This window comes from Plectropomus leopardus, chromosome 12 (assembly GCF_026936395.1).
Source record: "Plectropomus leopardus strain MGB_pleo_1.0 chromosome 12, ASM2693639v1, whole genome shotgun sequence".
Taxonomy (NCBI): domain Eukaryota; kingdom Metazoa; phylum Chordata; class Actinopteri; order Perciformes; family Serranidae; genus Plectropomus; species Plectropomus leopardus.
The window spans coordinates 19,376,686-19,498,581 of NC_142187.1; the positions used below are offsets into that span (position 1 = coordinate 19,376,686).

The 121,896-nt window shown below is 39.6% G+C and overlaps 9 protein-coding genes across 17 annotated transcripts in view; 4 read left to right on the forward strand and 5 right to left on the reverse strand.

Annotated features, from left to right (window-relative positions):
• klhl24a (kelch-like family member 24a) overlaps positions 1–24,339 on the reverse strand; it is a 25,644-nt gene extending 1,305 nt beyond the window's left edge. The window contains exons 1-8 of the mRNA XM_042497187.2: positions 24,086–24,339; positions 21,902–22,020; positions 20,965–21,809; positions 18,378–18,562; positions 12,321–12,439; positions 5,047–5,235; positions 3,516–3,704; positions 1–3,420 (exon numbers count right to left, since the gene is read on the reverse strand). The exon at positions 1–3,420 is cut by the window's left edge and continues 1,305 nt beyond it. Of these exons, the coding sequence (XP_042353121.1) occupies positions 3,220–3,420; positions 3,516–3,704; positions 5,047–5,235; positions 12,321–12,439; positions 18,378–18,562; positions 20,965–21,809; positions 21,902–21,976 (1,803 nt within the window). The 5' untranslated portion in view covers positions 21,977–22,020; positions 24,086–24,339 and the 3' untranslated portion in view covers positions 1–3,219. The remainder of the gene's footprint in view (positions 3,421–3,515; positions 3,705–5,046; positions 5,236–12,320; positions 12,440–18,377; positions 18,563–20,964; positions 21,810–21,901; positions 22,021–24,085) is intronic.
• A 2,849-nt stretch (positions 24,340–27,188) lies between these two features.
• Positions 27,189–29,073, reverse strand: LOC121951655 (putative G protein-coupled receptor 148). Its single transcript, XM_088085529.1, has one exon. It carries the CDS (start codon positions 29,071–29,073, stop codon positions 28,117–28,119), a length of 957 nt encoding a protein of 318 aa, XP_087941655.1. The 3' UTR covers positions 27,189–28,116.
• Positions 29,074–30,421: 1,348 nt separating this feature from the next.
• Positions 30,422–36,599, reverse strand: mterf4 (mitochondrial transcription termination factor 4). The gene is made up of 4 exons (XM_088085527.1): positions 36,459–36,599; positions 35,740–36,145; positions 35,436–35,620; positions 30,422–32,695 (listed from the first exon to the last, which is right to left on the reverse strand). The coding sequence occupies exons 1-4, from the start codon at positions 36,483–36,485 to the stop codon at positions 32,309–32,311; spliced, it is 1,005 nt and encodes a 334-aa protein (XP_087941653.1). The 5' UTR covers positions 36,486–36,599; the 3' UTR covers positions 30,422–32,308.
• Positions 36,600–37,981: 1,382 nt separating this feature from the next.
• pask (PAS domain containing serine/threonine kinase) lies at positions 37,982–50,940 on the reverse strand. Its single transcript, XM_042497864.2, has 21 exons — positions 50,576–50,940; positions 50,170–50,385; positions 48,999–49,228; positions 48,732–48,902; positions 48,407–48,541; positions 48,066–48,200; positions 47,633–47,870; positions 46,342–46,523; positions 46,120–46,252; positions 45,067–45,238; positions 43,595–43,827; positions 43,287–43,413; positions 41,471–42,048; positions 41,234–41,376; positions 40,949–41,116; positions 40,702–40,827; positions 40,097–40,231; positions 39,795–39,994; positions 39,286–39,419; positions 39,034–39,183; positions 37,982–38,891 (listed from the first exon to the last, which is right to left on the reverse strand). The coding sequence occupies exons 2-21, from the start codon at positions 50,366–50,368 to the stop codon at positions 38,713–38,715; spliced, it is 3,768 nt and encodes a 1,255-aa protein (XP_042353798.2). The 5' UTR covers positions 50,369–50,385; positions 50,576–50,940; the 3' UTR covers positions 37,982–38,712.
• A 788-nt stretch (positions 50,941–51,728) lies between these two features.
• On the reverse strand, positions 51,729–109,819 carry kcnab1b (potassium voltage-gated channel subfamily A regulatory beta subunit 1b). Of its 9 annotated transcripts, none has more exons than XM_042498077.2 (18): positions 109,684–109,819; positions 105,201–105,384; positions 102,275–102,515; positions 95,614–95,888; positions 94,327–94,876; positions 78,622–78,665; positions 74,244–74,281; positions 73,414–73,493; positions 72,889–72,933; positions 70,515–70,559; positions 68,110–68,153; positions 62,286–62,372; positions 56,779–56,864; positions 55,527–55,647; positions 55,328–55,422; positions 53,634–53,754; positions 53,409–53,497; positions 51,729–53,322 (listed from the first exon to the last, which is right to left on the reverse strand). In XM_042498077.2, exons 5-18 carry the CDS (start codon positions 94,539–94,541, stop codon positions 53,233–53,235), a joined length of 1,200 nt encoding a protein of 399 aa, XP_042354011.1. In that variant the 5' UTR covers positions 94,542–94,876; positions 95,614–95,888; positions 102,275–102,515; positions 105,201–105,384; positions 109,684–109,819; the 3' UTR covers positions 51,729–53,232. The 9 variants fall into 9 exon arrangements, with proteins under 9 accessions (XP_042354011.1, XP_042354010.1, XP_042354013.1 ...); XM_042498076.2 differs by having other exon boundaries at positions 102,275–102,519; XM_042498079.2 differs by having other exon boundaries at positions 95,610–95,888; positions 102,275–102,519.
• A 1,115-nt stretch (positions 109,820–110,934) lies between these two features.
• On the forward strand, positions 110,935–112,846 carry LOC148188088 (complement C1q-like protein 2). Its single transcript, XM_088085616.1, has 3 exons — positions 110,935–111,212; positions 111,316–111,447; positions 111,538–112,846. The coding sequence occupies exons 1-3, from the start codon at positions 110,963–110,965 to the stop codon at positions 111,816–111,818; spliced, it is 663 nt and encodes a 220-aa protein (XP_087941742.1). The 5' UTR covers positions 110,935–110,962; the 3' UTR covers positions 111,819–112,846.
• A 250-nt stretch (positions 112,847–113,096) lies between these two features.
• LOC148188089 (cerebellin-1-like) lies at positions 113,097–114,812 on the forward strand. Its single transcript, XM_088085615.1, has 3 exons — positions 113,097–113,401; positions 113,548–113,670; positions 113,759–114,812. The coding sequence occupies exons 1-3, from the start codon at positions 113,122–113,124 to the stop codon at positions 114,037–114,039; spliced, it is 684 nt and encodes a 227-aa protein (XP_087941741.1). The 5' UTR covers positions 113,097–113,121; the 3' UTR covers positions 114,040–114,812.
• Positions 114,813–115,766: 954 nt separating this feature from the next.
• LOC148188090 (cerebellin-4-like) lies at positions 115,767–117,402 on the forward strand. The gene is made up of 3 exons (XM_088085567.1): positions 115,767–116,018; positions 116,476–116,598; positions 116,677–117,402. The coding sequence occupies exons 1-3, from the start codon at positions 115,799–115,801 to the stop codon at positions 116,955–116,957; spliced, it is 624 nt and encodes a 207-aa protein (XP_087941693.1). The 5' UTR covers positions 115,767–115,798; the 3' UTR covers positions 116,958–117,402.
• A 412-nt stretch (positions 117,403–117,814) lies between these two features.
• LOC121951788 (cerebellin-4-like) lies at positions 117,815–118,974 on the forward strand. Its single transcript, XM_042498260.2, has 3 exons — positions 117,815–118,080; positions 118,213–118,335; positions 118,450–118,974. The coding sequence occupies exons 1-3, from the start codon at positions 117,837–117,839 to the stop codon at positions 118,728–118,730; spliced, it is 648 nt and encodes a 215-aa protein (XP_042354194.2). The 5' UTR covers positions 117,815–117,836; the 3' UTR covers positions 118,731–118,974.
• Positions 118,975–121,896: the final 2,922 nt, after the last annotated feature.

Consider the following 121,896-nt stretch of genomic DNA (forward strand, 5'->3'; position numbering starts at 1 on the left):
TACGAGTTAAACAAAGAAAACATATTAAAGTTATATTCACAGCAATATCTCTAGTCTATCAATGCTGACTGTAGTAAAAGGTGACTTTTACTGACCATGAGCCACATCATTTAAAATCTTGTCATTCAGAACTGTTAAAGGATCAGTTCATGCTGAAAATCAAAAATATATACTTTTTCCTCTCACCTGTAGTGCCGTTTATCAGTCTAGATTGTTTTGGTGTGAATTGTCGATTGTCGGAGATATCGGCCGTAGAGAGGTCTGCCGTCTATTGAATATAGTGGAACTACAAGGCACTTGGCTTGTGGTGCTCAAAATGACAAAAATACAAAAATGCGACATCAGTTTCTCTTTCCAGAAACCATGACTTCGTTACTCAAGATAATCTACAGACCTTGTTGTGAGCAGCTTCATATAGGAACTTTTTTTTGCAAAAAGCAAAATCAACTGTATCAAAGCACAAGAAAGCATAAGTGCATGACTGTGAGTAGAGGCGCGCTTGTGTCTGCGCAGTGATAGCTGGCAGGTGTAATTTGGTAGCAAGAAAATAGTTCCTACATGAAACTGCCCACTTCAAAGTCTGTGGATTTTCTTGAGTAACTGGGTCATGTTTTCCGGAAAGAAACATTGCTGTTGAGTTTATCAGTTGTTTTATTTTGGCACTTTGAGTGCCACAAGCTGAGTGCCATAGAGCTCCATTATATTCAAGAGACGGCAGACATCTCTTCAACTGATATGTTTAACTAGACTGATAAATAGCATTACAGGTAAGAGGAAAAATATGTATTTTTATTTGTGGGCTGAACTGTTTCTTTAACCCCACCCCCTGTGTGAGGTGTAGCACTGCTACACACACAACCATAGCAGACCAGTAAACACACATACATACAAACACACCTGGAGGTATCTACGGTTACCCCGAGTAAGTGCACAGGTGAGAGGTGCCACCATCAGTGTGAAAACTTCTGTTAACAGAAGCTAGCAGTCGTGCAATGCTTACGCTGTAGAACTCCTTGATAAACCTCCTTGGCTCCAACACATCCAGACCGAGTCGTAAAAGTCACACACTGTACATACACACCCAACATGCACACCACTTATTCAGAGCAGTCTTCGAGTTTGATCCACAAAGGCTTCTCACATCTACAAAACCACCCGCAAGCCCAGTACACCAATGAACTAACATTGATATGAAATAGACACACTAAAGCTACTTATAATACAGTAAACATCCAATTATAAAAAAAAGACAAACAAGTATAACTTAAAAAAATAAAAAATAAAATGTCAGTAATGAGTGTAATAATAATTAAAATGGAGCAAAATAATGCTTTACAGGAGATATCAAAATGTGAGGTGATGGAACAGCTGGGGGATGGAAAAGGGTAATGCACATGGGAAGTGAAACTGGGTGACAAGTGAAGGGATGTGAAAGAAAAGGGAAACAAAGAGGGCAAAGCCATTTTGGCACAACCTCCGTTTTTTTTTAATCTCCTCTCATAACTCCGCTGTGAGTCAACGGGTGAGAACAACTTGTACTTATGACCACTGATATTGCGGAGAGCAGCTGGCTGACTGTCTACCACATTTTTATGAGGTCTTTTTAGTATCAAGAAAAAGAGTTTAAAAATGGAGGACAGTGCTTTTTATTGCTCTTTAATGGCACCGTGCTGTACTGTCTGTATATATCTGCATGGAGTGCAGTGGGTAGAAATCTGACCTGGCTGCTCATTTTTTCTTTTACATCTTTCTTCTGCTGGCAGATCATTTGGGCTCTTTCTTTTTTTGTTTTTTTTATGGTTGTTTTTCAATTTTATGCCTGAAGGCTTTGTTTTTGTTCATCAGCACAATCTGAGTTCATTTCAGCTCATCAGCAATCTAGATCTCAGGGGAAGGTGACTTTGCACAGTAATAAAAGCGCAGTGTTGGGAGGCAGACTTTCAAACTTATTACCTGCTTGTAATCAGTACCATAACAAAACCACTTCTGAAAACTCATTGCCACTGTTGGGAGTTTTAGACCTTTTAGTTAGTATTAAGTCCATAAAACATTTAATTAAGTACGCAGACAATTTAAACATTATCATTTAGACACTTTGGTGTTAAATTTTCCTTGAAAAATGATCAATTATCAATTAGTCAATTATCCTGAACTAACATTTACTTACTTAGCTCTTAACTACGTTTTTAACCATATGCCATGGCTTACTTCAGTAAATTCGAACTTGGTCAAGAAAAGTCATGGAGCAATAAAAATTTAACAATAACATTTTAATGTCATAATTATACTGACCAAAATAATTGCAGTTTACGATATCACCATATTGATTAGAATGTGCTTAAAACTAAAACTTAAAGTGACATTAAAACATGCTGGAATCAATCTACCTTACATTTAATAAAGACACAAATATCTTTATTGCTTCACTGATAGGGCATGTATCTTTTTTTTGGTGAATATCCTTTTTAGTGAAAAACAAAGTAAAAGCCAGGTTTGTCAGCTGTTCGAAATGGCATCATATCTTTTTGATATATAATATGCCAATCAATGATGAAGCTCTTTTGTGTTCTTTGAGGTCGGTGCATATGGAGCCTGTTTTTACAGAGTTTTTATTTTGGTTTGCCCAAGAGTTTCTTCAAGACATAAGTACCGTGCTAAGGTCAGGTGATGACATATGGTTGAAAGCTCTGTGAAAATATAACTAAGGGAACACTGAGTTTTGAATATGTTACCAAAGATATCTGGTCCTAAGGTTACAAATAAATCTCGAATTCTAATTTATACTTTTATTTTTTTACTGTCTATCTATTTATTTTTTCGACAGGTAATCTGTTATTAAAATACGTTTCTTTCTAATTTTGTATCTGATCCATTACTTCCCAACTTTGTGCAGTTATTACTAATGCAAGGCACATCTGCCACATTAATTTGACTCCACATTAGCTCAGGTTACAGAGAAGTCATCAGTATTTTCAACCACTGAGCGTTTCCACAGAGGGGTTATAACAGCAAAAGATTCACAGCACCACAGTGAGTATTGCTACATGATGCTGTGAGAAAATAAATTAGCTCAACGGCACTGTGGGTAAAAAAGAAATGTGTGATTGTGTTTGTGTTGTGCATGGGGTAAACTTGAAGAGCTTACGTTTCAAAGAGTTTAAGTTCTTGTGTGTGTGTGTGTGTGTGTGTGTGTGCTTGCGTGCGTGTGCTTGCTTATGGTCAGGGCCTGTGGTACTTGTCATTGTAGCGGTGGATGGTGACGCAGCCGTGGTAGGAGATTGGCCGTGGCATGGCTGCCACTCCTGTGATGATGCCCGTCGCCGGGTCGTAACACAGGATGGTGTCTGTCGCTTCACCGTTTTCGCCTCTGCCGCCGAGGATGAAGATCTTCCCATTGCACACTGACATGCCACAGCTCTCCTGCAGGAAGAAAGAAATCAAGGGGTTGCAGCTTCAGAGGATTCTTGAAGTCAGAGAGTTTGTTCCTCGAGTGCTCAGCATCTGCATTTAATTACCTGTTTGTTGAAGGTGTGAACCACATGTATCCAGTAGTCCTCTGCTGGGTCGTAGCAGAATATGGACTTGGTGAGACCACCGCACACGTAGATCAGGTTGTTGAGGGACACTGCTGTGATACAGCGCTTAGCGATGGGGATGTTGGCTCGCAGTAACCAGGAGTCTGTCTCTGGATCATAGCACTGAACCTGCAACAAACAGTTACATGTGGTTAGTTGTGTTTTATTGTGGTTACAAGAGAGAAGAGAAAAGACTCCATCTGGTGGGAAAATAGTTTTAAAAAAAAGGAAATATCTGTGGTTTGACTGGCTGTCTGCTCTGTGGGCTGACTTGAGTTTGACTCGATGTGGTTTTGCATACAATCCAAGCATTTTCTCACCCACATCTCTTTAAAATATCCTCCTTCCAATTCAAACAGTGTTGTCTCTGACTCCAGCTATAGTGAACAACACACTCCAGGACCTTTAGGATCGATGTGAATGACGCTGTTTGGAGACTCCAGAGATAAGTAGCTTGAAGGAACTGAAGGGAGCATGAACTCCAGTCCCTTCCGGCCACAAAGAGCAAGGAACAAATAATCAGCCATGTTGTGTAAACTCCTATCAGACTGCTTTTGCCTGTGGATGCATGTTTTCTAGCCAGCACAGACATAAACAAACCAGCTATTTCTTGGAGGAAAAAAATGTTTCTACTCCTGTGAATGCTGATGTCTTCCGTTTATTACCAGCAGCAACTGTCACTCAAAACATGATGAAACCATCCCTAGGTAGCATATCATTCTTGATCTAAACACACTATTATACAGTTGCACTGCTCGCACATCCTGACAGCTGACACATTATCTCACTGGTCTGTCCTATCCTTCTGTGTTTTTCTCTTTCCTGATTCATTCCCTATTTACATCATCGTCATGCCACGGCATGTCACTATCATCTCATTAAGTAAATGAGTTTCCATCAGTGACTCATTATCATCAATCAAACCTGAAATACTGCACAATTAAAAATAGGCATGGACACCATGATCAGGATACAACTGAAGCAGTACAACAAGCTTAATCAGGATGAACCAGACTGACCTGGTGTAAAAGGCCAGAGGCCACATATGTTCAGTCACCTGTTATTGGTGACTCAGGATGTTTTATTTTATCAAGGAAAGTTTTATCTTTCAGTGGTAGGCTGTAACAGTTGACTAGGGTTACTTTGTTCCTTTAGTTTCAAGTAGAGAGGAGCTTAAGTATCATATCAGTGTTCATCAATCATTAAAAATATATAAACATGCAGTCTGTAAACAAGCACATACAGTACATATTCAATATTTCTTTCCTGTGACATTTCAAAGCCTAATTTAAATATTTTGCCAACAAGTTGAGTTGTTGTTCAGACAGCCTACTAAAAACATCTAGTAAAACTCCCTTTTATTTCTAAGGTATAATAACTGAAAACTAGTTATCCAAGACAAAAACCACCTCAGCTGTCATCACAGTGTGCTTTAAGTGTGTGGATGGGGGAGCACACATCTGTTTCCCACCTTATCTGAACAGGTGTCGTCGTCGGGCCCTCCTCCTATGACAAAGAGTTTGCCAGCACAGCTGGCCACGGCCGGAGAGCTGACCGCCTCTTTCATGGGAGCCACCTCTGTCCAGCGGTTGGAGAAGGAGTCGTAACACTCCACACTGCTCAGGCGGCTCTGCCCATCGTAGCCACCTACAGCATAGACCTGAGGGCAGACACACAAACATATTTGGATTAGAGGAGTTGCACTTTAGAGCCACAAGCTTTTTACAAAGAGTTAGATTATGAAAATGAGAGTTAGGGAACTTATGAGTTGTGTTTAAGTATGATATTAATTTACATACACATACATTCACTAAAAGAGCGATTTTTGTACTTAAACTTACCAGTTCATGAGTATAAACAACAGTTTGTATGTCAGCACTTAGAGAACCAGTCTATCAGGTACAGATGAAGGATGACGTACTGCGACTGGGAACAAGCGCCGTTGTCTCAGTCCTAGCTGCTAAGTATGACTTAAAATTCAAAATTATATAATCAGTCAGTGGATTTGACTTCCAAGATGGCTGATTAAATGCTGTTTTAATGCTGCTGGGGGGGGTGGGGTGGCAGGTAGAGATTCATATTAACTTCTACTTCCTCAATAACTGAAAGGAGATCCCGTGTCAAGAATACATTACTGATTATAAGCTTAGCACTGCTCATCAACAGCCTGGCCTTATGCAACAGAAGACCTTCGGGCTGTTCCTGTCTCTCCAAAAAAATCTCAAGCATAAACAAGTGCAGAGGAAAGAGAGAGAGGGGGGTGGAGAGACACAAAGAGACAAAGAAAAATGGAGGGAACAAAAAGGCAGAAGTGGATGGAGCACATTGTTATTTGCATTCTGCACCTGGACTAATTTAAAGCACTGCCGCCTTTTTAACTGCCAAGTTGATGCAAAGATAAAAACCCCACACTCTTTATCTTAACATCTGAGGTGGTGGTTCAAGATAACAGTCTCTGGTGTTTCTATATTAGTGTGATTTCAATGACAACAACAGGCAAAAGAAGGCAACATTTGTTGGAGGGCAGCTGCCATAATATAATTCAAAGACTAAGTAGACCAACTTAAATGTGTTTATGTATTATTATGCTCTGTGTTGATACAGTTAATAGCAAATGTTAAATGCAGGTATTTGTTGCCAGAAATGGAGATGGTGTGTAAGTTAAAGCTAATTTAAAGCTGCAGTAGGTAACTTTTATAAAAAAATAACTTTTTGTGATATTTGCTGAAACTGTCATTTTATCCACACAGCACAGATACATAGATAATCTGTGAAAAAAAGTCATGTTCCTTTGCCCACTCTTGGTGCATCTGATGGTATTTTCAAGAGTCGGTTGCACTTGAAGGACACATTAATCGTTTAAAATGTATAAACATGCAGTCTGTAAACCAGCACATACTGTAAGTATTTAATATTTCTTTCCTTTGATACTTCACAGCCTAGCTTAAATATTTTGACACCAATAAGTTGAGTTGTTGTTCAAACAAGCCACTAAAAACATGAACTGTGGTCAACCTGTCAAACTAGGCAGCACTGATCAAATATTAATAATTGTATTGACAATTTTTTTTACCTCAAATGTTTTCAAAATATATTTTTGTGTACTGTTTAGTCATAAAAGATATATTTTATGACCTTGCTCCCATGTTGAAAACAGACAAAGCACTGCCCATCCTCTGAAGCAAACTTTTACACTCCTTTTACAGATAAACAGTACACTAAAATATGTTTCAGAAAACATTTGTGGCAAGAAATAGATAATGCATAACACAACTTTGTTTCATATTTGATCAGCGCTGCAGAGTTTGACAGATTGACCGCAGTTCAGGAACAGGATGATTTCATGTAATTTTAAGACACATGGGTTTTATTTGCTCAGGTCTGGAGATTTCTTCCTTCTCAATAAACAACACACTGGTTATTTTGGATATTCCCCAGACCTTACTGTGAATTGGAAGAGCACCTATGGAAACTGTTTAGGTCTGTTGATTTCTCAGTGTAATGGGGACACTAAAGGTAAACGAGAAACTTGACTTGGGTGAACTGACCCTTTAACACACCACTGAGGATATCCAGACACTAGTTTGTTTGGAGAGATGGGGTTGGGAGGGCTCACACTTTTCTTTTCGCCCTCACCACTCCGCCATTGCTCGATAAAACACTCCATATGGTTTGGATACAGTGTGAAAGTGTAAGTGCATCAGTATGGGCACATTCCACATTAGCTCGATAATGGTAGCACACACTCTATATGACTCAAGCTTTGTGGCTATCACATAAGCACTAAGCCAAACATGATTCATGACTCACTGAGAACACGTTTGCTAAGCACTGAACAAGCACATTCACTGCTTATTTTATGACCACGTTCAGACACTGGCAACAGCTGATTGATTAACTGTCAACATGCAGAGAGGTGAGAAGTAGTGACCACAAGAGAAACAAAGAGGACTTCAGGGGGGAAACGCCACAGAGAGAAAGATAAAGACAGACTGACAGAGAGAGAGAGACAAAAAAAGAGAAACGTGATAGATGAGAACAGCCGTCACCAAGTGCAGCCACAACAGTGAGAGGAAAACAAGTGGTGACCTATTTTTGATTCTACTATGGAAACAAGATCAGTCCAACAGGACACTGAGATGAGAAGTGTGAGTGTTCCTGTATTCATGTCCCTTCAGAAGTTCAGACATAGGGTTGATTAAGTGAATAGATGTAGGAAAAGGAAGGTAAGACAAATGTAGGTGTTCTTATATGTGCAAGTGAGAAGATATATTGGCCAACTGAATATGCAGATTTTGAGTTAGTGGAAGTTAGTGTTGAGGCCCTTTGCACGAACTTGCATACATGCTGTTGTACAGGCTTGTTTACAACACTCAGCTGTGTTTCTCCATGCAAGTGGAGCATAAGCTGCACATCAAAAGGGGAAATTACAGACAGAATGAGGAAATGACTGGGTGCAAACTCAGGAGGAGGGGGAACTGAATTCTGAAGAAAAATGAAAAAAAAAACAACAACAACAGATACATCCTACAGAGACAGATTCTGTATGTTTTTGATAAGAGGGTAGTCACAGCCTGGAATGAAAACATAACCAAAAGCATCCCTGACCAATCTGTGAAAAGATACGAGGAAATGAAATGGGATAACTACCACGGACAGCAGAGTTCTGAGGATAAATGATAAAACAAAGAAGTATCAGAGAAATTAAGATTGGCACATGATGAGGTGATGTTGAGGTGAAAATCGTTGTAAAATAAAAGGGAAGAAGAAATATGAGATGGGGAGGACAAAGGAGCGGATGAAACCACATGTGTGTGACAGATACAGGAAGTGGTGGCAGACAAGAGCCTCTCCTGGGATTTAACATCTCAGAGGAATGTGTTTTTCAACAAAGAAACTCTGCCTCTTGTACGTTGTGTGTAATGTCCTGCTAGTTTAACCCTTTGAAACCCAAGCAAAATGGCTTGATTTCTTTCTAAAACATGGGAAGAAGGCAAGGAGCACCTTTACAAGACATGGCCAAAGAGTTGGCAAGAAATTAGTAAAAAGTTTTAGGATTACATGAATTTACGTGAGAGAAAAATACCTTAAATAAAATAAAGTAAAATAACATAATTTTTTCAATATACAATAATAAAAAATATAAATAAAGTCTTCTGGACATTCACCTCCCTTTCTTTTGATAATATCTAACAATTTTCCCAAAGGTAATTGCCAGGTCATTTTTTGTGACCTTTAATCAGTTTTTTTGCAATTTGCCAGACATTTCATGCTAAGCTACTCATAGCCTTTTCCCCATGTTTTCAAAGGAAATTAAACGTTTTGTAAGGTTCCAAGTTTTAAATAGATTGTAAAAGGTGTCTGAACGCAGCAAAACAAGACTGATGTCGATCCAGGTTCTAAAGGGTTTATGTCTAAGTTGCAGGCTTTAGACGCATGTATAGAAATAGATATGACACTGAAAAGAAATATGCCGTGTTATTTTTAGCATTAACTCAATTTTGCATGATAGCATTACATCAGCTGCAGATTGCCAAGTTTAGACTGCCTTTCATTTTCTATAACTTTAAGAGTCAAGTTCAACGACAGCCATTTGGGTTAGTCTTGTTTTTAACTTGATACATGACTCACTTTGGAGTTAATTACTGACTTTTATAGCCAGCGTGTGACCCTTCCAGCTGATTACCTCACTGTTGTGGAGGACCTGTGTGTAGTTTGAACACACTGCACATGTGTTTATTGTTTCTGTGGCAAGGCAACTAAGCATTTTGGGTGTTGTTTGCAAGTCATAGAAAATCTGATACAGACTGCCCACAAGCAGAGCTCCAAAAAAAAAAAAGAAAAAAGTATGTCTGCAGATTTTCTGCAGATGACAGGAGCCCCCTTCTGAGTCAGGGGCCTTTACTGACAAAGTAAATAAAGTTAAAAAAAGTGCTTTTCTAGCCCAAAGCTTTCCAAGACTTGTGTCAATGCTCTTTGTGTGTGTATACAAGCGTGCATACTTGTGCACATAAAGACTGAAACAAACACGTGAGTTTGTGAGTGGTGTCTTAGCGGGAGTCTCTTTATGCTCTGCCTGCTTTCAACAAAGACTATCAATGGCCATCTTTACGCAACAGTAATGACAGATAATAACAGTTCAGAAACCTTTCATGGGGTACAAAGGATAAGAAGGGTACACATGCAATTGTCATACATGCGATTGTGGTTACAAACATTTCTCAGGTTAGGAAAATAGTTATTTTATCTAATGACAGAGTTTCCTCTTGTAAACAGGATGTAGAGTGCCACATGACCTTAAACAGCCTCTTACGGTATATATTTACAGAGTAAGTGTGCTCAATTATGCCTACGTATGCAAACCCAGTGTGCGTTTACAGACTCATTGGGAATCTCACAGCTATGTATGGCCACTACAAGCCTATGTGATTATGCAGACACACATAGAACATGATACACGCAAGTGGCCTAAGCTTAACTTGGAAGTGTGAGGTGCTGGCAAACGTTCAATAAACTCCCACCGCCCTCAAACAGGAATGTCCACCTGGCCTTGTACTAGAGACCATAAATAGTAACAGCTCAAGAGTGAAAGCGGCAATCGAGGATTAATGATCAGGCCACATGAAGACAAAATAAATTTACTCAAATAACAGAACCATATTGGTGTCAGATCTCTGTTTTTAATCTGACAGTTGAGATATAGTTTAGGTGGCTAAGGTTATCTGACATATAATTGAAAATGAGCTGTAACTTTAGTTATGTCCTGTAATATGCTGCCTGAGGAAAGTAAGTTTTTCCTGGAAGGATTTTAGGCCATTGTCCTTCACATTATGTGTAAATAAAAAACAGTCAAACGAGGATATGAAATTACCACAAGAGATATAACAGAGAAGCAAATTTGCAGGAGTAACTACATGATGATGTTTGTTGGGAGTTTTTAATTATTCTGCATGATCCTCCTTTGAGTCAGTATGCACGGGACCACATGAGGTGCCAGTGTGCATCTTTGCCCATGTATTGATCTCTCTGACATTTGATTGCTGCTTGCTTCTGTCTGTGAGTTTGTGTGCAGTCGGGGTAGATTGTAAAACTGAACTGCCCTTCTAGGATAAAAAAGTTGTCTAAATCTGAATCTGTTCTTTATTTCCATTTGTGGGGTATCTAATAGGTGAAACAGCTGCACTACTCCAGTATCTAAGGAACTTGTTTTTATGGTGGTTTTAAATAAGGCAAACTTCCTTCTTGCTATTGAATCTGCTCTTACGTATCCAGGATGTGTGAGAAGAGCTGGCACCAGTCGTTTACAAACCCTGAGGCAACAAACGGATGCGTCATACACAGAAATGATAGAATATTGCTCGTTGTCACAATGTGTCCACATACACCAACACAGAGGAATAATGATAAGCAGAAACAAGGAAATAATCAAATGTGAATGTTTCTGCAACTGCCGATGAGTCACTTATGTCTAAGTTAAGACTAGATACACAATGTCAGTCATCATTAAGTATGCAAAGCCCCTTATGTGTTTAAAAAAATCCTTCAAGTCTGCAGAGTGCATGCAACAGGGGGATGAGACATATAACTGTGAAAGGTATGTGACAAAAACTCAAAAAGCTACTTGGGAGCTTTCCAGCTGGCTATTCCATGAAAGTTCTTGTTTTGCAAATGTCCACTTCCTCATGCTTTACCTCGGGTAAATCAAGTCAATCAGGTAATAAAGACATTGTCCTCTTCCTGTGAAGCACACATGGCTTAAATTTTAGTACACAATAGGTACACAATCAGTACACAATCAGATTTTACTGAGAAACCAAACAGTGGCATTATTAAAAGTACGCCACTATTTTATTAGGAATGGGGATGTATAAAAACATGAATATACTTGAGTATCGTGATATTGTTTTATGTTTTATGATCCTTTTTTCATTTTCAAAACACTGTTTTGGTTTTTAATTAATAGTTTACATGCAAAGATTCGTGGCAGTGATTCATTTTGTGCTATGTTTAAACCCCCCAGATGACTAAATGGCAGTGTTGTAATCTATTTTCAGCCATTTGACTCTTCTACTTCAATGTAACATATCGCTTGTGTGTTGCAGAGACAGATAAATAAAAATGCAGATCCCACTGTGCTGATTGCATGGAAAATTAACCTTTTTAACTCTGATTTTATGCATTTGTCAGTGGGTTCTTTATGGGTTTTTCTAGGATTAAAAAACATTGGAATGTATCAGCTTGCTTGCCTAACACAATATAGAAATGTGCCATAAATTGTTTTCACAGATTCTTGCTAATTCACAGCCCTTTTGGGGGTAACGCCGCAGCAACAGAGCCATGCATGTAACCTCTGTAGCTCCACCGTAGTTACTATGATTCTACTTTTTTAAAAATGTAACCATGTGTCCATGCTAAGGTGGCCACAACATACCTTATGGACACCACTTAAATGGTAAATGGCTAGCTGGGGTGTATTTTGATATCACTTATTCATCCTCATATTTTGTGATATTTTGAGAGCATGGTGCCATAGTTGCACTATATCATATAGTAAATAAAGAATGTTATTACTCTGTGGTATACGAGAGGCTACAATAATATAAGACACAGCTGTCTAAAGTTGTGAAGCTGCTATCAACGTGTGAAATCCAACACTGAACTATAAATCAACTTCTACATCCAAAGCATACGTGGTGGGGAAACCATGCACAATACAGATGCATGAATCCTGCTCCCCCTCCTTACCTTGCCCAGTAGGACGCCCATCTTGTGTCTCCAGCGGCCCTTGTTGAGAGAAGCCACTCTGATCCACAGGTTGAGCTGGGAGTTATACATCCACACGTCCCTGCTGTTGATACGACCACCTAAAAAGAACCAAAAGACAACCACGCCAGACAACAGTTAATATTCAAGACAGTAGTTAAAGGAATACCTCACTCCCCAAATGATCATTTGTATATTAATTATTCCCCCTGTGTTATACTGAATATGTGAACCAAACTTTTTTCTCACATGCTTCAACAGTGAATAAAGAATCCAAAAATGGAGAAAATTCTTGATGAGTAAAATGGGGTTGCGTTTAACAACAGAAAAACTATAACATCACGCCAGCATAAACAGTGCTGGCACACGACTTGTCCGTGCATGAGACTGATTATGTAGAAGTGTTTTCAATAGTAACACTTTCGTGAAAATGCATGTGTTTGGGAAGTACTGAGCATTTGGCTTGACAAATGAGACTTGGATTACTCTGCGCAAGGTGTGTGAGAGTTTTTAAATGGATGTTTTGATATAGTTTTGCTGTTGTTAAAAAGGGCCCCCTATGACTTTAATTCATCAAAACTTCACTCACCGAAAAACAAAGTTTTAAACCCAAATTCAGTGTATGATGGGGTGAGTAATTGATATAAAAATTATAAGTTGGGGAGTAAAGTATGCCTTTAAGATCATTTTCACATTTAGCATTACACAAATTAGCCATTGCTTCATCATTTGTGACCCAGTTGATCTGATATAAATGAGAAGTTTATAAATATACTGAGCTACTGGTGAGCAGCCAGCTTTGGATGGTGTGTTGATGTAAAAGTAATGCTTTATCTCCTGAAGAATAATTAGTGTCTTATCTGACTTTGACTTGAGCTAGGTCTTGAGAGTTCACTCAGCGAATAAAAGGTTTTCCCTCACACACACATAATCAAACATAAAGCAGGTTAGCTATTTAAAGATACACATTCACAAACACACGTATAATGTTTCGTTATGTATGCAAAGGTGGGGAATAACCATCAACTTTCATTCTTAAATAATTCTTGTCAACCAAACACGCCATAGTGAGAGTCTTTTGCAGCTAACAGAGCTACAGCATGACTTCTACTACTACAGTATGACTGACTCCGGTTGTCTCTGGGCAAACATGTACTTTAGGAATTTAGAGAATTATTACAAGCACCCACCAGGCTAAAGTGTGACCCAGACATGTATTCTAACAAGTCCTGACATGTGCCTTCTTTCTCTCGCAATAACCCCACCACCAACACCAAACACACACACAAGCACCTGTCTGCTGATCCTCCACAGACTGAGGGAAAATCCAAACTGATCTTTCAGTAACACAATAAGTGGTACAGGCTAACTTTTTAGCATGGATTACAGATAAATTTGTGATGAAATGTAGGTTAAGAGATCAAAATCTACAAAAAATGTTTCAGACTAGAGTTTAAAGAGAAGAAATATAATATTATCTAAAAGCCATTTAAAAAACGTGGTGAATTTTGTGACCACTGCATTGCTATTGTGTCCAGTAGCAGTTTTCTACTGGCGTTTATCCAACAATAAGTTTAGGAGAAGTACAGTATATCTTGAAGGACGGATGTCGCATAGATACCAACAGTACAAAAGTACATAAACAGTCAGTGACAATATGTGTTATTTCACACTGAGCCTTAAATTGATCACATGGTGGTGATATCAGTAGTAAAATACACAAAATAAAATGAATGAGTACACTGCTGCCTCCACACTTATCCCTTCAGAGGAGAGCAGTTTCCTTCCTAACAACAGGCATTAATGCATGCTAATCTCCTGAAACTGAAATAAAACAATTTCTCAAGTTGTTGTGGTAATGTCTGCAAACTGCCATTGGGTGTTTCTTTGTACAGGGACCATGTGGGTGGTTATGGAGCAATGGTAAAAGGCATAAAGAAAAGCTGCCAGTGTAAACAAAGGTGTCTAGGTCTCCTCACATGCAAACAAAGCAGGAGTTTTTTGTCTATTGTAAGCGAGCTGATGGACAGGTGGGTAGGCATGTGTTTCATCCTGACAAAAGAAAAAAAACACCTCCTTGAAAGGCCATCTATTTAAACAGCAATGGCCATAGACAGGTAATGTAAGCTAATTAATGCTCTGTCGTTTTAAATCATACTGCAGCACAAAAGGAGACATGGGGAGGGAGTTAGTCGCAGCATGTGTCTGCTCGATAATCTGCTGGATAGTGAAAGAGCCAGACAGTCTCCTGCCCTGCCTCAGGCTTCCGTTTTTAAAGATTTGCATTAAGAAGACACGTTGATAGAGGACGAACCACTTCAAACGGAGCCTCGCAAACCTAGAAAGCTTGTTAAAAGAACTACTACCTTCAGAAGACGGTCTTTGCTCACCAAAAACTATAGTCCTACTGGCTCTCAAGGGGGTGGTGGGTCCACTGCTGCTAATCACTGTTCTTAAGGAACAAGAGGCAGTGACTTTTAGAGGTCCCTATATGATTTATGTGACAGATTTCTGAGGGTTACGTATGTTTACAGTTATATGCAGTCTCATTGCTAAATGCAAATGATCTAGTTCAGTGTGTTGTGACATTCCTGTTGTCTGAGAAGGCATCTGAAGAAGTCAGGCTACTTGCTACTATGACGTGCCCTTCTTTGTTATGCATGAGGCAAACACACATGACTTACTCCTTATAATAAGACACTGTCCAAATGTGAAGCAAAGACAACCACATTTAAACAAGACGTGGTATATCTTTCGAGATCAGAACATAATTGAGATCTCTCATCTGAAATACTCCTGAACAGAGATGGGAACCGATAAGATTTAACTGACTCCAGTTTCATTGTAGATTCTGCTTATTGGTCCAAGTCTTTATTCAGTGTTCGCACAGACAGGGGCAAGTCAAATTCAAGAACTTTTAAGTACTTACTTAGTATTTTCAGGAGTTATATTGTTTATTCCACAACCGTCTGTTGCAAGAGAATTGTGGAAAGTCATAAATGGAGCAAACATGCTACCAGGACCTAAAATTAACTCATCAATAACTGGTTAATTATTCAGGCATGCAAGCATTGTTCAGGACAAAAAGGTTTAAAACACTGATTTAATAAGTTTCATAAAATAATTCATCATTCTGTTCTACTCTACTTTTTCAAGAGTTGAAATGATTTTCAGTGTAATCCATGACTGAGGCAAATTCAAGACAAATTCAAGCACTTGCAAACACCGCAACCACCTCGTACAAACCCTGTTGATTTATTCACTTACTGATTCCTGATCAATTTTCTGTGTGAAAAATAGCAGGCCTATACAGGTTTTAAGCATCAGCACACTGGCTTTATTATCTCTGAGTCCAAACACTGAGTGGATGAAATGAGAGAGTATTTGTACAGTGTTTGTTTTCAATTAGGTTTTCTAAGTCAAAGAAAAAATCTGTTCAGCCTGCCTGCGTGGTGCTGATGTTATTATAACATATAATGTTTGCCCTCAGTAACCTACATGCTGCTCAGTTAGGAAGCACTCGTGTGTTGTATGTCAAATATATGGCACCCCTGGAATGTAAGCCACAGAAAGTATAGTTGCATAGACAGATGTTTCATCATACCACTGGTGTTGGCCCTCCCTCAAAATGACCATTTTACAAACATTACAAGTATCACTGTTGTAATTTTTCTTCATGAAAGAAAATTTTGGATTGTTTCTTTCATGACTCTCTCCCCTTACAACTTTCCAGCAGCAATGACGCATGAGTTTAACATTGTTTTGAAATGCCAAACTGTCCAAAAAACATGCTGGCGTCGATAAAAGTAATTGATAAGATAGGAAATGTACCATTCCGATGGTACAGACAATTTGGAACTGGTTCTCAACTGAAGCAAAACAGCGATTCCCATCTCTACTTCTGAACTCAAAGCATTTCTCTGTTAAATATGCATGCTCACTTTGGATCTAAGAGGCTGATAACAATGTTGTTACGTGAGAAAGTCAGCGCCCCCTGTCCCTGTCCCTGTCCTAAGAGGTTTCATATACACATTTGAGCAACATCCTATTTAAGACCACAGCTAACTGCAGCTGTGCTAGAGACTGGAAGCCCTCCAAGGTATTTGCACCAGTTCCCAGTGTGAGGAGAGGGGCAGACAGACAGACTGAATGGAGGTATGTGTGGGAATGTAATTGAGAGAGCGCAAGATTAAAATAACACCACGAACAGGGGATTAACTGTATTATGGCAGATGGGGCAACAAAAAAGAAACTGGGGCAAAAAAGATCATAACATGCTACAAAGCAATATGTGTGTGAGACGGAGAGACGGGGGGAGGGGTGTGTTGACTTTTCCAAGCAGCGCTTGAGGGTAGATTGATAGTGAACACGTGAGGACTTGGCACAGTGGGAGCATAAAAAAAAAGCAAAACACTGCACACTCTTTGCTAAAGAGGAGAACTTTTTTCCCTCTGTATCTCTTTTTTTCTTTTTTTCCCCTTTTCTTTTCATCTTTCAACTGCTGTTTTTGTCCAGTAATGTTTGGGAGCTTATATCATGCATGTTTAAGCATGAGCAGTCCCCGGGGGCATATTTGAACTTGTGTCAATGCATATTCTTGGAAACAATTTTCAGGAAAAGAAAGGAAAAAATCTCAACCTCCATGCCCTAAATCCAACAACCCAAAAGAAGTGCATCTTGTACACAGCACTGTTTAGTTTTAGAAACTACCTCATCAGCTAAGATGAGGTAAAATGTAATACTATTGTCTTGTTTAATCTATCTTTTTTCACCAAAGGGGGCTTACGCCACACTTGGCCCATGCTAAGTTCCAAAAATGCAGGAGCTTTGCCAGGAAGCAATGAGAGTTATAATATCTTAGATTCAGGTTTATTCCAAGCTAATCACATCACGACATGTTGGTGGAATCTAAAATCAAAAAGATGGATGTTTGATTGTTGCAAACAGGAGATCCTAGAAAGCTGCTGAATCGATGCAAAAGGTTGTGACCCTGATGATTAGCCAACAGAGAGAGAAAGAGGCCTGAGCTGGCCAAAGAGGGCCCCTTTCAGCACTGAGCCTGGAGTGTGCATCCAGATGTTACTCTCATATTTTCCTTCAACTCAAACAGGCCATCGCTGTAAAAATAACACAAGGCAAACAGCCACTATGGCCTTCCTGACACTCCACTGGGAGATTTGCTGGCTAGCTGAGCCAAGAAAGACACTGACCATGCCCCTACAAACTGCACTAGTGACTTTTTCTCTTTGGGTATGGCACAATCTTACTATTATTAAGAAAAACTGAACTTTGTTACAACCAAGATCATACTGAGTAATATGAAAAAAAATCATCGTAATTTCTAAGAGTGGTTTTAATCAAATAAAAAAAGCCTCTATGTTGAGTTCTGAATAGTAAAAATAAAGGACAACTTGCTAGGAAAACTGCAAAACTTTATAAAGATTTATCAATATTCAGTATTAAATTCAGCATTGGCAACATTATCTACCACAGTTAGAGAGGGCCCATTATACTCTTCTATTTAGTCTCTTCTATATAGCGATACAAAGAAGGATTCTCCTTATAAATGTGACGAAAGTTTCGAATAATGAGCTGAACCTATGTAGAAGTTATCCCTGTGAGCAAAACTTCAAGTTTCATACCGTTTCTAAATACTCTAGATGTTTTCTCTACTCTAGCTGATTTCTTTATATGGGCATCGGCTCCAGACACACTACTGCAAAGGTTTACATTACATAGCCTACACTGCTAGATGAAGCTTCATGCTAACATCGGGGTAAGGAAACAGGCCCTTTATCGGAGCCTTCACAAAAAAAGAGTGAATACAAGTGTTCAACCACAGACAGTATGATGAAAACTAAGTATTTTTTGCCCATCAAAGCTTGTAAACATGTTCTAATGGAAACATCAAATACAAGTATGAACCTACAAATGCTTATAATAGGTTCCTTTTGGTAGATAACTTTGAAGTGCAGTTAGTCTGGTGTTTATTTCAAGCCTTGATGCTGTTGAATGGTAACACATGTAGCGGGGTCTTACCTGACACCAGAATGTCATTACGGAGGGCGCAGACGGCATACTCTGATTTGGTGAACTCAGGGAGTTTAGCCAGTGATTTCCACTCTCCTGTGACTGGATCATAGCATTCAGTGTAGGGCAGGTTGAAGCCCCCGACTCTCTCACAACCCCCCACCACCACAATCACCTCAGAGTAGCCAGTCGACCTGCACAGACAAGGCAAGACAAGGCAGAGGCAAAGAAAAATTAGAGATGGAAGGGAAATGATACCACAGCTGGAGCAATTACAAAATATAAACACATCACAAGCGTGTCTGAATTAAGAGGCTCCAGGCAAGAATGTACAGATTATAGGCAGAGCATGTCATTAAAACACAGTATATCTGAAGGTCTATACAAAAGTTATGAAGATGTAAAAACATACATGTCAACACTATGAGGGACTTGCAATTACAGAAGGCAGAAATGTGTACCAGGGCAGGAACAGTGTGGTGGTTTCCACAGGAACAGCTTCACTTATCTTGAGGGCAAAGTACAATTTACAATGAGGGTATCAATCAATTCAACAAAAACACACTTGAGGCTAGACTTAGGCTGAATTTCCATGATCACAAAGCTTTCCTCTTTGGCTGTTCAACAGATGCTGTAGATATGACTGCATTTCCTTGGGGGAGCTAATTAACAGCAGCTTCTTTTTCTATTGTTCCGTTTTAAAAATACTGACACCAGATGAAGACTACCAGTGGTCTATCTGTATTTTAAAAAATGACAGTATATTGCGGATACCACTGTAAAATGCACATGTGGCACACATGTTTCTTTGCACTTTCACCCACATATCTCTGCAGAGGTGAGTGTCACATGATAATATGTCTCTATGAGACAGTCTAGCCCAGGAGCGTTTTAGCAATGTGTGTGTGTGTGTGTGTGTGTGTGTGTGTACACGCAATGTGTGTTTGCACGTGATTAATTATAATCTAGAGGCTTCCCCAAAAAAAAAAAAAACCTGCTGCTGTAGACAAAGAAATGGGAGAAGCAGGCATCTGTTTTGTGCAGGAGCAGATTTAGCCCTCAGGGCAAACAAAGCTGACAGCGCGGGCTAACTGCCTGATTGGCTTGCTGATCTGCACAGATCTGCCTGGATACTGACAACTGACACAATACACCTGATATATACCACGTCACACAGCCTTAATAACCGACAACTGGCACTGTTGTCAGTTGTCTAACACACAAAGACAGCTGCACTGTTTGTTGTGCAGCAGGCTGCCATATGGTCCGGTTCGTCTCTCATTCATACGGTTTCAGTCAACACTCAACACCAACTTTTGTCCCTTTCAAACAATACACTGTAACATCCAACTGGTCCCTCTTCAAACAAAAACAAAATGCAGGAAACATTTGGTAAATAGGTAAAAAGTGAACAGGCGCTGACACCCAGAACCTGAACACAACAGCAAGGTGAGTTACACTGCTGGTATGACAACAAGACCCAACATTTCATGATTGCTGTTTCTTGCATCATATTTTTTTTTTCTTCCAACCAGCTAACCGGTCTGTGTATGCCCTGCCTTCCTCATTATCATTTCCATTTCAAAATAGGGCTACAAAACACTGCTTAGTCAATGACACACTTGTCTGTTCAGTACAATAACACTCCCTGTCTTACTCTCACACAGACTCACATGCACACTCACATAACAACAATACTGCAGGGAGCACCAAGTTCATGCACAAGTAGTAACCTCCAGCTGTACAATGTGGGATAAAAGATCAAATAATTGCTTGAAAAGACATGTTTGCTTATCTCACTCTGTCTTCTGTCATCACAGTGTTAAGAGGTGTTTTAACCAAACAAGACATAACGGCTGTCAAAAAAATAAATCAATAAGTTAAACTTAAAGCATAAGTTGTGCGTGGCAAAGTTGACATATCATTCACTCATCACTCATATAACAGCACCATAGCATAATGTAAGAATTTATTTAAACTAACAAGTATGTATGTAATATACAATATATGTAATGTGTACTATATATGCTTATATACAAAAAGACAACTGGTCAATATGATGATGATAAAAATGTAAGAAATTATTTAGTATTTTTGATTGATATAAATTATTAAATTATATCTTTGATAAGAATATTATATCACTAATGACTGTATAAAAAAATAAAAGGAAATAATCATATTTAGACAAGTTTAGGAAAATCAATTAGAATATAGGTTGAGATCAGTAAGGAAGGTGGTTCATTATAAATCCATGACTTATGGAGAAGGGGTGGGATTAAAAAAGTTTGTACTTCTTCTCACTCTGTTTGCAAATATGTAAACAAAGTCATTCAGTGTTTGACAGTTTCTTTTGCTTTATGTTTTTCATTGTCTGTAAATATTACTTTTTTCTGTCTGTCTGCTTATTTGTATGAGCTCCTTTTTTTACATGTTCGAAATAAAAATCAAAATCAAACATCAAGCAAGTCATACTACTTCCACGAAGTAGTGACAGAATTAATGGATGTATAGATCCTTGTCTGTCTCCTTTTGTAGATAACATCTAAATTATCTGTCGCCTTCCTCGTAACTCGTCAGTCAACATTTTAGTTACCTGCGTGGACGAGTTCTGGGTGACATCATTTCATTTCCAAGCACGTGGTAGCGCCTGGCCTCATGGAGGAGCTGGTAGCACTCTGGAGCGTTCTGGATGAGCTGGTCTCCCTCCACCGTCTGGACAAAGTAGTTGGGGTGCAGAAGGGGCAGGCGCACATGGTGCAGCAGGTCCTTCAGCATCGGCCTTCTGTGCTCCATACTGTGGTACACCCATCTCATCACCGCCTCAAACACCACCTCCTCCTTACCAACAGACAGCTCATCACTGCCGGTGTACTCTTCTAGCTCTTCTATGCGTAGGTCAAGGAACTCCTCATGCTGAGCCACCTCTGAGAAGTTGGCCAGGGCGTAACTGCGACAGCGACTGGCTAACTGCTTCAGACTATGGGCATCTGCAAAGCGCTGGATACCCAGGCAGTTGCAAGGATCCAGCTGGTCTTCCAGGAACTTGGCACAGGCATCACGCAGTGTGTAGATCTGGAAAAGGCTGGAGGTCTCAAAGAGGAACTGGACATTCTCTGTGGTGATCTTGGCGCGGCCGGTGTAAACATAGGTGAGGAAAGAGTCCATCGCCTCAGCTAGGATGCCGTTGATCTCCACCAGCATCTCGCGGCTCTCACGGTGATCGTTGCAGAACATGGCTCTGAAGTAGGAGGAGCAGGCAGAGAGCACAGCGCGATGGCAGGGGAACTCGCGACCCTGTACGCTGATGACAACATCAGTGAACAGGCGGCAGTCGCGAAACTCATTGAATACCTGCAGGATGCCCTCTGAGTGGGATGAGCCAGAACAGAAGTCCAAGACATCCTGGCTGGCTAAAGTTTTGGAGTCGACCTCAAACACCTTAAGAGACAACAACATGTATCAAAGTTTGAATAATTTGTGACTTTGAATTGTGAGACAAAAGCTGAAAGATAGAAAGCGTCTGACAGCACCTTGCGTTTGACAGCTGGCGAGTCTCTGATCCCAGAGTCCTCTCTGTTCAGCCTTCTGCCCAGAATCAACACCATGGCTGCCACCTTCCCCGTAGACCTTCACTAAACTTTAGGATGACCTGAGAATGGAGAGCAGTATTGGTACAAAAAAAACCCCACACTTATTTCCATTAAATATTACTATATACAATTATCATGGCCTCCTATCAGATGTGGTCAGAGGGGAAAGCCAGTATATGAATCCATTATAGCAAATTAATTGGATCATTGTAGTACAAATTGAAAACATTCCACAAGCAAAACAAAGCACTCACAGAGCAAAGCCACAAAGTATGTGTATGGAAGTTGGGGAAATCATGCAAGTGTGGTATAAGATTTTTTTCTTCTTTTTCTTCAAAATAACTATCAACAAACCCACCAGACTCCATTTACTTAAACAGTAGTTTTTGTGTGTATATACCCAGCATATATTCACTCCGAACTGAGTGAATTAAGGGTCAATTTCTTTAAAAAAAAAAAAAAAAAAAGAGATGGAGAATGTTGGAACAGTGGAAAGAAAATCAAGACATATTTTAAGGTTTTGTTGTTTCTGTTGACTTTAGATAAAGTGTGTTTCACAATTATAAAATTACTCCTTATTTATATGGAGTCTGGTGGCCTTAGAGTTGGATTTCCATGCTGATTCTACTTAAACAAAAGGATATTACTCTTTAAACAAAGAGGTCCTACCCTGTCAGATTAATTACTATGATGTTGGCAGGTACTTATAATAACAATCTGAGCCTGTCAGTGGCTAAACAAGCACTTAAGCAGATGCAGGGTACATCGACGGTGCACAATTGTCCCTTAATGTTACATTGCAGCCTGTTTCTCGTTGCTGTTGGCTGCAGCACTCTCATTCAATACTGGACCAGTTTCAAAAATTGTCGTTCCCATTAGCCACTCAGACACAAAAAAACATGGGTTCCAGGTTGACAAGTACTGAAATCGCCCTTTAAGAAAAGTGGTTTCAAGGAATTAAATATCTGAGCTGCACACACATCTGCGTGACAGCTCCTCCAGCTCATCATCACTACTGAGAAACAGTTGTGCCCTGCAGCACATTGAGCTGCATGAGATGGATGATGACAAAGAGACAGAGGGGAAGAGAGGTTGAGCAATGGTAGGAAGGCAAACCTATATTTGAGTCAGGTTTGTTTTGAAAGAAGAGTGGGGGCAGGGATGCTATCAGGCACCACATAATCACTGTTTGAGCAACAAGTGCAAAGTCAGTGCTACTGATAACCTTGAGTCATAATTTGTGTTTGTGTCTAACCTGTAGTCTTAAGACCTCTCCTTATAGCAAAATAAAACAAATACAAATGTATCCAATGAGGCTGTTCAAATCCACAAAGACTATATATACTTAGGACAGCCAGTTCTCAATTTCCTTAAGATATTGCCTTGAAATTTTAACTCTCATATCTATGGCCATGTTGCTTGTGTTAAAGTTGGCAGCAGGTCTGGCCTTTCCTTGAGTGAGGTCATTTATCTCAAGTTATTTTTAACTATGGCAACAGCCTCAGTAACCTATTCACGTGTGTTATTTGCATGCATCAACACCTCCTTGAAGTCATGCAGACCAGAGGACAGGTTTTGCCAGAGGTGTCTGACGCACAAAATCTTTACTTTGTGACTAATACCCACTTAGAAGGAGTATAATAGAATAATTAAAAATGAAAACAAAAGACGTAATACGAAATCAAGCAGATTTTCTTTAGCTTAAAAAAAACCAATCCTGTAATGCATTAGAAATAAAGTAATTTAACAGAGGATTATAAGAAAATAATACATCATAAACATCAATTGTTTTGTTGCTATTTTAAAAATTCAACCGTTTAAATATAGCATTATATCCCAGTATTTATTTAATTATTTATTTTTTAAGCCATGTAAGATGTGTTTATTTGTACGTATTTTCAGGAAACTAAAAAGGCAGAAAACAGCGTGCGGCGGTTAATTAGACAAAGGAGACTTGCCTCGTGCCAAACGTTAGCCCCTGACAACAGACTAAAAAAACATTAGCTTAGCCGTTACTTTACCCAATATATTGTGACTAATTTAACGAAAAAATGAGAAATAATATTAAATTCAGAAATCGTACCCTCATTAAAAGCATCCTTAGCTATCGATAAAGGTTATTACCTTACGCAGACGTTTCCAGATGAAGCTTCCTCTTCAGTTACAAGTGGTCAAAACAAATTTAAAAAAAAAAAAAAAAGTATGGAGGAAAACAAATCTGTATCCTGAAACCGTCTATCAGTATCTTTTATAATATCTGCCCTCGGATAGTTATGGCACATAAAGTAGGCTGTTACACAGCCGGGACATTTTGACTTTCTAGAGATGACAAAAACAAAGAGCTGTAACTAGCTAACAGTAAACACAGAACCCATATATACTTGTCAGCCGCAAAAAAAAAGAAAAAAAAATCCAGCCTACTGCGCCCACTCAGCTGGTGCTGCTGGTGCATCATGGGTAATCGAGTTCAATTGGTTGCTGCCGCTTACCGTTTGCCCGATGAGAAACGACACTTCCCGAGTGCCTTTCGTTCTCCACGTGGCTGTCCTTTGTTTGCAAACAAACTTTTCGGGGAGGAAAAGTTCACAACAAGAAGTGCCAGCTGTTGAGCAATACGCGCAGAAAAACAGCCGTTTTACGATATTAGTTGTGTTACCACGTAGAGGACAGTTTGTACGACCACATTAACCGTAAATTCTGTAGTTAAACGTTATTAAATATACTTTGCCATATGTGTAAAATGCCAGCTTCACGAACGTGTATTAGTTATTACATCGACATTCAATGCCAAACCAAAACATACATAACTGCCTATGTGTATGGGTGCTTAAAACTACACAGCTGTAATGTGATCTTAAGGACACGTGAAAACAGGATGAAACACAGCATGCTACGTTTTTTTTTTCCAGGTGAGGAGGAAGGAGGAGCTTAGTTGGAACAAAGGATGTCACAACTTCCTTAAGCCTGTTGCAAAATATTTCTGAGAGCTCCCATCTGAGTTCCCTGAAAGTGCCCTTTCCCAGTTGACACTGTTTTGAAGCATGTGCATAGTACAAGGGAGATTTGTACCCTTTACACATCATCATCGCCACTGAATGTTACAGCCTGCTCAAAATGTGTGTGTACGCACACACACACACACACACACACACACTTATCTCACAAGAAAATGATTTTGGTTAAAGTTAAAGTCACCTATTAGAATATAACTTGAATAAAAATCTTAAAGCATTTGTACTAAAATATCATAAATATTTTATTGAATGTATTTAATTACTGAGAGTAAAAGTACAAGTAAGTGCTGGTAATAAAAATGCAAGCGATCAGAGTTTTGAGGATTATGATGTTATTTATTTATTTCTTTGTGACATACACCACTTTAAAAATGGAGCATGCATTATACTGTCTTTTTCTTTTCAGTCACAGGATGACCACTGTTCAGATCTTCAGACTATATACGCAGAGCAGGACCAGTAACAGCCACAGTGCACCATGTCTTTAAGGGACTGTACTTTGATGTCTTTAATATTATGATCCTCTGCTGAGCTACAGATATTTTTCCTTGAGTCCGAGTAACAAAAAGTAAAAAAATGCATGACCCTCCCTCCACCATAAATAACCATGTTTCACAGTTTCTGGCTATGATAAATGATGTGATTTTGGAGATTTTTAAGTAAAACATGCCTTTCAAACCCACTTGCGGGTTTCGGGATTCTGAGGGTATTTAAAATAAATACAAAATATGACCATTTAAAGTTGAATGTCCCTCACAAGTCCCTCCCCCAGTGCCTAAAAAGTTATCTGAAGTGCCTCCCCTGTTTTGCAAAGACCAGCTTAAAGACAGGGATGAAATGAGCACAGGTGAGCATATGGCACAAAGCAGGTTGTTTTTGCCCCCAGGCAGCTGCTGAACGAGTTCGCCTGAACAAAACGGAGTAATCAGAGAAGACCACGAGGAAGATATGCATGGTAACTGCACATCACTGCTGACGGCAAGCAAGTCCTTCAATAACAAATAAATCAATCAAAACAGAATAGAATCAGACACTTTTGTATCAGAGCTGTGTAATTATATTATCATGGAAATTCATACAAAAAATGCCAAACAAAAGCAAATATGATGTGTGTGTGTCTGATCAACCTACAGATGAAGAAAGACTGGCAGTGAGCGAGGCTCAGTGGCTTTATACCAAGCAAACACACTTAAATTTGCCTCAAGGAAGAGCAGTGACGCAGCCCAGCGGACAGACAAATGTGTCCCTCTGCTGTCGAGTGGTTGCACCGGTTACAGACAACACACAGCAAGATAAGTCCCTACGGCCAGGATGTCTGACTCATCACCATCCACCACACCTTTCTAAATGAGGGAAAGTGCTCCTTTTTCTTGCCTCCAGTGCCTTAAATTCAGTCAGGTAGCCATTTGTTAATGATCTTCTTGGACATCCAGTTTAAGACAAACACAGCTTTGAGGGCAGATGGAGTTAAGTGCTTTGTCACTACAGGATGGTCATAAAGCTACGGCTGAATGTCAGGCTTTTACATCACATAATGATGATAAAATACATATTTGGGTTGTACAATTTATTTATTTTTCAAATTATGGGTTTAAAGATGCCTCAACACTGAGCTTCTTCTCATTTGTATCCACACATGATGTAAGATAGCTCTTGTTACACACCAAGACTACAGTTGGCAGAGATGTGAAATTACTAATTTACAATTCACTGTAGCCAGAAGTAAAATACTCAGATGAAAAGACAAGTGACATATGAGGCAGTCCGGGGTGATAATCAAACAAAAGATCTGCACACTGCTCTCAATAAATCTTAATTTTGCAATGTTTCAATCAGAGATCTTCGTCGGGCCATCTCTGATTGAAAAGTCGCAAAATTAAAAGTTATTGGGAGCTTTAAGTGCAGTGTGCGGACCTTTTGTTTGATTATTACCTCTGTCTGATTTTTTTGATCTGCACCTGTAGAAGTCCTTTGAATGTGCGTGTGCTTGTACCTTGTTTGTTGCAGTCTGGGATGTCACAATGGAAACCATCAACAGGGCTGCGGGCAGGCCCGTAGCTACCACTGAGAACACAGAGGACATGTCCGCAGTATTTTTTCTGGGAATTTGGGGATTTTAACAAGCTGAGGAGGAGGTTATGTTTTAAATTTAGACACAAATTATACATGGTGTTTTAGAGTCACTATTCTTAAATTTGATTTGTTAAAAAAAAAAACAAAAAAAAACCAAGGAAGGGATTTGGGTGTTTTTCTACCAGAATTACAATATTAGTGATTCAGTGATAGAATTTCGAGAATTAACACCAACAAACAATATTTTTAATGTCCTGTAGTGTGCTAATTTTCATGTTCATACTTGTATTTGGAGTTTCTGCTGGGACATGTTGACATGCTTTAATGTTCAAAAAACACTTTATTTTCCTCATACTGACTGCCTGAATATATCTGTATTCACAGTCTGTCCTGGCAGCTCATTTAAAGATTATGGACTGACTTCATTTCTTGGGACTAATAATTTCGACACTTTGACACTTTATTTATGTAATACCTATACTTGCTCTGTATTAAAAAAGACACAAAGATCAGAATTTTTAACCTATACACCGTCAACAGTTTTTGGATTGTCCGTCCACCTGTGTCCATCCATCCCATAACTCAAGAATTCATAAGCTAATTATGACAAAATTACATACAAATGTTTAATAGAATACAATGATGAAGTGATGACATTTTATATCAAAAAAGGTCAAAGGTCAGCTTCACTGTGATATCACAATGTGATGAAAAAACACTTTTCTAGCCTTTACTCAGTGATATATCTCAGGAGCAGAAGGGGAAACATTTGATCAGATGCTGAATTTGGTGCCCACCTTAAAACTGTGCTGATAATATACAGTAGATCTTCAGTGCTGCGGAGCTGAAGAAGAATGTGAAACATCCATATTTTCATTGACATGGATTTAAATAAATATAGAAAATAGGAAAATTTACTTTTTTAATGGCTAGTCAAAATAAAATTGCACTGGAGGAGATTTGGACGCATCCTTGCTGCTGCCCTCGCAGTTACATCAGAAAATCTGTATATCACAAGTAATTTCCATAGAGGAAATTTGAATAATGGACAGTTTATACAAGTCTCCATTAAACTGTGATGTGACTGAGTCTCCTGTGCTGGTGCAGCAGCTGCATCAGAGAGTCCGAGAGCTCCCTGTACCTGAGCCCATACAGGTATGGAGCAAACGCCCTGGGCAGCAACACGAAAACACACATGTTGACGGTGCTGATCCACACACGAACATCCTGACTTATGTCTTCCCTCTGGAACAGGTAGAGCTCCAGGGTGAAAACAAAGCCGGGGGCAAAGTAGAGCAGGAGCAGAACCCCGTGAGCCAGCAGTGTGACCCGGGCCCTGGAGAAGCGGCTCTGCCAGATGCCCTGGGTCCTCGTTACCATGTAGAGACGAATGTAACAGTAAAAAATGAGCAAAGCACAAATGAGCGCAGCGACAAAGAAGTAGATGTGGATCCCAACTGTGCTGCTGCCCTGCATGAAGCTGAGAGAGATGAGGACCAGGCACACAGCTACCCTCTCATGTTGATCTCCCCTCTTCACCTCCATCAAGATCACCAGGGTGAAAGGGTACAAGGCGGCCAGCAACCACACCCCCACCAGTATGCGGTAGGTGCGGGCAGGTGGAAGAATGTCATGGTAACGGAGAGGCCAGCGAACTGCAGCGTAGGTGTCGACCACCATGAGGGTGACAGTGAGGATGGCACAGCAGTAGGCGGTGACAGTGACGGCTGTGACCAGCTCACAAAACAGCCAGGTGATCTGAGCTCTGGCAGTGTTACAGATCACTGTGGCCAGGTTGAGGATGAGGAAGAGGATGTCTGCAGTCAGGGTGTTGGCCACCAGCAGGTAACGTGTCTCCTGACGCAAGGCGCGGGAAAGGAAAATACACGTGAGGAGGACGGGATTCGCCAGCAAGGTGGCCAGAGTGATGACTGTGGTCGGGATGAAAAAGTAATCTAGGTTCCACTTGAGCAGATTCTCCACCCAGTCCTGTGTGATGTTTGAAATCTTCGTTGATGAAGTCATCTTGTCTTTGAGTTATGGAGGCACAGCTGCTCTGATTGAGGTGTGTTTTATAGTGTGTCAGCTATTTCCTCCTGCTGCTGCCTGTTCATGAAAAGACCATAAATGAATATCACAAATCAGAGCAGACCACCTAAAAAAATGCAAGCATGTAAATGCATACAAATATACAGTCTAATGTATGAGAATAATGACTATACTACATATTCTTTATATAATTACAGTCAAATTAACTGCTGAGGGGGTCAAAACGAGGGAGGCACTAAAACTTCTTTAAGTTCTGGGGAGGGGGGGGCTGTTTTTAATTTGGCTTAGGGGAGGGACATTCAACTTTAAATGGTTGTGTTATGTATTAATTTCTAAATACCCTCAGAACCCTGAAACATGCAAGTGTGTTTGAAAGACATATTTTCTTTAAAAAAATCAATTTGTCATAGCCAGAAACCATGAAATATAGTTATTTATGCATTTATATCATATATCCATATATATATATATATATATCCTTTAACTCACTAAGGGAGGCTAGAGAGAAAAAAACCCCTAAAACTAACAAACCAAAAACCAAAAAACAAAAAAATGTAGTTACACCCCAGCCACCCCTGTACTGTGATAAATTAAGTACAGTCCCTAACTCTGAATTATGGACTATGATTTCTAAACACTATCCATCAAAGTGCCCATATAGGCTTCATCTTGATGTATTGTAAGCTGGGCAAACATAATGTAAACAAATTTCACACACTGCGGGGGCCAAAGTTTTGTGGGGTGGGACTCACACACCTGCACTCTGTTGAATTTCTGTGTACCAATCTGTACATTTTCTGCTTCAGTTCATGGTGTAAATGTGTTTAATTTGTCAAAATGAAAGTCCTCTGTGAAGCAGAACATCAAGCTGGAATGAATAGCTCCATTAAGAGATTTTACAAAACCTGGGATCCACTGATAAACTATGTGAATGATCTGCCCGGCTGAAACTTTGAATAAATACCTCCGCAAGTGTTCTGTCCTATATATGTGTATATGTTTGTACGACTTTTTTTTAATTTCTGTTTTGTGACTTATTTCTTTTTTTCCTTCTTCTTTCTTACGTTTCTCTTTACATTTCTGTTCATATTTGTTAATGTCTTGTCTGATAAATGGGGTGAGACAAGTGCATAAGTTCTAAACATTGAGGGTGACACAACTTTTGTAGTTCTCCTTTTTGCTATTAATAGCCCTGACTAAATAAGTTCTGTCCCCATCATGAAGAAAATGAGATGCCAAAATTCAAATGTGACTATGCGGTATTGGACTCTGCTCCTTAAGTTTTATGTTTCTAAAAAAATAAATGCAAATGAAGAAGCTGGAGTAGTAAATTATTAATGCAATGTAATAAACATTAGAAAATATACTGTCTCTTAAACACATCACACATTTGCCGTCAAACGCAGTTTGGATGAAACAGTATTTTTGTGAATTTAGTAAACTTCTCTGCACTCTCAAATGAAAAATCAGTATTGGACAGAGAGAATGGTTACAAATAGTAAAACACTTGAGACAAAAACAGATAATCATCCGCTTCTGCTCAAACTTTGAGACAACAAACATATTGACAGATTATTGATTGACCAAAGGTAAGTTTTCCTACCTGATTTCCCGTACAGAAAAACCTCTCTGTGTTGTACATCCATTAGGCTTTATGCTTCTATAAATCAATGGATAATTTGTACGACTTGTTTCACTCGCCGGCCTTATCTGATGTACTTTTTGTTGACTCACAGATAATATACTGTAGGGATGGAGAAAGCTACGGCCACTTGTCAGTCACATAGTTACGGGGTGGAGCACTTATCCTCTTAGCGGCTTCTAATGGTGTCGCTTTTTCTGTGTTTTATACCTCACAACATGTTTCAGAAGTGACTTGGTTTAAGAAGCCATTTGAAAACTACTTAGTTTAAATGGATTAGATTCAGCATCAGGGCAATAACACTTTTGAAATCTATTTAAAGGGACAGTTCACTGCAAAGTAAAAAATATTTATATATATTTCTTAAACTTTTAGTGCTTTTTACAAGTCTACATTTTTTTTGCTTTGAGTTGCTGATTGATGGAGATATCAGCCATAGAGATGTCTGCCTTCTCTCCAGTATAATTTAACTAGACGGCACTCGGCTTGTGGTGCTCAAAGTCCCAAAATATACATTTGAAAAACTCAACAGCGATGTCTCTTTCCAGGATTCATGACCCGGTTACTCAAGAAAATCCACAGACCTTGTTGTAAGCACTTTTATGTGGGAACTACTTTCTTACTACAGAACTACACAGTATCACAGCGCAGAAGGAAGCGTGCATCTACTCATGGACAAGAGGCTCGTGCACTTTACAGTGCAAGATGTAAACATTAATGGCGTCCTTCTCGGCCGACCTGTAACATCTGCTTGCTCAGCAGTGCTCGGTGAGCAAGCAGTAGAGGCACAGATCCCTCTGTGCAGTGAAACAGTTGGCGGGTGTAGTTCAGTAGAAGAAAAAATATCTCCTATATGAAAGTGCTCACAACAAGATCTGTGAATTATCTTGAGTAACCGGGTCATGATTTCTGGAAAGAGATATTGCTGTTGAGTTTTTCCAAATGTATTTTTTGGCACTTGGAGCACAACAAGCCAAGTGCCGTCTAGTTCCATTATATTTAAGAGAAGGCAGACTTCTTTACGACGGATATCTCCAACAGTCAACAGTCAACTCACACCAAACTAGTCAAGACTGATAAATAGCACTAAAGGTAAGAGGAGAAAAAAATATTTTGGGGTGAACTGCTCCTTTAACTTGTGAAAACTATAATGAAAGTCAAAAGCTTTTTTGACTATGGAAAGAATATAAGGGAGAAAATGTTCACCACGTTCAAACCTGACAGTTTAAAATCATATATTGTCCTCATTTATCACCCAAACCTCACACTGATGTCACCTCATCTCACGCCTTGACGTGGCCACTTAGATTAACACAGAAATCAACATCAAAAGGCTCACTCAGTCCAATCTGTTACCATCATGGACACAAAAGAGAACAAGCTCAGGAACAATGAGCGCGACACGGTTTCCTCTGTGTGTTTTAGATAAGAATTTTCTATAGCACTTCATGACAAACCTGAGCTCAGACAAAAGGAAACATTTCATTGCTTCATTTATCACCATCAGTTTCTCTAATCATGTAATTCCCCTTTTAAATAAGTTCCCTCAGTACCTCTAACAGTGCCGTTTCATTTCTTTTTCCTTCTCTTCAGGTACCCATCTCTCCTCTCAGTCTCGTCCTCCTCATCATCCTCCTCTTCTTCATCATCATCACTATCAGCTTCAATGCTGCCGTGCTCCTCTTCCTGCCATTCTCTGGCCACCAGTCTCTTAAACACATCGTACTCCTCTGCTGACGCATTTGCAACATCTGTGATGAAGGAGTTCTCGTCAACATGGAGGATGCTGTCCAGTTTGGGGTTGATGATGGTCGTCTGTCCTTTCTTGTCCGGGGTTTGATACAGGCCCCTGCGCTCCAGAAAACAGTGTCGACGGCGCACCTCGTCCAGAGGGAAACGGAACAGCCTGGACTTCACCATCTCCGCCTGTTTGACGCCCATTCTGAAGTAGACGTACTGTAGAGGAATGAGTTAATACACGCTGTAACAAACAACGATCAGTTGAAGACATTAGTTTCCTGACACACACAGACAGACAATCATTCACAATCACATTTACACCTACCACCAATTTGGAGTCACCAGTTAACCTAACCTTCATATCTTTGAACTGTGGGTGAAACTGAGAGAAACTCCACACATAAGGGCCCCAGCCGGCCGGGGGATTCGAACCCGAAACACTCTTTCTAACCACTGCTGCCTAGTTGGTGCATCTAAAATAACATGACAATTAGCCACTTTGTTAGTATGCAGGTTGCAATAAGAGTAGTCCTAACAGCTGGAAAAAAATACTTTGTGAGTCGGCTAAGCTGTTACTTATTCTACAATTCTACAATTTCATTTAGCAGACGCTTTTATCCAAAGCGACGTACAACACAAGCAAGAATTTAATATTTTAAATTACTTATAAACTTATAATTTTGAGTTGATTTGCCAACCTCGATATGCCATTTTTTTTTTTTGCTATAACTATTCCAGATTACTTTTTTGACATCTTGTTAGTGTATCTTTTTTAGCCTGTCACATGAGGTCAACCTGTCAAAGTCACAAAACAAGGCCTATGGCTATATGTTCTTGTCTGAGATTAATAAATTATCAATGATTATGCACCATGAATTTTGTTAGATTACTATGTCTTCATTTTTTCGGGGTCTTGGAGTAATTTTATGTATATATATATATATATATATATATATATATAAGGAGCATAAATACAAAGGCAACAATCTAAACTTTAAAGCATTCAGCTCAGCCTGAATGTTATCCATTCGCAGCAAGCTGCCCCAGAGATGTTGACTTCAATTATGACCACCAGAGGGAGTGCTACACCAGTAGACCAATTCAGTACTACACAGGAGACTGTTGAGTGTTGACATTGAAAAAGTCAGAAATGCTTAGTTTTCACTGTGCTGTTGATGGACACACACTATTGTCCCAAAATGCAAGGACATATACAAGCTGCTCCGAGTTGGGGAAAATGTATATATATATACATATATATATATATATATATATATATATATACACACACACACCCCGGTGCTTTTATAAAGGAGAAAACAACTGACGATAAACACACTATATCTGTGGTGCAAGAGGGGATTGTGCAATACCTATGATGAGGTCTGCCTTCTACAGAATCTGACATGTAGTCAAAACAAATTGATTATGTCTTCACTGAATTTAGTGACTAAATGTGACATGTGCTTTGTTTTGTTGTTTTAATGTTTTTTTGTACTGCTGTCCCATTTTTGTGCTCTAATGAAGTGTACTCTGTTCTGTGTGCAGTGCTGTTGTTACTGTTTTAAAGTATGTATTTTCCCTTGGTTGTCATCACACCTGCCTGCGTGGAAATAAGCCAAGCTGGTTAAACTGGTACATTTACAGGAATGTTTATTAATCCTGTCTGTTTGTGAAGTTTAAATAAAAGTCTGAGAATTGCTGAAGTCTCGGGTCATTTCCTGCTGGAGCAAAACAATGTTGATTTTTTTTGGGATACTAAATGTAAAAGTGAATAGTGCATACTGAATGTAATTATTGTTTGTTTTGGGATACGGGTTATGTGAACAGCACAGGTAATGTCGTTTACTACTGCGACCTTTGATATGATGTTTGAAGTTATAAGGAAGTCAATAAATGTGCAGGCTACCATGACAACAGCACTTTATCACAGGAGCTGTTGCCTTACTCTACAACTATTACACTTCCATATATTTTGCCTGCAGTGAATGATTATTTCTGTTTTTAATTTGATTTTGTACTCTGAAAATGCTAAAATGCCTATCACAATTTTTCAGTCTTCAACAGCAACAGCTGAGAGAAAATTGAGGATGCACCCTTTTGTCAGTAATGCACCAAAGCTACAGAGCTCCCTGCCTTTAGATATCAGAGACGCCAGTTTGCTAAATATTTTTTTACAGAGAGTTAAAAATGCATCTGTTCACTTTAGCCTTTAAGTAACTCTGACTTCTCTGGTAGAGTCTTTTTGCACTTCTGCAATTCTTTTAAAATGTTCTTACTTGATTTTAAGATTCACTGTTTTGCTTATATTGAGCTATGAGGCCTTCTGTGTACTCTTTTTTCATCTTATTTTTATGACACACTGCAAATGAACTGTTGACACTCCTCCCCTCCGGATGGAGGTTACACAGCATCCGGGCACGTGCCATCAGGCTGAGGAGCAGCTGTCTAAGCAAATGCCGTAAGACGGATGAACTGCACCACACTGCCCTTTTGATCCTGAAATGCTGCTACTTTAACTTTTATTGTGTTCCTAATATGCTAATTGTATTATTATATAACATTCTATGTTTTATATTTCTGAGGGCACTTTGATAAATGTTTCTCAGTTTTTAAGATTTTACTGTTTGCACACTGCACGGCTCACTTCATATATCTATCTATCTATCTATCTATCTATCTATCTATCTATCTATCTCTATCTATCTATCTATCTACTTATTTGCTAGCCCAGTTTTTTATTTATCATAATCTTGTTATTTCATGATCAAAAAGACATGAGTACTTAATCTCATTCTTCTCATGTATTGCATGACTGGAATGACAATAAAGAATAATTGATCCTTGATCCTGCTCAGTCAATAAGTTGACTGATTTAAGTTTTCTTTATGGCTCAATAGTAACACTCTTCGGTGCCAACCGTCTCAGTCCTTCAGTGTTCGGTTTTCATGCTGACCTGAAACTTGTACTCCAGCTGACCCATGTTTTCCAGGACTATGGCCGGACAATCTCTGAGGATGTCTTTGACCTGCTGGACGGTAAACAGACACTTGTCCCTGAGGAACATCACCACCCTGTTTATTGTCTTCACAGGCACAGTGAGGATCTGAGGGTAATGGGACACCACTCTCTGGAGACTACCTAAAGGAGGATGTCAAGAAAAACACAGGTTAACACAGAGTACTCTAAGCACGACATAGTACTTCATGCACGCTTCAACAACGTTATGATAAACTGCTGCACAAAGATCATGATCTCACCTTCACCCAGACCTAGTTTCCGCATGTTGACGATGCGCTGCTGAAGCAGTGATTCCTTCACAGTGTAAAGTTCAGGACATTTCTCCAACAGCTTCAGCACTGTGGAGGGATTGAGCCCGAGGACAAGCAGAGCTGTGAGAGTTGACAGAGCATATTTGGCAGCACTTCCTCCTCTGAGTCTGGACACGACTTCATGGATCTGCTCCGCCTGGGTGTCTGTGAATCCCATATCACGCAGAGAGTGAGGGGACAGCTCTGATACTGGTTTGCTGGAGAGTTCATTGCTCTGGCCGGTGGAGGAACACAACAATCTGCAGCCGGTGCACAGAGGCCGGAGGTGACATCTCCCAAAGGGGAGTGGACTGGACACAGAGCAGGTGGTGTGTCTCACAGTCCACCGAAGAACCTGCACAGAGTAAATCATGTCCGTTTTAATTCCTGTTGTTTATTTATATGACCAGAACAGGACATTAACCACTATTATGACTGTAGAGCAATTAAAGACGAGAAATTAGCAGAAGATATGCTAAAAAACCAGCTGGGCTATCATTAGCATAAGTTAGCAAACACGAAGGTTATAGCGGAAGTTTTCGGGCTGAGTCGTTTCTTCGACATTTTCAAGTATGTGGCCTATTAAATTAAGTGTTTTACAAAGTAATGATTTTACTTTAGGGTTGATGAAATATAAAAATTGGGATGTTTAATAGGATTTCATTCACCTGAAGTGCAGCAACTCGAGTACCCATGCTTGTCCGTCGTCCACATACCTCCGTCTTTCACTTTACACAGAGGATGGAGAACAAAGGTTCCGCTTTGAGCTCTGCTCAGTGCTTTTGCAAGCGACACATCTTCCTTATAATACATCCATGCTACATTCACAGCACCCAGAGGAAGAAGTTGAACTCCAGCAAAACTACTCCGGCAGGAAATGTAGTTTAGTTAATTAAAACTATTAAGAAAAAGTACTTGAGGCTACTTTGTGTTTTTTATATACTCTGTTTTTCATTTTATATTTTTAAATTGCTTCTATATTTTTTATCTCATACTATTTAAATCCACTATTTTTATTCTTCCTTTATGTTAATTTTTTTGCACCAAAACACCAAGTCAAATTTCTTGTATATGTAAATGTACTTGGCAAAAAACGGATTCTGATTCTTTGTAAAAAAAAAATAAATAAATAAATTTAAAAATCAATCAAAAAAAAAGAAAGGAAAAAAAGATCAAATTGAAAATGTAGATGTGATATAAAATTATGACTGAAGGCACCAAGCAGGCTAACTAAGTTGGCCAGATAACTTATAGCATGCAACAAGTTATTTGTACAGTTATTTTGTGGTCAGAGGGGTTTAATTTCAGTAGAAAAGCGTTGAAATCAAATAAAAATTATTTCTCTTTTATGGATAAAAAGATGTTTGTAGGTTCAGTGGTTAATTACAAAGAAAATGACTTTAAAAAGCCAAAAAGAAGTATTTTAAGTACTTGAATCATTAAAATATGAATTTTGTTGAACTACCAGCAAGCTACTGCAAAATGTCGTTAAACTCCAAGCTTAATTATAAGTAGTTCAAAGTTCCCCGTCCCTGGTTCTGCTGGCTTGACAAGAGGAGCATACAGGGTGCAGCGCAAAGTGAAAACCAGACATTTAAATATTATATTAATATTAATATTTTAAATTTTAGATACATATGAACTGTACCAAATAGGAAACATTTTAATGTTTAACACCTACATGTTCCTGAGTACTTACTCTGTATGCTCTAAAAAGTAGAAAAATAGACCTGACAGCTGTTCTGATTGTGTAATTTGCGAGAAAACTGACTGCAATGAACAATCAATAAATCTATTTCTTTGTCACATGGAATCACAAAAAAAAAATGGATTTCAGTGAAATGCAATTAATCAGTCCCATCAAATTTAACATTCAAAACTATTATAATAATATATTTATAATAACAGATTTAAGTCTATGGTGGGAGTGGGATGTTTCAGGCAGGGTCTTCATTTATGGTAATTGTTTTATTCATCTGAGTATAATATTTTTTCTTTTTCTTTTTTTTTTAAACCTATATTATGAGCTGAGAAACACAAAAATCTTATTCTAAATACCAACATCATAATTTTTGTGTAAACAGACCTGCAATTTATATGGCAGAATATTAAGTTTTTTAAGCTGGCAGTTTTATTTTGGAAATTTCATTCAGGCCAAGCAGCTGCTGCCTGTACAATGTGTCATCACATAAGAAACTGACACATGATTTTTTTTATTGCATTGCCATTTAATGTGTTTACTGGCTGCATATAAAAACATACAATTCAAATACATTTATAGTGTTTGCTTGACAAACAAAAACAATCTGCAGTTCTGATCAACAGGCCATTCCTCAGTTACATAAAAAGGAACACATTTGTTGTCAATATTTATTAATCTACAAAAAATAAATAGATAATATATTGTAAATATACTTACAATGTTTAATTAAAACAGTCAAGATTAAAATCATGAGAATCAAACAGTCACTTAACAAAAGCAGCATGAATAAAACAATTCACTTCCACTTTAATCAAGTTCTCGGTACGGTTTATCTGAGGTAAAACAACATCAAGGCTGTGGTCACTTTGGGTTTTGGTGGTAAAGCTGGATCTCTGCGAAAACTATGATTTTAAGGATTCAAAGAATAAATATGAAAGATTACATTAAAGTAAAAAAAGCCACACCATGATACACGGGTTCCTCTGTGTTGCTATCTGCAATCACAAATATGTGAAACAAGCACATTTTGGCTAAAAAAAAGCTGAATAACAATCTTCACTTCACTTGGTAGCAAACTGTTTATACTTCATTGTCTATTTGTCTCTAAAAGACTGGTGCCTACATGGTAGTTTCTTGAATAAAGACTGGCTTCCCTTTTCTTATTTTGACCTTCATGTCTAAATGTCGGAAGGTGGTTGAACTCCCTTTAAATTCAGCCTTTAATCCTCATGGAGGTACTTCTGAAGCTCTGTTTCCAGGGCTGCCATTGACAACCTGTCATCCTCATCCTCCTCCTCTTCCTCCTCCTCATCGTCAGGAAGAGTCTCATCGTATTGATCTGGGAACAAACTTTGTCTGACATACATTTGAGAACTGGACTCCTGGTGCTGTGGTGAGCCTGATAAAAAGAGAAAGCATCTAAATTTGAAAGATTTTTCAAGTTTTCTTCACAAGTTTACTGCAACAGAAGGTGAGTAATAGATAATAATAGATACACGTGGTCATTTGGCAGGTGAAGTATTCCTTTCAAGAGTACTCACAGTTGCTCTGAGTTGCAGGGACCACCTCTGTCCAGCTGTACTCTGCCAGGGAAATGGGCTGGCTGATCCAGGACTGCAGCAGCAGCTGGTCCAGAGTCATTCTCTGAGCTGGATCACGGTGTAGCAGCCTGCATAACACACCATGTAGGTCTGCAAGTGTACATGGAGAAATGTCAGCATTAAGAGGTTTTGAAAGTGAAATTCTTCCGTGTGACAGTCAGTGAAACTTATTTGCAGCCACCAACGGTATACCTGGAGTGAGGGGGAACGGGGGCTTTAGTTTGGCCTCCAGGATCTCTTCAACACCACAGAAAGGGTTTTCACTGAACAGCAGAGTGTAGAGCAACACACCCAGAGACCACATCTCCAGCTCTGGACCCTCATAACTGCAACAGAAGCCAAACAAGGAGAGAAACTTTAATTACAACAGGCTTTTAGCATTGAGGAAACTTGGCAGCATATCATTGGTCAGTTAGTTCAGCGTCTGTTCGGCGTTGTGACTTTACGATCAGTATATCCTTGAAGCTACATATAGTTTAACTGTGCATCGTAAACGTTAATGGGTCATTAAAGTCATACAGGGAAACAGTGCTCTGACCTAGATTCTGCTTTAATGCTTTGACTAAGCTGTGCAATCACAAGGACAGCTAATCTCCTTTAAAATAAACCATCTATAAAAAAGGAGTCCAATATGAAATTTCCTATTCACTAAATGAAATGGAACAAATGTGACTTGTCATTTTCAGGTATAATGTACGTACGGATTTCCCTGAAGCACCTCCGGGGAGCAGTACTCCAATGTGCCACAGAAATTGTAAAAAAGCTTCCTGGGCGCCATCATGGCAGCAGAGCCGAAGTCTATCAGTCGAATGTGGAAACACTTATCGATGATGATGTTCTCATCTTTTATGTCCCTGTGAAGGATGTTCTTAGTCCTCAGATAGAAGACAGCAGCCACCAGCTGGGGAGAGACAGAACGACCGGTTTAGCAAAGAACAAATGAACGCTTTACATTTCAGAGCCCGTTCTCCTGGCGTGTGCGTTTCCCTGGTTATGTACATACTTGTCTGAAGATGTAGCTGGCCAGGGGCTCATCCAGTCTTGGCTGCATGTCTATAAACTCAAAAAGGTCCAGGCCATCTCCATGTTTCTCCATCACCATCTGGAAGTAACTCCCATTTTCAAACACCTCCAGCACCTGGTGGCACACACATAAATGATGAGCAAAGCAATTTAGCATTAAAAATGTCTTAAAGGGGCAGTTCATCTCAAAAGAGAAATATATATTTTTCCTCTTGGCTGTAGAGCTATTTTCAATCTAGATTATTTTGGTGTGAATTGCTGAGTGTTGGAGATATCGGCTGAAGAGATGCCTGCTCTTGAATATAATGAAACTAGATGACACTCGGCTTGTGGTGCTCAAAGCGCCAAATAAATACATTTGAAAAACTCAACAGCAATGTCTCTCTCCAGAAATCACGATCCGGTTACTCAAGATAATTTGCAGATCTTGTTGTGAGCAGTTTCATATGAGAAGTATTTTCTCTCTACAGCACAACAAAACAATCTATATTGATAAATAGTACTATAGATTAGAGGAAAAATGTGTATTTTTCGATTTTGGGGTGAACTGTCACTTTAAAGGCTTTGATGTAACAATCCAGGTACCTTGACTATGTTGTGGTGCTGTACTCGTGTCAGTATAGCAATCTCTTGGCTGACTCGTCCCAGCATGGGATCATCTACCCAACAGTCACTGACTATCCTGGCCTTGCTAATAAACTTCACTATCACCTGCAAATGAAAAATAATACAGCAAAAGAGAACACATCATCACAACAGTCACATCAAATTGCTGAATGTTGTATATACAAGAATAAGATATGTTTCTGGATGAATGAAAATGTTTTCTTACTTCTACTCCATCACAGCGCCTTATTGCCTTCCAGACAAAACCAAAGGCGCCTTTACCCACGGCTTTAAGAGGCTGGTACTCTTCCTCAAACTGTCCATCACAGGCTCGAGACTGCTCTAGGTCCATGGTGGAGCGTAATGCCTCGCCATGACTCGCCTCACTAATCCTCTACAGGAAGAAATCAGTTAAAAATGATGAGTTTAATACGGAACACATTTCACATTTCAATAAAAAATGATTATGTGCCATCCTTACTTATTATTAAGGATCTTTATTCTCACTGACCTCTCCTAGACTCACTCCTGATTGGTTGCGGAGTGATCGATCTGTTTGCATCAGCGACCCCTGCTGGCCAGGTCGACTCACCCACACGCAGATCATGGAGCTCCCATCAGGGAGTTTTGTCCTGCACACATCACACTGCACATCTGGAGGGAAAACAGGGTACTGCTCAGTCTTTTTCCTTTATGCAACACAATGGTTTTATTTTTAAACCATATAAACAGTTGTAATTGTACCAACCCAATCTTGTTCCATCTCTGTGATAGGCACTTCCTTCATATCGCCCCTCCAGTATCTGCGTAGCGTCTGAGGGCGGGGCATGTCCATTCACCTTCTGCTTCTTTGGAGTGGATGTGGAGGGAACGTCTGACTGAACCCCGTTGGTCATCTGCACGCAGAACTCTTGGCTTTTGTCTTTATGAATAGAAGAGAGCGCGGCCCACTGATCCTGCTCGCCTTCATCTTTTTCTACTTCACTTGAGCCGTTTCTGGCCTCAGCACCAGGGTTTCCGGTCTTAACGCGCTCTGCCTCGTGGTCAGACTCTATCATACATGTAGAGGGTGTACGCAGGAGCTCAGCTGTATCACAGGATGTCATGGAGCGCTGGTTATCACCATTGTACCCTCTGCCGCTGACAAGCTCTGTACTACCGCTCAGATCTAGCTCGGCCAGTGCCCGGGTCACCAGGTCACCATTGCTGTTAAGGTCCAGGAAACAGCTGGCTGAGTCCACTATGTGTGCTGAACGAGAGTCCTCTGCCTGCCCCGGCTCAGAACCACAATGGCCGGCAAAGTTTTCACAGAAGCCGGAGGAAGACCTGGAAATTGAGTTCAAATAAACTGATGACATGGAACAACAACCGATGGCATAAACTTAGCAAATCATTTTAGAATAAACAAACCCAGATGGTGTTATTTTACCAAAAAGAGATGAAAAAATACAATAATTTCTAAAGAATGCAGCTTTCTTTCCAATCTCAATCTGGCATGTCACTGACAATTACAGCTGCACTACTGAAAATGTTGGTGTATTTTAGTGGCTACTTGCCTAGAAATGATGGAAGAGAAAAGTTATTCAGTCCAAATAGATGCTATGGAAATATTCTGTTTATCACCCCAAGGTAGATCCATTTTTTCCAGATTTTAATTTTTCACTGTAAAATGTTACAGTCATGATGGCCTGTCTTAACATTTAGATATTCGTTTTTTTCAAGTAATGTTGGCCTTACACCAAACGACTTTTCGGGTGATTGCCAATGTTGGTGTGAAAATTTGTTTTACACTCCTGTGTTCTCCATTGTTTAGTATAAGGTGGTCATAAAACTCAGTCCGAGCTGTTTTAAATCAGTCTTTTTCTCGTCCTAATGTTCAGACAAATTTAAAAATGTGAAATAATGTAGCTGGTGTTTAGTCTGGCTCATGCAAAAAGTGAGGTTCACAACGTGAGCATTGTCAACAACCAATAGGTGCTCTCTCTCCAACACCAAACCATCAGGTGGACAGTAAACATGAAGGGGAGCCTGGGGAGGTGCAAGAATGCAAACAAGTCTTAAATCAGCATGTATCTGATCCACCAACCAGCTCTCATTTGAGTGAGAAATCTTTAGTTTTGAAACAATTTGCCTTTCATTTTGAAGTTTTTCTCTTGCAGCTAACCATCAGAGGCTGGTAGCAAGTTGAGGCAACTAAAATCCAAAATGTAAAGTTATTATAGAGTTATTTGTTTTTGTGGACACGTAGATAATTTTCAAAATGTCGTATTTCTTATGGGGAGTTTGGCGTGATATTTTCCACCAACAGCAGGATGGGAAATGATCTAAAAAGAATCTAGTTGTAGTCTTGCAAATATTGACCCTGCAGGATCCCCTCTTTGCCAAATGTTAGGTTTCTGACTAAAATCCCACATTGTGTTTAAATGTGAGCGGGTGTCAGATTTTCATCTTTTAAAGTTATTATCAGTTTTCTTGTGTTTGTAGGCACACAAAGTTTAAAGTCAGTACTATATATTGGTGATAAAAATGTGAAGAATTAATGTTTGCAACTTTTTTCCCCTCACCTGCTCTCCAGTGAGATGACCTCAAAGCTGGACTCTTGGAGTACAGAGGGCGAGCGGTGATCGTTGCCGACATCTGGAGACGTGTCACCCACTCTGCCAACAGCATGTCCATTCTGACTGGGAGTGTCTAAAGACGTGAGCAACAAAGAAAAAACAAGAAAACTGCCCAATGACATTTCTTAAAGACTTCTCTTAATGCTGATATGTATAAAATCATTCCCCTCAATATAAAATATTTACACATAGCATGTTGTGTAAAGCGTTCTGTGAAAACAACAGAACGCTACAACAGTTTAGCTGCATCATACCTGGGATAATCTTGATAGTAGGTTGATTGTTTTTATGAACTTTGCTGCCGAGCTGCTGTTTCTGGTTGTGGTGTGATGGTTCATCGGGAACCAGGCAGTACGTCTCTTCTTCTGGAGGTTCCACCCAAGCAAAAGTCTTGAGGAGGGCCTGAGTGGTATCAGCGCTGTCTAGCTGACTTACACAGGGAGCAACCTGGGCTGCCTGCTCCATCAGCTCTATAGTGTCATCAGTCCTGATGAAAGAATGGTTGGGTTTTAATCAAAGTATTATAATGCCAGTTGAGATTAAATACAAAAACCCGACGTAATTTAAGCGCGGAGGAATTTTGAGAAATTACAGCCTGACCCAGCCCGAACCTGGTGCTTTAGATACATGCAACAGCCAAAAATGATATCTTTTCAATTTTAATGTAATGATTAATTTTTATGTACAAGAACTCAGAACTCTCTGAATTAAGGACTTTGGCAACCTTAATTGTAAACAATGTGAAGCTGCAGGAGTTTTTTTTTAGCTGACAGTGTTTTCCCAAGGCACTCAGGTTAATTGGTGCTCTTGTCTGCTAAGCTGTAATAAAAGCTTATGGCTATTAAATCCTTGCAGTGCCATCAATCTCATGATAAAGGTTATCAACAATAATTAATGTATGTACTACAGCACTGTTGGAGGACCTTAATTATATACAAGGCAATTTTATTAACACCATGGGACATTAATTAACCTTGATTGCGTAGTAAATGATTGATTAAATAAAACATATATGACACTGCACTAATAGCACAGTAAAGTATCTCTACTTCTATAAGTTTACTTCTATTAGTATTTTGCCTAACCCTAAACATTGGATAAGTCATGCTATATTGTAAATCAACACATCTTTCAAACCAAACATGCTGTGACATTATTTATCCAACAGATGGCAAAAGAGTGTCGCATTAGAATATTATAAATCTGAATTGGATATCTTCATCTTCCAATATTACAATTGGGATAATGTGTTTGTTTATGAAAGTGAAGCCGTTATAATCCCAGGTTACAACATTTAAACAATTATGATCCACAATTATGTTTAAATGAGCAGATTTTTAAAAAAAAAAAGACAAACAGTGTTAAGCTGTAACTTAGAGTGTTTTAGTGTCTCTGCTGTCTGGTTGTGTACACAGAGATGCTATCAGGCTCGACCACAGAGTTGTTGTGTTTTCACTCTGCCGGGCACATTAAATATACATGCAGTCTGCTGCTTTTAGGTCCCTGGATATTGCGGCTTTTGTCTGGTCCATTATTTGTGAAAATACAAAGCACACAAAGATTTGGTGTACTACTTAATCTCAAGTGTGCAGGCATATGATTTTCTTTACAGGTTGAACAATGTCAAAATAAAGATGTTTACTATCCTTTGTTAATAAGAAGTCATTGAGTTCTTGAGTAAAAAACATCCAGGTGGCTTCAGACAAGGACATATGGGACTACTTACGTAAGCACTCGTGTGGAGGTGACAGCAGGAGGAGAAAGGGTGGACAAAGTGCTGCACTGTTTGTCCAGCCTGGTGCTGGTTCCAGTGAAGATCCTGCCTCTGCCTGTGGAGGTTCTCCCCAGGACAGCCTGATGGACCATGGCCATATCTCCAGCCACCAGTGAGGAAGGGTCTGAGGATTGAGAGAAAAAAAAAAGGAGAATATTAAATCACACAGTGAAAACAAATAGTGCTGTCTGAAAAGACAAAATGAGAACTATGGGAATAAATCCAGAATAAAAGAACACAGTATGACACATCATTTCAGACAGCACATAAACCTGTGTTATGTGGTTTTTTAACACAAAGGAAAACAGTTTTGACCAGAGGTTTTGAAAGTCGGACACAGTGCCACTTCACCTAGCTGAAAAACCTCTGGTTAGAGTTTAGTATCAAACTGTACTTTAAAAAAATATACTATGATTTTTTCTTGCTTTTTGCCTTTATTGGATAGAGATTTTTATGGAGAGCTACAGAGTGAAAGCAAGGAGAGAGAAGGGAAGACATGCAGCAAAGGGCCACACATTGGAATCAAAAGGACAAAGCCTTTGTACGAGGCGGTGCCCCCTCTGTCAGGTGAGCCACTGAGCACCCTGAACTGTACTTTTAAAAAAGCCAACCTAATTATGTGGGTGCTACCAAGTACAAATTCATATTAAATCCACCAGTGCCAAATGTCTCTACCTGAAAGCACAACTGCGTGAGAACAAGGAGTTCAGACAAGTGAAGTGCCCAGAAACCGAAAACCGAAACGGAGCTCCACAGATGCTCTGGGTTCAACTTTCCAGTGAGCAAAATGATCACTAAAGCATCTATCTGCCATGATAGTTTCAGCATGTGGTCTATTTTCTGTTCTATATAATTTGAGTAATAGTCTAGTATCACTGCAAACACACATAGTTCAATGTTCAGTGTCAGTTCAAACCTGAATGGTACCAAACTCTACTCGACTAATCACTGCAAGTGGAAAAAGCTGACATCTTGTTCAGACTGCAAATGCATACAAATGCTCACCATATTTCTCTGATATTTTGGACGAGGCTGTACTTTTATTAGCCTCTGCTTGAGAATCAGAGAAGGGGCTGCTGGCCTTTCTGTCTGACTCAGACATCCATCCATAAAAACCAGGCATCAGAAAAGTGACACTCTGTTGATGACAAAGCGGCAGAGACAGAAGTGAGAGTTGGCGTGGTTGTCAATCCAAATGGCCGTGTTCAGCTGGACATGTTGGCTAACCTTTCTCAGCAGCTCGTCCTTGTCGTAGCCAAACAGACTGAGAGCCAGGTGGTTGTGGATGCTGTGGATTGAGCCATCAGGGCGGAGCAGGAGGAGACCGCTCAGAGGCGCAAACGCCCAAACGGTTCCAGAGTACTCCAGCACAGGGCTGGGGGACAGGATGATTTCATCCGCTTTTGTTTCTGTAAGAGTCCAGAGACATGTTGAAGATTCACAGTTAATTACTACATTACAATGTATAATGAATAACTTTAAGCAATATTTGGATTGGTTAAGCAAGCAAATTTTAAAGTAATCCCAGCAAAGTTAGTTTATGCCAACAAAAGTTTAAACAAGACAATGTTTTGATCCCTCTTGGATCTTTGCTGGGTAAAAATGAACCTAATGAAGATCCAATTAGGATGAAGATTTTTAATTAAAACTTGATTTAACTTTTGTGTAAGTGTAAGCGTGCAGACATAATTTTTTCCTTCACGTATGCTGCCATGCACCTTTGTTATGTGCTTAGAATTATTCTCCCGAAACTTCTTAAATAAGCAGACATTAAACTGTTTAGAGGACAGTATTCTACTAAAACACACTAAAGGAGTTAGACGTGAAAACACTGCATGACAAAAGGAAATGAATACTAAGAATTTGCTCAATTTTTAATTAAATTACCACATATTGTCAACATGGTTCTGTATCAGTATGATACTGTAGAAACAGTATTTCTCTGTCACTATCCTTTGAAACCCTCCAAATTTGTAAAAACTGTCAACATCTCCTAAGCTAAAAAACAACAAAAAGGCTGTCATTTTGGCTAGTATTTTCTAAAATTGTTTATTCAGCTTAAACCCCATTATGGAACATGTGATTTTTAAAGTTTTCTTCAGTCCAATTTCATTGGACAGCAACAATGCTGTATACATGTTTTAAATCCCTGTTGGTTGGTTTTATCGCTCATCTTCTACTCCTTTGTTTCTGCATATGTTTTTAGCATATCTTGGCATAATTTGGGGCCATTTCTCTTGACATTAAATAACTTATTTTTAATTTTAACAACTGTCATTCAACTTAAAAGCACATTTCCATCAAGTGTTTATAATATCCTATCTACCTTCTGTACATTTTGTTATGATAAAAAGCTAAAGAGTATACACTCAAGATGTTTAAAGTGTTTGGGAAGCATAACACCGACAGTGGATAATGCACCAGTTTCTCTAGAATAATATTGAGTGTTTTCTAATCCCTCTCTTACCTAGCATTAGGTCCCAGCCTAATCTTAAAAAATAAATACTTAACACCTTACCAGAGGCTGTCTCTTCAGGGTTTGATCCCTCTGACTTGCACACAGAGGAGACGAGAGGAGGGCGTGGCTGATTCTCCTGTGTACCTGATCTTTCATGACTCTCTGCTGGGCAGGTGTAACTGGCCCCATTGTTTTGGTGTCGGGTCCTCCCACATACCACTGCCCCTTGAAGTTTGACACACAGTGGGACCGATGCACCCCCTGTTGTTCTACCACATACTCTCTGAACCCTCAGCATCTAAAAGAAAGAAGAAAAAGTCAAAGATGACAGAAACAGCTGAGCTTAAAATGTTACCAGGAAATATTGTGTCCTTGCTCTGTATTCCTGAACTGAACTAAGAAGCAAACTGGTAAACATGCACATGCAAACAAAGCTTAGGAAAGAGAGCTTTCCTGAGAGAGTGGGACAGTTTTGGCTGTAAAGTGTGCTTACTTTTGGCAACGCATTACTGTGCAGGGGGATTTGTAGAGAAGGGATTAGCTCCTTCACAGACAACCTTTTTAACTCGTCGGGATGGTGGTATCCATGAAGATGGGCAAATGCCAAGTCACAGGTTAGGATACTGCCCTAGAAATCACATGAAAAGCGTAACAAAGAATTGTTGTGGTGGATTGAAAAATGGAAATATTTCACTCAGTAGTGTGTAACTGAAGATAATATTAGAGTAATATGATAAAAAAAAAGGACAGGAAAGCAGGAATTCTCATTAAAAATGTTTAAAATAAGAAAATGAAAAACCGACTACCGAAACTGCTAGGTCAAGACGTACTTACATCTTGTGAAAAGGACAGAAAGGCGGATACCCTTTCCACATTTTCCATCATGAAAAGCCAGTGCTCTTCATTTTGTGGCTGTCTGTGGGTACACACTGACACAGACACCTCTCCAGATAACGTCACAACATCCACCTACATAAAAGGTCACATGTAAAAAATATACAAAACACTCTTTAACATACACTGATCCATTCTTGCAGCAGTGACGTGGAAGATATTTGATAAAACATAAGTTTAATATAATCATGTTTTGAGTAAAATGTAAGAATTCAAGCATGGCTATTTTCATAACTTCATTCTTTTTAGTCAGCATATTTCATACCACTTTTCCAGACACAGTCTCAACAGTTCCATCTGCTAGCGGAAAATCTTCTTCCATTGCCTCTTCCAGGACCTGACTGGTTTTCTTCAACATACAGGGCAGCTTTTTTCCAATCAGCTCATCTGTGGTGCACTCAAACAGTTTGCAAGCCTGTTCATTTGCAGACAAAATCTGAAAAAAAATAAAGATAAAACGAATTTTACAGCACACACTCTAGTTGCAGTTCTGTTTGACTTATCAGGCTCACACTAAATGCACACACATTACCTCTCTGGTTTTATGGTCGACTGTGAGAATGACTTTGTTTGGGTTGAGGGCAGATGGAGATCCCGACAGGCTAAAATCTCCGGAGAACAGCTGACTGAACAAGCTTTCCTCTGTCTCTGAGATAGTGGACGGGTGTGGCAGAGAGGCAACAGAAACATGGGAGCCAGGATGTAAGCTAGAGATCTGGAGGTTTCTCTCTGCAACAGATGTGCAGGCATCCAAACTTTTACCTGTATGCCAAAAAAGCAAAAACAAATAAAAAAAAAAAGAATCTTTCTCACAATAAGGGCTGAAACTAACATCATTTTTTCAATGCCCCATGTAACTTCTTTGAATAGATTGTGGTAAAAACAATAGTTTTTTTAGAACTAGTGTACAAAACTACGGTTTGAACATTTCACCTTTCTGCGTGGTCACCTTAACTCCTCATCTAAGAATAAACTTTCTAGGATTGTGACATTGTGACATTTTGATTTTGCTGCTGATTGTGACACAGCAGCAAAATCCCTTGACCCAATTCTTTACGGCCAATTTGAGCTCTTGAGCTCCAGTAGGCACTATAGAGTCCCTCTGGCAACTAAAAATGTATTCAAAAAGTCCTTAATCTCAAGTCCCATAAATTTTCTTTGTGGAAAATATTATGAGAAAAAAAATCTTGAATTCACCTCCTGAGAAACAGCCTGATCCAAATTTAAGATATTAAAATGCATCTTTTTCCTCTCTCACAGCCATGATCTTCTTTGCCTGAAATAATCAACTTTTGAGATAACAGTAAGATCCTAAAGAAAACAAAAAAAAGAAAACAAGTCTAAACTCTGTCTCTTTCATTGTTTCTAACAGTTGAGAAACCTCTGAGAATCCTATTAGCAAAGCAAAGGAACTGCTGATTTATTGTTTTGCTCCTTTCTCTTAAAGGAGGGTTTCGGAGAAATACATTAGAATTTAGTTATCTCAAAGTAAGAAGCTAGAAAAACTATTATGAGAAAAACTATAATTTTTCTCAGGGCCAAAGCCAAATTTCCACCCTCGTGGACAATAAAGATATATTCAGTTCTATCCTATTCTTTTGCCTGAAACTGAAAATATCAGTTATCAAAACTAATTAACTGTATGTGGATTGGTTCATCATTTCAGCTCTACTCGTAGTTTCTTCCAAATCAGTTACACTCACCTTTCAAGGCACCACCAGTATAATAAAGACGTTGCACTGCACAAAGGCTCCTCTTGTACATCGGTCTTTGGGTGCATGGATAAGACTTATTCAGGTCAAAGTCATCCTCCAGGTCAGAGGAGAAGCCGGGCACCACACAAATAGTGTCTCCTTTACCTCTGCTGCTTTGGCTCAGCCCAAAGTGAGGCGACAGCGACATTGCCGTTGGTTATCCAGCTGGGATTGTCGATGATTGACCCATAGAAAGAGATTAATGGCAGCATTGTGACAACATTGCACAACCACAAGTTAACGTTAGCCGACAACTGCAGGTCTAGCTGACAGAGAAAATGTTTTATTGATAACATTTGAGTTATTCGGGTACTTTAGCGTTTGATTTGAAGATTAAATCCAAAACAACACTTACCGCTGGTCGTAGACAGAAACTGTACGGCTTGTGTTGCCTTCAGAGGGCACAGCAGTTTCAGTTGACGCTATAGTTGACAAGGTAACGTTACCTCCCCTCTGCTAACTGGCTAACTAGCCATCTGCTAACGTTAACTCCCACTACAAACAAACCGATGCCGGACTGTGTTTTGTTCTGAAATTGCCGAGTTGCCACTTCACGTTTGACGAATTTACTACCAGTTGACGTTGCCGTAGCGTTGGGAAACTTTGAACGCCATTCCAGCAGGTTAGTTAAGGGGAAAAAAAGATTTTACTGCTTCTACTAACTTAGCGGTAGTGTTTGTAAACCGCGGGCTTCGAGCGCTAGCCAGGAAGTCTCCTCCAGCCAATCAAATATCACCCCTCTGAACGAGAGCAGCTCATTGGACAATTCACCGGAAACGACAGCCTTTGTCTCCATGGAAACAATGTTACAAAGCCAACCAAGTAAAATAAATAAAAATAAAATAAATTCAATTAAAAAACATATAGTCAATAATAATAATAATAATAGCAACAGAGTGCATATTCATAGCAATATAATACGATTTTGCTCTATTTTTTTTTTTGCTGTTAACTACTGATTTGTTTTTTTCCAGCACACACTTACTGTTTGGCACTGATTCGTGTGTATTTTGTCTTGTTTGGATTTATATACTGTATCTTGTGCTCAGGGGCCTGTGTTTGTGCTTTGTATTTCTTTTTGTTATTATAGGTTATTTCTCAAAACTGTTTCTTGGAGGTTTAAGTCAGTTTTTTTGCCTTATAATGTTTGTGTTAATGTCTGGATATTTTTAATGTACTGTGCTGCTGGATGATGATGGGTTAACAAACAGGAATGTTTGGTTTGTTATTGGTTAATGTGTCTGAATAATCCCACGAGGGATGGGTCATGTAAATGTCCAGATGCGAAAATAAAATATTCATTTATTCATACTCATAACTTATTCTTTTTACATTGCTGTGTGTGTTTGTGTGTGTGGGTTGTTTTTTTTTTTTACTGATTCGTCTTGTTTGCACTTTACCCTTTGCTGCTGTGATGATGCAAATTTCTCTGCTGTGGGACTAATAAAAGATTATCTTATAAGAATAAAATGTATCCACCCAAACATACTTTTCACAAGTCAAATAAATAATTCACACATTATTTTATTATAAAACAGGAAGACACAGACAAACCCCAACAGCAAACAGCAGTAACTACAGCAGAGTATTTCAAGTCACAGGTTTTTTTTACTGCGGTTTACATTTTAACTCAGCAAACAATAAGTCTACTCTAGCTTTGTTATTTCACTTTGTAAGGGGCAAAAAATTGGAAGGCATCCATTTAGGTTAATTAATAGAAAATAACTATAGATTTTCTAAAACATATCACATGAGAATTATAAGCTCGTTATTAGTATGTACAAATCTGATGAGGGACACAAAATGCATTTTTTTGAACAGACAGAACGTAACCAAGATCATCCCATTATGTAAATCTGGCTTTTTGAAGTTGGGTAAGAGTACCAGGTGCAATGACTGCAGGGGTCCATATGTTGTTGTTTTTTTTTTTTTTTTTAACTGAGTCTCTTAATAGCTACATGGCTTTGTTTGTTAAATTCACAAGCTCCCCCTAAGGAGGACCATCTCCCCAACTTCTACTAGACAAAAGTTTTAATCACAACACAGACTGAAATTAATGAATCAGACATTATCATTACTGACAGAAAGTCTGGCATAGTCCAAATTAAAATGGGTTGAAGGGGCACAAAAGGGAAGTACACTATGCTGTACTTTTGCATAAGTGAAAAAGAAAAAAACAATACAACACAAGGATATGAAGAGCTTATTCTGATATAGCTGCTTAATAAGGAAAATATATATTATATATAACAGTCAGTACAGATGTTTTTTGAAACATATTTTAGTTTTACTTAGCTCTCTTGGTATTCACAACACTGTGAGCAGAATTTCAGTTCATCCAGTACTGAAACAATTCATCATGTTGACAGGCCAGCTCCAGCTGCAATGGGTGGTGTGAGCATATCTCATCCCGTCTGCTGAGAACAGGCCCAATTACACACGTCATGACTGATTTTTTTCTTCACGTCACAAACATCTAGTAAGTCATTTCTCTAACATTGGGTACATTTTGATACACCTTATCTTTTTTCATGTACTTACCGCACTGCCATGAACTTATGTGATACCTACTTTTTGTTTTCTTGACGTAATGACACCCTTATTCAGAAAATCATGACTGTTTGTAACTGGCACATGCTATATTTCAATCAGCTCGATCGTGCAGTAATCTATTTCTCTGTAAAACAATTTTATGCTTCTTTAAATTCCAGCAGCTTCATAGAGTGGAAGATTTTTTCATCCAGAAATCATCTCTCTGGATCTTCTAACTTTTCTTCAGTCCAGTGGCCGGCTGCTTTAGCTGTAGCATGCATGTTTTGTCAAGTAGCTCACTTTATAATATGAGTACTGGTTGATCTTCATACAGACAAGGAGCCAAGCAGAACACATTAGTCACACATACAGTCATACGCGCACACAAGCAAAGTTGGGCACACAGTTACGGCGCCATGGCTGTGAGGAGTGAGCTTTGATAGGCTTTTTCAAGCAAAGTTCTCTAAAACAGGGTCCATCCTAATGGTGGTAGTCCCTTTTACTGTGAGGACGATTTCCGAGTATATGATCGACTTCTGAGGCAATTCCCGCCGTCATCTTTGGAATTACCTGAGGTGCACAAAGCAAAGACAGAGCACACAGTCAGTGCTGTTGGACTCGATCAATTACTTAGTTTTAGGAAGGAATTTTTATACCTGTATGGCTCCCAAGTTCTCTGTTAGCTGGCTTGCATTGGAGGATCCCAGCAGCACTGAGCTCACTCCCTCATTCCTCAGGCACCAGGCTAAAGATCAGGGAGAGGAAGGAGTTTGTACAGTTGTTATTACGATAACACGAGAGCAGACTGTCTGTAAAGAAACACTGTTTTTTTTTATGTCACACGAATGGAGGGTCTTAAGGGTGTTCATGTTGTCCCTTACCTATGGCGAGCTGTGGCAGAGTACAGCTGAGCTTCTCTGCGATATGTGCCAGTTCCTTAAGCTTGGCTTGTTGTTTTCTCCCATCCTCACTCATTATTTTCTCCCTCAACCACTGGTATGGCTGCAGGAGCAGTTACAGAACAAGCATTAGAATCTAATTCAAAATCAGGCAGAAATAACTTCAAAACAGACTGTGTTTAATTGTTGGATGGGAAAAGTTTGGAACACATAAAAGACAGTATAAAAATAATGTACGTAGCCACCGCAACATCACCAGTCGGTTTGTCAACTCCCATTTGAAGCCTGTAATTTGGCCTTTTGGCAGATTTTCACCTTTGTAACAAAAGGTGACCATATCTGGATGAATTTAAACAAGTGAGTTATTTAAAAAAAAAATGGAGAAATCTTTGGAGATCAAACTGTTTTTTATACTACCCCATAAACATGTTTATCTCTGCTGTAAAGTTGTACATATTAACGTACGGGTCTAAAAAGGGGAAGTTCCCCCCTTCCAGTACACCAACATGGGACCTTATTTCAGGGAAACTATGTACAGTAGTTAACAGCAAGAGACAAATACTTTTTTGTTCCAATTTGAATTGTGGCAATTTAAAAGACAATTTTGCAAGTAAAAATAAAAAGGTGCAGCTTATCATAAAATTGTTAGTATAAGTATAAGACTTTGAAAACACATGATTAGAATAAGACAAGTCACGCAGGAGATGTCGTTACTTTGCGTCTCGCTTAAGTTACGATGCCTATATTATTCATACCTGGATGTACTTACACAAGCAACAGATTGTTCTTTTGCTTCCCGACTGATAAAAAGACCAGGAGTCACTGAAAGAAACACATCAGCTAAGATGGTATTACGTTTGTGCTTGAAACACAGCACCTACTTTGCTAACTAGCGGGTGTAGGCGATGTTTACTGTGCTAAATAGTATTACAAACCTATAACAAACTGCGACTTTCATGACTTGCAAAAAGTGTGTTAAATTGACACACATGTACATGTGTAATTCATAGCACATTTCAAATGGGATCAAAATTTCTTTTGACTTTTTCCGTTAACTACAGTGCATATTTTTTTTATAAAAAATAAGGCTCCATGGGGGACACACTGGAAGGGGAGGGACTTTGCCTCTCTATAGGAATTGACTTGCTTTTGGAGCCAGCCTCAAGTGGCTATTTTAGGAACTGCAGTTATTGACACTTCTGTGTTGGCTTCATTCCCCAACCCTGTAGGCTGCCACCATAGACTGAATATATAGATAGATGACATGACCCCACGTACCCCCGCGATGCTTAAGTGAGGTTAAAATATCCGATGATGTCATTGAGAGGTGAAATCTGTGCAGTAGCGATATCCAGAGTGAGGGAGTTCCCACCAAAACACCGTCCAACCAATCGAGAGCAGCCCCACTGAATGTGAGCGGACGGATTGGCAGAAATTGACAGAAACTGTCTTTGGGAAAAACTTATTTGGCGTGTACTTTGAGTTTTTAGTTTGGCCTATGTACCATTCACTAACATTGAGCGGCGGACCTTAGGAACTATACTGCAGTCAGATCAAGATCGAAAAGTCACACTTTGGGGGAAACTGTCATTTTGGTCATTTTTATATACAGTCTATGGTTGCCGCTTGAAACATATAGAAAGTAGGCAGATGGTTAAAATATATATATATGCTACCTTCATTGCGGCTCTGGAGGATTCTGGGACGCCATTTTCATACTTCCCAGTGATGATTCCACAGGCCAAAGGGGACCAAGACACCACACCCACACCTGAGACAGAACAGCAGGCACTGAACAACAGAGTACAAAATCTATCTGAGCCCTAAATCACTTCATAAAGACTTGCCATCAACAAAAACTGACTGTATCCTTACCTATCTTATGGTAGAGCTCTGGCAGCTGAGTTTCTACTTTCTCCCTCTGGTAGAAGTGATACTCTGCCTGCTCACACACTGGTGGAATTAGATTAAACTGCCGGGCCACAGAGTATGCCTCCTAATTAAATGTGAAGAGGGGGATAAAAGGAAAGGGGAGATCTGTTCATGAGATTAGGGAAACACATGTAAACACTGAGCTTTATGTTTAAAGATTTTCTTTTTCTTTCTGCTGTCACTACTCTCTGTATAGCATATTATGTTCCGACATACCAGCTCATTTTGGATTTCATTGCTCTCTTTTAACGTAAAAAGATGTCCTCATAGCATCATTAGTGTAGGCAAAAATGGATATAAACAGTAGATTCTTCATTGCACTCTAGATGTATTTTAATGAGTTTAACCACCGAAAATCTCACATACAGTTGTGTGGGAGTAATTTAGACAGCCAATTTGTTTCTAAATGTGTTTCATAGTATTGAAAAAGTTCTTGCAATAGTAACAGGGATAAACAAAAAGCAATAACATCTATACACCAATCAGTCGCAACATTAAAACCACTAACAGATGAAAAGAATAATATTGATCATCTTGTTATCATGCAATGATCTGTTGGGAAACCTTGGGTCCTGGCATTCATGTGGAGACCACCTGACACACACCATCCACAAAAACACTGTTGCAAACCAAGTACCCCCCCCCCATGGCAACGGCACTCCCCAATGACAGTGGCCTCCTCAGCAGGTGGAACAAGGAACATGACAAAGAGCTTACGGCGTTAACCTGGCCTCTAAATTCCCCAGATCCCAATCCAATTGAGCATCCGTTGGACGTGCCTGTAACCCACCTTGAACCCACACGACTCAAACATCCTAGTGCCAGACACCACAGGACACCCCCCAAAGGGCCTGTGTTCGTGCCTCTACAGATCATGGCCCCCACCATTGATAGGACCTGGCTCTGACCTGTCGAGGGTTGAACATAGGACCTCTGGGGAACTGGTACATCCCACAGATGCTCGATCAGATTGGGATGCCAGGTCATGGCCTTAAGCTCTCTGTCATGATCCTCGGGTCATTCGTTGACACAAGATGATCAAAATTATTCACTTCACTCCTCAGTAGTTTCAATGTTCTGGCTCATCAGCATATATTTCCCAGCCCAAAATGGTGCCCAATTATAAGTCATAGGAAGCGATTTTTCTTCTTTATAACTTGTTGCGAGATGCAAAAAGACATTTTCCTTTACTCACCATGATCTCCATGGCGGACCACCGAGACGTCCCCCAGTACATGGACATCCCCTGGTTGATCACATGCGTCATAGCTCTCACTATTTCTGTAAAACAAAGTGTGAAAGAGCAGATATTGTACATTATCAATAACCCAACAGCGGATGGCGCCACAATTTCAACTTTTATATAACCAGCAGGGATACCTTTTTGAAAACCCTGTTTATTTTAAGATCTGTGTGCAACATCTTAACTTGCATTATTTTTACATAATAACAACAAATGGACCCCTACACTCTGGAATTCTCTTCCCGAGGAGACTAGGCTTGCACATTACCTGTTTTTAAGTTGTTGCTTAAAACATAATTTTATAGTCAAGCTTTTCCTTTAAATGACTGATTTGTATGGTTTTGAGATGTAACTTTTGTGTTTTATTTACTTTTGTTCTACTACTGTCTTGCTCTTAACATTATTTTAATTGTGACTGCACATTTCTTTGTTTTATTATTATGCACTTTGTAAAACACTTTGTAACTTTGCTTACATAAGTGCTATATAATTAATAATAATAACATCAAACAGGATACGTAGATTAATTTGTTGTTGTTTTTCATCAGAGAAGAACACAGTGAAGTACAAGAAATGCATAAAGGCCTTGGTAAAACATGAAACATGAAAAAAATGTATTCAGCCTCTTTGCGAGAAAAACTTGAGTTTAACTCATGTGTAAACATATTGTCTTTGCTGGGATCATGTACTTAATGTGGCCAAATGCTGCAGGGGTTAAATGAGAAGACTCAGCCAACCTTGACAGAGTGTTGCTTGTGCAGTTGAACAAATCAGTTTAGTTACAGCTCTAGGGGTTGAAATCAGCCACAGTGGCCTGTAGTGGTTGTGTATTTGGGCCCGAGGATACAGCAAGGAAATAACGGTGGGTGGAATAGTTGATAAGCAAAATTGTTTTTAATAAGAACTGTAAAGTTCTTTCTCAAAGGAGCTTTTTAACCAAGTAAGTCTCACATAGGAGCAGGAAATATGGAAATATTATTTGGAATGTGTGTCTGTTGTACGCCGTGTGCAAACTCTCTAATTACTGAGGAAAACAAAAACAAGGCGATAAAGTAATTTATGTGATTACTTTAGTCTATAATTGCTTGCTTCAGACTTTAACCGCACTTAAAATGCATTAATGAAACATGTCCTGCTTTAACACAAAGTAAAATTTAGAATGCAGGAAAAGAATGGGGGTGAGTGAAAACGAGGGTGAAGAGATGAGACCACAGCAGAGTGTGATTAAAAAAGAGCGATTCCTTTTCATCAGTAGTTCTCTCTCTGGACCAGAATGTAGCGCAGTGAGAGACAGAGAGCAAGTGTGTGCGTGTGTGTATGTGGGTGAAGCAGGTGGGAGGGTAGAGGAATAACAGTGCATCTGCTCCATAAGGCAGAGAGGGAGGGAGAGAGTTAGAGATGTAATGACTGAGGGAAAAATTATGAACCAAGTAGGAACCTCGGAGGCGCCTGTGGTTCATGAGAGTTTGTGAGTATATGAATAATCCACCCTCTATGACAACTTGACAACTTGATCCACAGCAACATCCGAGCTTACCTACTGGCCAGTCTTAACATAAATTTCCTTCTCACGAGGCCGCGGTGACTCATCAACTGCACCAGCAGATGCCACACTGAGTGAAGTGCTCAGGTGAGATTTCCAGCATCAGCACCCCACTCACATTAGCCCACTGTGGGTTTTCAAGGAGGTGATGTGGGTGAAGTTGTGGGCACATGCAGGGTGCTGTGTGCATGTATGAATAACACGTGCTGCATTAATATGCTCTTGAATGTGTGAGATTGGTGAACAATTTAGATGAGAGGATTGCACGCACTTTTACATCTGTACAGGGAACATCTATAGCCAGTAGCCAGATGACTTAGTTTAGCACAAAAGCTGGAAACAGGGGAAACAGCAAGTCTGGCTCTTTCTTAAGACAACAAAATTCCCCTACCAGCACCTCTTAAGCTCACTAATTACAACATTATATCTCCTGGAGCCAGACAATTATCAAGGAAGTTACTGCACTGACCAAGAAACGGACACACACATAACCCAACAAGATATAACATGTTAATTAGTGACTGTAAAAAGGTGCTGTTGGGCAGATTTTGTAACCTTTATATCAGAGGTTGGCAACCATTATTATCAAAAGGCCAAACAAACAAAAAAATCTGTCTGGAGCCGCTTAGCATATTTAAGCTCGGTAAAGAAGGTACCAAACCTGTTAAGCCTAAATTAACCTATCAGCATTACTGATGGGTCTACATCAGCATTAATTTATACACTTTACCACAAGGTGGGGACTCTGCAGTGGGCTATTTAGTATTATTTCGCAGTTTAACTTGCAGCTAAGTAGTGAAAGCAAATCAATCCGTAAACGCACTTTTAAGTATTTCCACCTAGACTTATCCTTTTATTGGATTTTGAATGTATAGCTAGCCCAGCTAGAGACATTCAATACTAGCCACCGCTACTGAGGGTCAGCAAAATTTAGAGGAAAAGGCACCAGGCTGCAGACATATGATGGACATTGTAGTATACAAAATGTTAATGCATTGTTTTTTTTTGGTGTATTGGCTACAGTTTTGCGACTGGGGAATGTAAGAATCACTTCTGTACGACAACATAAAAAAAAGAAATTTTGCAAAAAAAGAAAGAAAGAAAGAATGAGAAAAGAAAGACAGAAAGTTATTCATTTCCATGTATTTTTTTCTATCTATCTATCCATCTATCTGTATATCTGTCTATCTATCTGCAGACACTGCATAGAAAAAAGTGCTCATGTAGGGAATAAGCATGAATCTGTTGTTGGCTTTAACTTTCATCTGCAATATTGTTTACGACAATTCCTGCACAGTATACCTTTAAATGCAAATTTGCAAAGTCCCAATATCAGCCCGTCCTTGAAGCACTCCACTGAGTCAGGAGCATTTGGTCAACTCCAGCCAGCAGGTATGACAGTGCCTTTCTGCAGAGTGCATCGAGGAATAAATCGACACACACTGATATCCATACTGGTCTGGGGCAGATGTCTCTGTGGATGCTTAGCTGGCTATGTGGGAGTTCCTTTACTGGGAGGTGGTACTCATTTTTAAGCAAATGTTGATCCTCCTCATGCATACACATGGGCGGTGATCAATATGTCACACCACAGGGGATTTTCAATGGCCTTTTCTCAGTTCTATGGTCGTGGGAAAGAAGGTTTTGAATGTGTAGCCAAGAGGAAGATAAGTATCGAGGTACTGAGTGGGTGAGATGATCCTGCATGCTGCTCTTTATTGCTGAACATTTGAGGAGGGAGGTGATATCCTGGCACTAGAAGGAATGTCCTGACTGGGTTTGTGTTCAGTATGCTGTGGCAGTACCATTTTATTCGCTCTTGGCTGGAGGGATTGTTATAAAGTCTATTTATTGATGCCATGTCTGCTCTTTCATTCTGCCTGTTCATCCCGCTCATTCACTTCGTCTGGGGGATTTCTTATTCAGGTGATTGAATGGATTCAATTTGCAGCATATTGCTCTGTCAAATATGAAAAAATGATGCTGAGTGACTGGTTGGCAACACTGAGCCAAGATTTAAGTTTACTCTCCAGGCTATGGTATACCTATTAAAACAATGAGTCGTCAATGGCGCAGATGCTTCTCCTGGAGGCACATTTTCATCAAACCTACTACAATGTTAGTGCTTTATGAACTACACTATTTGGCAACATGTGAGATGAAATCCCAGCTTGGCCTTTAACTCCTCAGGGGGAAACTTCTGTACAGTCTCATCACTATAAGTGACAGACGCAGCAGTAAAGAGCAGTGGAGAAAATGAAAGGGGAGTCAGATATTTATGACACAAGTTGGGCCTCTTAGACTGGATGTAAGCCAAAAGAAGATGCAAGTCAAGAACAAGTAGGGGAGAGAAAAAGGGACACAGAAAGAGAAGGATGAGAGGTCGGGAGAAGGAAAGCAGTGACGGTAACAAAGGGAGACTCTGCAGCCATGACATCACTTCTTTGTCCCCTAGGGGACACGCATTGTCTCACACAAAGTCGGAAGCAGTTAAGGTCACACGAACAAAACACAAATTTAACACAGATGCATGCACACACACCTGTTAGTTTTCTAGTTATCATATCTTGATACGACATTGGGAGCTCAAGTGGATTTTTCCTGCACGCTGCAATGCTCTTAATCCTGTCTTTCAGGAACATGTGGGTGTATGAATCAATATCTTAGACATGCACATAACAAGTCCGATGAACTGCAAATGCCCACAGAGATGTAGAAGTCCCACGTGTTTGCATGTTAGCTTTGCTACTTCATCCCCTGGAGAAGCTATTTAGAAAGTCTCAGTGAACAAGGAGGATACAGTTTTGTCTGTACACGGAGCCCCGCTCTCTCTGAAGTTGTTAAAAGTGACCGACCCTCTACACAGTGATTAATGACAGTGGCCTTGCTCCACTGTAATGAAGGATGAAAAAAAATCCGCACATGGTTTTACGCTGATTAATGGAGCGACCGTGTGGTGGAGCTGCTGAAAGCCAAACAGCCTATGTGTCTTTATATTTGTCTTTTCTCTCTGTGCAGTTTTTTATCATCCCACCAGACTCCCAATCAATCAATCCATCAATCAGATCAGACTTGTCTACATCAGTTGTCAATGCTGAAGCGACTTTATCTGCAGAGACAGGTAACTAGAAGATTTGATGGAGCAGGCTGCAGGGTCTGCCTGCCAGTCACCAGTACTACCAGTGACAGCGACACCCAGGGAACGATAAGTATGACAGATTGGCCTCCCACAGTCTGCTGGCTCACAGAGGAGGATGCATGGGGGGCAAAGGGGACAGACTGGAAAATCTTTAAGTGAGCCCAGTGAGAGTCCATCCTTTTAGCCAAATACTACCTGTGGACAAGGGTTAGGATCGGATAGAAGAGGGGCCCAAGGATCTGTGATGGCTTCATCACAAAGGAGAAGTAATCGAGGAAGAAACTGGAAGTGTGTAAAAGAAATAAATGGTCACATAAGGTAGATCTTTGGGAAAGTGAGCACTGGAGTGTTAAAAGAAAGGAGCGCACAGTAGGGCTTGTATCTAGTGAGACCAGCCCAAAAATACACCAGCTTCCCCCCGGAGGGGCTAGATAATCCTGCTTCTGAAGAGCAGGCAGGGCCAGGAGCGGGTGTAGCTCAGAGACCCTGTGGAAACTAGTGATCCCACAGAGACGGAAAGAGAACAAGAGGGAGAGTGGTAGACTAAAATAGAGGATGAGAGATGAGGCAAGACTGTCAGATTACTTGAAATGTGTGTATGTGGACACACACACACACACACATACACAACCACAAAGACAAACCCCTTCGGTCAAAGGCAAAGGTCACCGGTCCGGTGAGGGCAGCGGTCTTGTCAGTATTTCTCACCTTCTCATGTTACAGAACAACATGCATTGTCCTTACCAGACCCCCCCGGCCTGGTCAGCCATCACTCACCCTCCATGGGAGTGTTGCTGTCTGGCCGGTTGGCAAAAACCACGTCCACATACTCGAGCTGCATCCTCTGGAGGGAGCCCCTTAAACCTGAAGGTAAAGGAGAGAGAAGGTCGAAAAAAATGTGAAGTACAGCATGAGAACGAAGAAAACAATAAACGAGAGTCATGAGCATTTGTGTGGTCCTGGAATAGATGTGTTATCAACCATAGCGTTAACACATCAATAAATATTTCTAATTTCCAAAAGGGTGATTTGATACACTTGAAATAAGGATTCAACATAGCCGACATAAGCCCAGAGTATCATCCTCCTACTAATAAATACTTTTGTTAATACCAGAGGACCAAGGAGACTTATTATGGTATATTTTAGAAGTAGAAAATCTTGTCCCGTGACACTTTTGGACACGGACATGTCAGCCTGAATCTGCAGGGTAAGAGTGATAATCACCGTTTGCATGTATCACCCTCCAATTCTTTTTGCTATTTATTCAACACTGTTGCTATAGGAATAACTTTACACTAAAACTGGTTTGTTTGCAGCATGCTTAAACCTGCAATGACTGATTATTCTGCCACCGTCAGTTGTTAAAGCAACAGTAGGTAACTTTTTAAACAATGTGACTGAAAAGGTTTTTTTTTCATTTATAACTTTTACTACATCTTGGCAGAAAATCAGTGAAATAAATCATGCTGCTCTGCCATCTTAGTGCTCCTAATGGCATTTGCAATAATCCCCAAAACATCCTATTAGAGCTGAGAAACTTCTTACACAGTTGTTTATCATGTCAATCACTGCTCGTGAACTGATCAAATATACGTCAAGATTCTCTGACTGCATTGCCTATCTCTTGCCTCTTATGTCTGTCATAAACTTATTTAAGTGTATTTTTTAGCTGTACCATGGGAATGTTTTTCTCCAGCCAGTGGGCAGTGCTTGGTTTTGGCTTGACTGTTGTAAACATGGCAGTCGGGTCACAAACATTTTCATTTCAAAGTTAAAACAGTACACTGAAAGATGTTTCTGTGACAATTATATAAAAATAACTTCAAACTTAAATAACTTTTGCCCTCTTTTTACGAAAGGCCTGTGATTGGCAGAAGTTTCCTGTCCCGGGCTAGATTTTCTAAAGCCTGAAAACAGAGTGTTCATGCAGAGGTCTGATGCCAATGATGCCAAAATTAAACGGCCTATTCTAGCTTTAATAGAAGAATATTCTCTATAGCTGCTTTAACCTCGATATCTGTGATGGTGCCTCACTCACGGGAACAAAACCCAAATAAGATGTATTTAAGAGCACAGGTATTCTCTATTCCTTTAAACTATGGCATCAGCTAATAATAAAATAAAATAAATAAATAAAATAAAGGGTGAGTTAGATCCTGGGGGATTTAAAGTCAGCATGTTCGTAAACATGGCAAAGTGACAGTTGACCACATGTGACTCAAAGCCCGCCAGCTGCATCTGGCCTGGCACAACTTTGATCCAGCTCACACGTGAATCTGAGTCGTCATATTCCATGTGGTTTTACCTTGTAGCAGTCATGGTCACGTGACTGTAAGGACCACTGCCAAACAACTAAATACTGTAAACGTAAATACTGCATTGTATGCAAAGGAAATGCAGCCATTATCACCTCACGTACTAAACTGCCCCATTAACCCTTTGAAAGCTGGAGCAACATCACTTTTCTTGTGCTGGTCTCAGACACCTTTCATAAATATTTAAACCTTTGAACCCAGAGCAAATATGTGTGATCTCTTTCAAAACATGGAGAAAAGGGCAATGAGCAACTTGGTAAGAACTGTTCCACTAACATATTTTTAAAAAGCTGGAAAAAATGTCTAAAAAAATAAACGGGGGAAAATTTAACATTTTACAGAATTATTGTTATTTGTAAGTTTTCTTGTTGTAGTTGTTCAAGTGTTAGTGTAAGTGTTTCAACTTTTAAATTCTTTTTTGTTTGTAATTTTCTGGTATTTTTTTGGCTGTCCTTTATACAGATTTCTTGCAAAAATTATGAGTCATTAATTTTTTTGTTGCTCATTGCCCTCTTCTCACATGTTTGAAAGAAATTAAGCCAATTCACTCAGGTTTCAAAGGGTTTAATGTCAAACAATTGACCATTTAATATAACAAGAGATAACCGGCTGGGTGCTCATTTATAAAGAAGCAAACTCTGCGTTTTTGTGATGATTCTAAATATAAGAAGTAGCTCTTCTGCTTCCAGAGTTAGATAGGTTAATCCAAAGTCTCTGAAGTTTTTCGTTCTCAGTTTAATCACTGAATTCTTATCGGCTTTATGGCCGCAAACGGTAAAGCTGCTATTAGCCTCAGGACATGGTTCGCTAAGATGACTCAGGTTTTGTTAATAGACCTTTTTAAAGCAGACATTTTGACTGGTCGTGGCAGGGAAAAGCACAGGTGTAAGTAATAGCATTAATCATGGCTCCACTCCATTAAAACGACCCAGTAAGTCAGGACACTGAGCATGCATGCATGCAGAACTGAACACCTGATTGGAATTCAGCCATTTCTTATGTAATTAGTTACACCTGTGCTCTTTCTGCTGTCACCTTAAAATCTCTTTTATATTTGAAACAGCATGCAGCACATTACAAAACTCAAACTGTTGAAATAATGGACTTAACTGTATTAAGTTTTTCTGTTTAAATCAAAGCATGACTAGCTCATTTTAAAGAAAGAGGACATTAATATTCTTCCTTTAAAAAAAAATATTAATAAGCAATTAAATGAACTGTTACTCAATTTGTTACACTCAGGGATTTTACTGCTGCAGGGTTACTCCACTGAAACTGTTCTGATTGGACCTTGAAATTGTACGATTTTTTTTTCATACTCTAACGTAGAATTTTGTATTTCCTGCAAAAAAAACCCCCACATTTTGTAAGATCAGTCACTACTTTGTTTTCTTTAACCCATCATATCCCGATATCCTTTACAGGGAGGACAGATTCAGAGTTAACATGGAGGTTGAACCAGCGGCTCTCAACTAATGGTGCTTACTCCATGAACAGTGCTAAATAACAACAATGTTAACCAGCGGGAAACCAGAGGGTGGGCGCTACGCTGCTGCGATACTGCCATCCCAATATCAGCGTATAAGTGCAGTTCAGAGAGATGATGATGAGCTAGCCAGTGGGATACACACATGCAGTATGCACAGGCGGCTGGACCGGCTTACCCAGCCTCTTCTCATTTCGAAGTCACGAAATACTGTCGCTTTTGCAGTGATTTTGGTGAAAGATCCTGACGGCAAAAAGCCAGACAGCCGGATGGTACCTGCTGCGACAGCATAATACGCAGACAGGCCGCATCAGCTGCCGGTAATGATGTAATGAAAGTAGCACAAAGGTCTCTACAGGGCAGGCGAGAGGGGCGGTGGATGGATCCAACAGGCCTTTCATGGGCTTCATTCTCTGCTCAGGACACCATTACTTGTGCTACATTCAGATGCCTTTTTGCAAGCATTTAAACCTCTGAAACATGAGAAAATTGGTTGTATTTCTTTCAAAAACACAGGAAAAACATATTGAGCAACTTGGCTGTCTATGTTGCAATTTTTCTCTTTTTTATTCTTTAATAAAACATGACAAAAATGGATTATTAGATATTATTAAAATAGAGAGAAAAAATATATTTTTAAAATTATGTTAAAGAAAGAAAAACACTTTCTAGATCATTTTCTTGCTTGTTTTTTGTTAGTTTGTGTTTTTACTGTACTTTTTTGTGCTTATTTTCAGGTAATTTTCTTGCAAGTTTTTACTAAATTGTTACCCTCGATGTTTTAGAAAGAAATTAAGCCGATTTGCTCAGGTGTCAAAGGGTTAATGCTCTGATCATTGCAGGGCATTTAAATACAAAAAGTGACTTAAAATGCAACTTGACAGCTTAGCCTTCTTGTTGTTCAAATCCTAAATTAAATATAATCTGTTAAAATTGAAAGACCCCACACATTTATTATTGAAATAATGGAACTATTCTGATTAACATTTATAAATTTTAGGCTGCTGTCAGAATCACTTCTTTGCCCCTTTTACAAAGCTACAATACCATCATTTTCAGGACAGAAATACTTGTCTCATTTGATTAACAAGAATATTAAAAGGTCAAGCAGTGCTTAAGTTAATCAGTGTAAAGCTGAGTTAACACCACTACCTCCTGGTAAGAAGATATATGTGGGAAAAGACATGCATCTGTGCAAACTTTTATCCTTGTTACATAAATGAATCCTGTTTTGACAGGTAGGAAAGGAGCCAAACAACCCAAAGCTGAAAATATGATACGAAAGATGAGGGCTTAGAAAAAAGACTGCGCTCATTTCTCACTCTCTCAGCTTTCGTTATTCGTCGGAAGTGAAGCACCGTACAGTGAGGAGAGGATGAGAGATGGCAACAAAGTATTGTGAGCAGATCATTTACACACAGAGAAGACCTGATGAAAGATGAAGACTGAATACAAGGGACTGTCACAAAGGAGGACAGCGGAGTAATAGAGAGACAAAGCAAAAGACACTCTCGCGCTCTTGAGTATGTGTGAGTGTGCATGGCAGATTAGTGCCAGAGGCTTCATCATTGCCCGCTAATCCCAGCTGAGAGTTCTGCTCTCCCAGTCGCCCTTCCAACCACTTATTCTTCCCTCTGTCATCTGCACTCCCACGATCCCAGAAACACCCATTACATGGATCCTAATCTGAGCCTGCACCGTCATCCGGAGCAGTTTCCGCTGTCTCGTGGATTAACTGGAGTTTACCGACTGTGAAGGAAGTCTATTTTTGGAACTGAGAAAAGATGCTGAACAACAAAGCTATTCCACTGGCATCTGCAATGAATTATGCATTTAATTATGCGTTCTACGAAAGTCTCTTTGAAATGATGAAATAATCAGGGAATTTCTTTGTCCTGTGAGGAAAATGCTAAACACGTGCTGACTGCTGAAGAGACTTTGACATCTACTTGCCCCTCAGAGTTCATTGGCAGTGCTGACTGCTGCCGTTAATCATTGCTTTTGACTTCCCATCACTCCTAGTAAATGTCACTTAACCAATCAAATGGTTCATTGACTGGCCTGTGGTGGAATATACAACCAGTAGTGAGTATGATAGTGTCGGTAACTCAGCCAATTTATTGCCCTGTGGTGACATCTGCCACACTAGTAGTGACAGGAACACTGCACCTTTCTCTCTCTGCTACCTACCATCTGGACCAGCTTTAGCTAATTGGGGGTGCCACCTTTGCTTCCGTGTTCCCACTCTGCACCCTTCTCCTCCAGCCTTTTCTATGTATATCCCCTTTTCTCTTGTTTGGGGGAAAAGTTGCAGAGGCTGTGTTGAATGTTAATAATGTGGGAGAGTGCTGAGTCACTGCAGAAGGTGCATTGCGCTGTGGACAGTATGGCGAGTTGTTAGGGAATTGGGGTGGAGCGGGCCAATGGGATGAGAGAGGTGTGTCATTGTAAGCTTGAGCGAAGCCATAAGTCTTCTAAAAATGGAGAGAAGTGTCTGAGGATGTTAGGTAGCTTGAAGTACACTAGGTTGCAACAGTTTCTTAAAAACACCTGTAAAGGTATTATGACAGATAACACAAAACATCTGGTGAGGTTTGATGTACCATCTGCAAATACAACTTTCAAATTCAGCTGGGTGCACATGCTGATAAAAATCAAAGAGCAGAGAAAAGACACAGACAGGAGGAGAGAGGCGGAGGAAAAGAGATAAAAGAGGGAGATTACAGGAGTGCGGCGGGGCTGCGAGTGATGGGGTGATGTGAAGGACAAAGCAGCGGAGAGGAAATCGACTTGTTACCTTCGATGATGTGCTTTCTGTTGAGGCCTCTCTCCGTCTCCGCTCTGCAACAGGAGGGAGAGAGGAGCATGTCAGCACACATGCATACACACATTCATCTTCCAAATCTCGTGAATTGAAGCAGATCATTTAACATGCCAAATGAACGCCTGCATAAACGACCAACAAATCACATTCAAATACACCCACTCTATAGAACAAACTGTGCAGCGGGCAAACACAAGGCTGGTTGTCACTTTCTGTCCTGCGATTTGACGATGGCTTTGCAGTTGGCAGCACTTTGGTGATTTGCAGGTGAAAATATATTGATGCAAAAACTAGACAATCACTTAGTTGAATATGTAGCTTTTAAATGCAGGGAACATAAAGTACATTTACTCAAGTACTTTTCTTGATCAATTCCATTTTCATCTTTATACTCTAAACTGGATAGAGAGAAATCTTATGCTTTTAAAGGGACCTGTTACCTGTTGTCCTGTTTATCAAACTAGATTGTTTTTGTTTGAGTTGCTGATTGTCGGAGATATCAGCCGTAGAGATGTCTGCCTTCTCTCCAATGTAATGGAACTAGATGGCACTCAATTTGTGATGCTTAAAGTGCCAAAACTCAACAGCAATGTCTCTTTCTAAAAATCATGACCTGGTTACTCAAGATAATCCACAGACCTTGTTGTGAACAGCTTCATGTAGGAACTATTTTCTTTCTAATAAACTACATCCACCACCCAACATGCAGATGGAAGCATGTACTCATGGACGAGAGGCTTGTGCTTGTTGCTTGTGTTTGTCATTGCTAAACATTTCACATTCTAAAACAGTGTTTTATCAAAGTAAGTCTTCATAGTATAGTAGTTTGATGTAGCACCACTCATCTTCAATATAAAAATGCCTCTTTCGGGCCAATAATCTATCGTACTCAGAGAGAAGCCAGTCTATACTTTTGTTGCATATGTACAATGTTAAACCTCTGAGCTTTTATTAATAGAACTTCTACTTGAAGGTCATGTGGTATTTTTATATTCATTTTAACCTGATTTTATTGATATTATGGCTAATTTGCGCAACAAGTTTTAAACACAAAACTAAAATCTACTTCTAAAGTTGAGTCGAGGCTTAATTAGTTATTTACACATCCAGCCAATATAGAGCAACATTCATTTGGATTCGAATTTCTGTTTGCCTGACAAAGTAAGTCCAACTTCACTCTCTTATAAGATCTACTTTGGTCCCCACTAAATCCCCAAAGGCTCAGTAGCTAAATACTGCTCTATGTTCACTAGCTAGAAGCTAACTTTTTCTGACATGTAGCGCTGAGCACAAAGTGTACAGTGAGTTGTTAAAAGCTATTTTACTCAAAACAACTGCTGGTGGGTCCAAAAATGCTGCTGATAAGAGTCGTGAGTGTCAACCAAAACAGTGACGCTATGAGCCGTAAAACCAGAACACCTTCAAATCTCCAAAACTGTGCTTCAGTGATTTGTCAGTGGCCCCACCTGCGTTCACTCAGTCACTTTCAGATTTTCCCCATGCCTGCATTTTCCTTTTACATGCAGTTTCTTTGTTTTCTTTCTGCTCTAGAGTTTTAGTATTTGCTCCGTTGTCTGATATTTTGTGTTGCTCTTGCTCCATTTCACACTCTATTTCTACTTCCCTCCTTCCTGCGGCGTTCCATCCTTTAGGGCTATAATAATGCATTACAAACACAAGAACATGCTGCCCCTCCTCCGTATTACCATGTCTTTTTACCTTTTGTGCAAGAGGGTAGGGAAGCACAATGGAGAATAAAGTGTGCAAATATCTAGTGCTTGTTTGGGAGGTGAGATGCTTGACGGGCTCTCGGGCAGTCTCACAGCTCGCTCAGCAGGGGGTTAAGTAGTTATTCTTTAAATCCATCCGGTGTGGAGACTGACATAGTACCATGACAAAAGTCTGTGAGGATGGGCTTAAATTAAATTTACACAATTGTAAAAGGGCCCTCAAGAACAACTCAAGAGGAGCAGAAGAATGTGGATATACTTGAGGAGCTTGAGTATAAGCCTGAAGACTTTAAGAAACAGAGGGGATGTGACTAATGCAGATTGAGAGCAGAATACTCCAGCATGACAGAAGAAGCAGATATGACTCTTGGCAGTTTGGCAAAGAAGCTGAGGAAGGGTATGAAGGGAAGCAGGAGGGGGTGAGAACATGGCCATGTTGAAATCTATGTGTGTGTGTCACTCATTTTTCCAGTGTGTCCTCCACGTCTGTGCGCCTGTGGGTTTTCCAAAATGTTGGATGCAATGTCACGCTCTGTGGCTATTTTAATGTGCAGCCTGTTGTTGGTGAGATAGCTCGAACATCTGAGGAGGAAACCGCACATGCTGGATACCATACACACACTTGGGTTTGCACATGTGCACACTTACTTTCCTCCCCAGTAAAGCTTTGTGGTGATCACCAGACTGGATCTCCTGAGGGAAGACAGACAGACACATCAAAAGGCCATAAAAAAAGGACTTTAAAAAGCTGTGAGCATGTCCATGCCTGCATGTGTGCATGGAACGAATCACAAGCGTTCAACAGTGACCTTTTCATCTTGCAGTTTGAAATGGCAGACGGGCCACACTTTATCAAACATGTAACTTATCTAGCACGAGAAACCGCAGAGGGACTCTTTTCTGTGAACTCTAACAAGATAGGCCCCTCACTATAAAATCTCCATGCTTGAGTGATCAATAATTTAAAGGGATCCACAGTTGAGGTGAGGGTATGCAGGCAGAAAGCTGCCATGAGTTGTTGAGAAGGGCGACAGACATAACTGAGTCTTATCACTGCAGCGTGGCAGTGCATGCAGTATAGATATGCGAAACTGATATTTTTCGGTGGTGCAGATACAAGCTCACACTCACCAGCTTCTGCTTGCTATTCAGCTTTGAGCCACAGACATCATGAGCAAATTTTCTGTTTTTACTAGGTTACATTTAGATGGAGAGATTTTCGTTAAATTAGCGCTTATAAACATTGACATGAGAAATGTGAGAAGGATGCACCCTCTGCAACATTCACCACCTCAGTTCACCACGTGCAATGCTTGGAAGCAGACATACATAAACGTATTCAGCACAAGCACCAGACACCACATGGCCGAAATTGCTGCTATTTTTCATGGTTTGGGCTCAGGCCAATCGTGTTGGTAAATGGAAAGTTTTATGCTATAGCATGCAATAATATATGACGCTAGTGGTTTCTCAACCTCTGGTCACAAACCCCTAAGGGATCCTAACATAAATCTAGGGGATCACGAGAGAATTGAAGGAATGAGAAAGAAAACATAACTCTTAAACTGAGAATACACTTTACGATTTGCGGCAATTTTAGAAATGTTATTCAATTCCAACTCCCGCTGTGCGAGTAAATCGACTGCAACGTAAAGCCAAAGCTCACGATTTATGTGCTCACACTATACAGCCTGATCATCAAGCCATAACCTGAGTGCTCACACTGTGCGTGTAAAATAGACAACATAACGGTCTGTCTGCCCCAATGGACCGTTCTGTCTATTGGGGCAGGTAGAGAGGTAGAAGTGTGTTTGCTAGCGGAGGCACAGTTCACATAGCGTAGAGCACAGGTGTCCAAACTTCTTTTAAATGGAGGCCAGATTTGATCATTTGAAAATTCCTATGGGACACCTGCTACTCACATTATATGGGTTTTTCAAAAAATCACATACAAATGACACAAATGCAACTGTTTTATCTTTAAGTGCAAAAGTATTCAACTACAACACTGCTCCTGAAAGTGGTGGCCCTCGCTGTTGACTTTATGCATCCAAACGTCTGATTGCCGGTTGTAAGCAGTAGATCTGGCTATGATTGGTCCTCGCTGCCCCCATACACTAAATGGCAAACAACACCAAACAAGACTGAAATTTTGACTCTAAAACGAGTCAAAAATTGGGTCAGAAATGGTCAAATCGTTAATTTTCAGCCGTAGCGGCATTGCTAAATAGATGGCGGGTGGGTCTGTTGGTTGGTCAACCACTTCGGCCCAGACTGTAATATCTCAAGAACTATTAGATAAACTGGCTAAAAATCAGTTCAGACATTTGTGGTCCCTGGGGGGTGAATCCTAAACACTTTCCTCTAGCACCACCAGAAGGTTGACATTTTGAATTTTTATTTAAATGTCTCAACAAATATCGGATTGACTGGATGGACAGAAATTTGGCTTCTAGAGGATTTAACAACTTTTATCCCATCGTCAGTTCAGAATTTCAGCTTATCCAATACTTTGGTTACCTGGTTTGGTTAAGCAAAGGTTCACAGAGATTGCTTCCTTTAAAATTCCAGCCAGACAAATTCCAGACAATCATGTTAGAAATAGCCTGCTTCCACCTCTGTGGCAACAGTTTCCTGAAAGCCCTTTGCTGTTCCAACATTACAATGCCACCATGTATAAAATAAGATCCTTAACAAAATGATTTTCTTGGTTGAAGAACTTGACAGGCTTGCAGAAAGTCTTGACCTCAACCCCATGTAACACCTTTGGGAAAAACTGGAACACCAACAGTGAGCCAGGCTTTATAATCCAACATCAGTGCCTGACCTTAATGCTCTTGTCGCTGAATTGGAGCAAATCCCTGCAGCCTCAGACGAGCGGATGCATTTTTTAAAGTAAGAAGCTAACATAAAGGTACATATTTTGTTGGCCCGTCCACATATTTTTCACAATGTAGTGTATACTCACATCTAAAAACCTATTCATAGAACACATTTGAAATCTTAAGAGACAGCACTTTACCTCCAGCACTTTTTCTTGATGATGTTTCCAAGGATTATCTCTGCTCTGAAGAAAAAAAATGCACAAGGAGGAGATGATGAGATTAAAGCTCAGGCTGCCATTTCTCTAAGAGCATGTAAGCGTGACTGTTATCTGCCACACATCTATAGCATGAATGCATGATTAAAGATCAGCAGGAGTACAAGATAAATGCCTGTATTGTGTGCCTGTATTTTGCCTGCGTCCTTGAAATTAATATTCATCCGCATACAGCCATAACCCTTTCCCGCATTATTCAGCGAGACAATGTCCAGGCCTATAAAGTTAGATTGAGCTGCGAACATAAAGGGGAGCCTCCAGTGATGAATAAGATTATGTAAATCACTTTGGAGTCGGGCTACTTTTCGTTTTTTGCCTCCTCAGGTGAGTAATTCCTGGTCTGGAGCTAAACCTTGTTAAGATCTTGTGTCTTGTGGGGAAAAAAGCTGACAAGGCCAGAAAATTGCTCTGTGAGTGTGAGATAGATAACAAATCAGAGACACTCACTTCCCCCCGGAGTAGACCTCAGCCGTGTCGAACAGGTTGACCCCGCTCTCATAGGCGATAGTCATCAGCTGCTCTGCCACCTGACAAAGACAAGAAAAGTTGCATGGACTCCAGTGTGGTTTAATGTCGTACTATAAATATTACCCAAAATTACACTTCAAAAAAGATGGGTCGGGAAAATTCCCCGAAGAAGCGCAAGGAGAGTAAATCTCTTTTCCACTGAGATAATCATCACCAGGAAAACTGTACCGCATGCTTGTTGATTAAAGTTGTTTACTGCTCAATATATTTCCCAGACTATATTGACCTAGTTCTTGTGCCTGCAGTTTGTCCTGTGCCATACAAGGGAAGGCCAATTTTGTCATGATGACTTTCTTTTTCTGCGCTCTGCTCCTGTTTTGTTTTGGCGACTTTGTTTGTGTCTGTGTGTGTCACTTATTCCCAGTGGTCATCGGGCAGTGATGAGCTGTCTCCAATTCAGTGGCTTCCCCCCTTCAAGGCCAGATCAAGGCACTGGAAGAGGTCCTTCGCTTAATAACTTGTGACAGGAAGCAATACGACCTAACGTCTTGGCCTTGAGACAGCCAACAGGGACTTCACAGTCTGTTGTGATGTTGGGGAATTGATACTGGGAATATAACTGTGTTCTACTCACACTCACACCATTTTACATCCAGTTACACTAAGTTGCTCCCATTGGGGCTACAAATTGGGTCTTGTTGACTGACACAACTGCTCACTGGCTGTATTTGCAGGGTCAGAAATAATGAAAGCCAACATCTGCTCATGAGCTGTGACAAGTGAATGTTGAATCCGACATGACATCTTACCTCATCAGAGATTTGACCTCCAAATGTTACCCATGTGCCTGTTGAAAGAAACATCAAAGTCAAAATCTTGCAGCAAACATCAACCATACAAGATCTTTTACATGTAAAACCACACTTGCAATTACTGTGTTTTGCATTAATTTATACTCTGACATTTTGGCATGGACACATGACAAAACACCCCTATCCTAAAGCCATCACAGCCAAATGTCAGAGATGAAAAATGTTCCCTGCCATATGAGCTTCCTGTGAGAAAGCTACTATGCGCAGAATTTTACTGTGATAACACCAAGAACATGGCATAGCACCTGTAGGTATTTTGTGCTGGGTCCTGTGAGGGAATTCCTGCATGTGAGTACACGAATAAATTAGCAGAAAAAAATGTTGGCACTGTTTTTTTCTGCAAACCAGGGATACATTACATTTGCATGTTATTATGGAACGAATATATTAAAACTTTGCTGTGGTTAATATGTGGGTAGGTTTAGGCACTAAAACCACATGGTTATGGTTAGGAAGAGATCATGCTATTGCCTAAAATGCCAGGTTTTTGGGGCACAATCATCACTGGAAAAGCCATGTCTAGGTAAAAATCAACTGTTCTTTGTAGCTCAACCCCCACTTGAAAAAGAGTGACAGGTTTCTTAAAAACACACATTTTTTGCCTTAAAAGTTGCTGGAAAAAACAGCAATGACTTATCATGACTAACTTTGTTAGTGGTTGTCCTCGAACAGTGGTCAACAGCTTGGCAGGTGTCTCGCCTAGGTGATACACTATCCACTTTCCCCTTTCACCTCCAGATAATGACACCCTATGATAAAGTCATTTTACATACTACTATTATTTTGGAAATGTTGACATATGTTGTTGTTGTTGTTTATTAGAAACTCAATGACAAAACAGCTACATTACATATATAAAAGTTCTAAATATTCCTCATTTTACATATTGGCTAAATCCAAATCAAACACTTTCAAACATATTTAAAACATATCATTACAATTTTAGACCTGAAATCGAAAATATTTCAGAGCAAATAACTTGATGTATTTATATATTTGTCAAAATTTGTCTTGTTTCCAGAAGTGTTTTTGTCTTTTTGGTGACTTTTTAACATCTTGAGGTTTAAATAACCTTACTCTAGCTCATTAACAGATTTGTTCTATTGAGGAATGAGAAGTACCCCTGCTAAATATAATAAAATAAATAAGCATGCACAGACTGCTCTGATGTACTGTATTCTCGCCTATAAATATCAGCGATCCCAGCCTCTGTTCTCCCTTCAAACAGTATAGGCTGAACACAATTTTGTAAGATTTTTTATATTCTCTTCCAAATCTTGTGTTGCCTGATCCTGTCACATGCTGCTTGTTGTCATTTCCCACTAATAAGAAATAATGCACAAGCTGGTGATATATGATCTGTAGCCAACTGCACCAGAAGTGTAGCAACATATCAGATCCACTCTATCAAGAAGAGGAATGGGAGGATACACTGTATTTCTACAGTAAACAAATGAAAGTTTGTCCTCTACAGCTCTCTGATGACAGGTAGCTACTTGGGTCAGTTTTCATATTTTATTCTTTATTTCCTCATTTTCCTCTACATATTTTAAAAGCTTATTTTCATCCTTTATTTCTGTCACCAAAAAAGGGTGGAGCAAACAAATAGCCAACACCTGCCATTTGTCAAAAGCTAAAAGAGGCTTGATAAGTAATAGCCATGTTGAAGCTATCAATAAACTCCCCTGTATCAGGGTTCAGATTAAGTCACAGGTCATGGGACAGGTCTTTTTACAGTTGCAACACACAAGGGGACTGCACATATGACCATGCATACACACATGGAGAATGCAATGATGTGCTGCATTATTAAACTTTCTTCAGAAATAAGCAGCTTCAGCCCCTGATGTTCTTCCAAACAGCATGCACAGGGTGAGAATTTTGAAATTCTTTTTATATTCTTGTTGCCTGATCCTGTCACATGCTGCTTGTCGTCATCTCTCACTAATGGGAAATAATGCAGGAGCTGGTGTTAAATCTGTAGCCAACTGCACCAGAAGTCAGAGCAGAATGGTGTAGGCCCAGCCTTATTGTGGTCAATTAAAGGTTGTTTTCTTGTAAATTATCTGCTTTATCATTATTATCATTTATGCATTATAATAACAGCTACACAATTTAAGAGGAATATTTTGACATTTTAGTAAATTGCTTGATTGGTACCACAATTAATTCAAAACAGTTAGATAATTTGATCGAAAGTATTATTATTAGGGCTGGGTATCTTTAAAATTACAATACCAGAACCAATACCAGTACTTTTAAAGTGATACCAATTCCAAAAGAGTATTTCATTTGATACCCATAATGTGAATAGAGTGGCGTGTATACCCTAAAACTTAAATTAATAGCCTCTGCTTTTATTTGCTACAATCATTAGAGACAGAAAGAGACAGAGAGTGAAAATAAAGCATCTTCAAGGACTCTGAAAAGTGCTTTTTAAGTCTAATGTATAATAATAATAATAATAATAATAATAATAATAATGATAATAATAATAATGATAATAATATGTGTATATATATATATATATATATATATATATATATATATATATATATATATATATACAAATATATATATATTTATTATGGTTTTATTATTTTTTATTTTTTTTTTATTATGGTATTTATTATGGTTTATTATGGTAACTTTATCCTCTTAAAACAACCCAACTGGCCTCCAACGTTCCTAGACGTTGATATTTTGTTGAATTTGGCTTGTGACATCTAAGACTTGAAGCTGCTCTTGAGTGTGAGCTTCACATCGGGGAAAAGTGTGGGAGTCCACCTCTAACACACACAAACAGTGAAAGGGTTAACTGTTTGCATCTTACTGATTGTCATCATCGGGTAATGACAGAGTCGAGCCATTTTGGTGTTGGTATGACTTTGCTGGGACAGTTTATTGGCATGGTATTGGATGTTAGCTGCTGCTGCAAATGTATATCTTGTGCTTATTGGGCAGATGTTGATCTGACTGCTTTTCTGGAAGATAGCAGCTCTGGAGATGGTTGAAATACAAAGTCTGCTGATCCAACAAGGAGCTGGGACGGTCTGGGTTCAGACCTCCAGCACAAAAAGGATTGAATGCAGGTATCGTTTCACTGAAGATGTTTTGATACTACTTGGTATCAAGGTGTTTTGGTTAGTACCTTAAATGTATCTAATACCAACACCCAGTCCTAATTACTATATTAAAATTTCTGCAGATATTGCAATGATATTGTTGCTTAATTTTTTTAGCCACAATAATGTAGTGAAAATCTGATATCATGCAAGTCCTACCTCAGACTGAGTAAGACACCATTCTCCCATTTCCAGTCTTTGTGCAAAGCGAAGCTAACTGCTATCTGTAGCTCCTTATTTAGAGCGCATATGTGAATCAATCTTAACATCTAAGTCTCAAGAAAGCAATTAAGCATCAAGCTATTCCTTTAAAAGTCAATTATGCAGTTGACACGATAAAACACACCCACACAGATTCAAATACTGAAGCAACCTGTTTTGATCTCCACAGTGAAATTCTCTTTTTCTTTGAACTCCTCCACTGAAAACTAGCACAGGGAGGGATCAATGTTTTGCCATAAGGCACAACCACATAGCCGAGGCTTGTCAATATTGAGGTTCGAAACTAATTATATTAATTAAGTTGAAGGATTACAACCTCTTCGCTATTCCTCCCTTCTGCTAGATGTGCCAGGGCTGAATCTTAAAAAAAAAAAAAAACACTGCACGGATGAATAACTCATTCACAGATTTTCCATCATTCAGTGCTGAGCCTGGGCAGCACTGCATCAGCCCTTTGCTTTGTCAAGTTATTTTGTCTTCAGCAACACAACCTCATCAAGAAACACACACGCTCTGCAACACAGTGAATACACACACGCGCATATAAAGATATGGCCGGCACACACACAAACACATTTACTAAATTAATCAGTCCTATCAAGATGAATGAGAGTGCTTACCCTCCGGTCTGCATTGGATATGTGTGATAATTGAGCAACTTGTTTGCTGAAACCAGTGCTATTGATTAAATATTAACAGGGAAAATATTAACCCTCTGCAAACAGCTTTGTGTTGACTCTCATGACTCTCCATACGTATGAAAGATGCATGAGGTTTAGAATCAGGGTGAAATAACATAATGTAATTCAAAACACTAAACCCTTTTGCTTAACTCTTCGGCTGGCTCTACATAGTCTGCGCGCACACACACACACACACACACACACACACACGTGCAGATGAGTTTGCACTTGGATGCTTATGAAATCATTACACATTTGTCTCTAATGCTAATTAAATGTACTCACCAAGCCCCAGACAGGAGACACGCAACCCAGATTTCCCCAGGTTCCTATGAAAAAAAACGCACCATGATTAGAAAAAAAGTGTTGTTTGGGCTCAAGATGTCATCAGTCAAATATGATTGCAATTACTGTGGTGCTGTATTTCGCTCTGGGCACACAAAGATTTTCTGCCTGAACAAAGCCAAAAATCTATTTTGTTTTCACATCATAATTCGTGAGACCGAAACAAAAAGACAGCAATTTTGCTATTGTGGAGCTTACAATATAGTGGGAAAAAATCAATTGTACTTGCAGTATGCAGGGTTTAAACAAGTATTTAACTGATGAGAAGATGGTCTTTTCATAAAACTAGGCTGTCTGTGCAGTAGAAAGACACAAATACTTCTGACATTGATTGGTACGACATGACCAGAGAAAACAGAGAAAAGGGCTATGGCATTCACTCTTGTTCAAGATGTAAAACATCTACAACTACCACATTGCACTGCGCCACACTTTTTCGGTCATTCTGACTCCTATATCGTAGGCAACTGGACTCAACTCAAGCAAGTCCAGTTGGCTGGAATATAGCACTTAGAACTTCATCACGTAGACTTAAATTAGGAACAAGACATCTGTAAATCAGTGGATGCATTGTTTTGTTCAACTTGGTTGTACAACATTTCTAAAGTCCAGAAGAGTCAAAAGATAAAATATTTTTTTAATCTCTTTCAAGTTAGCAGAGCGCTAAACCATAAGTAGCCCGCTTGGCCAGCAGAAGTCTTTAGTGCAACTGCTTTGTGGGCCCAAAGCAGGCCTTGCAATACTGTATCCAGTTCTCTTTTCCCACAGGAAACAATATGGCGGTCTGCTGATAATAAATAATGTCATTTTACAGTTAAACAGTGCACTAAAATATGTTTCTGAAGACATTTTAGGCGAGAAAAAGGCAATACAGTAACATCATTTTGGTTTAAATTCATGGGTAGAGAAAGTCTCTCTCTTGATCCATGTCAATACTCTGTGTCCGTGGTGGCCGGCATACGAAAGTTCGAACAACAGTCCAAGAGTTCAAGAGCAAAAATTCACGAGGACATCAGCAGGTATATCTGGGTGCTGATAATATGGAGGGAAATTTATCACAGTTCATTAACACATACTACCCACATTGTTATAATAAAGCCAGTTGAACATCGGTAAAGTATCCTTTCAGTAATAACAATCTTGGTAGCTCCTCATGTTTGATTGAAAGCAGAATCACTGAATGTGAAGGTCACCTTTGTCCCACCTGCAGTCATGAATAAGGATTAAAAGATTACACATAGGAGGACAGTTGATTTATTTCATCAATATGGGTCCTGCCCTCTCAGGTAGGCCCTCTAAAGACCCTGAAAAATATTCTACTCATCACCCCAAAAAAATCCAATAACTGTTTGTAAAGTAGTGCTGAGAAGTTTGGTACACTACTTTCTGACAGCCGTTGCTCTTTGTTTCTCAGCCCTTCATCCCTCAGTCAATTACCTTTTGTTTTACTCCGAGCCTTCTACATCCTTTTGCAGCAGGGAGCACTTCAGTCCTCCGGCTTTTTACTGTTATTGTCTTACACACAAAATGACGACCGGGCTTGCTCTCAAGCACTGAGGTTGTATCCTACCAGCATTTCTCAAGATAACACCTCACACTCTCTTTCTTTCTCTCTACCATTAACTGTGCAACGGTGCACCTCATGACATATGTCTCTTCCATAACAGTTAATTTACATCCAGCTGATCTGCAGCAATGTATTACAGTGCTTCTGGCTCTCATTATCACAATAGGAGATAAACTAAGAAGTTCTTGCCACCCTCGACTCAGCGTCTCAGCGCTCCACTTCACATCTAGTTTTACAATCTGTGCCGCATCATGTCCAACTGAGAGGGGAATTCATTCAAGTATTTGACGACTTAACACCAGCGATAACAGTCAGAGAAGATTGTTCTCCCTCCGGCCACCAGGTGTCTTGCCGCAGAGTGATGTATGCGGACTATGTAGGTGAAAAAAAACTGCGTCAAGGTGTTGCACTGCGATCTGATAGTGGAAGCAATCCTGAAGCGAAACGCTGTGAAATTGAGACACATTCGTTTGACAGCATTATCGAGGCCACATGCACACGCACAGCCACCATCACAAGCGACACACTTGATCTTGAGAGGAGAATATGTCCAAATACTTATTTCTTGACACAGAAACAACCTCCAATTATGGTCCTGGGATTGTGCCTTCTGCTTGGTTTCGCAGACATTTACTCATTACAGCAAATGATGCCGCAAAAAATGCCAGCAGTGGTTTTCTCGTGCCTGGCAACTAATGGCCTGTGCTCGTGGAGCTGAAGGCAGACTAATCCGAGCCCGTGCTATGTAACCGTGCCCTCAGCCAATTCAATTAGGTGTTCAACATGGGGAAGCATCAGTCATCGTGCCAGTAGATCAGCCGAGCTGCCAAGATAAAGAAGGAAAACATATAAAGGAAAGCGCTACATATAAACACTTTATTCAGTGCATTTATGGGTTCTTTGATGTATTGTGTAACTAAGGCACCAACGTTAACATGACAGGAGACGGATCTCTCCACAGTCACAAATCGTAGGATGCGTTCTTGTCTCTGATACGGTGGAGGAGTTTGGATATTGTATCCCCCGTCTCTCTGATGTATTATAGAGTGGGAGCTCTGATCCATGAAAGTGTGGGGGAGGGGCTGTACTGTAGGTTAGATGTGTGATGTGTGTGTTTTATGAAAGGTTATCGAGGACAAACCGCACTGATGATGAGGGATGTTCATGTCTGCATTTATTGCGAGTTGCTCTAAATAAAGCATCTGCTTAAAGGGTAATTTCGGTATTTAAAAACCTGAACCCTATTTTCTCATTTGTTTTGTCTACGTGACTAATGGAGACAACAATTTTTGAAATTGGTCCGGTATTGATCGGACTGCCTGGAACAGCGTCTCGGCGCGCTGAAAAAGGCTGCAAGGTTAATGGGGAAGTGCACTGCCAATTTTCACCCATTAAAAGTGCTTGTTTTTGCCACTCCCAGACTCAGATTACAATAAAAGTGTCTGACAATATGAAAAGGATCCCTACAGAGATAGACATTTTTTTAACAAGCAAGATCCTTTTTATTTAACCCTTTGAAACCTGGACCAACATCACTTTTCTTGTTCTGTGTTCAGACATCCTTCACAAGTATTTAAACATTTGAACCCTGAGAAAATTTGTTTGACTTATTTCAAAGACATGAAAAACGCAATGACGAGCTTGCCAAGAAATGCAAATGAAATTACAAGAGCAAGAGAGAAAAATGTCCAGAAACCAATATTTTAATTATTATAATTTTCTGTAAAAAAAAGAAAAAAGAAAAAAAAAAAAATATATATATGTATATATTAAATTCTGTTACAGAATTATTATCATTTTTACCAGGTCATTTCCCCATTGACTTTTTTTTGTAATTTTTCTTTTTTTTTATTTCACTATCTTGCTGTCTTTTTGTTTGCTGATTTTCAGGTTATTTTATTGCACCTTCACTATTTTTCCCCTTAAGTTTCTCATTACCCTCTTCTTGTGTTTTTGAAAGAAATCAAGTGAATTTGCTCAGGTTTAAGGGAATCAGCCCAAAATGTGTTAAAGCCAAGGCCACCAGACTCCATTTAAATAAACAGTAATATTATCATTATAAAACACACTTCATTTTGACTTGACTGAAAAAAACAACCTATCAAAAACAGAATTGGTTCTTTTTTTCCACTGTCCCAACAATTAACAACTCCGCTTTGGTTTAAATTAATTCATCCAGTTTAATGTGAAAATATGTTGGCTCTATACATAAAATTACTGTTTATTTAAATTAAGTCTGGTGGGTTTGGCGATGGTGATTTCAAGCTGTTTCTTTTCCACAAAAAGGATCTTAGTCTCTAACAAAAAGGTCTGTCTCTGTAAGGATCCTTTCCAAAACATTGTGTGACACTTAAAATAACAATCTCAGACCGTGAGAGGCAAAAATAAACACTTTTATAGGATGTTAACTGACATTGCACAAATGCCCTACATGGTTACATTGCAGCCTGTTCTGCTGCCGGCGGCTGCTGCGCTCTCACTCAATACTGGACCAGTTTAAAAAAGCCTTTTTTTCCACATTTGTCACTTACACACAAAAATATGGAAAAAATACCAAAGTTACCCTTTAATGCCTGGAACAGCTGTAAATTGTTTTACATTTGTCTTGGTTATTGATTGGTGCTGTTTTCATGTTTACAGTGGCACATTGAAGCCAATTATTTCCACAATTAACAAGCTTGCAAAATGTTTCCATTTCTAAATAAAGCAAGCTGTCCTTGGACAATTACTAACTTTGTTTTTGGAGATCTTCCATGAGCTATATTTGCAATGTTTTGTGATGCTTTAAATGCATACAGGATGTCTTAATGATAGGAGAGGAACAGATCTGACGTTCAGCTGGCGGAGAAGCCACCTCGCTGCAGTATCATTGTCCCCAGTGAAGCCGCAGCATCGGCCATACCTGATTATTACCCACACGGCGGACTGTAGCGCATTAATAGATCTGTCCAGGTCTGGGAAGTGGGCGCCAGCAGAGGAAGGATGCTAAGGGAGCTAATGATTCAGGGGATTACAGTGTGTCAGAAAATGAATAACTTTGTTTAGAGAAAATTGGTACTTTGTGCATGTGGGAGAGAAAATTAGGGCTGCTAGGATGCAGAGGCACAAGTTCTTTGTATACTGTATTGTAAATGGTTAAATAAACATGCTAAGCAAAGAACAACTTGTCTATACAAACCTGCACATAAACAACTTTGCAAGCCAGTGACTGTGGCTCAGTCCCTCATGCTTGGATGGTGCCCAAAAGAAGCCTTGAAGTAAAATGACAAATGAGTCATTTGAAGACGCCCCCTCACACAAACCTGTCACCGCTTATGAACATCCTGCGAGCTGCTACTGTATGTAGCTTGTTCTATTCTTAGTGGAGCCCCGGTTGAAAAAAAAAAAAAAAATCAAATGAACATCTGGCTGCTTTTATTGCATTTAAATCTTTGGAGGAATGACCTCTTATTGTGGGAGGAGGGTTTTTTTGTTTCCTGCGAAAGCACTTATATGGTTCTCATGCCACACAATTTCTCATGATTTATTTCCTGATATTGGACTGCTCAAATCGATATTTGTCAGCTAACACTTTTGTCAAGGTTGTGAGTAAACAGATAAAACTCCTCACTCGCTGGGGATTAATGTAAACCAAGCAAACCCACACAAGCCAACCTTGATGGGCGGAGGGATTAGACGACGCCCACCGCTCTCCTGATGGCAACCATAATGTTGTTAACAAAATAATTCAGTGCAGGAAAGATAGGCGGGTCATATTCTAAATATATGAAAGCCAGGGCCTGTGTGGGTGGGAAGAATGTAAGGAAGTGAAATCAAGCACTTTGAAGGGGAAAAAAATGAATAGATTAAGTATGAAAGAAAAGCTTCAGCAGAGTTGCTAGGGGGAAAAAAAATCACTGATGAAGCCTACAGGCCTCATAGTTCACCAATGTCAGAAGAAGGGAAAGGGATGGAGAGTGCTATAAAGAGAGACAGAAAACCAAGAGACACTCACAACAGACTGAGGCTTGCAGAGTTGCAAGTCCAAGCCCCAAGTCTAAGCAGATCAAACGCCCTCTACAGATAGAGCATTCTATATGACACAGAATGGGAAATCGGAAATGACAGCCGGCTCCCTACAGGGCCCTGCACAATGTGCGTGTTTGTATGGTGTGTGTGTGTTTGTGTGTGTGCAATAAAGAGCTAGAGCCTGGACACGACTTTGTTTTTCCACAGGGCCAAAGTCGACATTGTTTCAACTTTTTATGCAGTGTACACACGCATACACACTGTTAAGTGCAAAGGCTATTCAAAACACTTGGACATTTGTTTTTTCCAAACCGATGGGAAAAGAGTCTTACACAGGATAACTGTATTTTTGGCAGAGACACATGATTGAAGCTGGTGGCCTGTGGGTTGATCGTGTATTGAAAAACATGTGGGCAGATCTGAAGTGGTTGATTCAGAATGTTGTGGAGAGCTTAGCAATGTGGAGGGGGGAGAAATCATGTCACGGTAACTGGAAAACCTTCATACAGTACTGACAGAAAGTATGTCACGGTATTTTTTTTAGGTTTAGTTTCTGTTCACTGGCATGCATGGAAATGAAGAAGCCAAACTGAAACATTTTCAAGTGCATTGTCAAGGATCTTAGAAATGAATCTAGAGGAAATCAGATGAAATAGTTGCTTTGTAGTGTTAATCTAACACTGCATAGCAATTATGATATTACAAAATTCTATGATTTGATTATGATAATGGAAAACAAATGATGAATTTTGATACAGAATCTTGCCAAGCTTTAATTTGTGATGCGAAAAGGCTTTCTGTTGCTCTCGCAGCATTTCTGTAAGGTCAGTTTCTGTCGTCAGTGACATTTGACGAACTTACAATAATAATAGAGATGAAGACATCTCTGATAGATTTTACGGGTAATGTTTATCTGATAATCATGTGTATCTGTCTGTTCACAGCTAATCTAGCAAACCACTCAACCAATCTCATAACAACCTCATATTTTGTGTGCACAATTGTGACTGTATGCACTTAATATTGTGCAATGACTTGAGCCAAAAATGCACTATAAAACTGCTACTGCCATTTTTTTTATTGATATAAGACACACTTTGTGTTATCATTTATGCTTACAGTTATTTGTCACCGTTTCATCTCGTCATTATTTGTGGGTTTTTGTGTTTTTGTCTTGTCTTAATGTTCTAACTTAGCTTTCATTGAATGTTTTATTACATTTGTGCACAGCTGTCAGCCTGAGGGTAACCAAACATAACTTTGTTGTACATCTACAGTGACAAATAAAGTATCTCATGTCTCAAGGACCTTTTGTTTTTGCGGTGAGTCACAGTTCTTAGAAACCTGTTTTATTGACTTTTTTTAATATCGTCATGGACAGCTGACTCCTCACTCCTCTTAACTGGCTGATGGAGGGATTTTCCCAGAAATCAGCACGGCAAAAAATATCAAGCCTTTAACAGTCTGTTCATTGTGGGTTAAAAAAAACTGACATCCATGGAAAAGTTTGGTTTCATTTTAAATCAGAGCGTGTGCAGATTATTTTCATGTTCTGATGTTTGACCTCTAAAATTGGGTACAATATGAGATGAATACACCCCATTTTTTATCCTCAGCGTTATCTTAGCTGTAAGGGAGCCAGTAAGGACCATTTCCCTGGGCACAGCTCTTTGCAAAAAAACTGGCTGTTACCCAGTATTGTTCCACGCACAGCATCATAACACACTGGAAGTACACAGCGTTTTTCCTGCTCGATTTTACTGTCTTGCATATTATGTTGATTTGCTCATTTGGTTTTATTTGTGCTTCTACCAATAGTAAGTGCGCAGGATATGTAGTTATATGGTTTCTTTCTTTGTCTTTTTTAATTGTGTTTATTTTTATTTCTTACTCTGTTGAACTGTAGCCTACAGACAAAGGTAACACCATTAAAAGTCCAGTTATGAATGAAATCAATTTAAAGATTTGTGGCGGTTCTTTAATTATTAAAAATGAATTCATTGTCATAATTACATCGCAGAGTTTCTATATTTCACATATGTGCTTCAATAATAGCGGGACAAATCGATCTGCTGTGTGCGCTGTGCTATGGCTCCGGCTGGAATGCTTCTTCTGACATTACAAAAATTGCCCTGACGCACAACGCTGCCGGTGAGCATTGGTCAACATAGTTGCTGCGATGTGACCTGCACCACTGGCGAGCTTTATCCCACCAATTCAGCATATTGAAACGTTTTCTCAGGGTTGGTATTATTGTTGACTGGCGCAATGTTAATATGCTGTGTTTTCTTCACACTGAATTGTGTTGTTATTGTGCTAACTGTCTGACTAGTGTCAGGCAGTCTTTTGGTTTCTCTTTTTAAATGACGATTACATATTAGAGTTATTTCCTTTCACGCATGTGCTGAACACACAACTTTGTTGGCTAAAGTCTTTGCAAGCGTGTCATGTGCAACTTTTAAGCCGAGACAAAGCAGGGGACTTTTGTCGCTGCTAGTTCTCTGATGTAAATTTGGTGTTTTTGGTTCTTAAAATGGCCATGATCAGTTTGGACAGCGGCCTAACTGAGATCTGCGCTCTACTGCGTGCACATTTCCGGTCATTTAATGTCTAAACCTTTTTCAGCGCGCCCAACAAGCACAGTTTTACAATTAATTGTCAGTTTATTCTATTAGTGCTACTGTTATACACATGCAGCAGTGTTTTTCTTTTACTTTAATCGCTGCCAATTATCTTTGCGATTACAGTCTGTTTACAGAAGCCACTCACGGAGAAAAAGCCGAAATTGCTTTTGCAAGGCAACACTATTATAAAACCATTATGCTCACGGAAAACCATTTTAGTTTTGACCTTTAATTAAAATGCAAAATCCATGCACAACGTCCAGGCTGTTTAACTGAGAGATTGGGCGGATCTTATCCTTGGGGGCTTGTTTGGTCTTTAGGCAGAGTGGAGCTCCACGCTACAGGCTCCTGTTGTGCAACACCCTGGCTCATATTATTAGAACTACACATTCAAGCAGAACGGGCCGAGACATGTACAAAAGTAAATGATGTTGGAACATAAAATACATCTATTTTATTGAAGTGTAATGAAGACTTTTGATGTATGATCAAAAACTAAGCAAAAAAAAGGAACTGAGAGAACTGGAAACACACTGCCAAACAGCGGGTCTCTGAGCGAAAGCAGCATGATGGACTCTATGTGTGCAAGCACGCATTAAGTCATGCGAACACACACGCATGTATGCACACACAGGCAGACACATACTCAAAGTTAACTACAAAACACAAACATAAACACATGGGGAACGACAATGAAGCAAATTATGATTTATGGTGTATCCGGACAAGTGCCGCAGCTGCAGAATATCTGTTGTCTTCCTGTGGACAAACAGGCAGAGGTTGCATCAGTCCACGCCATGCAGCTGTTAAAAACTGCAGCCCTGTGTGTAATTTTCAGCCACACAAGCCTTCATACACTTTGTCTCAACGCACGATTTGTGATACAAAGAAAAATGCTGACCTCATTCATGTAAAAAGAATCTGCGGTGTATTCCCCACCAAATGGATGGAGGTGTCCTTGACCGAGCAGGTTAAAGGCTTCAATGTATAATAACAACAAAGTACTTTCCAATTGAATTCAATAATAGAGTGCAGGTCATAAGTTATTTTTCATTTTCAGACTTCTGAGCTCTGAGCAGGAGAAATCCATCATCCTCTATTAATAATTTAGGGGACTAATAGCATTCAGCAAAAGTCACTTACAGCAGTTTTTTTGCTTTAAGGTTTTATTGCTCATTGGTTTATTAAATAAAGGAAATTATTTTTAATTAAAAGGATCAAGCTAGAGGCACAGCAGAGTTATCCATGAATGCAAGGAAGACATTCGCTCAGACACACCTTCTACCAGAAGCACAGATGATCTGCACAATCGGCACAGTTTCAAGGTGTTCACCCAAAATCAGTCACCAGTTCAGTATCTGACCAAATGTCTCCCCGTTTATTCATGAGACATGATGTTGAGTGATGGCTGGAAAAGTGTTTTTTAAAGAACATGCCACAGTGAAGTTAACCTTTGCTATTTTGGATATAAAATGTCATCACTTCATCATTTTATCCTCTTATAAGTTTTTTTCTTTTTTTTTTTCATAATTAGCATATGAATTATTGAGTTATGGCCAAAAAACAATTTTGTGAGGTTGCAGTGACCTTTGACCACAAAATTCTAATCAGTTCATCCTTGAGCTCACGTGAATGTTTGTGCCAAATTTGTGGAAATCCATTTTATGCCTTTTTTAGATATTGCATTCACAAGAATAAGACAGACACAAGGTCACAGTGACCTTGAACTTTGACCGCCAAAATCTAGTCAGTTGAGTCAAAGTGGATGTTTGTGCCAATTTTTTAGAAATACCCTCAAAGTGTTCCTCAACAAAATTGCACTATCAAGAATGAGCCAAACAAAGTCACAGTGAGCCTGACCTTTGACCCATGATGACCAAAATCTAATCAGTTCATTCTGTAGTCCAAGTGGACATTTGTGCCAAATCTGAAGAAATTCCTTAAAGGTGTTTTTGAGATATTCACGAGAATGGGACAGACGGACCACCCGAAAACATAATGCCTTTGGCCATGGCTGCTGCCAGTGTGGAGGCATAAAAAGCTAAGTTCATAGAACTACTAGTGTTATAGATCCAGTGTGACAGATTTAGTGGCATCTAGTGGTGAGGCTGCAAAATTCAAATTTCTCTCTGTAGGGCATCTGTTTGGTTTGTCCGTTCTTGGCTATTGTAGATAAACACACAAAAGTCCGCCTCCAAAGAAGATGACCTGCTTGGCATGAAGATATAAACAGCTCACGTCAAAGCTAATAAAAGCACAATTAATAGTTCTTTATCTAACTTTGGTCAGTGTTTTACGAAGGGAATCACCTCAACATGACTAACTATGAAGGCTTCAATGACAGGTCTGTCAGTGACAGACAGGTTGGACTGTGCTAGGGCACGCCCCCTAATCTTACTGCAGTCAACTTATTCTCGCTGTCTTCCCATGGGGAAAACTATACAAGCTCCCTCGGCACATTCAGGCTAGCTTGGTTAGCTGCTTAAGTGTTCACAACAAGGATTCATGTTGCTGAACACCATTCCTGGCATTCATGGTGGCTCTCCACTGGTGGAGATGCTCATCTACTCTTGCAATGAGCGTCCCGCTGGGTAACCATGACAAAGGCATCAACCGCCAAGGAGGCACATGCATGCTCACTTCAGTTACACGGGTTAGCTCAGAGAATAATAATGTTGACCCCCCCCCCCAAGCCAGGGTGAGAACAGTGCTTGTTGGTAATCCTGATAGCGGTCACAGTGGTCATCCAAAAATCTGGTAGCAGGAATAATTCAACTTCTGGCAAGCTGTGGCCTCTCCTCATACACAAGGGTCCCAGGCAAGGGTGGAGATCTACCACTCACACCTGGACCTGGTGGTACTCTTGGCTTGGCCCAATAGAGGTGGAACCTGAATGCAGCAGGTCTGTTTGAGGAAGTCACTGACACCATTCGGAGTGCAAGAGCCCCTTCCACTCTCTCCCTTTATTGTGGCAGATTTTTATGGTGTGGTATGACTCAAGGCGCACCATTCCTTTTCAGCGGTTAGTGGTTGACCAGTGGTGTTTTCTGCAGGAACTGGTCGACAAAGGGAAGGCCTTATCGACAATTAAAGTGTACTCAGCGGCCATCTCAGCCTGTCATGTGGGCTTCGGTGATAAGCCAGCTGGCCAGCATCCTTTGGTGTGCTGTTTCATGAAGGGTGCACACTGTAAGCTTCCGGTTTCTACGGTTAACTATTGCCCACACTTATGATCTATATCTCCCATAGTGAAATACTGGTTCTCTGATAACAGAGGGAGGTGCTTCACCAGCACGTCCCTCCTTGCATAGACACAGAAAGAAACCAGTCTAGAATGAGTTAAGAGGGGATGGTCGACTGTGGTAAGATGAGGGGTCAACCCGTCTTTTACTGGATATTCCATATTTGGTCATACCGAGGCGATTCCCATAGTGAAACACCTCATTCTGCCATCAAAGTATTAGGGATTATGTTATGTAATCCAACATCCCATATGATTATACAGTAAAGAATACTAAATTATAAATTTTATGTACCAATTTGCCAAAAGATGCCCCTAAATTCTACACACCGGACCATTAAGTAAGCCAATACTCAAGTGTACTTAGTTGGCTTCCTACTTATTTTTTTAAAGTAAAATCATCTTGTCAGATGTTAAAGTGTGACTTTATAAAAAATCTGTGGTTTAATGGTTTGATTACAATAATTGAAAATAAAGGCCAAAAATTGACACAGTATCTTGCCAGGCCCTAATTTCTGATGCAAACTGGCTCTTCAGCTGCATGAAAAAACCCACTTTACATGGCTGCTCTATGCATTACTCACACTGTCAACACACAGATGTATACACAGCAGAGAGTGCCTCTCTCTCTCTGCTGGCCGCTGATAAACCTGTATCTGAAGCAACCGACAGAAGGGATTTTTGCATGCCCATCTGCAGCACAGCTCTGAACCAACCACGTGGAATCTTCCCTAAACCTTCTGGACTGTCAGAGGGCCTCCTGCTGCCTAATGACCGTTATGAACTTCAATCCAGGCGACCAGGGGCTCCCTACCAGAAACCAGAAATAATCTGCACAATTTGTGAAGCCAGCAACAGCAGCATGTTTAGTTACATCACATATTTTGGCCTGTGTGTGTTGCTGTTTGTGACCTCGTGTTTCATTTTAAGGTCCAACAGCATTGGAGCATTGAGAGGTTGCAACTATGGGACACTAAAATTAGACCTACACTATATTTGGCTACACTATATATCGCCATGACAACAAAAATGCTGTGGATGGTGGTATTATTAGTTTATGCTCGCTCGCTCTGCATACTACACACACATCTCCTGCTTCAACTCATAACGCCTTCAGATGTTCCAAGAGTGAAGCCTCGACGCCGCACACATCTAATGCACATACAGTACATGCACTCATGTATGTAATGCAGTGTGTCAAATTCATACGCCCACAAGCACTCACACTCTACGTGAAAACATGCTTTCATTTGTTATCACACTGAGAACTCTTCAAAGAGTTTGCACAAGAAAGATTTCGTTGCCGTCTTGGCGTCACATCGAGAGAAGGAGATTCCTTGTCAGCTGGCGTCTGTAGTAATGTGAGCATCTACTTTAAGTCAGTGGTTTGTAAAAAGAGGGAGACAAGAGAGACAGGACAGAAGAGAGAGGGACAGATAAACAGGGAGCAGAGAGAGGATGCAACAAATGAGATATTTTATCCAACATTTGCTTCTCTGTTTTGGAAATGCAGGATTTGCTGAGGGCTTTAAAGAAGCTTTACTGCGCACATCCTCCACCTGTTTTAGAGAGAGCTACAAGAATGAGCAAATCCTCATGTTACAAACCAAAATAAACACTTTTTAGAGGCCATGCACCATGTATCACTCCTGCATCAGTACTGCAACATTTTTAGTATCTATTCCTCTCTAAGAGAAGCAGAAGCAGCAGTGAATGGGAAAAACTTCTTTGTTGATTGCATCTGTGAGTTAACAGAAAAGTTGAAAAGATGAAGATGAAAAACGGAATAAAATTAATCTTGTAGGTTAATGGAAAAAAAATCTTTTGTGAGTGCTGAACCAGTTACCACAATGAAGTCTTGTTTGGTACTGGGAACAGATTGAAGTTGGCCATTTCAATGTTGTTATGGAAACGAGATGAGATTGTGTGACAAGCAGACACTTATCACATTTAGCTACTCTGCAATCCAATCTGCCGAGATTCTGCTAATTGCCTCTTTTCTGTGAATTGACCTGCGTGCCCCAATTTTCTCTTTCATTCACTTTCTACCTCCTCCTTTTCTTTGTTATTTCTGTCTTTCAATTCTTCTTTCTAACTCCATCCATTCCCATAATCCCCTTTTCTTCTCAGTCTTTGTGTCTCTCTTGATCCTGACACTGTAAGCAATGATGTCACCTTCTCCAGCGCGAGGTGAAAGCTACTATTTTGCTCCTGCGGTCTGGGTTAACAGCCCACTCACTGAGATAAGAGAGCATTGTTTACTTTGCCCAGCCTTGTTACTACTCCCACACACACACACACACACACACACACACACACACACACACACACACACACACAGATGCACTGCTCTGCTCTGCTTTAGTGTGACACTTTCCAGAATATACTGTACGGTGACTGAGAGGTGTACGCAGGGCAGTCAAAGTCTTACAGTGACGGCGGTGGTAGTTTTGAAAAAGATCATGAGAGACCTTAGAGATCAAACTGAGCTTTGATACAGTGAAGCCCTGTGCTGTAGATGTACAGAATGCATGAGATAATTTATTTAGTTGTGTTGAGTGCACACCAGCGTCATGTCAGTTTCATATTTCTTTGGTTTTTATCTGTTCTGTTGGTGATATTTTCCTTTTTCTCTTGTTAATCAAATTGTTTTGTCATATCTATAAAAGGATCAGCATTTAGTTAAATTTTCTCATACTGTACATGATGGTATCCATACTGTAAAGCAGCACCTAAAGTGTCTTTTTCATATTTTTATTGTAATGTTTCTATTCTGTATTCTTTTTCTGCTGCTGCAATTTTCCTTTATTTTAATTTCCTCTTAACATGTATTTACTGCATGTTTAATGTATGTACAATTAACCGAAGCTTATTTCTTGTAAGTGAAAAACTTTCTTGGTGATAAATCTTATTCTGATCACTTATGGTCTGACATTTGCCACCAAAGTCCTTAAACCCCCCTCTCCATAGACAGATTTTGACACAAACATCTGGCACAGATGTTAAGCGCTACTTTTGTGCTCTGCTTCACTGTGATAATGTTGTATTTTTTCTCTCTTACCTCTTTATTATTTGTATGGTCATTATGGTTCAAATATTATTTTCATGATATTAGTATGATAATATCTTTGTGACAGGTGTTTTCTTTGAATTTGTTGTTCATTGTATGGTGTGGTGGAATGACGATTATTTCGGATATATATGCGATACCAGTATATATTACTGGTTTAGAGCGTCTACAATACAGTTTTTATGCCCCTGAGCTGTGGAGCTCACTGCCTCTGGATATTAGAATGGCAAGCTCTCTCTCTCTCTTTTTTGAAAAGAAATTTAACACCCTTCTTTTTAATCTGTCTTTTAATTTAGAGATATGTTACAGTGTGAGTTTTTAAGTTTTAATCTTTGGGTTTTACATCATTTTGGTTTTAATGCCACTTTTGCCCACTTTTTTTTATTGTTTATTTTTTACATTCTATTGTCGTTATTTTCAGTCATGGAAAAATGTTATTTATTGACACTGAATTATTTATTTTTATTCATGTTTTTTGTCTGTGTCGTTTCAGTATTGCTATCTGAAGCACTTTGGGCTGCATGTTTGTATAAAAGATGCTATATAAAAAAGTGGAATTTGAGTTCAGCAATCTGAGGTTGAAACTAGACCAGTATAAAACCAATATACCCAGATAAAAAAAGCTTTAACTATAACTGTATTTTTTATCTGTCACTACCACATCAAAACATCTTGTCTCTCTTCAATTATCACCCACAAGCAATTAAATTAAATTTCAAACGATCGAAACTCACCCAGATCCTAGTTTTCTACAGACACTATTAATTGTGATTTAATTAAATAGAGTTGCCTGTAAATTTGCATCTTGGAAAAATATACATATCTTGACACAAACACATGCACGCATGCACGCACGCATGCACGCACGGATGCACGAACGCACACGCACACACACACACACACCATCCCACTCATCACCTGTCACTGCCCATATATATCCATTGTCTCCTTCAGGGCCCTTTCAGACAGACTGTGTTGTCATTCACATTCACTTATTACTTTTTCTTTCTCTCACATTCAGGGCTTGGCAGGCATAATCTGGGAACAGGAGAAATAATTTAACCAAAACTAAATACACCTCCTCCGTCCTGCTCACTCTCCTCTCTCACACAGTCTCCACCATCAGTCTACGTACCGGTACTTCATGCCGGTGAGCTTGGCGGTGGACTCCTTGAGGTTGTGGTGGTAGCGGTGGGTGAAGGAGCCCAGGCTGCGAGCTATCAGGGCCACGGTGCGGAAGCGGGCGCGGGCCTGGCTGGCTGTGTTGGGGCTGGTGGCATTCTGCTTGCTGTGCTCGCCGTTACGCGGGGCCTTCAGCCCGTGGTCCGTACATGCAAAGGACACCTGCATGGCTGTTGGCGAAGGCCACTAGAACTGCTCCGAGACAAAAAAAAAAGGCTTTGTTTGGTGTCCTCAAGGTTCTTAACAGTCTTCTTTTGTCTGTCCTTGGAAGTTTTGTCCCCTGTTGTTCTTATGTGAAGTTGAAAGTCCGTGGCCACTTCTGCCTGCTGCTGATTCTCATATGGAAATCACAGGCAGGGGTGACGGGAGCACGAGCTTATTCGGTTTCTCTTAGGAGGAGAATCTCAAGCTGATGTTGCGTCAAGATCAGACATAGCAGCAGTGCAGTCCTGGTCAGTGTGTGACGCGTCGAGATGGGGGATCCTGTGCTGGTTTGACTCCACCTGAAGGTATGAGAGAGGGTGGAGATGGAGGGGGAAGGATGAAGGAGAAGAAGCACTGAATGAGTCGCTGAAAGAGTCGCCCAGTTGAGAAGAGCACTTGTCTGTTGCAGAGGTTAGAGGGGTGAGGGTTAAAGCTGTGAGGAAACGGGGAAAATGTCCTGCTGAACCAGAAAAAGAAAGACAAGCCTGCAAGACCTCATTGTATTTTCGTTTCCCGTTTCCTCCAGTTTAACGTCTTCTGCTCACATCTCTAAGCTGCTTCGACGTGGCAATATGAATGGAGCAATTCTGCCCTAGTTTTTCTTGCCTTTCTATCTCATTTTTCTCTTTCTGTGACTGTCCTGTTTTCCTCTCCTCATCCTATTGTGCACTTCTTGTTTCTGACTCAAATTTGGCTCCTTGCTTATTTATCGATTCTGTTTACAAAGTCTTCCTCTAATTCCTCTTTTTAATGCATTTCCCTTTAGGGTGTCTGGAAGCGTTTGTCGGGCAGTCAGGAGTTGTGGGCGTCTGGGGAGCCTTTCTCACCCTCCAACCGCAGCTAAGCCTTTTAGTCAAACACCTGGAGTGAGGAGAGTAAAACTGCACCACCACACTGAGCTTTCGACACACATGTAATCACAGACACTCACACCACACATCTTCAAAATAAGGTCATGCTTTCACAGAAAACGCTCGCAAATTGACAACTTAGAACACACTATTAAATCTTTAGTGAGACAAGTGTTCTTACGCACAGTGAGTTGCCAGCGCTCTCTGAGGAACAAGGATGAGATTGTTGATTGCCCTCCCGCAACTTTGAGAGGAATCGAGCGTTGTTACACGAAAAGCAGAGGCCCCGCAAAGATCCGCATCCCAGCAGAAGCGGCAACAGCAGCGGCAGTGTCTCCAGCAGCTGTCCTCAGACCAGGCAGAACAGCCTTGTCCCGTCTCCAAAGTCCTCAAGCGAGCAGGACACTGCTTTTATGGTCCCCGGCTTTGCAGCAAGAATGCTCTGTTTGATAAAGGGACCCTGGAATGGTAACAGACAAGCTGAGAAGAGGAGGAGGAGGAGAAAGCAGGATGCATGGTACCTCACTTCAGGGAGAAGAGGACAGATGCAGTGAGGAGGCGAGGAGCAGCGCGTGCTGAGCGTAGAGAGAGTGAGCCAGGCGCTGAATGAGGGAGAGAGACAGTGTGTATAGGCTACTGGCTCAGGCTGACTGGCTGAAAGAACTGCAGTGTTTTTCACTATGGCGCCACACACTCACAGAGAGAGAGAGAGAGAGAGAGAGAGAGAGAGAGAGAGAGAGAGAGAGAGAGAGAGAGAGAGACAGAGAGAGAGACAGAGAGAGAGAGAGAGAGAGAGAGAGAGAGAGAGAGAGAGAGAGAGAGAGAGAGAGAGAGAGAGAGAGAGAGAGGGAGGTATATTCTGAATGAAAATCAAGGGAGCTGAATTGATGCGCGTTTATGTGTGTTCATTTACTTCAGGCTGGATGTTAAAGTGGCATATGGAGGTTGATTACAGTAACCTGCACGCTTCACTTCACTGGTGACGACTTACGGGCCATTTTACTTTCTGTTGTCTGCAATTATAGTGCATGCCCTCTTTACACTGCAGTAACATTTACAACCATGCAATAAGTGCTACTTCATGTTTTGCACTGTGAGAAATTACACATGATTACAGTGTCAAAGAAGAACCAAAGAAGAGCAACACTGACATCTCGGAGCAGATGCTGAATGGCACAGCAGAGTGAAGCACAAACCGGCGTTCGGGCAGCGCAGCGTCTTACTTTCCTCCCCCACTGAGTGGTAATGTGACAATGCAGGATTTTACGGTTCATTGAACATCCACGAACCTCGAGGCCAGCGCAGTTTTATTTATATCCTTGTGATTGCATCTGATAACAGTGAAAATCAGTTTGACTGGTCCCCCGTCATCCTGGATGCCAAAGTTGGTTTCTGGGTCAGAAGGTAGGTGATTTTTTATATTTGTTGAGAAATATGATAAGATGTATCTAAGTTGAGTTTATATGTTTTTAGAGCCTCAAGTGCTTGTAATGCAAAGGAAAGCTCCAGGCTTCGATGCAGTGTAACATAACAAACATTTAGGCTCATGACCTTCAGAGATGAAGCAATGACTACTTACTCAACACTTTCTGATTTAGATGTCGATGTTAATATATTGAATTGACACCAAATCATGACTATGTTTATTATTGGAAGATGACAAACATTTCTTAAAGGGATACTTTGCATATTTTTAACCAAGTTCATCACAAGAGTGTGTATAAATGAACTGGGGTGAATGTCCCTTCATCTTACCAGCGCTCAGACCACCCTGCTTCTCTTTCAACAAAAATCGACTAGCTCCAGGGCTTTTGCTTGAACTACAGATTGTACTTTATACGCCCGCCATCACAAAGAGCACAGAAGCCAACAGAGAGAGACAAGCACCACACCTCTCTCTCTCTGTCTCTCTCAAACTCAGACCAAGAACCAGGCAGTGCTGATCAAATAAAAACCCAGATACTGTACTGCTTATTTCTCTCCCAAAATGTCATCAGATAGATGTTTTAGTGAACTGCCTGGCTGTAATACAAGAATTTGTATCAAGAAGCAGGCACCATACTATTTTTTGTATTGTGAAAATGGAGGCTGGAAGAACTCAAATGAAACAATAACATTAAGCAGTGCTAAAATACCTACAATAACATGCTTTCAGATACATTTTTTAGCTTACTGGTTAAGTTTGTTTGTCACCAGCTGGCCACCATATTGTTTCCTGTGAAAAATAGCCATGCTTGCCTTACATCTTCTTCCTCTTTGGATTATAGTGGCAGTTTAAAGGGCTTAAAGAACGCATCACACATCTGACAGGTTTTTTCAGACAAAAGTTTGAATGAATTCTAACAATTTAGCGCCTCACAAATGCTTTTATGTACTTAATGTAAAGTTACCTACTTAAAAAAGTTAAGTAGGTTAGGTTACAGCAAGTAGTCACTTTGGTTAGGTTTAGGAAGAGAAACATGGGAGCAACGTACCCTTAAATAACTTTGCATTAATTTTTGTAGTTTTACATACAAATAGTGTACGAGAACAGCCTTGAACAAAGGTTTTTTTTAGAGGGATTTGGAGTCTCAAATAATCCGGATGACATCATCAGAGTAAACTGATCTCTATGTGTAAAATCAGTGAGGTGCACCATCAGATCACATCACCTTTTAGAAAAACTGAAAACAGCACAGCATGTTGCCATTTCTGCATCTTCTACAGCCTGTTTGCCTGCCTATTTTATCTTGATCATGTTGTTCTGCAAACACTCTGAAAAAGTAACTGCACAGTTGGACCAAGTTGCAAACATCCCTCTAATGTCACCAGCACCTCCAGGGCTACAACTTCCTTGCTGTCGATCCCATTTAAAAGTGTGTCAGTCAAAAGCGTCAACTGGAACTGTTACATTCTTGGCTGAAATCCCCAGAGGCCGATAGCACTGATACCCTGAGGCACACCACCCTGCTTTAATTGCTCCAGTAAGAACCTATAATAGAGTTCTGAAACGCTGTTGCTAAGACACAAACCTCCATACAGCGAGGACGCACTTGTTGAAATAAATGAGACACTGTGACAATGCACTGAGGAGACTGATTAATACCTCGAACCTAAACCTGGGTTTCCCACAGTGTGGAAAAGCTTGATGCACTCACTGGTTGTAGTCCTTCAGAATTCTGCATGTATGAGAAACAGTGATTTTCTTCTTTCATAGACACTCAGCAACATTAGCTTCCATGTCACACATTAATAGCTGTGTTAACAGTCCACTGCTTGACAAATTTAAGATTTTTGTGTTGCACATTTTAACCTGGATTGCAAAAGGATATTAAATCCTAATAGACAGTTTTCCTTATCAGCACTAACCTCCTGTTGAGTAATTAGAGATGATAAGGGGGGAAACCTCTCCAAGCTGTCTGTGACGTCACTGCTGCAGCAGTCTCTCACTGCTCGATCGCTTCTTTCTCTCCGTATTTTCCTCTGCATTCCCACTTTTTTTTCGCTCACATCCTCTGTCTGTCTGTCTTCTGCTTCCTCTCAGCTCCTCCTCTCCCATTTCTCCTTTCTAAGTAATAAACACGGCACGCTCCCTCATTCCAAGCTCATAGTCTCTCCCCTATGCTGCAAATTAGACCTGGAGCGCAAGTCATTGTGATGCACTGCGCGAACAACACCGCAGAGGAAGAATTGGTTGTTTAATCTGCCTTAATAAGGTGGCACCGACTCTGTGTAGACATAATGGTCACAGTTATTAAGCGCTACAAATTTCACTCCGGGCCAGCAAACATGCATGAAACATTGATAAAGAAGCTTGACTCTGAATGTGATAGGAGAAGGATTCGACTGAAAATGCAAGGTCATCATCGACATCACCATCCAGCACCCAAAGCATCAGTTTTACCATCTGCTTATATTCTCATGTCATCCTCATCATGGCCCCAAAACTACTATTTCTATAATCATCATCATTGTTTCCACCACCACCATTATGACACTTCCCATTATCACCATCAGCATCATTATCGGGTGAGCTCCTGCCACGACATCATCTCAGTTTGAACCCGCTCCATATGGTGACACTGATGCATGCTGACATCTTTATTGTAGCAGCCTCTACAGAAGCATAGTGACCTTAAGTGTCTGCCCTGCAGGCATATGTGGGGATATTGAATGATAGAGGGAAGAAGATGCACAGCCATTTATCTGGTGAAGCGCTCAGTGGTTCATAGTATTGATGAAATGTTTATGCAGAATTTTAACCTCAGGATAAATGGCTTACAAGCTCGCTGTGCAGATTTAGCCTTTATGTATCGGAGGTTATTGAAACAAAACTGCCTAGGGTAACAGCTAATCCTAAATGCAGAGGGGAATTGTTTTTTTAAATTTCACTTTCGTACATCAAGGGAATCACAGTTAAACCCTTTGAAACCTGAGCAACTTAATAAGAAATGGCCCAAAATTAGCAAGAAATGAATAAAAGGTTACAAGAAAAGTACTAGAATATAATAAAAAGTAAATAAATAAACTAATAATCAAAAAATGACATCAAGAAAAATAAACAATTTAACACATTTTCTTTTTTTCTGTAACATAATTTAAAATATATATATAATTAAGAGAATTAAAAAAATAGTCCGAGACATTTTTTTCATAATTTTTGATAATATCCAATAATCCATTAACAGTCACCTTTCACTATTTTTTCATTTCTTGTTGAACATTTCTTGCCAAGTTGCTCCTTGTATATTTTCCTGTGTTTTTAGAAGAAATCATACAAATTTTCACAGATGTCAGAGGTAAAGCTGAGTAGCTTTTTTAGGGAGCCTAGTCCTCTGCCATGGAGTCTGCCATGTCATTCTACAGTAGCCCAGAACGGACATATCAAAACACTGGCTATAGTTTGGGCCATTTGCATTTTCACATTGTCATGTCGGGAAACATAGTTTTCCTCCACACACAGGAGTTTTAGTTTTAATTATGTAACCTCTCGGCTAGATGCCCTTCAATTCTACACACTGGATCTTTAAATGTCATTACTCTTAAAAAAGTGATTCTTTTTGTTTATAAATGCCAACATACTGCAAAAAAATGATTTCATGCTACAGTCGAGGTAGAATTCATTGCATACTTGTGGTTTTAAACTTGTCACATTCTTATTATTTTAGTTATTATTTCTCACTCAATATTATATGTCATGAGGTAAAGTGTAAATTTGGTATCACATACGATACTGTCAAACTAGAGAGAGAAAAAGATAATCGTTGGCCACTTGGATTAATTGTGTAGCTATAAAATAAATAAGTCCAAGTCCAGTTTCTTTTTCTCTAATTGGGTTCACACAGTATTGTTTAAACCAAATACCGCCACACATACGTTCAACATCCTGAAAATTTCAGAAACTGCCAAAAACAAATGTCTTTTTTAAAATGATATATCTGTGCTCACTCTCTTTCTGCTTTGCTACGACAATCAACTCAAGCGTTAGCTCTAGTCTTCATTACTTATTTAAATCCTCAGTCTTTCCACAGTTCTGAAACCTGCCGAAGCCACTGAAGACACAGCAGCATGTCTAATGGTGGCCTCATGTGCCTTCAACGTCAAGTCTAATTGCGGATGGGAATTAGTGCGAGGTCTCGCTGTGCTAAGAAGGACTTCCTTATCAGGAGATGATGAAAGCATTAGGTATTTAACAGGACAGGGGCTCCGCTGAGCAGAGTTAAACTTTAATCCTTACTTCTAGTGGTTTTTAAATGACACAAATTGGAGTGAATTAACAAACAGTGTTGTTTACCATGATAAACCCTCTGAAACGTGGAGCAACATCTCTTTTCTTGGTCTTTCACAGGTATTTAAACCTTTTTAACCTTGAGCAAATTGGTACGACTCCTTGCAAAAGCATGGGGGAGAAGGCAATGAGTAATTAATGAGAAATGTTCCATATATTGCAAAAAAAGAAAGAAAAAAAGAAGGTAGATTTAGATTTTTTTTTGATAAATCTAGGGGAAAATCAAGTCAAAGTCAAAAGAAAGAAGAAAAAAAAGCTTGGGAAAAACTATATTTATAATTTTCATCATTACATGTAAAAAAGAGAGGCAGCAGGAGTGCTTGGTGCTCATGGAAAAGAATACTTCAAAGACAGGAGGAACGTCTAACCAAAAACAGTGGTGTAAAAGATCCAGGTCCAGGCTATCAGGATGGTTTGAAAAAGCAGTGTCATTACACCCTGAGGAAGGTGAAACGTGTTGGTGTATTTCTAATATTTCTAGCCCTATGAGTTAAAAGCCTTTTATGATTTTCAAACCATCCCGAGTGCCTGGACCTGGATCTTTTACGCCACTGTTTTTAGGTTAGAAGTTCCTACTTTTTTGTTCTATCATAATTGCATATTCTTGCTTTTCTTGTTTCTTAACATTGTTAATTTCTTGTTTTTTAACAAGATTTTATTGTTTTTTAACATTACAAATATATATATATATATATATATATATATATATATATATATATATATATATTCAAAATTATTTTTCAATTATTTCTTTTCACAAATTTCCTGCTAAATTCTGGGTCATTTCTGTCATTGCTCATTCCCTTGTTTGTTAAATAAATCAAACCAATTTGCTCAGCTTTCAAAGGTTTAAACTAAATTCAAATTAACTCTTGAATAGATCAGAAAAAGTTGCAGTTTATGCAGCAGAATCAACATGATACGCCAAAATGATGCAAAAATAAGTAACGTAAAACTTTTTTCCCATAAATCTCTTTTTTAACAAGCTTTCTAGAGTTTCTATAGAATAACACAGCATGGTCTGAATTTATGCCATTTATCTACTAAATCTATTATAATTTTAAAACATATTATCCTACCTGTACACCATGCTGGCTCTAGGCTGGGTGGATGCCTGGAAAAAATGGCTGTTCACATGAAGAAGCTCCTCCAAACTCTGCTGCTCTCGAGGTCTGCTGGCTTCGAAGCTTCCTGGAAGGCAGCTGGTTGGGCTTGAGGGGTGCACCCTGGCTCCGGCCCCCTGCCTCTGCTGGATGGAACTGGGGCAGCGATCCAGCCTCGGCCCCCCTCTCTGCCTGGGCACGGGGATCTCACTGCAGGCTGCCTTGAGATACATGTTTGGATCAGCTTTGTCTCCCACAGGCTGCGGCAACACTTTATTTAGTTAGCAAATCCTTTTCAATATAGAGGCATCCTGTGGAGAGAATGTGTCCTAAAAACATCTCCATGTAAGTACAATGCAATGCTGGTCATGCGGGACCATGAAGGATATCCGTATTTGTTTGCTGAAGACTTTTTGTCAAATACAGAGTGATTTAGAGGAATACCCTGACACAATTTCCACAGATGTATCAAACAAAGTACATCTGTGCATAGACAAAGCAAAGACAGCCGGACAAACAAGACACACACAAATAAAATCAACATACCAACTGTATCAAAGGAGATAAAAGAGAGGCGGCCAGAAACTCTGTGTGCCATACCTGTGATGTCAACCTTATTCTTAGATGATTGACAAATTAAAAGACAAAGGCAGCTTTTGTTTGAGCTCCTGGTGGCTCCAGCGAGAGAGCCCTGTTTGTGTGTGAGGCAAGCCGAACAAAGCCAGGGGGATATTTCTGTCTATTTGTACTTGTCAGAAATATTTTCTCGATGCATCTGTTGTACGCACAGCCAATTCAAGTTGCAGCTGAGAGCATAATCCGGTCCACCTAGTCTGCTCTGGGAACAATTTCTTATCGCAAATGATTACATGACAGAAACAGGAATGCAGCCAGATAATGAGATTCACAATGCAAACACAGAAGCTTCTTTTTAAGAGGAGACTTCCCGTACGAAAAGAAAACTTAATCACTATCTCCAGTACACTGAGCCAGGCAACTAGACCACAAGTATGGGCATGTTGTTGTACATATCCTCAGTATTAAATGCCTTTTGCTGCATATGTTAGATATCAGAGTGATTCTACATTACATTTAAAAGAAAAAATGTCCCAGTTTTCCTCTTACAAATGAAAAATTGGAATTGAATAAAACGTGTCCTTGCCTTCCTGCTACAGGCTCATTTGGTCTGGTATGATCACTAACTTAAGGTGGCACTACTTCAGAAAATATTGGTGTAATTGACATTATTTGATTATTTCACCAGTTGTATAACTCTACAAAGGCTGCCCCCTGAAAGCTGAAGAGTGTAATCATCAGTTGGAGACCCTTCAGTGGACTGAAATTCCTTCAGGTCGAGCAGATGTTTTTTCTCTTGGTTAGTTAATCGGTGTCTCCTGTATAGGCAGCTGCAGGCCAAGACCTTGGGTGAGTGCTTAGAAGTGGTGAATTTATAGCTCACTGCTACATCATAGGATATCTGGCTAGGCATGTCAATGATTGACCACTTATATGTTAACCACTAAGAATATTTCTGACTGGTTATACATGTCGGCCTATAAGTTAATTTTGCTACTCTTCAGTTACTGCACAGTGACAGACAGCCGGCTAGACACACTAATATGTTTCACTGCATCCACTTTACCTAGTGTTTGTTGTGATAATATTTACTGTATGATTTTGTTTTGTTAATTCTTGATTTTCATTTTTTGTTATTTATGTGGAACTGTTGATGTTCAGATTTTCTTTTCCATGACAATAAAGCAAGATCAAATCAAATATACAGAAACATGGTGCTCAGTGCCCTCCTTTCAGTCTCCACTGATTAGTTAGCCTCGGCCGCTCTGCACTGCACATTAACCAGGTCAGGTGGGATCTAGAGGTGCCACTTATTCAGCAACTACTTCTAATAATGCAGTACTGATCCAATAGCATTGCTTTGGCAAAAACTGCACCCATCATGCGGTCTCCCCAAGCAGCAACCTTTGATGCTGAAATATGAAGCCAATGTGCATGTGCCAAAAACTGCAGTTCACTTACTTGCCCTCTTAAAGCTGGCTCCAAAACAAAGTCAGTCCTAGTAGATGTCCATGTTAAAAGCAGAAATAAACATTTTTATGATGGTAACGATGATTGGTGTTTTTTTTTTAATTACTTACCTATATACATTTAATTAAAAGTTGCATATTTAAGGGATTGCCTGAGTGACATGATGTCTGCAAAGCATCAGTGGCTGAGTCACATCCTCCCCTTGATAAATTTTAATTAACAAGCACTATAGTCTTTTTGTTTGTTTTTTTTACTCTGAAAAAATACTGAACTGAAGATTCATGTGAAACGTTAGATTGTTATATATGAAACCTTGCAGTTCACTCAGTTTGTGGAAGTAAGGTCAGTCAAATTAAAAGCTACATGATAAGTCACACAGGACAGAGGAGAAATCTGCAGTCATGACAGTTATTGGAAAGTTTGTCAAAGGAAATTTGAATAGCCAGCTTCACAAATTATTAAGGTGTCCAGTTTGTGGCAAAAACTAAATAATCTCAGTATTTCACAGCTTCACATGTCATGTCTTTATATTCTGCACCAAGTTATGGAGTTGTATTGATAAGGATCGGCTGTTGATACCAATAAGCAGTATCGGTATTAATAAAATCCAAACATACCCATCCATAATGGCAACTACCGAAATGCCAGTGACTTTAAAAGGACAATCCTCAAACCAATGGATAATGCCATGGTTTACGCCAAGCTCGCCCCAGTCAATATCGGCTAAATATTGAGCCGCTAACCCCCATTAGCATTAACTTCACTGTTAGCTCTGTTAGCAGTGTTTGCTAGTTGTGCTAACTTAGTCAACAATGATAAAGAGGTTTTGCGGGTTATAATTGAGCTGCTTACTCACCGGGGACACCTGGGGAGAGACTGGAGGCTGGCCACCATGTTTCCACAGCAGTGTCCTCCCTCCACCAGGATCGTTTCCAGCGGTTAATCGATAAGGAGCGATGCTGCCAGCTGTTAGCTTCCACCTGACTGCAGAGCAGCCAGGGCTAACATACCAGCGGCCTCTGGAGGCTGTGCAGCAAAGCCTACAGAAAATAAAATAAAAGTCAGGACACATAACAAAATATTCAAATTTGCATTTAAAATCACAATAATATTGTTTCATGACTTAGGTATCGTGATAATATTTGGGGCCTCTGGTGATTGTACCCCCAGTATGGTTATTTTTATTTAAAGTTAATATTAGATAATTCAAAATTAACTAGGTTTGAATGGCCAAAATCTGGTTCAGGGACTGAGGTAATATAGCAGAAACCACAAATTAAAAGCCAAATGTATATGATAAAAATATTATGGATCTATCATCTAATTTTTGTGGGCTTTTATACCTCTTTGTGGTGGCACAGTGGAGTTTGCATCCCAGCATAGGTTTTGTCCTGGTCTGGTTCTCCAGATTAAACATTATTTGTTCCACAATTACATTAAGTTTTAGTACGCCACAGCCAACACTTCTGACTTTCCAAAAAGGCCTCATAGATCTGCAAGTGTAATCTTTTTTGAAGGATGAAATCTAGGCTTTCTATTATCTGCCAGACAGATCTTTCATTAACAGATTATGTCCCGCATTGCTATCACTTATTTTCTGCTGGTGTTTTCATGTAAATCTTTATTTGTTACTTAATTTTTTTTAATTTTTATTTTAAAAATATATCATTTTATTGTCTTTGTAAAGAGCTTTCTAAAAGCAGGTTTCATAGCTCAACAGTACAATATTGAAAAACATACAGCAATTTTGAATCGTTTGATGGTGAGAGAGTGGAACAGATCATTTAAAGTGATCCTAAAAATGAAATATATTAGTATAAAGAGCATGTACATACAGAATATCTTACTTCTAAAGTATCATACCCGGCACTCTTCTCTCTTGGTACGTTGTATTAGCCTGCCCTCGTGTGCACAGAGACGATACAGCAGCCAGATTCAGTTTTACTCATACAGTATCATGTCAGATGAGTCCCAGTGACTTACATTTGTACATTTTGTACTTTACTCATCCATGCAGAAACAGTCATGAAGCTGTAAATGGATACACGAACAAACACATGCACACACCAACAGAAACACACATCAGTCATTCACAGGCCCGTGTGAGTGTTGGAGCATATGGGCTGAAAATGGAGATAAGATGTTGAATGGATGTGTGGGAGCTGCAAACACCTCTGTGTGTCTGCTGTGTCCTCCCACTCAGTGTACAGTGTGAGGGGCAGACGAAAAGCATTTAGTCTATTTCAGTATGTGGAAATGTGAGGTCTTTTCTTCACTTTTCCCTCCAAGACCATAGTGACTCATCCTCACTTGTGCACAATATGACTCCAGCAAGCAGCATCAGACCCTAAAACTGGAGGGCCACTGCAGTCAATTACATGCAAATGCCTTTACTTCCTCTCAAAGATCAGGATTGTGATTATGTGCTGGCGTACTTTCCTCCCATTCTCTAATTTTGCTTACTGTTAAGTGCTTTGCTCAGCCCTGTCTTGAAGCTATCGTAAATACCACCAAAATCTGATTTCCAGAGTATCCAGTGCTTTGTAATGGTTTTATTTATCTTTATATTTCTATGTATCGTTAGGTTTTCAATTTTAGCACTTGCATGTAAAGCACTTGAGCTGCATTTTATGTATGAGAGGTGCTTTACAAATTAACATTATTATTATATTATTATTAAAGAAGTTAAACTGCAACACAAAAAGAGGCAAAACAACTATAGATTGTGTATCTTGCTCCCATGTAAGTGAGGGAACTTTTGCATGCCTTGGGGCTTGATAATCTGCCCCAGACATTCAGGAGGTTTTTCCTGGGAGCCAAATTATCAGCAGAGGTCTCCTCTCCAAAACAAACCAACACAGTGATTGAAGCTGGTAAAAACACTGAATAAAGCAGCTTCACACCATGAATCAGTATCTTTCCAACACTGCTTGTCACAGAGGGGCTGCTAACTATGGTGGCTAACACAAAAACGCAAATGGCCTTATCCAGTGATAGTCTTTGGTTTGTAGAAACATGGTGATCCAACATGTTGGTCTCTGGACGAGAACCCACTTCCTATAAACAACTCATTCTTTGGTAACGAAAATACGTCTACTATTTTCAGGTGATTACACAAAAGAAAACATAATTAACACAGATATTATAACATACACATTATAATAATTTCCTGACAATATATCCCCATAAACCTTAGACACTGAAACCCTTTTTAAAATATCAAAAACAAATTGATTTTACACTTTTAATTCCACATTAGTTGAAATATTATTTGGTGATACTTCAAACACATCAATTGTCCATATGTCGTAGGATTGAGTAGGTTTATTGTGGTATGCATGTTGTCACCTCAGATTTCTTCCTGAAATGTACATCCCATTTTTTTAAATCTTTCTCAGTTTTTCCTGTCTGCCCTCCTGTGGACAGACAGCATGCAGCAGCTGAATACAACAAAACATTTGTTTTTATGGCCGCATATTAAGCTTGAGGAATCTAAAGTCTTATTATGTTACATTTAAAAATTCCTAATTTTGACCAGAAAAGAAACAGATGCTTTTTTTCAGTGTCACATGTGCACACACAAGCATCCACACACACACACACACATACACACACACACACACACACACACACACACACACACACACACACACACACACACACACACACACACACACACACACACACACACACACACACACGCTGTACGTGTACAGGCTATGGGCTGAAAATGGAGATAAGATGTTGGATGGATGTGTGGGAGCTGAGAGCACCTCTGTGTGTCTGCTGTGTCCTCCCACTCAGTGTGAGAAACAGAGCATTTATTCTATTTCAGTCCGTGGATATGTGAGGTCTTTTCTTCACTGTTCCCTCCAAGACCATCGTGACTCATCCACACTTGTGCACAATCTCACTACTGCCAGCAGCAACACTGCTGGAAAAATCCGACCCTCAAAGTGGAAGGCCACTGCAGTCAGCCGCATGCAAATAAGCCTACGTTTTCTTTGCTTCAAAGACTGACAACTGTCACAGTTTAGTGTTTGGTTGTAAATGTGTCTGTATCATGCACATGTCTTATCTTTGTGTCCACTTATATTGTTTTTATCTTGTTTTTCTGTTCTTCCGTATCTTAGGGCTACCATAAAGTGCCACAATCAAAGTTATAAAAAAAATGCTGAAGTTCAGAAAACAAAAACTTCCTGTTCATTTTGTAACTCTAAGTGATGCGTGGGTAGATAAGTTATGTTTGTTATGTTCATTTTCCTGGGATCATTTTTTTCAAATTTGGTTAATCAGAACCATAAATTTAGGTATAACAGTTAGTACCACAGTTCAAGTGTCCGACTAAGATGTCTGCAGCAAGCAAAAAGCATTAACCCTTTGAAACCTGGACAAATTGGCTTGATCTCTTGAAAAAAAAAAAAGATAATTATAATAATGATGAGCAACCAAACAAGAAATCACCCCAAAATTAGAATGAGATTAGTAAAAAAAACAATTAAGTACAAGAAAATTACCCCCAAAAGAGAAAAAGACAGTAAAACACAAAAACAAGGCAAAAAAGACAAAAAAAAACGCCTTGCCTTTTTCAGAATAACGGCACACTGAACTGGAATTACACACAAGCGCTTGAAAGTTGCACCAAAAAGGTCCCTCCTGCCAAATCCTCTCAAGATGCACTAAACAAAAAGGAAACCAAAGCTACAACAAAACTCATCCAACCAAAACGCTTTCCACTAGAACTGATAGACTTAAAACAGCAGCACTCAACAACTAAAGTAAACTAACTCACTGTCGTATAACTGCCCACTTGCAAACAAAAATTTGGTTCCGGATCATTCTAAGACATTGCTGAATCATTTACACCATGCCATAATCAAGAAAAAACTCCTGCACACTTTCAAACAATGCACAAAACGTTGCATGTTCACGACATTAGCCGTGACAAAAGAATTAACCTCACCCACAAAACCCAAACTATTATGAAAAGACTAAAATAATTGTGGCTAAAACATCACAGTAGCCACGTCCCTCTAACTGCCTAACTGCAAATGTACAACTGAAACAACTGGCAACAAACTCCAGCTTCACAATTGCTCCAACCACTTTCATCAGCAATCTGACAAAGCCCTCCCAACAACACCCGGGAGGGATCAGGCCTAACAGTGACAGAACAACAGTAATTTACTAACCCTGTATACCCGGATCACAGATCTCCACCAAAAATCACCATTATGCACAGCTCAGCAACACAAAACACACCGCTTAGAACAAACCAGCAACTTGTAAACTAGTACAACAGCTTCATTTCATCCAACACAGCAACATGGTGTACTTACCAAACTCATCCATGACCCCCAAACCAACAGGATAAAAGAGCTGCAACAGCAACCATAGTGGAGCACAGATCCAAAACCAGCACGCAGCTGGACCAAATCACTTCATCAGTGTGTGCAATCGACCGAGTGCTTGTTGCTACCCAGGGCATAAACAAACTTACCAACAAAATAACCTCATTGATAGGCCCTCATTTGTCACCTGACATAGCAACACAAACCGAACCAGGCCAAATCACCACAAAGCCTTGACTTCATTTTACCAACATGGTGAATTTGACGGCAGCAAGCCCCAACTTATTACAGCCCGGCACAGGGGCTGTGACAAAAAGGCAGACCATACAAGTACACAAAAAGATAAGCGAGCATGTTTATTTACAAATAAAATCAAATCAAAATAAATGACAAATGTTGGGCCGTCAATAGCATCTGGGTCAGTGTACTTTTTGGTTTTTAGATTTTCCTTTCAGAAACAGAAATGAGAAAACAAAAACATGCAGATATTTGATTTTCATTTCAAAATCTTAAAAGGAAAAGGGAAAAAAAAACATGTTATTATTGGTTTTCAGAGTAGGAAATGGAGCAACAGAGTAGAAATGCCACTTATTGTAAATACATTACAATATACCCAAAAAACAAAGACAAAAAAACCCTTTTTTTATTTTCTGAAACCATGAGTTGTCCATGTAAAAAACAAAATAAATAGAATAAAATGAACCAATAGAACTTCATGACATGTGACAAATGCACAGAGATTTCTGTAGATGACAACACCTTGTTTTGACAAATCTAAAATGATATCCGAATATGATTCCAAAGCCATTACAGGGCTAGTTATAGCGGATTCTACCAATAAGTTTAGTTGTTACTCTTCACTTCTTTCACTATCCAGAAAAGTAACAAAAAAAGTAGTTTGACAACATGCAGTGTAGGGATTACATATCTGGGAACATCTCAGGATGCCCTACAAAGAGCTGGGAAATGTTTCTGTGGAGAAAGATGTCTGAAATACCTTGCTCAGCCTGATGCTCTCACGACTCAACTCAGGATAAGTAGATGAATGAGTATATGGATGAACATCTATGTTGACTAAGACTGATAAAACAACAATTAAAGACACCTTTGGCCAGTTAATTACTTATCATTGATAAGAGTTTGAGAATTTGTTCTGGAGCAGAAGAAAACACCCTTTGCTTTTCTGGTAAATTCAAGGGTATTTCCTTCTTTGTTTGGTATATAAAGCATAGTGGGGGGAGCTGATTAAGACAAACAGAAGCAAAAGATGAAGACCTCCGTGGCTGCGTTGACTCTGTCCCTCTTCTACCTTTGTGTGGCTGAGGTGCAGCAGCTGGATCACCAAGCAAGAGAGGGCACTAGCACTGAGATGCCCGACATCATGCCAGCTTGTCCCAGTGCAGGTGATGGAACAGGAAGCCAGACAAATTATTGTCAACTTGTTATTTTGAAAGAACTGGAGGCCAAACTGAAAAACACTGAGAAACAATTAGAGGATCTGAGAGGAGAGGTCAGAGGTAAGAACATACAGTACCTAAACTATAGGTTTTAATTTTGTCTTTGTATCATCATTGTTTGGTTTCATTCTAAACAAAATAAACATTATTACTCCTCATGCAGCATATAAGGGTGCAAGAGTGGCATTTGGAGCATCTATTGGGAATGTTGGAAATATTGGACCCTTTAACGCTGAGATCACGCTGACTTACAACAATGTGTATGCAAACACAGGCGCATACAACCCTGCAACAGGTAAACGTAAACCATAACTAAATACTGACATTGACCGTAGATAAAATGTAAAACAGGACAGATGTAACTCCCTCTGTTGATCATTTCCAGGTATTTTCACTGCTCCAGTCAGAGGAATCTATTACTTCAGCTTCTCAGGACATAACATATCATCTAGACCAATGGGGCTGCGACTGATGAAGAATGGAGCGCAGATGGTTACTGTGTACAACCATCCAGCTGGAAACCGCCATGAGACAGCAACCAATGGCATGACTCTACAGCTTGAAGCGGGAGACCAGGTGTACATGAGACTCCGGTCAAACACCTGGATTTTTGATAATGGGAATAACCACAGCACCTTCATTGGACATTTGTTATTCTCTCTGTAAGTAAAAGAGGAGTGCAGTTGTTGCTTTTTAACCAGATGAAGGTGCCATCCTTTTTCATTTTTTGCTCTGGTGTGGTCTTTAACCTCTCAAGAGATAAAGATCTGAATCTTTAGCAGCTACATGGTCTTGAATGTGTTTGCCAGCCACCCTTCAGGTTAAATTTCTCTAGCCTTTTGGTGCTGGGCAGATAGTGTATAATTGGTTTACGGACCTTTACTGCTTGAAAATAGTTGCCTGCAAGTGCTGATGATTGCAATTTCAATGACTGTAAATATTCTAAAAAAATAGGTTAAACAAGAATTGTTTTCATGATTGTGTACATTAAGAATTGTATTTTCAGTTAACTGTATGTTCAGTTATTCAGTTATTGAAATTATGTTTACTTCTGTAAGGTGTTTTTTTTTTACTTTGATAACAGCCTGAAAATGTGTTTCCATTATTGAAAAAAAAAGACATTTCTGTTTAATTTCATGTGAGCTAAAATCATACAATAATTAAAATTCAATAATTAAAATTCAAAAGTAAAACCCCAGTATGCATTTGTGCATTGCCATTTATTTATTCTTTAATAATTAGTTTGGCATTTTAAGAAATGCTCTTTTTATCATTCTTAATTAGGTGGCAAGATTGTGTGCTGAGTACAGATGTGGAGCCAGAAGTAATTAGCTTAGCTTAAACATTGAAAAAAAGGGGAAACAGTTGGCTTGGCTCTGTCCAGTATCAAAAAACATGAACAAGTACAAGTACAAGGTATACTTACAGCACTAAACTGCTTGTACTGAGATCAAACTGACCTACAAAGGAGACACGGCCTGTTAATTATTGAGCTTTATGGACGCTAATAGAATTATCCCTAAGACTGACTCAAACAAAACAATGCCTGTATTCATTATAATGAAGTCACCCAGTGCAACAGTGTGGCACATTGATACATTAGTAATACTTTTTGGACAACATGGACGTCTGTTGGACAAAAGAACAAAATAAATCAGGATTTGGCTGCAAAGACAATAGCTGTCCGTAGCATCAATACTTTGCTGATGTCATGAATTGTGGCAATAACAAATCTATAGAGATATCCAGCCGGCCTTGTCTTTTAAATGAAGAAAAAAGAAGGTTGTAAATACAAATCAATGGTGCTGTTGACAAAGGATGATAAAACAATAATCAAAGACATACCAGCTACTTACTTATCATTTTCTTGATAAGAATTTTTTTTTTTTTTGTTGCATCGGAGAAGATAAAAACAGCCAGTTTTCTGGTAAATTCAGGGGTATTTTCTTCTTCGTCTGGTATATAAAGCATGGTGGGGAGAGCTGATCAAGACAAACAGAAGAAAAAGATGAAGACCTCCGTGGTTGCGTTGACTCTGTCCCTCTTCTACCTTTGTGTGGCTGAGGTGCAGCAGCTGGATCTCCAAGCAGGAGAGGAAAGGAACACAGATATTCTCAACACCGAGCCAACCTGTCCCTGTGCTGGTGACGTGAAAAACAATTGCCAACTTGTTGTAATTTTGAGAGAACTGGAGGCCAAACTGAAAAACACTGAAAAACAATTGGAGGATCTGAGGAGAGAAGTCCGAGGTAAGAACATACAGTAACTAAACTGTGGGCTTGAATTCTGTTTTAGTAAGTTTGTGCCATCATTGTTTTCAGTTTGATTCAGGTTTAGTTGTCTTTAAACAAAATAAATATTATAGTAACTCCTTGATTTTACGTAACCTCTCAAGGTCAGCGGGTGGCATTTGGAGCAACTATCGGCAACGATGGAAATACTGGACCCTTTAACACTGACATCATACTTGCATACAAGAAGGTGTACTCAAACACAGGCGCATACAACCCTGCCACAGGTAAACTTATCATAACTTAATACTGTCTTTGACTGTGGATACAGTGGAAAGCACAACCAATGTAACTCCCTCTCTTGATCATCTCTAGGTATGTTCACTGCTCCAGTCAGAGGAATCTATTACTTCAGCTTCTCAGGACATAATCTATCAACCAGAAGGATGACGCTGCATCTGATGAAGAATGGAGTGCACACAGTTTCAGTGTACAACCATCCATCTGGAAGCCGCCATGAGACAGCATCCAATTGCATGACTCTACAGCTTGAAGTGGGAGATCAGGTGTACATGAGACTTGGGCGAGACACCTGGATTTTTGATAATGGTAATAACCACAGCACCTTTATTGGGTATTTGTTATTCCCTCTGTAAGTGAAATTAAGTTCAAAATAAGCCAAAAATATATGTCAGACACAGGACTCAGTATGTTATTTTTGCACTTGGTAATATTTTATTAATGATTTGTCAATTCAAATTAATAGTTGGATATAATGTACAATTTTCAGGAGGGCAAAGACTCAAAATATTTTTTTTGTGTGTGTTTAAAGCTGCAGTCACTCTATTAGCCGTTTGCTGCTGGGCAGATTGTGTGGAGTGACTTTATCTTTTTTTTGTGATCAAATTTTTATAGCAATTATACTGTCCTGGGCTGTGTTCAGTCCCAACAAAACACAGCAAAACATTTAAACAGAAACCATTATGTGTTGTACATTCTGTTGTGTTACACAGATACACTGACTTTTAACATGGTGGTGTAATTCAGCAAGTTTTACTTTTTTTAGCATGAAAAACATGTTTTTGCATTTCCAAAGCAAGTATGAAATGCAAACAAAACTTGTAAGTATAATCAGTAAAGGTCTACAAGACGTTTATCTACTAACACGTCACTGCTGATTGGGTCAGACCCCTGACTTGCCTGCCAAACTGGAGAAAACATACCTCAAAGCCCGTTGCACACCATTACTCACCTTTTTAAGTACAAATGTGGTTCAATCCCGAGACCATAGCAAAACGGTGCAAAATGTTTTGACCTTGAACATGCCTCTGGTTGTCAGTTCAGTCTTTCTTGGATCCTTGTTTTGGTTGTGTGATTTTCTGTTTGCTGTTTCCACGCTCCAACTTGGAATAAAGAGTTATCTGTTTGAGTTCCAGTTGTCTGCTGTCTCCTGCATTTTGGTTCACCTGCTTTACATCTCCTGACATGAGCTAAAATCATCAAATAATTGAAATTCAAATGCAAATCCCTGTATGCATTTTAACTTATTTACTCTTGAATAATTAGTTTGACAAAAAAGCATAGAGGGAAAAAGTTAGCTTGGCTCTATGTGAGATCCAAAAATATTAATAAAATAAATGTACAAGAAGTAATAACAATACTTAACACCTTGTAAAACCACAAACTGTTATCTTATATTTCTGTTAAAGTACAATTAAGCCAACGATCAGCAGCCACAACACAGATCCATGACTTCTTAAACTAATGGGTCAGGGGCCTAAAGTGGAGGAATCCATGGCTTCTTCCCTACTTCCTACCACCTAGTTCAGACCTTACCCTTTTTAAAACTCAGCCTTTATTGTGATCTCAGCTTCGCACCTGTAAAGTTTAATGGCTATCTTGCCTTGTTTTGACACTATCATGTTGACAAAATCTGTCCACAGACATTCGAACAGCAGGCATTACTTAAAATAGCTTCTTTGGTATTTCTTGCCACAAAAGCTGCCTCCACAACCACATTCTGCCATGATGACACTTAGACACATAAGCTGGAAACAATACCTGTTAATTGTTCAGCTTTACAGATACTAGTAGGCTTGTTAGTGGGATTGACTCAAGTAAACCGCAATGTGGGTATTTGTTGGGATGAAGTTACCCAGTGCAACCGTGTAGCATATTGGGTTTATTGTTGAGCTTATTGTTTTGTAAATATAAATCTATAGTTTTGTTAGCCAAGGGTGAAAAAGCAATAACCAAAGACCCTCTATGCCAGCCAGATGTTATTCTTAATAACAATTTGTTTTTTCTGGTCCATCAGAGCAGAATGCTTTTCTGGTAAATTCAAGGGCATTTCCTTCTTCGTCTGGTATATAAAGCATAGTGGGAAGAGCTGATCAAGACAAAGAGAAGCAAAAGATGAAGACCTTCGTGGCTGTGTTGTTTCTGTCCCTCCTCTATTTTTGTGTGGCTGAGGTGCAGCAGCTGGATCATGATATCATGCCAGCGTGCGTCTGCACTAGTGAAGGAGAAAGGAGCAAGAAAAACCATTGCCAACTTATTGTCATCTTGAGAGAACTGGAGGCCAAACTGAAAAACACTGAGAAACAGTTAGAGGATCTGAGAGGAGAGATCAGAGGTAAGAACATACAGTAACTGTCTTTATGTATGTATCACTGTCATCTCGGGGTTTAACGTTGGGCAAGCTGGTCTACAAACTTACTTGCCCAAAGTCAATTTCTGTTTTCCACCATACAACATGCTTGCAGCGTTATAGATGCAATAAACATTCCTGCATACTGACGATGGTTTGACAATCCCCATTCCTTCTCCCCAGAGATGATGACTGTGAGTGAGTGACTAACTGAGTGATTAAGTTAGCTATAGCGTATGCTATATATATATGTATAATTTTTTTACCACTTGCCTGATCGAGCAAATATGTTGCTAGATTTACTAGTCTGACATGATTTTTTTTTTGCCTTAGACAATCCTTATTGTTGAGCTCTGCATTGCTTTAAGGTTGTTTCAGGTTCAAGTGTCTTTTAGCAAAAGAACTTTATAATAACTCCTCAATTTATATGTAACCTCACAAGGTAAGCGGGTGGCATTTGGAGCATCTATCAGCAACGATGGAAATATTGGCCCCTTTAACGCTGAGATCACGCTGACTTACTACAATGTGTATGCAAACACAGGTTCATACAACCCTGCAACAGGTAAACTTTCCGTAACTAAATACTGTCTTAAACTGTGTGGAAAGCACAGGTGAAACTCCCTCTATTGATCATCTCCAGGTATTTTCACTGCTCCAGTCAGAGGGATCTATTATTTCAGCTTCTCAGGACATAATCTATCAACTAGAGCAATGTCGCTGCAACTGATGAAGAATGGAGTGCACATGGTTACTGTGGTCAACCATCCAGCTGGAAGCCGCCATGAGACAGCAACCAATGGCATGACTCTACAGCTTGAAGTGGGAGACCAGGTGTACATGAGACTTTGGCGAGACACCTGGATTTTTGATAATGGTAATAACCACAGCACCTTCATTGGGTATTTGTTATTCCCTCTGTAAGTGAAATAAAGTTCAAAATAAGCCAAAAAGAGACGTCAGCCACAGTTGTGGTAGTAATACAATACAAAATTTGGACTCATATTAAATTATCACTTGGTTAGGATGTACAATTTTTGGGAGGGCAATGACTCTAAATATCTTTTTTGTGTGTTTAAAGCTGCATTAATGAGGTTTTGTCCACTAACAGGCACCAGTCACTCTGTTAGCTGTTTGCTTCTGGGCTGATAGTGTGAAATGGCTTTGTCTTTGTTGTTGGAAGTGTTGATAGCTCAAGAAATTTGCATCAATATGATAATGAAAAATATTGCAGGTTCAGAGGAATCACTGTCATAATTGTAGATATTGAAAAACTGCATATTCATTGATATTATGTATATTATGTTTGCCTCATGAGGTTTTTTATTTGTATTTCTTTTATTTTTTAAAATAAAGCTACTTAATTCCAGCCTGAGAAAATGCTGTCATCATTACAAAAAATGCAAAGCACCACTTTATTTTCATTTGTCGCAGTCTGCTGTGTCCTGATGTCCTCAGACTTTAGGGAAGACTGGACTGAGTGTCTGTATAAGACTCATTTAAGTTACCTGTAGTGGTGTCTTTGTTTACACTTGGTCTGTATTTGTTGGATTGAAGTTAACCAGTGCAAAAGTGTGGGTCACTGAAGCGTTTTGTAAATACAGATCTGTGGTTTTGTTGGCCAAGGATGAAAAAAAAAACAATAACCAAAGACCCTCTAGGCCAGATGATATTCTTGATAATAATTTGTTTGTTCTGGTCCATCAGAGCAGAATGCTTTTCTGGTAAATTCAAGGGTATTTCCTCCCTGCTGGTATATAAAGCATAGTGGGGGGAGCTGATCAAGACAAACAGAGACAAAAGATGAAGACCTTCGAGGCTGCGTTGACTCTGTCCCTCTTCTACCTTTGTGTGGCTGAGATGCAGCAGCTGAATCGCCGAGCAGGAGAGGGCAATCGCACTGAGATGCCCGACATCATGCCAGCTTGTCCCTGTGCTTGTGACAGAGAAGAAAACTATTGCCAACTCTTTGTCATCTTGAGAGGACTGGAGGCAAAACTGCAAAACACTGAGAAACAATTAGAGGATCTGAGGAGAGAGGTCCAAGGTAAGAATATAGAGTGACTAAGCATAGGTTTTAATTTTGCCTTTGTGTCTGAGTATATCATCATCTTCAGTTTTGTTCAGATTTAAACAAAATAGAAATGAATAACTCTGCGTTTTCATGTAACCTCTGAAGTTAAGCAGGTGGCTTTTGGAGCATCTATCAGCAGTGGTGGAAATGTTGGACCTTTCAACACTGAGATCACACTGATTTATAAGAATGTGTACTCAAACACCGGCGCATACAACCCTGCAACAGGTAAACTTACCATAATGATGAGTACTTGTCGATAATTTGATTTATTTGGTAAATAAATACTGACAATGACTGTGGATAAAATGTAAAATATATTACTGCGTGGATCATCCTCAGGTATTTTCACTGCTCCGGTGAAAGGAATCTATTACTTCAGCTTCTCTGGACATAATCACTCATCTAGACCAATGGGGCTGCGACTGATGAGGAATGGAGCGCAGATGGTTACTGTGTTCAACCATCCAGCTGGAAACCGCCATGAGACAGCAACCAATGGCATGACTCTACAGCTTGAGGTGGGAGACCAGGTGTACATGAGACTGCGTCAAGACACCTGGATTTGTGATAATGATAATAACCACAGCACCTTCATTGGGTATTTGTTATTTCCCCAGTGAGTGAAAGTGTTAGATTTTAGTGCCGGGCAGAAAGTGTAAAATGGGTTTGTCAGATCTTAATTACTGGAAAATAGTTGCATATAGTTAATGACAGCAGCTCAGTCAATATGTAACCCTTTGATTATTTTGAAAAATGTTCAATTTTTCATTGATACTATGTTTTCCTATATAAAGTTTTTGAATAATAAAGCTACTCTGTTTCCAGCATATGAAAATACTGCCAAAATTGAAAAAAGAAATGCAATATTTTGTTTCCTTTTCCTTTTTTTGATACGATATTTAAAAAAACCCCAACATAATTGTCACTCAAATTCAAAACCCTACTTTACTGAACATATTAGCCACAAATTTGAAAATATATGTCCAAGACATTTATTGTTATTAGAGTAATAGTGGTTTGTTCTATAGAATACAATGGAAATGTTGATGCTAATAATTTTCAAGCACAAATTGGCGTCACTGAACTTCCGTACCTTTAGCATAATGTTAATTTATCTTAGTAAAGAAAAAAAAAACATGGTTCAAATCATTCTATGTTGGGTAGTTGCTTAAAATGATAATCACATTTTCATTTAAATAAATGGCTTTTAAGTCACTATCTGTCCACAAATTAGCTAGCACACAAAGATGAATGGCCCACTGATAAACATATTGCATTATTTATATATTTGCAGTTTTATGTACTGGGTTTCGGGAGCAATGCTTGCAGGAAACAATTGCTGTTTTAAGTTGCTGCTAATGCACTAACGTCATATAAGTGGTTTTGGAAGTCAGTAGAAATGGACAAATTCTGTCTTTTTTGTATAAGAGATCGGTAAAAGTCTTTGACTTCAACTTTTGAAAGTGCATAAGATTTCAACCAATTCCTTTAAAGTTGACAGAGTGGTAGGGTTGTGATGGCATGATGACACATGACCTCACATGTCCCTCCATATGTTCACCAGCAAAAACCTGTTTGCTTCACTTGGACCATGAGAAGTTATTATGGTGTGACTATTTAAGATAAGTACAAAAATGGCTGTATGTCAACTTTCTGTGAGGTAGCAAGCTTTTTGTCCCTGCACAACTTCTTACACTGTGCAGTTCTGTTATTGCAAAACTCACATACAGGATGTAAGATTAAAGAAAACTTTCTTACTTCCACTTTTTCTCACATTCTTGTTGCTGGGGTCAGATTGAATGTGCCTGTTGTCAGTTGTCACACTGGTTTGAGTTCATGTGGTTTGATGGTTTCAGATTAATAAGGAATGAAAACTTTGTCAATAGTCTACATAAGAGGTGTTTTAGGGAGAAATGTCTGCACTGGTTATTTTGAAGATAATTAGATGATCCCCTCCAATGTTATCATGTTTGTCTCAGACTGTGGGTCCAAGCAGTTCAAAGACAGCCGTCACAACTACTGGGAATTAGCGTCATATGATCCCGCTGGCTTCTTTGCTCAAATGCAATCACATGGGGGCCACTGCATGCACCACAGCCACACAAGTGAAACTATTCATCCCTTTCCCACCGTGTCACTCGTCTTCATTTTCTTATAAAGATATCAGATCAAAGTACATACTTCTCGGAGTGTTACTAGACCAGGGTAACATCCTGTGTCATGGGCACCCGAGGGAGGACATGCTGTGATAATGCAAATCATTTGTTTCTAAATGGTTAAGAGGAACTGTGCATCTGTTTCTACATTTTATAGATCTGAGGTGAAGTTACCGCAACACAGGAAGTGCTGTATCATCCACCCTTCCTTTCCACCATGCACTAAAAAAGCCTGATGTAGCAGTGCGTGCCGGTCGACAGATTGGCATGCAATGATAATGTCGCACAGGTTATAGAAACTTTAGACTGAATAGATTAAAGGTTGCCGAGGATGGGCTGAATGGAAAATTGATTTTAACTTACATGTTTTACACATGTTGTACTGTGGCAGGCAAATTGTGAAATGCAGGATGAATGGTGGGGTTTGTGTAATATTGCAGTAAGCAGAAGATGGTGCCAGATTTTAGGCAAAGCTACAGCTCCAAAGGCGTAGTAGCATTTGGAAAACTGTATTTTAATTGTATTTAATATTATAGCCTATTATATTTGTATAATTATTATGCAGTTATAAAGAAATGCCAAAATCCTACAAGCTACTTTTGTCAAAGCTCTCTTGTGTTTTAAAGGGACAGTTCACCCTGATTTAAATGTTTTTCTTTATTTTTATCCATTTTGTGTTTTGTGTTCTGTCTAACTATAACTTCAACCGCATCACTGGGCAGAAGGAAGCGTGCATCTGCTGCTAACTCACCGAGCAAGCTTACATGATAGCTCATCTGAGTAGGAAGGCATTAATGTTTACATTGTGTGCTGTCACGATGCACGCTCCCTGCTACTCAGTGATACGGGCGTAGTTCATCAAAAAGAAAACAATTCCAACATGAAACTGCTCACAACATGGTCTGTGGATTACTTTGAGTCATGATGTCTGCAAAGAGAAATTGCTGTTGAGTTTTTCAAATTGAATGTTTTTGGTGACATCTCTACGGTCAAGATAGGTAACAGGTGAGATGAAAAATATGTATTTTTGATTTTGGGGTGAACTGTACCTTTAAGATGTTTTCTATGTGAAGCAATATACTTGTGGCTAAGACAAATTTCCACTCAGCAACAATCAAGTTTGGTCTCTTTTCTAAATGCAGTCCTGCAAACAGATACTCCTTCAGGATCCTTTTTTGTAGGAAACTGCAATACTGATTCATGTGTATGTAGCATTTTACTGTTGTAGCTGGTTGAGGTGGAGTTTGTTTTATCTACTTTATATATTAGAGTTAGGTAGCTCCAGTGGTTCACAACATAAATCTGTGAGTAATCTGTGTAAATTTACATTCATGTTTGGCACATTTGCACAGAGCATCAGAGAGCTATAGTATTTTGACCTTTAAAAATGATCTAAATGAAGCTATCTGAGAAATGCAGAGAAGAAGCTTTTCTTTGACTGCTAATGACTCATCGTTATCTTTAATGTGACGCAAGAGACATTGTTTTTTTTGAATGGGTCACAAGCCTCAAAAAATTTACCACTGGCAAAACATTTAAAAGGTTCAGTTTGTAGGACTTAGGTGGAAATATTGTCATAAACTGAATAAAATATTCAGAAGTACATTTTCATTTGTGTATAATTATCTGA

Bases quoted from the DNA above. Each gene is read 5' to 3' on its own strand.
- LOC121951655 (XM_088085529.1), bottom strand. From the start codon at position 29,073: ATGACTTCATCAACGAAGATTTCAAACATCACACAGGACTGGGTGGAG.
- mterf4 (XM_088085527.1), bottom strand. From the start codon at position 36,485: ATGGGTACTCGAGTTGCTGCACTTCAG. The intron at 36,146-36,458 runs GTGAATGAAATC...TACTCTGTGCAG, and splicing joins CTCGAGTTGCTGCACTTCAG to GTTCTTCGGTGGACTGTGAG. The intron at 32,696-35,435 runs GTCAGCATGAAA...ATTCCTCTACAG, and splicing joins AGCTGGAGTACAAGTTTCAG to TACGTCTACTTCAGAATGGG.
- LOC148188090 (XM_088085567.1), top strand. From the start codon at position 115,799: ATGAAGACCTTCGTGGCTGTGTTGTTTCTGTCCCTCCTCTATTTTTGT. The intron at 116,019-116,475 runs GTAAGAACATAC...TAACCTCACAAG, and splicing joins TCTGAGAGGAGAGATCAGAG to GTAAGCGGGTGGCATTTGGA. The intron at 116,599-116,676 runs GTAAACTTTCCG...GATCATCTCCAG, and splicing joins TTCATACAACCCTGCAACAG to GTATTTTCACTGCTCCAGTC.
- kcnab1b (XM_088085405.1), bottom strand. From the start codon at position 102,531: ATGTATCTCAAGGCAGCCTGCAGTGAGATCCCCGTGCCCAGGCAGAGA. The intron at 73,494-74,243 runs GTAAGATGTCAT...TGTCTTTGTCAG, and splicing joins GAGGTCAAATCTCTGATGAG to GTGGCAGAGCAGCTGATGAC. The intron at 68,154-70,514 runs GTAAGTGTGCAC...CTCCTGTTGCAG, and splicing joins AAGCTTTACTGGGGAGGAAA to AGCGGAGACGGAGAGAGGCC.
- LOC148188088 (XM_088085616.1), top strand. From the start codon at position 110,963: ATGAAGACCTCCGTGGCTGCGTTGACTCTGTCCCTCTTCTACCTTTGT. The intron at 111,213-111,315 runs GTAAGAACATAC...CTCCTCATGCAG, and splicing joins TCTGAGAGGAGAGGTCAGAG to CATATAAGGGTGCAAGAGTG. The intron at 111,448-111,537 runs GTAAACGTAAAC...GATCATTTCCAG, and splicing joins CGCATACAACCCTGCAACAG to GTATTTTCACTGCTCCAGTC.
- LOC148188089 (XM_088085615.1), top strand. From the start codon at position 113,122: ATGGTGGGGAGAGCTGATCAAGACAAACAGAAGAAAAAGATGAAGACC. The intron at 113,402-113,547 runs GTAAGAACATAC...TAACCTCTCAAG, and splicing joins TCTGAGGAGAGAAGTCCGAG to GTCAGCGGGTGGCATTTGGA. The intron at 113,671-113,758 runs GTAAACTTATCA...GATCATCTCTAG, and splicing joins CGCATACAACCCTGCCACAG to GTATGTTCACTGCTCCAGTC.
- LOC121951788 (XM_042498260.2), top strand. From the start codon at position 117,837: ATGAAGACCTTCGAGGCTGCGTTGACTCTGTCCCTCTTCTACCTTTGT. The intron at 118,081-118,212 runs GTAAGAATATAG...TAACCTCTGAAG, and splicing joins TCTGAGGAGAGAGGTCCAAG to TTAAGCAGGTGGCTTTTGGA. The intron at 118,336-118,449 runs GTAAACTTACCA...GATCATCCTCAG, and splicing joins CGCATACAACCCTGCAACAG to GTATTTTCACTGCTCCGGTG.
- pask (XM_042497864.2), bottom strand. From the start codon at position 50,368: ATGTCGCTGTCGCCTCACTTTGGGCTGAGCCAAAGCAGCAGAGGTAAA. The intron at 49,229-50,169 runs GTGAGTGTAACT...TTTGGCATACAG, and splicing joins TACTGGTGGTGCCTTGAAAG to GTAAAAGTTTGGATGCCTGC. The intron at 43,414-43,594 runs GTATGATGCAGC...TCACGTCTTTAG, and splicing joins TACTATCAAGATTATCCCAG to ACACTCCCAGTCAGAATGGA.